At 44.7% G+C, this 144179-nt stretch overlaps 3 protein-coding genes across 5 annotated transcripts in view; all 3 read left to right on the top strand.

Moving 5' to 3' along the window:
- Positions 1–393, top strand: part of LOC139392210 (T-box transcription factor T-A) — a 3122-nt gene extending 2729 nt beyond the window's left edge. Inside the window, exon 8 of the mRNA XM_071140015.1 lies at positions 129–393. Within this exon, the coding sequence (XP_070996116.1) occupies positions 129–393 (265 nt within the window). The remainder of the gene's footprint in view (positions 1–128) is intronic.
- Positions 394–36527: 36134 nt separating this feature from the next.
- On the top strand, positions 36528–91874 carry LOC139391681 (AT-rich interactive domain-containing protein 1A-like). Of its 2 annotated transcripts, none has more exons than XM_071139121.1 (19): positions 36528–37722; positions 52870–53097; positions 57279–57902; positions 58080–58196; positions 77300–77540; positions 77770–77856; positions 78098–78268; positions 79705–80023; positions 80789–80949; positions 81134–81234; positions 81514–81723; positions 81945–82149; positions 84415–84547; positions 84766–84923; positions 85176–85440; positions 85658–85754; positions 85968–86808; positions 88164–88294; positions 88496–91874. In XM_071139121.1, the coding sequence occupies exons 1-19, from the start codon at positions 36802–36804 to the stop codon at positions 90383–90385; spliced, it is 6900 nt and encodes a 2299-aa protein (XP_070995222.1). In that variant the 5' UTR covers positions 36528–36801; the 3' UTR covers positions 90386–91874. The 2 variants fall into 2 exon arrangements, with proteins under 2 accessions (XP_070995222.1, XP_070995221.1); XM_071139120.1 differs by having other exon boundaries at positions 81134–81243.
- An 11338-nt stretch (positions 91875–103212) lies between these two features.
- On the top strand, positions 103213–113075 carry LOC139392206 (palmitoyltransferase ZDHHC18-B-like). 2 transcript variants are annotated; one of them, XM_071140006.1, is made up of 10 exons: positions 103213–103538; positions 104930–105090; positions 106436–106585; positions 106945–107082; positions 107205–107256; positions 107484–107586; positions 108264–108376; positions 108609–108702; positions 110413–110523; positions 112177–113075. In XM_071140006.1, the coding sequence occupies exons 1-10, from the start codon at positions 103291–103293 to the stop codon at positions 112591–112593; spliced, it is 1587 nt and encodes a 528-aa protein (XP_070996107.1). In that variant the 5' UTR covers positions 103213–103290; the 3' UTR covers positions 112594–113075. The 2 variants fall into 2 exon arrangements, with proteins under 2 accessions (XP_070996107.1, XP_070996108.1); XM_071140007.1 differs by lacking the exon at positions 110413–110523.
- Positions 113076–144179: the final 31104 nt, after the last annotated feature.

Here is a 144179-nt window from a genome sequence, read left to right as displayed (position 1 = left end):
TCTGTCTGTCTGTCTGTCTGTCTGTCTGTCTGTCTGTCTGTCTGTCTCTCTCTCTCTCTCTCTCTCTCTCTCTCTCTCTCTCTCTCTCTCTCTCTCTGTCTCTCTGTGTCTCTCTCTCTCGCTTACAGCCAGTATCCCAGCCTGTGGTCTGTTGCCGGGACGGCCCTAACTCCTTCAGGCTCCTCCTCTGGCTCCATCGCTGGTGGCCTGACCAGCCAGTTCCTGCGAGGCTCCTCCTACACAGGCCTGACCTCCTCCCTGCCCGTATCCTCACCATCCTCCATGTACGACCCCAGCCTTAGCGAGGTGGGTGTAGGCGTGGGCGAGGCCCAGTTCGAAAGCTCCATCGCCAGGCTCACCGCCTCCTGGGCACCTGTGGCTCAGAGCTACTGAGCACAATGCTTCCATAGCCATTGACTCTCCTCAACCACCATCCTGTTCCACATCACCACCATCTCCACTCTACTGCCTGACCATCAGCTAGGAAACTTTTGGGTTGAAGCAGCAACGCCTTTGAAAGGCAGAGTCAACTCAGAAGAAGATCTATCTGAAGCAGAGAGATGTAGGGTCCTCTCAGGCCTTGTGTTTTACCAACATGACATGGTTGATCTTCCATTCCGAGCACCCGAGACATTCTAAGCTTAGTCTGAGTGGAAGAGGCATGTGTTTTTCCGTTGGGAGTTTCCTTCACTCTCTCCAAGGTGCAGTTACAAGCCTAAGACAATCTGAATATACTTCCTCTACAATTGTTCCAGTTGCTGGTGTGTTACTGTAGTTGTGTCCTTCAGTACAGACAAGAGTACTCCAAGACAATCGTACGCTGGCGTAAGACAATCAGTATCCCTAGCTACACAAAGCTAAGTTTGTGAAGTAACCCCCTCAACTTTATTAAAGGGGCCAATCCTTATGTTTAACTGTTTATTGCTACAATTCGTTTTGTTATTATTATAATAGATAAATAGGATGAAATAATCTGTTGATCTAACATAAAACATGTATATGTGTGTATATAAAAGAAATTAACGTCCATTTTCTTTGTTAGCCTTTTACATGGAACTGTTTTGGATCCAGTGTCAGTCAGTGTGTTGCTTTTTGTGGCTTGAAGGAAAAGAAAGAAAGAAGGAAAGAATGAAAGCAAAAAGTGCCTTGTATCCTCCCACTGCAGCCCAGGAGAAAGCACAGATGTCTCTTCTCCTTCGCTCTGTGTACATTCCCTCCCTGGCAATCATATGTACATATCTATTCTATTTGTGTTTGTTGGACTCATTGGGAGTTTATGTTTATTTATGTCATTTTAATAATAAATTAAAAGTTCCTTTGTTTTCTCAAATATGACTTCAGCGTGTCAATTACAGTCGCATTCAGTGTCAATGAAATTAGCCTAACCTGAGGAACTTAGGCATGCACTACGTTAACTACCACATTACAGTGTCTACAATCATATCATTTCCATTTCCTAAAAGGCGAAGAGGGATTGAATCTATACATTTCAGCCTATGTCATATTAAGGTTTATAATATAAAACTGCAAGCCAAAGACTGAGGCCCATGTCGGGATGAAAGAATAAATCATATTTTTTCAGGGCTAAGGTGAATACATAGCCTATTCCAACTGGCACCGATAAGTCTTGTTGAATAACCTTTGTCAGCGCAACTCAAAAAGAACTCCCACACAGTCCACACAAACAAACGAGAAGACAGTTTTTCGCAAAGAGCCAAATTGTGAGTAAATAACTGTTAGAAATAAAGTCCCTGCCAAAGTACAATGGTTATCACACATAACGTACACAGTACCTGTCACACAATGCTCACACTGGTGTTGTGGTCTCCTGCACCCAAATTCAATCCTCTTTTGGGGCTGCTGCATAGAGTGTTGAATAAATACCAGTGACAACACAGCTATGCTAAGTGAATTGTGTAATTGATATGACACGTAGAGATGGAACGGTTCAGGTTGAGGAATCCTTCTGAGGGGCTTCCATCGCTGACGTGTCTCTGTGACAATCTTCATGGAAGTGTGACACACGGCTAACACGTTTACAATTCCCTGTCTGTCATTAAACTAAAAAAGTAGATGAACCCCAAATGCAGTATGCCAGGAGGACAGACCGCCTCGCACCAGGGAGAGAAATCAAATGGAAAGCAACATGGCTTAATTTAGAACTGTAACTCTTCATTTTCATGGTTGTTTTGCTTTAGGTGTCCCTGAAAAGTACATTTCTCATATCGCGTCTTCTAGTGTATTGGGTGAAGAGGGTAAATCTAATTTGGACCATATCATCCCCTCATTTCCCCAACCATAAACCATTTGTATTATACTGTAGCTAATGGCAGAGCAGGGAAGCAAACCTGGGTCGCTAGTGTGACAGGCAAACACCCATCGCAGATTTGCCAGTAGGGTTAACCCACATGTTGGGAATTGTAATGTTTCTTATGTAGCAAGAATCGCTACACCTTCCCTCGGAACAGCAAGGCACGTCCCCGTGCCTCGACTAATCAGTCCCCTTACATGTCTGGGCCGTGCATTCCAATGGCTGCCATCCCACTAATAATACCAATGTAGCGAATGGCAGGGCAGGAAAGTGAACCTATGTTGCTGGCATGAAAGTCACACTTATAGGGTTAACCCACTTGGTGGGAATTGTAATGTGGCTCATATAGAGCATTCAGGAAGTATTCAGACACCTTGCCTTTTCCACATTTTGTTACGTTACTGCCTTGTTCTAAAATGGATTAAATACATGTTTTCTCTCATCAATCTACACTTAATACCCCATAATGACCAAGCAAAAAACTTCTTTTTTTTCAGATTTATTACAAATAAGAAACAGAGATACCTTATTTACATAAGTATACAGACCCTTTGCTATGAGACTCGAAATTTAGCTCTGGTGCATCCTGTTTCCATTGATCATCCTTGAGATGTTTCTACAACTTGATTGGAGTCCACCTGTGGTCAATTCAATCTATTGGACATGATTTGGAAAGGCACACACCTGTCTATAGAAGGTCCCAGTGTTGACAGTACATGTCAGAGCAAAAACCAAGCCATGAGGGCGAAGGAATTGTCTGTAGAGCTCAGGATTGTGTGGAGGCACAGATCTGGGGAAGGGTACCAAAAAAGATGCTGCAGCATTCTTAAATTAAAGACGTTTGGAACCACCAAGACTCTTCCTAGAACTGGCCGCCCAGTCAACCTGACCAAGCGGGGGATAAGGGCCTTGGCCGACGGTCACTCTGACAGAGCTCCAGAGTTCCTCTGTGGAGATGGGAGAACCTTCCAGAAGGACAACCATCTCTGTGGATCACTCCACAAATCAGGCATTTATGGTAGAGTGGCCAGACAGAAGCCACTCCTCAGTAAAAGGCACATGACAGCCTACTTTCATGTGCATTTTCAACAAAGTACTGAGTTAAGGGTCTGAATACTTATGTAAATGTGATATTTCAGTTTAAAAATGTTTTATACATTTGAAAAAATGATCACAAACCTGGTTTTGCTTTGTCATTATGGGGTATTGTGTATAGATTGATGAAGGAAAAAAGTAATTTAATCCATTTTAGAATAAGGCTGTAACGTAATAAAATGTGGAAAAAGTAAAGGGGTCTGAATACTTTCCGAATGCACTGTATAGCGAGGATCACTACAATACCATGAACACCTATCATAGGTATACACATACACTTTCAACTCTCATATTCCATCTTAGTCATGATAGGCATCAGGTAAGGTTGATATGTACTGAATGATGACCGTTCTCTCTCTGCGTTCTTTCTCTGAAAGACTCAGAGAGCAGGGCGGGGGACCTGTCCCAGGACTGGAAAGTGATGGAGGGTTCCACACCAGGGTGTAAATGAAAACTGCAGGGTCACAGGGACACCAGCAAACAGTAATGAAGCAGCAATGTGACATCCAGCTGGCAGGGCCTGGCCGAGTTAGGGTTGGACTGCAGCAGGCCGGAGGACTGCAACCCTGTGTGCTGGAGCAAGGAGCAAATGTTCCCCTCAGTCAAAATACCTCCATACCTTTACACATAACTACAAACTCTATACACTTTATGGCGGCTTCAAGTAGCATCGGCTTTGACATTGGATCATCTTATGATTGAAAGGACTGGGATGTCCAAGTTTTTTGTGTTGAATATATATATTTATGTGTGTGTGTGTGTGTGTGTGTGTGTGTGTGTGTGTGTGTGTGTGTGTGTGTGTGTGTGTGTGTGTGTGTGTGTGTGTGTGTGTGTGTGTGTGTGTGTGTGTGTGTGTGTGTGTGCGTGTGCCTGTGCCTGTGCCTGTGCCTGTGCCTGTGCCTGTGCCTGTGCCTGTGCCTGTGCCTCTGCATTTGTTTGTGTGTGAATGTTTCTGGATACTCAGTGAAGATGTTTGCTGATTGGGCATCACATACTGGTCTTTGCTCAGTCTTCCAGTGGTAAATAAGTCCTGCTGAGTTAGGCCATCTGCCTGCTATGTTATGGGATGTGTGTGTAGCTGCAGACAGACAGACAGACAGACAGACAGACAGACAGACAGACAGACAGACAGTTCAGTGACTGAAGTCTTTGTCTGTCCAGAGAGCTGAGTACACAGCATGTTAGCCTCTCCGCTTGCTCCAATCGCTATGACTTGCAATCTCGGTTGGTCCTCGTTAATTGTGTGTGTGTGTGTGTGTGTGTGTGTGTGTGTGTGTGTGTGTGTGTGTGTGTGTGTGTGTGTGTGTGTGTAAATACACTCACACACACACACACACACACTTGCCCGGCATTAAGGTGTGGAGGGCTGGTCTGTGTATCCCAAACAGAAGAGGTCAATTGAGTTTTAATAAGCTCAGTGGTGTTCTAAGGGGTCAGGAAACCCCAATCAGACAGTAAAAAGTCCTCTTGTTTATTTATTTCTATATGGTTAGTCATAGTGGTGCCCTAGGTCCCTCTCTTGTATACTGAAAACATATAGAGAACTGAATAGATAGATAGATAGATAGATAGATAGATAGATAGATAGATAGATAGATAGATAGATAGATATATAGATAGATAGATAGTCAGAACAGTATAAGACATTCTGATTGGGAATTGATTGACCAACCTTTATCAATCTCTACATTCAGTACACAAGCTTCTGGGGATGAGGCCTACTTTCCTATCCTGTCATTGGCTAGGAGTTCTCTCATTTATTCCTTCGTTTCCAGGAATATTTTTGCAGTGCAAACACACCGGTTATGATGGTGAGTCAGAGAGCAAAGCATTCTGGGTGATTTATGAGGTTCCACCGCCAAAAAACAAGTTGTCGAATCTGGAACAGCTAGTCAGCGCAGCGGAGGGGGTGGTGTGTTTGCAGATCTCCCCCTCTCCCCCTTCACCCCTCCTCTCTCCCTCCCATACCACCTCATCTTCTGGTGTCTGTGTGTCTTCGCTAATGAAGAAATTGTCGTACCTGGGTGAGACATTGCTCTCAGCTGAATTCTATACCTCCTCCTCTGTCCCTTTCCTCCCTCTCTTCCTGCCCTCAACCTCTACCCGTCAGCCCTGAGCCCAACCAACCCCACCCAACGACAGTCCAGGCAGAGTGGTAGAAAGTGAATAGTTTCATTCCAAAATGCTATATATCCATTTTCAGAAATGTTTGTAAATGAGATTTTATTGTTTAATTAAAGAAATTCTGAAAGATATTGGTGTGTTTTAATCATGTTCAATGCCAGTCATGTATTTGTTTAAAATCTATTGCTTGATGGATTCATTTCAGAGAGACAAATAATCAAGTTTTTTTCTAAATGCTGTAATCCGCCACACTCTCAGAGAAATAAGTAGTACTGATAGTTTTTGCACTATTTGTTATAAAGAGCTATACAAATTATACATTTGTGGCATCTGGGTTAGAGAGCAGAAAGCGACGGAGGTGAGTGAAAGCTTAGCAGAGGAGGGGTGGAGAGAGAGGGAGAGAAGGAGAGAGAGAGAAAGATGGAGAAAGAGAGAGAAGGGAAGAGAGAGAGGGTGGAGAGAGAGAGAAGGAGAGAGAGAGAGAGAGAGAGAGAGAGAGAGAGAGAGAGAGAGAGAGAGAAAGAGAGAGATAGAGGGGAAGAGAGAGAGAAAGAGAGGGGGAGAGGTAGGGAGAGCTAGAGAGAGAGGGAGAAAGAGAGACAGATGGGGAGAGAGGGGATGAGAGAGAGAAATATGGAGAGCGAGAGAGAGAAAGAGAGAGGTGGAGAAGGATAGAGAGAGAGAGAGAGTGCTGAAAGACTTTATGAGTTAGACTGAGTAGGTCATAATGATATTGTGATATGCTGCTACTGCCGAGCAGTCAATTAGGCTTGATTGGATTTTAAATGGTTAAAGGGGAGGTGTGTGTGTGAGTGTGTGTTCCTGCGTGCATGCATTTCTGTATTTCTGTAAGTGAATGTGTGTGTGTATTTGTGTGTGTGACTGTGTGACTGTGTGCGTGCCTGAGTGTAGGCGTGTGTGTGTGTGTCCATGTGGCGAGGGAGAGAGAGAGAGAGATATGCTAATTTGGTATAGAGAAGACCTAACTCACTCTATTAAATCAATCAAAACAGGAACATTTTACATTTGGCTAGATATTCAAAAGGAAATTATCATAACAGAGAAAAATGGCCTCCTGTGTGCTACCTATATCCCCCCACTAGAATCCCCATACTTTAATGAAGACAGCTTCTCCATCCTGGAGGGGAAATCACTTATTTCCAGGCCCAAGGACACTAGTCTGTGGTGACATAAATGCCAGAACTGAACAAGAACCTGACACCCTGAGCACACAGGGGGACAAACACCTACCTGGAGGTGACAACATTCCCTCCCCCATATAGACCCCCCTAGGCACAACTACGATGGGTATGTACATAGTCAATGGTAGGCTTAGATGGAACTCCTATGGTAGGTACACCTATAGCTCATCTCTTGGTAGTAGTACTGTATACTACACCACTGACCTCAACCCAGAGTCTCTCAGAGCGTTCACATTCAGCCCACTGACACACCTATCAGATCACAGCAGAATCACAGTCTACTTGATCAGAACAATAGTCAATCATGAGGCATCAAAACCAACGGAATTGAATAATATTAAGAAATGCTATAGATGGAAGGAAAGTAGTGTGGAAAACTACCAGAAAACAATTAGGCAACAACAAATTCAACCCCTTTTAGACAACTTCCTGAACAAAACATTCCACTGTAACAGTGAAGGTGTAAACTTGGCATTAGAAAATCTTAACAGTATACTTGACCTCTCAGCTTTCCTATCAAATCTAAAAATGTCAAACAGAAAACTGAAGAAAATGAACAACAATGACAAATGGTTTGATGAAGAATGCAAAACCTGAGAAAGAAATTGAGAAACCTACCCAACCAAAAACAAAGAGACCCAGAAAACAGTAGCCTTCCCTGTGGTGAATCACTAAAACAATACAGAAATACTATGGAAAAAGAATGAACAGCACGTCATAAATCAGCTCAATGTAATTGAAGAATCCAGAGACTGGAAAACACTAAACAAACAACAACACAAAGAGTTATCTATCCAAAACTGAGATGTATGGGTAAACCACTCCTATTATTTTTGGCCCTATAACAAAGAACTAACAGCAAAAACATATACATGATCAAATACAAATCTTATAATCAACTATTAAAGACTACCAGAACCCACTGGATTCTCCAATTACATTGAATGAACTACAGGACAAAGTACAATTCCACCAACCCAAAAAGGCCTGTGGTGTTGATGGTATCAAAGTATCAAAGAAATTATCAAATTTACGGACCACAAATTCCAATTGGCTATACTAAAACTCTTTAACATCATCCTTAGCTCTCGCTTCTTCCCCAATATATGGAACCAAGGACTGATCACCCCAATCCACAAAAATTTGACCCCAATAACTACTGTGGAATATGCGTCAACAGCAACCTTGTGAAAATCCTCTGCATTATCATTAACAGCAGACTGGTACATTTCCTCAGCGAAAACAATGTACTGAGAAAATGTCAAACTGTCTTTTTAACAAATTACCGTACGACAGACGTATTCACCCTGCACACATTCTAATTGACAAACAAACAAACCAAAACAAAGGCAAAGTCTTCTCATGCTTTGTTGATTTCAAAAAAGCTTTTGACTCAATTTGGCATGAGGGTCTGCTATACAACTTGATGGAAAGTGGTGTTGGGGGGAAAACATACAACATTATAAAATCCATGTACACAAACAACAAGTGTGCGGTTAAAATTGGCAAAAAACACACATTTCTTTCCACCGGGCCGTGGGGTGAGACAGGGATACAGCTTAAGCCCCACCCTCTTCAACATAATTTATATATCAACGAATTGGTGAGGGCACTAGAACAGTCTGCAGCACCCGACCTCACCCTACTAGAATCTGAAGTCAAATGTCTACTGTTTGCTGATGATCTGGTGAATCTGTCCCCAACCAAGGAGGGCCTACAGCAGCACCTAGATCTTCTGCACAGATTCTGTCAGACCAGGGCCCTGACAGTAAATCTCAGTAAGACCAAAATAATTGCCAGTTGCCAGGACCACAAATACAAATTCCATCTAGACACCGTTGCCCTAGAGCACACAAAAAAACTATACATACCTCGGCCTAAACATCAGTGTCAAAAGTAACTTCCACAAAGCTGTGAAGGGACTGACCCAAACTTGGAGGAAAGCTCTCTACTATGTACAGACTCAGTGAGCATAGCCTTGCTATTGAGAATGGCCACTGTAGGCAGACCTGGCTCTCAAGAGAAGACAGGCTATGTGCACACTGCTGTCACGCCCTTCACTCCGGCGCTGCCAGAGTCGCCCTTCACTCCGGCGCTGCCAGAGTCTCCCATCTATTCGGGGCTCGCTGCAAGGGTCCCCAGTCCGAGGTCGGCGGCGAGTGTCGCCGCTCCAAAGGCGCCACTTAAGTGGGCCAAGACTATGGTGGAGTGGGGTCCACGCCACGCGCTAGAGCCGCCACCACGGACAGATGCCCACCCAGACCCTCCCCTATGGTTTTAGGTTTTGCGGCCAGAGTCCGCACCTTTGGCGGGGGGGGGGGGGGGGTACTGTCACGTCCTGACCTTAGTTCCTTTTTTATGTCTCTGTTTTAGTTTGGTTAGGGCGTGAGTTGGGGTGGGCATTCTATGTTTTTGTTCTAGGTTTTGTATTTCTGTGTTTGGCCTGGTATGGTTCCAAATCAGAGGCAGCTGTCGATCGTTGTCTCTGATTGAGAACCATACTTAGGTAGCCTGTTTTCCCACTATGAGGTGTGGGTAGTTATTTTCTGTTTAGTGCGTTGTTTCACCTGACAGGACTGTTTTGTTTCTTTCATCCACTTTGTTATTTTGTTTTGTGTGTTCAGTTCTAATAAATTAACATGGACACTTACCACGCTGCATATTGGTCCGATCCTTCCTACTCCTCCTCAGACGAAGAGGAGAAACGTTACAACTGCCCACAAAATGAGGTGGAAACTGAGCTGCACTAACCTCCTGCCAAATATATGACCATATAAGAGACACATGTTTCCCTCAGATTACACAGATGCACAAGAAAATAAAAAACAAACCCAATTTTGATAATCTCCCATATCTACTGGGTGAAATACCACAGTGTGACATCACAGCAGCAAGATTTGTGACCTGTTGCCACAGGAAAAGGCAACCAGTAAAGAACAAACACCAATGTAAATACAACCCATATTTATGTTTATTTATTTTCCCTTTTGTACTTTAACTATTTGCACATAATATGACATTTGAAGTGTTTTTGTTATTTTGGAAATGTAATGTAAATTTGTATTGTTTATTTCACTTTTGTTTATTATCTACGTCACTTGCTTTGCCGTTGTTAACATATGTTTCCCTTTCCAGTAAAGCCCTTTAAATTGAAATTGAATTCAGAGAGAGAGAGAGAGAGAGAGAGAGATGCCCTAGAGTACACGAAGATGTCAAAACAGAAGGTGCCCCATTGACACACACACGCACGCACAGAGACTCTCTCACACACACACACACGCACGCACGCACAGAGACTCTCTCACACACACACACACGCACGCACAGAGACTCTCTCACACACACACACACACGCACGCACAGAGACTCTCTCACACACACACACACGCATGCACAGAGACTCTCTCACACACACACACACGCACGCACAGAGACTCTCTCACACACACACACACACGCACGCACAGAGACTCTCTCACACACACACACACGCACGCACAGAGACTCTCTCACACACACACACACGCACGCACGCACAGAGACTCTCTCACACACACACACACGCACGCACAGAGACTCTCTCACACACACACACACACGCACGCACAGAGACTCTCTCACACACACACACACGCATGCACAGAGACTCTCTCACACACACACACGCACGCACAGAGACTCTCTCACACACACACACACTCACGCACAGAGACTCTCTCACACACACACACGCGCACGCACAGAGACTCTCTCTCACACACACACACACGCACGCACAGAGACTCTCTCACACACACACACACGCATGCACAGAGACTCTCTCACACACACACGCTCGCACGCACAGAGACTCTCTCACACACACACACACACACACACACACACACACACACACACACACACACACACACACACACACACACACACACGCACAGAGACTCTCTCACACACACACGCATGCACGCACAGAGACTCTCTCACACACGCACGCACAGAGACTCTCTCTCACACACACACACACGCACAGAGACTCTCTCACACACACACGCATGCACGCACAAAGACTCTCTCACACACGCACGCACAGAGACTCTCTCTCACACACACACACACACACACACACACACGCACAGAGACTCTCTCTCACACACACACACACACACACACACACACGCACAGAGACTCTCTCTCACACACACACACACACACACACGCACAGAGACTCTCTCACACACACACTTATTTATTTGTATTTTTTATAATTCAATAAAGTAACATGAGATATGTATGTAAAACCTTTACAAAACACAACTCTGAAAAATGTGTGGATATAACATTTAGGAAAGAAAGTCTTGAAGATACGCAGGCAGCTAATTCTGGAACAGAGAGCCTCTGGTCAAAAGAAGGTGGGCCTTCTACTGTCATACTGTGAAATCTGGTCATCTACCACGCTAGTGAACAGTTTAGCTACCTCACTCGTGAAACAGCACCGGCTCAGGCACAACAAAAACCTGCATCCTTTGGAGGAATATAACAGAAAATGTCTGTAGCCACTTGGTTGGAATCACAGATGTTGGGTTATTCTGTGGAGAACCATTTGTTTTTTGGGGGGGGGACAAATCATCACACAAATCAGCCTCAGAAATTCTACTCCCACTTTCTGATATAATCAGAATAAAGGATCAGTTTCAAGGTGAATCGGATGTTGTCTGAAAGCTTTTATAATACATATGTGTCAGTTTCACACATCAAGAAGAGTTGCTAGCTAGCACAAGCTAATGTATGTCTCCACAAGTCATCACTAAGATGGTGACACACTCTCACCATCCTGACAGGGCCTGTCAACTTAGCTGTGGATAGTTTCACCAAGTAGAACAGACTTGTAAACAAACTGGTCTGCCCCTGTTGAAATAACATCTAGCAGAGGTGAAACATGTCCGATGCTACGGCCTGTGTGAGAAAGACCCTTTCTCCACCCATTGATAATAGCATGTGGGTGAATTACATGTTGGTAAAAACATGTACTATCATGTTGATAATTGTAAACTATGATGGTACTACTAGGTTGCTGAGGAGAGTACAACGAACATGTGAGGCATAGAAACCAATGTCCGCCGCTCTTCTTTCCACTTTCTAAGTTCTTACAGGGGTATCAATACCGGTACTTCTCTGTGATGCCCTGAAAATTGTTCTGTGTATACCGAAGTCTTGCAAACACTTCGACATAGGACAAATAAAATGTTTTAGTTTTATTCAACTAGAAGGTTTACTGTGGACTGGCTGGCATTTGATAATTTGTTTTATTGGAAAAACCCACAGCTGCCCACTCTGTTTCAAGGTTTGGTGACATTTTCATTGAACTCTCCCTGTCCAAACCCAAACGGCCCCCTCCGCCTCTCTTTGTTTACTACTGACTCACTGCCCAGGCCTGGAGGAACCCAGGAGGAACACATCTGTACAAACCAGGCAGAGATGAAGGGTTTAAATAGGAAGGGTCCATCTTAGAGGTGGACTACATCAGAGCAATGTTGTGTGTACAACAGCTGAAGTAAACAAGGGGTTACTGTGGCACAGATGCTTAGATGTATTTGCTGCGTCAGTAACGTAGACTCACTCTGAATCTGATAGGCATACTTGTTCAAAGGATATTATGTGTATTTTCTGTTGTCATCCTTATAAAGCTGATTTCTAGATAATTCCCATATATATCCAGTTTCTAGGCATCCATTCAATTACAATATGAATGGAAGTTACATGATTTTTAGATCAACAATCCCATTGATGATTGCTTGCTCACCAGTGTCCTCATGCGATGCTTGGATGCCCACTTCTGGTAGGATGGAGGTGCCCAGTTGCCCTCCTTCCATTCAGACAAATCTCTTTCCTTTCACCCTGCCTGCCAACTGTGTCAAGTCATGAATATTAACAGTGTGAATCAAATGAAAACAGGGCTTGTGAATGAATCAAATAATGCAACACTACTACTCAAGGATTACGACAGGATATTTTATTCATGAGTCTGTAAACTCTCAAAGGTTCAGCGGCAAAAAGCCGAGTACTCTCAAACACAGTCAGAGAATCCTATAGATAGATTCCCAGAAATGAGGTTTTCTTATGGTTTCTTACCAAAGACTTCAGATGGCTCTGTGTTGTTTTGAACGTGATAATACGCAATCAAAGCAGCGATTTGAATTCAAATGTAGGCTACATTTCAGAGGCAGACGTTTTAGCTTCATGGAGTTTTGTTGGTACCATGTGACCTTGCATCATATCGGACCGGTAGAGGGATTGTCATTGTTAAAATGTTGTAAATATTGGAAACAATGAACTGTTGAGCCTTTGATAATAAAATGCTTTATCTTATAAAGTTGTATCCATTAATGCACGTGAGAAAGTTTATTGATTTATTTTACCCCCCGGGAGAACAGTGAGTGAGGGAGGGAGGGAGGGAGGGAGGGAGGGAGGGAGGGAGGGAGGGAGGGAGGGAGGGAGGAAGGGAGGGGGGGGGGGATGTGTTGCACATTACAGCCAATTATCTTCTCTGGTTCTAAGAGCGTAGAATTGAAAAGCCAATTCCGAGCTCAGAATGCCATGGGTTTGTTCTCTCTCATTCATGTAAAGAATCCCCATCTCTCTTTTTCACTCTCATTTTTTCCACCCCCCTCTCAGATCCACTCTCCTATTTTGTCTTCAAACTTCAGTCCCTCGTTGGCCCTTGAGTTAGCTGGGTTGGAGGCCCTCTTCTGGGTGCTGATGAAATTACCCCTACCACCACCCTAAAGCCGAGCATCAATCATGAAAAAAGAGGAGAAAAGCCCAGTGTGAGAGATGCTAGATTGGAGTGGTAGCTGTGTACTCCTCCTGCATGGTAAAGCAGGTGGCTCTGAATCCATTCTATGAGTGGTGGGTCTGTGAAGTGAAGGGGTAGACTTACTTTTCCAAACTCATGGGTCATTACACACAGCCACTGTAGGAAGAGAAGAGGTACTTCAGCCCATGCGAACATGTGAAACCTGTACAGTCTGGTCCTGGATCTGTGTGTTTACCATTTGTTAGACAGTAAGTGATGGATGTTAACATAGCAAAATAGTTAGTTTAAGACCTAGCAAAATGAAAGAACGGCAGCCCACTGGGAGGTAAGGGCGATCAACATCACAGCATCTTCCCTCTGTTTCTCCTAAAGGTTACACTCAACATGACACACATATCAAGACAGGAACTCGTCAGTAGAGTCTTCTAATGCACGTTATTCTGAATGACAGGGGTAGCAGTGCGAGAGTTCAAACCTCTGTGAGAGACATAAATATTCATATTTTGTCTGTCTGACATACTCACTCAAACAGACACACACACACAAACACGCTTGCATGCACGAACGCACAAAAGCATGCACGCACACGTAACAGATCAGTTTGAGTTTGAAGATAAAATAAGGAAAAGTGTGTCTTTGCCTTCCCTTTGTCAGAAGTCCATTGAAACAGCATGCCCCCTGCTTGCCTGGCTGTAGTGACTGGTTGTTTAATGAGTCTCTCTCTCTCTCTCTCTCTCTCTCTCTCTCTCTCTCTCTCGCTCTCGCTCTTTCTTGCTCTTTCTCTCTCGCTCTCTCTCTTTCCCTCTCTCTCTCTCTCGCTCTCTCTCTCTCTCTCTCTGTCTGCCTTCTCTCTCTCTCTCTCTCTCTCGCTCTCTCTCTCTGTCTACCTTGTCTAGCTCTCTCTCTCCTCTATGTCTCTCTCTCTCTCTCTCTGTCTCGCTCTCGCTCTCTCTCTCTGTCTACCTTGTCTAGCTCTCTCTCTCTCTCTCTCTCTCTCTTTCTCTCTCCTCACTCTGTCTCGCTCTCGCTCTCTCTCTTTACCTTGTCTAGCTCTATCTCTTCTCTCTCTCTCTCTCTCTCTCTCTCTCTCTCTCTGTCTGCCATCTCTCTCTCTCTCCTCTCTGTCCCTGTCTCTCTCTGTGTCTGCCTTCTCCCTCTTTATCTACCTTTCTCACTTTCTCTTTCTATTTCTCTCTCTCCAACTCTCTCTTGTTTATTTTAGTCCTGGTCTGGAATAGGGAATGAGGCTGATTACCCTTCCAAGATTGACAATTTTATGCTGCCGAATTAAAAAAGAAGCCTCTGAATTAGTGAGATAATTGTGGCAGACTCTTCTAATGGGCTGTCAGTGATTACCACCTTGCTCAGCCAATCAGCTGTCAGACATACAGAGAGGGGGAGAGGAAGGGTGGGAGAAGGGGAGTGAGGAGTGATGCGTGCTGAAATGAAATGTCAATCATATTAATCTAAATTAGTAAATTAGCGTGAGTAGCTCATTGTCAGAACTGATAAATATGGATGCGTCACCAGCAACCTGGAAGCTACGACACAGTGTTGAAGGATAGATGGAGACACTTAGATCAGGGAGCAATAATGACAGACAGACACATAGATAGAAAGAGAGGGAGGAGGAAAGGAGTTGAGAGATGGAGATAAATTGCATGTGAGTATAGGGGATGGTGACATGAGACAGCCATGAACAATGAAATAATCCATTCCATTCAGTCCAAGAGTTGCATTGGCCATGGCCATGGCTGTTGCTGTTCCCTTCACTCTGCTATATTGGTCAGTTCGCTGGTGAGAGGCTTTTGAAGTGAATGATTGTGACACCAAGTGAAGTGTAATTTCATGTCATGAATATGCAGCATACAGTATAAGAGAAACGTTGGGGTCGTTCTTGAATTGAGGTGAAAAACACTTTAAAATGACAAATAGTTACACATCATACATGCTTTGTTTATATTGAACTGTTCACCAATGATAAAACATAGTGTAAGTCCTTTATACTGCAAAACCTTATGTTTATGAATTGCTTTAAGTACTTAAGGTAAGTCAATTGGCATGTCCCAGTAGTGGTGTGTATAGTTGTAGTTACATGTTTTGGAGATTTTGTGATATATATCAATTATTTTGAATATTAGAAAGTGAACAAAATTATTTAATATAATATATTGTATATTCAATAAATAAAGTTGATCAAAATACATTTTTTTTCTAGTATGTCTGTCTGCTCAGTTTATGTAATCGGTGTTACTGCCTTGCAAATCACTCATTACAAAGATATACAAGGACCTTGAGCATTCCCTTCAATGGCAAACCGTTATCGGGGGAGCTGTCTACATTAAAGAACATTATTAGCTAATGGCACCTTGTTCGCATGTCATACATTTTAGGATTCCATTGATAATTTGGTGTGTCTATGGCTGCGTTTATAGAGGCAGCCCAATTCTGAAAATGTACCTCCCACTGACTGGTCTTTGACCATTCAGATCAGCTCTTTTGCCAATAATTGGGAAAAAGATCAGAATTGAGCTGCCTGTGTAAATGCAGTCTAAATTCAAAGTGTCACTTGGTGTTACTCTATTTAAATGAAGGGAAATAACATTGTGAGACAAATATTTAATCATATCACTTAAGTAAATTATTGAAGCAGCCGTGGCCTTTAAGAAATTCCTCAATAACCAAAAATCTCTCATTGGTGTTACCATCATTGATGTTAATACTCCTACTGGTACAAATGAAGAGAGTTGCCCACTCCATATATAAACTTCCAGTAATTTATTGGGTGTGCGACTCTCTTTATTTTTATAGTTTATAGTTTATTCGCCGTTAGTCAGCACCTCCACACAAAATAATCGTTCTGGGTGTGTGCCAGGTCATGTTTTTTTATAATACTCCTACTCTTGGCACAATGTTATCATAAAGGTACAAATGATTTAGTCATTAAGCTACCATATTAGTTGATTTAGTACCCAAATACATTTAAATAAAAAAGGATCGCAAATGCCACCGCCATTCAAGAACGACCCATTGAAAACACTGAACAGGGTCAAATGTGTGTCTCTCTCTCTAACGCATGCACGTACGTACACACACACACACACACACACACACACACACACACACACACACACACACACACACACACACAGTCTTGTGCAACTAACCTTGTGAGGATACACAATTTAGTCCTATTTTTCCTAACACCTAACCTGTACCCTTACCCTAACCTTAACCCCATAGAAATAGCATTTGACCTTGTGGGGACCAACAAAATGTCCCCAATCTTTCCTAACCCCTAATCCTAATCCTAATCCTAAACCTAACCCTAACCCGTGCCTGTACCCTTACCCTAACTTTAAGCCTAACCCTAACCATAATCCAAAAACCTTAACCCTAAACCTAACCCTAGCTAATAACCCTAACCCTAAAACTAACCCTAGTTCCTAACCCTAACCCTAATTCCAACCCTAGCACTAATTCTAACCTTAACCCTAAACCCTCTATGAATAGCAATTGACCTTGTAGGAACCAACAAAATGACCACAATTGGTCAAATGTTTGTTTGTTTTTCTTTTCTTGTGGTCCCCACAAGTATAGTTAAACACACACACACACACACACACACACACACACACACACAAACAGTCCTCCCCTTTCACAGCATTTCCCCCGGCCATGCGGAAGCAGGTTTTAAATCAAGGCAGAATTCCCATAGCTGGAACATTCATTTGTCTGCCAGCCTGTTAGGAGGAAGCATAAAGAGAGGGATCGTGTGTCGGTAAATCATGTGACGTGGCTTTATTTATGCCCACAGCAATGAGTTTAACAAGAAGAGCAGTCCTTCAGGCAATATTCCTAAGTGGCACTTGGGCCCTGCCCCCCCCCCCCCCCCCCCCCCCCCCACACACGCACACACACACACAACACATAAAATGAATTGTTTGTTTGCATGATGTTGGTATCTTATACCTTTTAAAAAATAAAAATAAAAATAAAATAATCAAGAACCTCAGATGTTTTTATGTGGCCATTTTCTGTGAAGCAATGCAGCATGTGGAATGGATATATTGCCAAACTTGTGCTACATACTTTTTGTCACTAGATGGGAGTCCTGGGTTGCTGTTCTGTTTCAAAGGGCCTGATTCTGTGTCCCACACTCTTCCCCTTCACAGATTTAATTACTGTGAATAAAAGGGAGTAGTTAGTCAGATCCATTATGGACCAGCATCATTGCTCTGCTTAGCTGCATAGACCGATGCACGCTCCTGTATTTCTGTCAAAGCTTTCCTCCGATTAAGAATTAAGAATAGACTGGTGGTTATTCATTCAAATGAGCCTGCAATATAGCAACACTAAAAATAGCAGCTGCCCCCTTCCTATACACTCCCAACCCCCTCCTCACAGATGTGTCCTTTCTTTCTTTCGTTCTTTTGTTATTTTCTTGTTCAAATCCATTTCCGTCAAAGAGATAATGCTATTATGAAAATGTTCTAGAACAAAAAGGGGAACAAAATCCAACATATCTGCTACCTCCCCCGTTTTAATATCCAGAAGTGTGTCAAAAAAATATTACCTCACAGTTCATTCTCCACAATAATACTGTATATGGGCTTTATTCAAAGTGTATTCTTGGATTGATTAATCGAGCATAACCGTGATTCTGAAATACATCACATTACCATAACCCTCATTACCATAATCTGCATAGTCAAAGTGAATTTGTCTTTTTACACTAATGCGACCTGCATCAACAATTTTAAAAAGACAACGAAAGAGGATCTGTGCTGTGTACAGGTTCTCAGTCTATGAAGTAAAGCACACATCATCATGATGACACTGCACCACAGTCTATCACCACAGCCACAATGGCATTGGGATTAGCTAGTGTCAGAGTCTTGTTACATGGACTCAGACTGATGGAGTCATAGTCAGTCACAGCGGAGTTACAGTAAATGTGATCATCGGTGCCTATGAGAACTGGGTGAGAGGGACATGTGTGACCGTAGCAGAGACCAAAAGAGCGGCGCAATTATTCAAACCGCATCTCATAGCCACTTTGATAACTCTACCTACATGTACATATTTCCCCAATTACCCCGACTAACCCGTGCCCCCGCACATTGACTCTGTACCGGTACCGTCTTTATATAGCGTCGCTATTGTTATTTTACTGCTGCTAATTATTTGTTACTTTTATTTCTTATTTTGGTATTCTTCTTAAAACTGCATTGTCGGTTAAAGGCTTGTAAGTAAGAATTTCACTGTAAGGTCGACACCTGTTGTATTCAGCGCATGTGACAAATACAATTTTATTTGATTTATATCTAATGTGCTAATGAAAAGCAATGGTTTAATGTGCGCAGGAAATTGATTGTAAAGCATGGGGTTGTGCATGGGTTGTGAACGTTTGAACACAATGGGATCCAAGTTTGCTGTCTATATCCTCCATACAATAGTACTCATTACTGTAAGTAATCTGCTGATTAAATGTATGCAAACGTACAAAGCATAGGTTAGGAAGGTGGTTGTCAGTGAGACCACAGAGTGAGAAACAAAGTTTCCTCCATACAAAAGCCCTGTGGTGGGGTCGCGATGCTGACCCCTCATCCATTCCTCTGAAAAGGCATTATGTCCCAACTCAACGCCAGCCACCACCGTGGATCAGGAGCTAAACCAGTCTGTGTCTAATACGCAGAAAGACCGGAGAGGCTAGGTCAGGAAATGTTGTGTGGTGCAGAGTCACAGCCCTCTGCCCTCCTCCTCCCAGGGGTTAAGGGTCAGCTGTCAGCAGGCGTGTGTGTGTTCACCTGGATAGTCTAGCACTGCAGTATCGTCAACCCGGACTCCCTCTCTCCCTCACTCAAACCATGCTCTTTGTACGTAGGACTGCTTTGCCTACGTTGCTGTTACCAGAAGAAAATCCTTAGAATCACACAGAAATGTCTGAGTCCTGTTTAAAAAAAAATATGAACATATTGTAATATTGCAAACGTCAATAAATAAATTGTTTTTGTTGATTCAGTTAATCAGTTCGATTATGCTGTAATATTTCCTAAAGATGAAGTCTTTAAGGTTTTTGTTATTTGTCTATAACCCAGGAAACTCAATCTCCTTCCAAATCATCTTGGCCCAGGCTAGATTTATGAATAGGAAGTATATAGGAGGGAATAAGGAAATGTACAGTATATCACAGCCTATAGATAAAGGGATTATTCCACTTTGACCTGGTTTACTGTATGGGAATACAAACACGGCCTGTGTCCTGTGTTTGCAGTGTGACACTGTGTGTCCCATTTCAATTAGGCCATAACAGACTGCTAAACTGCTTTCATCATTTATATGCTCTCAGTACAGGCTACAAGAAGGAAATATGTACAACCATACAGTATGGACAACATACAACAACAAAAAACATTGTTTAATACTTATAGCTGAAGAAAAATAACAAAATTGCTATTGATTATTTATTTATTTTATCACCAGAGAGGTCAGGGGCACCATCCACGTTGTGGAGTTTTTACCCTGAGACATCAATCTACAGCTGAATTCCAGGATGATGTGAAATTAATTCAGTTTTACCGGCCCACGGAACAGATGGCTATTTCATTCAGGACTCAGGCTAGTTTTGTTGCCTGGCAATCTCTCCCCAAACCAAATCAGAGACCATAAAGTGTCACTTACGGCCAGTGGAATCTGGTTTTCCACACTAGTCCGGCTGTGAAAATGTCAGGCATCCCTCACAAACCAAGGAGCCTCGGCTCTATTCGCCTCCCAGACACAAACCTCTACACAAAACAGAAGCTGACTCAAAATGAATTGACGGGTTATATATGATATTAAGCCAAGGGAGTGGGAGGGAAGTCCCCTTTAACGATATTGGAAATTAAGAATATGAAAGAGGGGAGAGAATTTGCCTTACAATCACTGTTTTGAATGAATAGCTCTGCGTACTGGGCCTACATACAAAATAACAGACAGTCATATATGTGTAAAATAGATATTTCCCTAATTTCAATAAATAATATGGGGAAATATGTTTTGGAAATATTATAAACAGTATTTCCTCAATGTGCAGCAAAAAACACTAAATTGCTGGTAGAATAACATATTTTATTCCCAGACAATCTTTGTGCATTTATGTATATTTTTCAATTAATGTACCAATTCAATATTTTTGTTGATAAACTATCTTTCCCAAAATTGCCTTCTATATTTTCTACCCGAGCCTTTCCACTTTTCGTTACCCTTATCTTCTATTTCTTTTCTCCCTTTCACACTCTCTCTCTCCACTTCTCTTCTCTTCTAAGGCGGGAGTTACAGGAACAGCAGCAGGCAGGCAGGCCCCATCACCGGCGGAGCAACACAGGAATGCATTGTATGTGTTAGAAAGGCAGGACAGTCAGGCAAAATAGTCCATAAGTTAACTAAAATCGTCATTTAGTAGATTTTAACCACGATACACACACCCCTGTAAAATCTTGAGTGAAATTCTATTTTCCAGCACCATTTTCCAAGGTGAAATGGCCGGGTATTTTGTTGTTTTCCGGCAAAAAAACACAGTCACACACACACACGCACACACATACACACACACGCACAAGTGAGCCGCGGAGGAATCCTTAAGGTTGGCAGTGCGTGCTTCGCCGCTGAAAGCGCACACAGTAAATTGAAGCTAGAATCGCTTCGAAAACCCGGAGTGGGGTTTGATTTTAATCTAACCCAAAAACCCTTTAAAAAGTATGCAAACAAAACTCCAGCGTCACATGTCTTCGGTTTAAATAGTGTCTCAATGTGAGAATTTAAATATATATTTTTCTATTCCCACATTTTAACTGTTAATAAATGCCATATTTGTGTTCATTGAGGGCAGGGCTGGTACTCCAGACTAGAGCTGATATTTTACCTCATGGAAACAACGCCGGGGAAAGCCTGCCTGCAACACACAGTCGTGAGGTAAAGATACATGTTTAAGTATCAATCTTTATACTTTGCTATAGTAAAGTCAACTGTATTATTTTGTCCATATGCATTCTTATCAAATATTCCAGTCACATGGTAGGCAACATTAATACTTGTGATAGAATAGAATACCATATTTTTTTCCAGATGGAATTTATGTATTACACCAGAAGGGAAAAAAATACATACAAATGGATTAGTTAATTTGGGTGATCTCCGCCAGATCTCAATCTTCTAATATAGGCTATACAAGCTTGATGGCCAGAACTCCCTGACCATAGATTCTCTATATAGCCAACGATCTATCAGAAAAACAAGACTATATACTCTCTATGATCCATCTGAACCAGCCTGACCCTAAGTCTATCCACGCCAACTTTCTCCACTGTCTGCCCTCTGGCCCGGGAATGCGTCCACTGCCGGGATTCTTCCCTCAAACAACACGCAAGTATTTGGAATGGGTGACAAAACCAACACACCTCCCTATTGGTCTATTGGTTATCCCTTGCTCCTCTGGCTCCTCTGTTCTCCTCTGTCTGATGCCTCTGTCTGTCCCCATCTGTTTGTCCTCCTCTGTGCGCCGAGCATCAGACAGGCTGTTGGACAGAGATACAGGCAGCCAGGCTGCAGCACATGTGAGAAAAGAAAAGACAGACCGATTTCAAGGAATGAGGCGGCCTCAGCCAGGACTTTAATCAAACATTGGGGTGCCACTGTGTTCGATGTCAATGTGACACCATTTCAAAGAGATGACATATTAGGGAACACAATAGGGAAAAATCACCTCCTGTTGGAGTGTTGGGAGTCTCTAAACAAAATTGCCTTTGCCCATGTCTCTGAAAGAGGCTGACAGCAGGGAGGTACATTTAGTTGACATGCAACCAAAATATTTTTGGGGAGGACTTCAAAGAAAATGATTCTCTATCATCACAGACAGGGTCTCTCTTGCTCTCTCTCTCTCTCGCTCTCTTTCTCTCACTATCTCTCTTTCTCATCCAGAAAGCTGATCTTAGTCTTTTTACCTCAGAAAATCATTGTGAAAAAGCAGAGCAAGGAGGAGGATTTCATGCAAAATAAACATAGTGGTTCAATTTCAGTCAGTGCCGGTGTAAACGTCAGTAATGGTCACATTTGGAGAGTGGGAAGAACAGCCTTGGAATTATAATGTAGACGAATTGTATCTCTGAATGTTTTCCTGTATCTCTCGATGACATTCATTGGATGATCTGGAGGAAAGGTCAGCTCAGCATTCTGCACTGGGCCTTGCTGTTATGTTTATTTAGACTGTATTGATATCACTCTGCGACTGGATGGCCCCTCCCATCGGAAACCCCATGCTACTGTCTAGAGAAAACCCTAACCCAATCCCCATATTGTATTTACCCATGAACCTTAGGGGCTAGGGGTTAGGGTGCAGGGCTAGTTTTGGGACACAGGCCCCTCAGTCAGTCCCCTGTTTGATTGTCACGTTTGTCTGGTTGACACAGAGAGCGTGCTGCCGTGGCGACAGGGATGGGGCTGGGGTTTACCCCTCCCTGTAGCGCCCAGCTGTCGATGGTTACATAATAGCAGGGCCTTGTCGGTCTGCCGGATGGCTTTGTCCCCCTGTCACTGAGGGTGATTGTGGCTGAGATTAAGCTGCGGGCGAGGAGCTGCTGCTGAGAGTTCCCTACCTGATCTCCAGCAGAGAAAACAAGCCAAACAGAGACTGAGTACCAAATGGCACCCTATTCCCTATACAGTGCACTACCTTTGGCCCTATGGGTCCTGGTCAAATGTAGTGCACTACATATAGGGTATAGCGTGCCATTTGAGACGTATCCAGAGTCACACATTCGGGGACGGACGCCGCGCTTACAGCTTAAAACACACAGACCCAGCTAGAGGCTGGAGTCGTTCCCCCTTTCCTTTCACACTGTGCTTTGTGTGGCTAAACAGTATTTCTTGTCTTGATTATGTGGTTGATGTTAAATGTATTGCCAGAGTAAAGACCACCAGTAGAGATTACACGGGCTGCCCATGAATGACATTTTCTCATAGCCTTGAATATTAAGGTTTCAAATGACATAAATGGCCAAATGGGGATACCATCTGGGGGTATGATGGCACGGCTAGGCTACTACTACGAAATGAAGTTGATATTCATTTCTTCGGCATGCGTTATATACATTTTCACCTGAGACAAGTATCAAAGCTCCAGCTCTTGTAAAATATATAGTAGTTGTATTATTAATAGGTATTCTAGCCACAACATATTTGAACAGATTTAAATGCACCACCAGAAGTACAGTTCAAATCAGTACCTATTTTGATCCAGCTATTACTGTTGCATGTCTGCATTGTATTATTGCTATGACAAGGACATGCATGTGATTCAAGTAAGCGTGGTTTAATAGCAGGGTTATTGAGCTTGAAACCATGAAAATCAGGGGCAGTATGTGTGTCTGGGGGGGGGGGGGGGGTCAATTTATAGCGTTGAGGCCTGATTTCCCTGGTGCCGGTTTTGTTAATTTAATGCATTATGCCATTGTTTACCCAGCTTTAGAGCTAAGAGATAGTAGTTTAGTTTCAATAGGCAAACAACTCCTCTCAGACAAGTAGTCCCTTCCCTACCACAGAGGAGGATCACCATGGGTGCAGGGCCAGCAATTCCTCTGATTGGACAGAATCCTTTTTGAAAGCTCTACCAGTAGTCTGGGTTTGTGGTTGACAGAGTGACTCTGTGGCAGGCGCCCGTTCTCTTTCTCCCTGCTCCCTTCTGTCTCTCGCTCTCTCTGTCTCTGCCTTCCGCTCCTACCTCGGCCCGATCCAGGCCAGCTTTCCCCTCTCTCTCCCGGTTATAACAGGGAGCCAAGCCTTACATTAAATCTGGGTTTCTGCATAACTGGCCTTGTGCATTTTTTTCAAGTCTGCTGGGCCTCCTCTCCCTCCCTCTCTCTCTCTCTCTCTCTCTCTCCCCCTCTCTCTCTCCCCCTCTCTCTCTCTCTCTCTCTCTCTCTCTCTCTCTCTTCTCTTGCAGTGGAAGAAGTGCCTTATACAGGCAAACCAAACCAAGCCTCCCCTTTGCCTCCTGCTCAATGTTTCTGTTGCTCTGTGTTCATACAGTTCTCTCTTGCACAACAATAGACATAAAATGTTTCAAAACAAATAGTGTTATAATACTGTGATTGTGAATGCACCATTGTTTTTGACCCCCCCCCCCCTAGACACCCTTAATATGTTGTTCTTGCATTAGTCCTCGTGACTGACAGATAGAGGTCTACTGGGGGTGGAGCCTCTTCTTTTCATCTATTATCCACCTCCCTTCTTTTCATTTTCTTTCTAAATTGCATTCTCTAAAAAGGAATATAGTTATAACAGGCTATGATAACAGCTGTATTTCTCCCATCCTCCTCCTCCTTACTGGTTTGCTGAAAGAAACACACGAAGGAAGGCAGACTAATGTCTCTCTCCTTGGTGTGTGAAATTAAACATATCTATTGTCCCTGACTGTCTGGGTTCTTATAAGTCACTTTATTGTAACAGCCCGGTTGAGGATTGTGTAATGAGGCGCCTGCTGCTATCATAGACACCAGATATCAAAATCTCTCTTTGAGAAGCACTCAGCCAAATCCTTCAGTGGAGACACAGGTTCATGGACAAGGCACTGTCACAGCAGAGAAGTAGCATGACTGATATTAGTGGTTTCACATTCATACACCTATTTATCATATATAACACTTCGAAGACACTCACTTCCAACGTGACTCGGCGTATTTCACTCTTACCAGTGTTGCACTCTTACTGTAATTAAAATGATATTATTAATTAATGTGTGGGTCCTTTGCTCACCACTCCAGTTCTGTGCACGGCCGCGGACTCAAATCAACAATAGAGTAACAACAGTCTCATCAATCACTTTTTTTCATGAATACTTCCAGCCTCAGACCGAGGATTCATCTCTCTCTCTGTTTCTCAGAGGTTATCCTCCTGTTGGAGCCACGGCTAGGCAGCAGAACACTATAGTGACACATGCCAAACAAAACCCTTGGTTAGCACTCTGAGTATGTGGGCATCATGCCTTTGCCAGCCTCCATGCTGTAGGGGTCTGTGCCAACCTTTTATAAATGCCCTATTTGGCAGCAGCCATGTTCAGCTCTGCCCTGCCGAGGCAGCAGTGTCTCTCTCAAGGTTCCAGTTCAAATACCCTCACCTCTAAATGTGAACATGTTCCAAATCCTACATGTTCCAAATTCTAGAAGCTAGTTTGCATTTCAAATGTTATGGTGATATTTAAAGGAAACCAGGAATAATGTTCTGCCACCTCATCTGGCAATAGTCAGCAACAGACACAAGGTCACATGTAAACTAAGTCATACATTGTCATACATTATAGTAATCAAACACTATAGCCATTTTTTGTTGGTTATCCTCATTGAATTCACTCAATGGATAGAGAGAGATGGCAGTTTTTGCTTTGTAGTGTCTACTCTCTAATTTCTAGGTTTTCAGATAGCTAATTGGCTGGATACGCCTCCTATCAGTCAGCTATAGGCCTACAAAGGAGCACTCTCAACTCAGTGTCTGTCTTTCTCTTTTTTCAGCATTTCAATGCAAATATCTCAAATCCTAGACCCCTCTTAACACACACACACACACACACACACAGACACACAGACACAAACACACCCACACACAGAGACACACACACACACAGAGACACACACACACACACACACACACACACACACACAGACACACGCACACAGACAGACACATAGACACACACAGCCTTCACATTGTCCAGGTCTTGGGGCCAATCATCAGGTCTAGATAATAGTTGTCCTTCCAAAGCCTCTGTGCTCCTTTATCTGCTGTCCCCCCCACAGGGACGTCACAAAGCCAGGACTAAGTTTTGTTTTCACAGTTGACTGGTGGGTGGTGTCGGACGGTGTGTGTGTTTGTGTGTGTGGTGGTACGGGAACATGGAACCCCCAGCATGGGTGCGAGGGTTCATTCCTGAAGTGTGCCGTCGACCCCACGCAGCGGCATGTCCTGTCACACTGTCACAGCTGCACCTCTCCCATGGTGGAGGGGCCACGGCTATGGTCCCCAGGCCCACAGAGGAGGGCGGGTGTGTGTCACAAAGGAAAATTAGGAACAGAGCCTGTGGAGGACCCGATTAGATCCAGAGAGGATCTTGTGGTTGATGTTGTTACAGGCCAGACCAGCCTGCCTCTGGTCTGACACCTCCACACCTGGTTTGTAACTCCCTCTCCAGCATTGAAAGCATTGCATGCATTCTGTATGTTGACAATGTAACCGCCAAGGTTTATTCCCAATCTCTCCTCCTCGGTCTCTGTATCAGTATGTATGGGGCGGCAGGTTAGCCTAGTGGTTAGAGCGTTGGACTAGTAACCGGAAGGTTGCAAGTTCAAACCCCAGAGCTGACAAGGTACAAATCTGTCGTTCTACCCCTGAACAGGCAGTTAACCCACTGTTCCTAGGCCGTCATTAAAAATAAGAATTTGTTTTTAACTGACTTGCCTAGTTAAATAAATGGAAATGTGTTGTATGTATTTCCTTATACATCTCTCTCTCATCTGTCTCTGTTTCAACATGTACCCCTGCACATATCTCTGATCAAACTGTAGCCACTGCTGCTAATATATTCACAGCGTTTAGAATTTCCCTTCATCTGTGGCCTCTGAGTTGTTGTGGTGCTCCGGCTCACACTCCAAACAACACAAACACTGTAAAGCACGTTAGAGACTCCGTTAGAGACTCCGTGGGAGACCCCATTAGAGACTCTGTTAGAGACTCCGTGGGAGACCCCATTAGAGACTCTGTTAGAGACTCCGTGGGAGACTCCGTGAGAGACTCCATTAGAGACTCCGTAAGAGACTCTGTAAACAATAGGCTATAACATAGAGTTGAAGAGGGAATGATCCTATTCAGTGTCTGCAATACTACTGCTACTACTCATTTTCATTGAGTTTCTCCTCACTGACACACAGTAGCTGTCACTCAGGCAGTTGAGGGAAAAGTAATAGTAATGCAATGCAGTAGAAATGTATGACTAGTAGAGCAGACGAAGCTGTTCGGATGATGACTTGTACACTAAAGTACTCAAATCTTAAGATGAATTTCAACAACTATCAAAGCCTAAACTAAATAGATTCTTTGTATTTTCTCTGGTGGGCAACGAGCGGTCCGATTCATCTTCTCAGTCTGTCATGGTTCAGATTGATTTGCACAGCTTCAAGAGCTGTTCTAAAACTGGCAGCTCAATTATTCAATCTGCACTGTGTCAATATGTCCAGCTTGGCATCACATCACTCATACTGCCCAGCCCGGCCTGACCAGTCCAACTGGCCGCCCGTCCCCTCAATGGACAGGTCTTTCTTCGACACAACAAACTCCAACTCCTTTGTCCCCTACCATTGATTACTGTCCTGGCTCCTCAATCAGTTTTCCTCTCTGTGTACCATATAGAAACCAAGCAGTCTAATGACTGCCATGTCTGTTTTACATGAGCCAAACAAAATGGTCCATTTTATGTTGCTGTGTTTTCATTCTTTACCTGACACTCCTCTGTGCTGCCCATCAGTCCTTCACTCATCTTTATTTTGGTACTGCGGAGTCCCCTTCTCATGACAGTGTGCTCAGTGTGATTGTCAGGGATCGACTGAGTGCTCTGTCACCAGCGGAACAAGTTGCACAATATGTTTGTGTGTGTGTGTGTGCGTGTGTGCAACCAGAGGAACGAGTACGGTGCGCTCTATGACCCACTAAGGAGCAGTTCTCAGTGTGAGGACAATGATGAGTCCCTACAACTACAGAGATGATTCTCTCCATTCTCTGTCTTTTAATCCCTGATGAAAGTCTGTCTGGAGTACTTCTCTGTCCTTGTGAGGAGGACACCATGTTTTGTGAGTGCTCTTAACCCTGCTCTGTGCTTTGTTTAGACTGGTGGGACCCTTCATTCTCTCTCTCTCTCTCAATTTAAATTTAAGGTGCTATATTGGCATGGGAAACATATGTTTACATTGCCAAAGCAAGTGAAATAAACAAAAGTGAAATAAACAATAAAAAATGAACAGTAAACATTACATTCACAAAAGAAAAAGACATTTCAAATGTCATATTATGTCTACATACAGTGTTGTAATGATGTGAAAATAGTTAAAGTACAAACAAATATAGGTTGTATTTACAATGGTGTTTGTTCTTCACTGGTTTTGATTTCTTGTGGCAACAGGTCACAAATATTGCTGCTGTGATTGCACACTGTGAAAGTTCACCCAATAGATATGGGAGTTTATCAAAATTGGATTTGTTTTCGAATTCTTTGTGGGTCTGTGTAATCTGAGGGAAATATGTGTATCACGTTTTAGGCAAGACCCAGATGCAGACAGTGTCGAAGTATCAAAAGTGTATTACTAGAACAGGGGGCAGGCAGAACGACAGGTCAAGGGCAGGTAGAGGTCAGTAATCCAGATCAGAGTCAAAAGATACAGAACGGCAGGCAGTCTCAGAGTCAGGGCAGGCAGAGGTCAATAATCCAGGGCGGTGTGACAAGGTACAGAAAACAGGAGACAAAGGGCTGTGAGACATGGAAAATACACATGGAAAGTGGGATGGATATGGCGGGTACAGGGCAACAGAGGACGAACAACAGAGGGGCTAATGACCTTAGAGATGGGGAAAGGGCCGATAAACCGGGGGGAGATTTTGCGGGGCTCCAACCGGAGGGGCAGATCCCGGGTGGACAGCAATACCTTCTGCCCGAGACGATACCGGGGAGTCGGGGTCCGGTGGCGGTCCGCTTGTTGTCGATACCTGGAGGTGGTCTTGAGAAGGGCTGACCGGGCTCTCTTCTAGGTACGACGACAGAGGAGGACAAATGTCTGGGCTGAAGGTATGCCAACCTCTTCCTCTTTCTCAGGGAAGAGTGGAGGTTGATAGCCCATGGAACACTCAAAGGGCGAGAGACCCGTGGCAGAACAAGGAAGGGTGTTGCGGGCGTATTCGACCCACACTAGTTGCTGGCTCCAGGTGGTGGGGTTGGCGGAGACCAGGCAGCGAAGTGTCATTTCCAAGTCTTGGTTGGCTCGCTCAGTCTGGTCGTTGGACTGGGGGTGGAACCTAGAGAACAGGCTGGCCGATGACCCAATGAGTGTGCAGAACGCCTTCCAGAACCGGAAAGAGAACTGAGGACCCCAGTCGGAGACCATGTCTACTGGGAGTACATGGATCCAGAAGACGTGCTGCACCATGAGCTGGGAGGTCTCTTTTTTTTTGCAGATGGTAGCTTGGGGAGAGGAATGCAGCTTTGAAAAACCGATCCACTACTGTCAGGATGGCAGTGTTACCATCAGATGGGGGGAGACCCGTGACAAAGTCCAGGGCTATATGAGACCAGGGACTGTGAGGGACAGGCAGAGGTTGAAGGAGACCAGCCGGAGCTAGCCAAGGAGTCTTGTTCTGCGCACAGACCATGCATGCGGTGACGAACACGGAGACGTCGGGAATCATGGTAGGCCACCAAAAGCATTGTCGCACAAAGGCCAGGGTCTGACAGAAGCCTGGGTGGCAGACAAGCCTGGAGGAGTGGGCCCACTCCAGGACCGGGTAGCGGACCATGTCAGGAACAAACATCCGGTTATCTGGGATGTAACTTGACGTCCAGGGCAGAACGCTGGGACAGGACAGCCCCCAATTCGACATCCGAAGCATCGGCCTCCACCACGAACTGGCGGGACAGGTCAGGATGAACCAAGATGGGAGCTGTGGTGAAACAGTGTTTGAGATCCTGGAACGCTGGGGACCACGTGAACGGAACCTTGGGAGAGTTGAGTGCAGACAGGGGGGAAGCCAGGGTGCTGTAACCTCGGATAAAGTGCAGATAAAAGTTGAATCCCAGGAAACGTTGCAGCTCCACTCTGGACGTAGGCTGGGGCCAATCCACCACTACTCTCACCTTCCTGGGATCCGTCTGTACACTACCTGCAGTGATGATGTAACCCAGGAAGGGGATGGTGGAGAGATGGAATTCACACTTCTCCGCTTTCACAAAAAGCTGGTTCTCCAGGAGGCGTTGGAGAGCCTGTCGGACGTGTAGCACTTGTCCTTTGGCGGAGCGGGAGAATACAAAGATGTCGTCGAGGTAGACGAAGACGAACCAGTTCAACATGTTGCGGAGAACATCATTAACCAGAGCCTGGAACACAGCAGGGGCAATGGTAAGGCCAAATGGCATGACCAGATACTTGTAGTGACCGCAAAGTGGCCCGGGCCTTACTGAACACCTCCCGGAGGTCCTGGTACTCCGCGGGAATGACGGAGTACCGGCAATGGCGGCAACTTCCGAGCCCCCAGGAAGATGTCCCGGAGCAGGCTGCGCTGACTTCAGGCACTGAGAGTGGCAGAACGGGCTCCAACCCATGATGGCACCAGCAGACCAGTCACTAAGGGGATTGTGTTGCAATAAGGGGATTGGCTCTTCTGCAGGTTTATTTCTCTGTAGGTGATGGCTTTTTTATGGAAGATTTGGGAATCGTTTTCTTTTAGGTGGTTGTAGAATTTAATGGATATTTTCTTGATTTGGATAATTAGCGGGTATCGGCCTAATTCTGCTCTGCATGCATTATTTTGTGTTTTACGTTGTACACTGAGGATATTTTAGCAGAGTTCTGCATGCACAATCTCAATTTGGTGTTTGTCCCATTTTGTGAATTCTTGGTTGGTGAGCGGACCCCAGACCTCTCTCTCTCTCTCACACACACACAGTGAGAGAAATTGAATGTTTAGAGAGGTGTGTGTGCATGCATGCTTGTCTGTGTTCCAACCTGTGTGTGTGACTGAAGTTTTCATATAGAATATTCAGGGGTTTTCAAGAATGAAAATACATCAGAAATGCCCCAAAGCAAATTATAACTTCAGAGAAAAAGTCCTTCTCAGATAAAAGTACACTGGTCTAAACTGAATATATCCTATTAGCTTTGTTGTGAAAGCCTGTCAGGATGCACGGAGGTGTGTGTGTGTGTGTGTGTCCTAGCCTATTTTCACATTAGGAGCTGAGAGGATTCCATCTCTGACTGAATACAGAATACAAGCAGCCTCACACTGTTTTCTATGACAGGGATTTGATGTTTGCTTAGTATCTGGTGATAAAAGCTGCTGGTGTGTTGGAGGGTAAAAACACACATGGTTTGATTCCGTTGTATCAAATCAAACTCTTTTTGGTGTGAGTTATTTGGTGCTGAGATTGAGAATACTAACCAAGAGATGATATCATTGATAATAACCAGTTTCTAATATCATCATGATGCATTGTATTCCTTTTTTTTAAACAGATTAAGTATTTGAATTGGGTATACACATATGCAGGTCTGAGCTCTTATGTACATTATCCTACAGGGAGTAAGCCGGGCAGCCATTGGACAGTTCTCAAAGTGGTACTTCCCTCCTTCCCATGCACACTCCAGACTATGTGTTCTATTGCTGCCTGGCAACCAACTGGACACAGCCCAACTGCACTTTGTGTGCGTCTTATTTTATGTCTATGTGTGTGTTTGTGCACGTGTGAGCAAGCCTGTGTGGCAGGCCTTGTGTGGGAGTGTCCCTGACATTTACTGTGAGCATGTGCGTCTATGACAGCATGTTGTTGAGGGAATGTACGTTTTTTTCTCTCTCTCTCTCTCTCTCTCTCTCTTTGTGCTTGTGGGAGTATGTATATTTGGCGGGCTGAACATGCGGGGCTGCTTTTTCAGTAATGAATGCAAGTGTGTGTGTGTGTTTGTGTGTCTCCCAGTCACTCCAAACTCAACTCCAGTCTTGTTAAGAAATTCCACTCCACATAATTGGGTTGTCTTGGCGATCAAATGGCTCCATTCCCAGACTAGATCTCTGGGGATTAAAAAAACTTCTCAATGATCTGTCATCAATTAACTTCCTCAAGACTGACACTTTTACCATCGCACGCCTGGGTCAAAAAATAGAAAAATAAATGTACTATACAAAAACGTCTCTATAGCTTTATGACACAGACTGAAAAATAATTAACTATGAATGCCTCAACAAGGCCTCTGGGTGAACTTTGTTAAATCACTTACTCTTTGGAAGGAACTGCAGAATGTTATTGGCCAACGATGTTGCACTCAGATTGGTGTGGGTTTTAAGCTCATAAAAAAGACCTAAGAATTTGGATTTCATTTGATGATGATGAATATTGAGTACGTATTATTTACAGTTCAGTCGAGTGTATGTGGTTGGAAGGATGCATTGTTAAGTTTTTTCAGGGGTTGTAACTGTGGATAGTGGACGCCAGAACAGAGCATTCTCCAGCAATGTGCTGAAGGCCTGTGATACTGAGGAAATACTGAGTAAAGGCCCTTTTGCTGACAATTGCATAAATACATTTGAATCATCTCTTATCATTCATTCCAACCAATGTCTTCACATTATACATCTTTGTTATCATAGCATTATGTTTCTCAAATCGCCCTACCATTTACTCAACATTTTGAAATAATGCTTTTCCTTGATGCATTGTTTGTTTGTTGTTGTTTTTTCATAGAGGCCTCTAATCAATACTTGATATCAAAAGAAAAAGTAGTTCCTGGCTGTATTCCCCTGGCATGTGTCCAGGTCTGTATCCGTGGTGATGGTGGAGGAACTCAGGCCACCAGGCTTGGGGTGATGCATCATGGTCAGCTACATGGTGGGGTACAGAGTAAATACACAGATGTGACTGTGTAAGGAGTCCAATCTAAGTAGCCTTCATAACATTTCATAATGTCATTAACAACTGATTCAACCAGTGTTATTTCAGGTGGTTGATGACCTGAGATTATAAAGCCTAGAGGATGGTTGTAGAAGTTCCATCCAAAGCAGTGTTTGCCTCTGGGTCAAGACAGTTGAGTGGGTATCTGGAGTGAATCTTTCTATATTTAAATGGTCCAAATAAAACTTTATGAAGACTAATAATGTCTGAAGAATACTTTATGAAGACTAATAATGCCTGAAGAATACTTTATGAAGACTAATAATGTCTAAAGCATACTTTATGAAGACTAATAATGTCTAAAGCATACTTTATGAAGACTAATAATGTCAGAAGAATACTTTATGAAGACTAATAATGTCTAAAGCATACTTTATGAAGACTAATAATGTCTGAAGAATACTTTATGAAGACTAATAATGTCTGAAGAATACTTTATGAAGACTAATAATGTCTAAAGCATACTTTATGAAGACTAATAATGGCTGAAGAATACTTTATGAAGACTAATAATGTCTAAAGAATACTTTATGAAGACTAATAATGTCTAAAGCATACTTTATGAAGACTAATAATGTCTGAAGAATACTTTATGAAGACTAATAATGTCTAAAGCATACTTTATGAAGACTAATAATGTCTGAAGAATACTTTATGAAGACTAATAATGTCTGAAGAATACTTTATGAAGACTAATAATGTCTGAATAATACTTTATGAAGACGAATAATGTCTAAATATTACTTTATGAAGACTAATAATGTCTAAAGCATACTTTATGAAGACTAATAATGTCTGAAGAATACTTTATGAAGACTAATAATGTCTGAAGAATACTTTATGAAGACTAATAATTTCTGAATAATACTTTATGAAGACTAATAATGTCTAAAGCATACTTTATGAAGACTAATAATGTCTAAAGCATACTTTATGAAGACTAATAATGTCTGAAGAATACTTTATGAAGACTAATAATGTCTAAACGCATACTTTATGAAGACTAATAATGTCTGAAGAATACTTTCTGAAGACTAATAATGTCAGAAGCATACTTTATGAAGACTAATAATGTCTAAAGCATACTTTATGAAGACTAATAATGTCTGAAGAATACTTTATGAAGACTAATAATGTCTGAAGAATACTTTATGAAGACTAATAATGTCTGAAGAATACTTTATGAAGACTAATGTCTAAAGCATACTTTATGAAGACTAATAATGTCTAAAGCATACTTTATGAAGACTAATAATGTCTAGTGCCTTTGTCTTACCTAATAATGTCTAAAGTGCCTTTGTCTTACCTAATAATGTCTAAAGTGCCTTTGTCTTACATGGATTCCACAAATCACTATATGAATTTTTTGCATTATCAATGATTGTCATTTAGAAGTATATTTACGTTTAATTTTGTTTAACGTGAGCTAATAATACTGTAGCAGAATATATTATAAGGTGTGTGTGTGTGCAACCAGAGGAACGAGTACGGCGAGCTCTATGACCCACTAAGAAGCAGTTCTCAGTGTGAGGACAATGATGAGTCCCTACAACTACAGAGATTATTCTCTCAATTAGGACTAATTCTAAAAAGAAGTGTGCAGACAAAATATATTTAAAACCAGGTGTAACAGACTATAATATCAGTGAATGTGAGGAGGGTGGAAAATAGGACAGGAGGGGTCAAAAATAGACAGGGTCCCCTTATGATAAACACCAAGTTTATGCTGAAAATAAAAAAAAGAAAGATCCCAACCCCCCCTCTCCTCTGTCTGCCTCTCTCTATATTCTAGCAGCACACAGCAACACTCCTCCCTCCCTAGCCAATATAGTCAGTCAGGATTCTGGCCCCCACCCCCACACCTCCCCCCTTTTACAGCCTGTCTGTCCTTCCTCCCTTAATGCACATTTCAGAGAAAAAAAATAAACAAAACTTAAACTAAGGGGATCCCCTTTCCCATTCTAGTCAGTAGTATGAGCCTGGCCGCTGTAACTCTTCGCCAGAAAGCCCTGCATTGTAGAGGAGAAAAGGGCTGTGCTGAGCTGTGCCTGCGCTGCCCATCCCCCACGCGCTGATAGCAAAGTTCTGCTGCTTTTGCAAGCAGAGAGAGGCTGCTGCTGCTAGGAGAGAACACGAGGCAGGCAGGCGGGCGGAGAGAATGAGGAGAGGGGGTGGGGAGGGAGAGAGGGAGAGAGCAGCAGAGTGGGGAAGAGGAGAGCGTGGCTGTTGTCATTTGATTATTTACTTTATTCTTTCTCAAAATCTCCTCTTGATTTATCCTATTGGCTATTCTACGAAACCACACACACATTTTCAACGGTTAATTTTGCTTTAGATATAGCATTATATGTAGGCTTTTTCAGTGGCTCACACTGTTTGTTTTCTCTCAATTTCTATTTCAATTTTGTTTTCTCTCTCACTCTGCTTTTCTCTTTTTTATCTTCACTTCCTGCTCTGTGACTGGCTCAGTCCATCCCCCATCCTTCTTCCCTTTTTCTATCCTTCTTTCTCTAGCTCTCTCTCTGTCTCTCAATTCAATTCCATTCAAAAGGCTTTATTGGCATGGGAAACATATGTTTACATTGCAAAAGCAAGTGAAATAGATAATAAACAAAAGTGAAATAAACAATAAAAATGTACAGTAAACATTACACACTCTCGCTCTCTCTCTCTCTCACACACACACACACACTGTAATGTATTGCTTTCCTCTCCACATATCAAGCCCTCTGCTTTTGCTAGTTGTTTCGTTCTCTCTCAGCACATGGCAGGAGTCAATCCCAATCTTAATACTATGTAACTGTGTGAATATATTGTCGATACGATGCAATTATAAACATAGACTTATATTGTGTGTAGAATTATATAGTCTCCCAGTAACATATTCATATGTGTGTCTACTCTGTATAAAATGAAAACTAAATGCATTATAACTATGCAGATTGAAGCTTTAAGACAAATCTATATAGCCTGTAATGGAAATAATTTATGATTTACAGATTATGTGGTTGTCCACAAAATAGCCGAAATGCTGGATGTTAAGAATTATGTTCCATTTATAAGTCACATTATTTATCATGTTCTGCTATAGTCTCTCTAGGACTAGCTCTATAACCCCTTCAAAATAAACAGAATACATCCTTTATCCCTGCTTGTTGTAGCCTAGTCGCCTCCTACCTACTGGTTGAATCCGCTCCGTGTTTTGCGTTCATCTGAACGCTTCAGTAAAATGGCTGTGTCTCGCCAAGCCTCGTGCTGGTTTGGTCGGTTTCTTGCTCACACTCTCGTTCTGTAAGAGAAGCCTTCCCACATTCTCTGTTGGTTAATTTAATTCCCTGGATCCTTATTTATATTCTTCCAGTAACTTTCCAGTCGAATCGGAGACGGGAGTGGATGCCGGATTAGGTCCGGAGGTAGGGGGAATGATCCGGGACACGGGTACATTGTTATAAACAATTGTATTTATGTTCAATGCTATTCAGAGAGCTCGATTGTGAGTGACTCGTTGTGAGAGGCAGAGAGGGATATCATGGCCGCGCAGGTCGCTAGCGTCGCCACTCTCAACACTAGCCCGCCATCCGAACTTAAAAAGCCGGATCGGGACCCACTGGAGGAGTCGGTACCGGGAGAGAAACAACATGTAAATAAGGAACCGGGATCTGACAACGGATCTCCTGGACAGAAGGATCTGCAGGACGGGGCCGATGCTGGAAATGTAGGGGGAGGAGGGGAGCCTGACATGAAGAACGGGAACGGGAATTCGTCCAGGGTGAATAATAATAACAACCAGAATGATACTGGGGGACCGGAGGGGAATAACCACTCCGGGATGGGCCATCACCACCAGGGCTCATTCCCTCCACCTCCTTACGGTTACAACCAGCACTACAGCCGGGGCCCTTTTCATCAACATGGCGGACAACAAAGCCCTGGCATGGCAGCTGCAGCGGGGCCGGCAGTGCAGCCAGGTAACATGATGGACCCATACCCGCCCAACTCACACGAGCACGGCTTCCCCAACCATTTTAACAACTACAGCCCCTTCCCGAACCGGACTTCTTATCAGGGCCAAGGATACGCCATGAATTCCCCGCGTAATAACCAGCCCCCGGCGGCTGGGGGGCAGCCAGGCAAGCAACAGCCAGCAGGCGGAACTACAGCTATGGCTGCCTCGTACAATAATCAGAGGTATAACATAGGAAATCTACAACCCACGTCTACCCCGACTTTAAATCAGCTTCTAACGTCTCCCAGCTCAACGAGGACCTACCAGAATTACCCACAAGGAGACTATAGTAACCAGGAAGGGGCTAGCAAGGGAGCAGCAGATATGTCCAGCAGTCAGTATGGTGGGGGCCATCCGGGTTGGCAACAAAGGACCCACCATCCGCCTCCAATGAGCCCAGGGAACACGGGACCTGGGAACACGGGACCTCTGAACAGAAACCAGGTAAACTTTTCTCTCAGTACTGGTGCACTTTCAGCAAGTTGCAGATAGCTCTGTGTAGCAGTGAAGGGTTGCAATGGAACAGCCATTGCCCATGTAGCTTAGCTAAGTAGCTCTCTAAAATGGCTGCCTCTGTTTTCTCCTTACACCACCTCCTTTTAGAGTATTTAATCAGAGAAACAAGCCATGTCTGTGCTAAAATACCAAACTCACTGAGCTGGTAAAGATGTGTAGCTTCTGCCTGGTCAGGGGCAAAGGGGACACGTTTGAGAGGAGAAATTGGAAGGCTAAATGTGTATTTTTCTTTCTTAGCAAAGCGTGTACTGTATAAAGCGCAATGACAGTTATTTCTCCAGCTAACGTTAGCTATGCCGCTAACGAATCACTGCTAAATGTATTTGTATGCTATATCCACTCCATGTAGCCCTGAAGTTTGTTGCAAGCTTTCGCACTAATTTTAAACGGCAAGATGTAAATGACACATGACGTAAGATTATATTGGAATAGTTTGTTAGAAGCAAGCAGAACGGATTGTATAGCTAAAAGTACACCTGACTGTGGTCGACGTTTGTAAATGTAGCAAATAACTATTCTTCAGTTGCAACATTTCCCCCGCCAGCTTGTTATATTGTATCTTCTGATGATTGTTCCGATTGTTACATTGTAGTTAACGACAGAGAGACGTTATATTTTGCCCCTGTATTCCGGAGTTGTCTCAGTACCGGTAGTAAACACGGCCAGTGATTTGAGAAGGAGCAGATTGCTTTGCTTTGGGATTTGAATTATGGAGGTAAAATCCTTCTGTCAAAGCCAGGAGACAGTTGGTCTTAGGTTGACATGCTAGCTGAGATCTGATTGGCTCCCCATCCCCTGCTCCTGGCCATTTGTAACTGCGTCCAATGTAACGCTGTAGAAATCACCCACATCAGCTCATGTACTCTGGCAGTGTCAAGATGACATTACGCATATTATTCACGCGCTTTAGCCTGTTTAACCGTCTGTGCATGACATTTAGCCTACTTGATATGCAAGCAAAATATGTTTGTATTGCGGTCAGCGTGCAGCGGCCTACATTTCAGCTGTAATGCGTGTGTCCAAGCATGCTAAATAAAATAACAATGTGCAAAATATACTTTGGATGGTTTCATTGAACACATTATGTTGTGTAAGTCCCTCTGCAGTAATTTGCATGATGACTGTATTGCCTGCCACTCAAATAATACAGTACAGCTAAATTTGTTTAGTGTACATTTACGTAAAATCTCAGCTGTAGCCTTCATGCAAAAATGCTGTGTTCATACTTATACATGCATGTACAGCTCCACAGGCAGATTGGAGATGTGGCAGAACTCTAGTGCTGATTCTGGAACAGCAGAGGGAGTAGGTGTGGCTGTTTCCCCCATGCTAGAATAGTGTTTCTAGCTGATCTAGGATAATATTGTAGAGGAGAGACAGGAGGTATGTGGTTCTGTTTGAGAATCTGACTGGTGTTCTGTGGTTCTACAGTGTGTTTCAGAATGGGTTGTATTCTTTGAGAGAATCTGACTGGTGCGCTGTGGTTCTACAGTGTGTTTCAGAATGGGTTGTATTCTTTGAGAGAATCTGACTGGTGCACTGTGGTTCTACAGTGGGTTTCAGAATCTGACTTGTTTTCTGTGAGGAGAATCTCACCTGTGTTCTGTGAGGAGAATCTGACCTGTGTTCTGTGAGGAGAATCTGACCTGTGTTCTGTGAGGAGAATCTGACCTGTGTTCTGTGAGGAGAATCGGACCTGTGTTCTGTGAGGAGAATCTGACCTGTGTTCTGTGAGGAGAATCTGACTTGTGTTCTGTGAGGAGAATCTGATGGCTGCAGTAATTGTAGTGTTTACAAGCAGCCAAGGTGTCAGCCAAGTGTCACTGCTTTGTTCACTGGGTTACTATGATTACTTTCACATGTGATGCTGCACAGTGTGTAACCATGTCAACAGACAAATGGTGTATTCCGGTTTTAGAATATCATCAACCACGTGTAGGCTAGCTATAGCGTTGACCTCCTGAATATTGAATAGCTAGGCCTATTTGTAACTTCTATCCATTGAAGTTTCGATGGAATTTGTTGATTTCCGTTTCTTGGCAATTGTCATTTGCCATTGTTAGCCCTAAATGTTCATATAATATTCAACATTATAAAACATTATATCAACATTTTAAACAAGTTATTGGTTAGCTCGGCAGTTCATTACCCTTTTCGATTACTGTACCACCATTTTAATTATTCAGTTTTATTATTCTCCCCACAGAGACTTGCATGATGCCTCGTGGAATACCTGTCTTAAAGACACCTATCAAATCAAATCTAATTTGTTACATGCGCCGAATACAACAGGTGTAGTAGACCTTACCATGAAATTCTTACTTACAAGCCCTTAACCAACAAAGCAGTTAAAGAAATAGAGTTAAGAAAATATTTACTAAATAAACTGAAATAATTTTTGTTATTATCAAATCACATAACACAAGAAAATTACATAACAATAACGAGGCTATATACAGGGGGTACTGGTACCGAGTCAATATGCGTGGGTATAGGTTAGTCGAGGTAATTTGTAAAGTGACTATGCATAGATAATAAACAGAGAGTAGCAGCAGTGTAAAAACAGGGTGAGGGGGGGTCAATTTAAATAGTCTGGTGGCCATTTGATTAATTGTTCAGTAGTCTTATGGCTTGGGGGTTGACGCTGTTAAGGAGCCTTTTGGTCCTAGACCTGGTAGCTAGGTCATGCATCTAGCTACCAATCATGAAGCATGTTACATTTATTGTAGCATTAGTGTCAATACAAAACAGCTTCAATGCTCCTCATTGTGGCAATGTCATATCAGCTAGTGTCAATTCAGTCAACAATGAAATGGCATTTTATCCTCTAGACGGTCAGATGCCGAGCAGTTGTCGTACCAGACGGTGATGCAACCGGTCAGGATGCTCTCCATGGTGCAGCTATAGAACTTTTTGAGGATCTGGGGACCCATGCCAAATCTTTTCAGTCTCGTGAGGGGAAAAGGTGTTGTCGTGCCCTCTTCACAACTGTCTCTCAACCTGCTCCATATCAGCCTTCGTCGATGTTAATGGAGGCCTGTTCGCCCCTCCTTTTCCTATAGTAAACTATCAGCTCCTTTTTGTCTTGCTCACATTGAGGAAGTGGTTGTTGTCCTGGCACCACACTGCCAGGTCTCTGACCTCCTCCCTATAGGCTGTCTCGTTGTTGGTGATCAGGCCTACCACTGTTGTGTCGTCAGCAAACCTAATGATGGTGTTGGAGTCGTGCTTGGCCACGCAGTCGTGGGTGAACAGGGAGTACAGGAGGGGACTAAGCATGCACCCCAGAGTGTTGCGGATAGGCGTTGCAGATGTTTTTGCATACCCTTACCACCGGTGGGCGGCCCGGCGGATGTCCAGGATCCAGTTGCAGAGGGAGGTGTTTAGTAACCCAGGGTCCTTAGCTTAGTGATGAGCTTTGTGGGCACTATGGTGTTGAACGCTGAGCTGTAGTCAATGAACAGCATTCTCACATAGGTGTTCCTTTTGTCCAGGTGCGAAAGGCTAGTGTGGAATGCGATTGAGATTGCATCATCTGTGGATCTGTTGGGGCGATATGCGAATTGGAGTGGGTCTAGGGTTTCTGGCATGATGGCATGGCGTTGATGTGAGCCATGACCAGCCTTTCAAAGCACTTCAGGCTACTGACGTGAGTGCTACGGGCGGTAATCATTTAGGCAGGTTACCATTGCTTTCTTGGGCACAGGGACTATGTTGGTCTGCTTGAAACATGTAGGTATTACAGACTCGGTCAGGTAGAGGTTGAAAATGCCAGTGAAGACACCTGCCAGTTGGTCCGGGCATGCTTTGAGTACGCGCCCTGGGAATCCGTCTGGCCCTGTGGCTTTATGAATGTTGACCTGTTTAAAGGTCTTGATCTGATCACATTAGCTACGGAGAGCGTGATCAAACAGTCATCTGGGATAGCTGGTGCTCTCATTCATACTTCAGTGTTGCTTGCCTCGAAGCAAGCATAAAAGGCATTTAGCTCGTCTGGTAGGTTCACGTCACTGGGAAGACCACTGCTGGGTTTCCCTTTGTAATCCGTAATATTTTTCAAGCCCTGCCACATCTGACGAGCTCTAGCCGGTGTGGTAGGATTAAATCTTAGTCCTGTATTGACGCTTCGCCTGTTTGATGGTTCGTCTAAGGGCGTAGCGGGATTTCTTATAAGCATCCAGATTAGTGTCCCGCTCCATGAAAGCGACAGCTCTAGCCTTTAGCTCGGTGCTGCTGTTGCCTGTAACCCATGGCTTCTGGTTGGGAAATGTACGTACGGGCACTGTGGGGATGACATTGTCGATGCACTTATTGATGAAGCCGGTGACTGCGATGGTATACTCGATGCCATTGCATGAATCGTGGAACATAGTCCAGTCTGTGCTAGCAAAACAATCCTGTAGCTTAGCATGTGCGTCATCTGACCACTGCCGTATTGAGCGAGTCACAGTTACTTCCCGCTTTAGTTTTTGCTTGTAAGCAGGAATCAGGGAGATAGAATTATGGTCAGATTTGTTAAATGGAGGGCGAGGGAGAGCTTTGTACACGTCTCTGTGTGTGGAGTAAATGTGGTGTAGTTCCTCCCCCCGCCTCCCCTCTGGTTGCACGTGACATGCTGGTAGAAATGAGGTAAAACGGATTTAAGTTTGCCTTCATTAAAGTTTGTTCTTTCTCTCAGGTGTTTGCAGACTCCTGTTAATTCTCCTCTATGCAGGCTGTGTAGTGGACAATTTAATACCCAGGACTGCAATTTGTGATTCATTCAGCCACGGTTCTGCATGTGGAGATGCTGGAGATTCAAAGAAATTAGAATTATGCAGTTTCAAGTGGCAATCTCCTCTGAGAGACTTGTGTTAAATCAAGTTATGTTGTTAAAATCCGATCTGTGATTGACAGATGTTATTCTTGAATTGTGCTGCTCACATAAACTCATTCTCCAACGGTTGATACACCAGAATAGAAATGCTTTTGCCTCTCCTCAGCTCCCTAGATGCCTTTTCATTAATTTGCTGTGCCTGCCTAGGCTACAATATCACTATGTTACTGACTTTTAATGCCTTTAAGTTGTTTCTGTATTTGGTGTTCATGCATTTCTATGGATTTGTGGACAGGGTTCACCACTGTATTTCCCTGCTCTATGGCCAGGTTGTTAGGGGGGTGGTGCTGAGACTGTGGGACTTGGAGTAGATGGCAAAATAGTTTTTCCTTTCCGCTGTGCTTGCTCTTTTGGGGTCTCGTCTCAATTACGGCAAAGCACTTTGACAAATGTTGCTTTTAATTAATTAATTTATTGATTGATGGAGAAGCCAATTGCTTGATTAAGATCGGTTGAGGCAAAGATGAAGCTGTGAGAGATGTCTAACCTAATATCAGTGGGCTAATTGGTCCCTTTGGTTGTAAAACCTAGCCTAACGGTTGACTCTGATGTCTGCCGACAAACAGACCCAGTTGTTTTCTGGGAGAGAACCGCGTGTCAGGCTGAAATCAAATCTGGTTAGTGTCCATTTTACTTTGACAATAAAAACCTTGAAATAATAGTATCTACCAACGTGGACATATGGTAGTGATCCACACAGTACATTCAGTTAAAGGTTGTGTCTGTCTGTGGTATTGAAGTTTGACTGAGGGCCTTGATGTGATAGTGGACCAAAGTCCAAGTGAAGTTTCTGTTCGACCGGCTTTGGTCTGTTTCCCTGCACTATGAACTTGCCTGCCCATACTGACGGATGATGACTTCAATTTGTGGAATCTTATAGGTAAATATTGATAGGGGCATGATTACTGATTTTTAAGGTGAATGTTGTCAATCTTTGCAACCAAGATGTACTGGAGAGGACCAGAGTTTAGAAACACTACTGTAGCCGGTGAGGTGGTGGGGACTGTGGTGTGCTGTGTAGCCAGTGGACTGGACAGGAGGTGTGTTCTACTGTATTCTGGCTGTGCATTCAAAGATTCTCTCCGCTAATTTCTCTCCCTCTCTGTCTGCAGTGCTGAGTAGTGATTAGCCACACGGCCAGGACAGCACGCTGCCTCATAACACTCTGTTTGTGTGTGCGGGCTGGTGTGTGTGTTTGTGTGTGTGTGTGAGTGAGTGAGGGAGAAAGAGTAAGAGTGTCAGTGATACCCTGGGGGGGAGGGTGTTTTTGTGAATGATCTTTGGCTGCCTGTGACAGCTGTGTGTGTGTGTCCTTGGCAGTGTGTGTCTGTGTGTTCCTGTGTGGCAGAAGCCTCAGGAGGATCCTCTCTCAGTGACCTGCTCCACGTGCCACCAGCCATCAGTCTCTTCTCTTCAGTAACACGGTACTGAAGTCTTTCTCCATCCCTGAAACAACAGTCTAGGAGGTGGCGCAAACGAAGGATAGTCTCTCCCGTCTTCATTTATTTACTGTGACCCTACATTATTCTCTCATTCCACACGTTGTGTCCACCGCTGTTACCTACCTTCATCAGTTCACTTTGTACCTGTTTTTCCCCATCCTCAAAACATTCACTCTCCTTGTACTTGTACCAGCCACTGCCCTTAGAGCAGCGGTATGGGATTGGGACCATGCTAGTGGTCTACCACTAGGTGAAGCATACAAGGTGTGCAGCTTAAAACATAAATGCTAGCATTTATTTAAGACTACGCACAAAAAAAGAAAGGCAAACTCATTGAAAATGTAGTCAAATTCCTCTTTCCTCTTGTCTCTCCATGTTTGGACAAAATGTCAAACTTGGGCTGTTACTCTGGTCCAGGTTGGAATGTACAGCTAATTAAAGCATCGAATTGTCAAAAAATTTTTTTTTTTAAATGCACTAGATTAGAATATGCTTCTCTCCTAGCTAGCGCGGCGCTGCAGACTTTATTTGCATAACGTATTGTGTGTTTTGTGGAGAAACAGGTTAACCTTTAAATGTGTGGCTGTTGAGGGGGGAATGGTGTCTCAGTTGTTGATTCTGGGGGGGGTAGGTAGATTGTTACTTTACCTCACATCTTTTCATACACAGCTCTGCTCAGGACTCAGGCTAGCTCTCTGTGCTAAAATGCCATTGGCTTCATGAGGGGTGGGAAAGCAGACGTTGGAGGGTTTTCTTGCAATGCATTTTGGGGAATAACATCATTGACCAGGTTAAAGTTAAATGGTACAGTTACTGGTAGGGCAAGGCAACTACCATTTTCTTCTTCTGAAACCTGTTAGTACCGTTTCTCCTTGGGTCTCGGCCTCCACCAGCATGTAGTCCAGGTCTAGGTGTGGCAGGCTGCAGCGTTTATCTCCTGCCATGCACCAACCTCTCCACGACCCCAGAATTTGCATGCCTCAGGCCTAACTATGGCTTAACGAAGTGTGTGTATCGCTAACTGTTGGTGCTTCGTTCCATTGAAGCACTGGATGTGCAAATTCACCAGTCCAACGGTTCTAATCCCCCTCTGAGGCAGGCTTACCTACACCGGTGACCAACTACCGGTACTTGAGTCAGTTGAGATTAGGGGGAATGACATCACTGTCAGTCAGGTGTTGTGTGACTAAGAGTGTTAGTGGGTTAGGCTTGTGACCCAGCCAGTTCCTTAAGCACCTTCTGTTCCTCTCTGCCTGCCTGGCTTGGCCCCGCTGGCTTTGTTCAGATGGTTATTTCAGACATGTAAATGGTAGTATAGTGACTGAGTGACACACTTATTATCGTAAGGTGTCATCCATGCCAGGCCACTGTGGTCATCGTGGCTGATAGTCAGGCTGGTATAAACACTGAGGACATCATCTGACCTGTGGCCATATGGCTGGGACGTCATGGTATTGTCTTACCTCTTTGGCTGATGCATAAAACAGGCCCACTCTACGGGTTAAAATAAAGGTTAGCCTAATGTGCCACATTGATTTTAACCACTAACCCTAACCATGACATTACCCCTAAAACTAAGCCAAAATAATTCCTCATTAGCTGCTTATATGTCTTCACTTCTGGGTTGGTGACAATGGCGTGGCCAATGAAATTCGAGCAGAGGTGGGACGTTGGTTGACCAATCAAAAAGCAGAATTATTCTAATCTTGGGTTGTACTCTGGCGTGAGCCTGTTTCATTTCTTCCTCAGTCCAACCACCAGCACCCCCAGCCTCACTTCAGGTCAGGAATGGTGATCTGGCTAGAAGATGGGTCTGACAGTAACAGGTTAACCTGTTGCGTCTACCAAACCCGGATCCGGGATTCTATTTACAGACCTAAGCTCATTACCATAACGCAACGTTAACTATTCATGAAAATCGCAAATGAAATGAAATAAATATGCCATCTCTCAAGCTTAGCCTTTTGTAAACAACACTGTCATCTCAGATTTTCAAAATATGCTTCTCAACCATAGGAAAACAATCATTTGTGTAAAAGTGGCTAGCTAGCGTAGCATTTAGCGTTAGCATTAGCGTTAGCATCCAGCACGCAAGATTTCAACAAAAACATAAAAGCCTTCAAATAAAATCATTTACCTTTGAAGAACTTTGGATGTTTTCAATGAGGAGACTCTCAGTTAGATAGCAGATGCTCAGTTTTTCCCAAAAAGATTCTTTGTGTATTAGAAATAGCTCCGTTTTGCACATCACATTTGGCTACCAAAAAAAAAACGAAAATTCAGTCCTCAACGCGAACTTTTTTCCAAATTAACTCCATAATATCGACTGAAAACATGGCACACGTTGTTTAGAATCAATCCTCAAGGTGTTTTTCACATATCTCTTCAATGATATATCGTTCGTGGAAGCATGGTTTCTCCCCTCAATCAAATGGAAAAGTACAAGCAGCTGGCGTTTGCGCACCGAATTCCACGCAGGACACCAGGCGGACACTTGGAAAATGTAGTCTCTTATGGTCAATCTTCCAATGATATGCCTACAAATACGTCACAATGCTGCTAACACCTTGGGGGAACGACAGAAAGTGTAGGCTCATTCCTTGCGCAATCACAGCCATATAAGGAGACAATGGAAAACAGAGCTTCAGAGATTCTGCTTTTTTCCTGGTTGACGCATCATCTTGGTTTCGCCTGTAGAATGAGTTCTGGGGCACTTACAGACAATATCTTTGCAGATTCTGAAACTTCAGAGTGTTTTCTTTCAAAAACTGTCAAGAATATGCATAGTCGAGCATCTTTTCGTGACAAAATATCGCGCTTAAAACGGGAACGTTTTTTATCCAAAAATGAAATAGCGCCCCTAGAGATCAAAGAGGTTAATGTTCTGCAGTGAAGGGTCTTGTTCAATATCTTCTATCATTGACCTAATACCATGCTGCTTATAGAAGAAGGAAAAAGTCGGAAACAAATACCAAAAAAAATAAAAAATAATTAGATTTATTTAACCATTTAACTAGGCAAGTCAGTTAAGAACAAATTCTTACTTTCAATGACGGTTCAGGGGCAGCACGACAGATTTTTACCTTGTCAGCTTGGGGGTTAGATTTTGCAACCTTTCGGTTACTAGTCCAACGCTCTAACCACTAGGCTACCTGCCGCCCCATTTCCTCTGTCAAATGGGAGAATTATTTGTTGTCGCTGAGTAGATAGAAGAAAGTCAGACAATTTGATCTGTAAAATTGTGTTTAGTGTGTGACGGCGACCGCTTTGTTCTTCTCTCAACCTAAGCCAGACAGTACTTTGCAGACCATATTTGGTTAATACTACATTTGAAGAAGGGTAGCCTATCTGGTCTAATAGCAGAGTTCAACATCCAGGTGGTTTGTCCGGCCCGAATGAAGAAAATGACTAGGCCCCTCTGGATCAGCTCACAGGGAAGAGAATGGTGATCATAAGAGCCTCCCATCTTTTATGTAGGTTTTAGGCTCAGAACTTAAGGCCTGGTAACCTTGTTTCATCCCGTTCGCATCCAACAGGGTTGAAATGAAGCGTTTTTAATCTGTGGGGTGTGTGACCTGTCGTAGTTTTGTTTTGTTCTGTAGATCTTTAGAGTTCTTGCGAACTGCTGGAGGAATATCTCTGTGTGTACTGCTGTATTAGCTGTGTGGTGCCTCAGACTCTCTGTCCACGTGTGTGTGCTCAGACCATAGGAGAGTAAGCAAGAGAGGTTTTTCTTGTTTTATTCCAGAGTCATGTGGCGGTCAGCTTGGAGTTCTAACCACTGCTGTTGTGTGGCAGGCCAGAACATGGCATGGGTTTAACTTTCCTTTTGTTTACATTTAGCTCTTTAACTGATATGGATGGTTGCAGACCCGCTCAGTGAAATTACTATTTGGCCCACCAGACATAATATTTTCTTTTAAAAATCAACGGGTAAATCGACTGTTAATAGACATTGTTTTTCTTAGCGGTTGCGTTAGTTTCACCAACTCTTGCTTTAGGCCTGTGATAGTCAGGGGAACAGGGATGGGGACTGACATACTGGTATAGAAAGTGTTCTGATGGTTGTTCTTGCTCCTCTCTTCATACACTTTTGTGAGTATTCTTTTTCCTTAGCATGTGTGAACACTCATTGGATTAGGCCTGTTCAGTAGGTTTGCAAGTTATTTCTTAGGCTCGAAGTAGCTGTTCTAAGTACCTTAACGTCCGTGTTTGATTGATATACTCAAAGCCAACCATGAAGTCATGGGGTGTAAGTGACAGTGACGGCCGTCTAAGGGGGCCCCTGAGTGCGGGGACCCTGAGTGAGTGTGTCGGTGTGTGCAGGGCTTTACAACAGAACAATAGTCTGTGTAGATCCTAGGCCATGTGGAGGATTAAATTAGCAGGACTTGTTTATCGTCTGCCCCAAGCCCATCTGTTTGAGTCCACCGTGACACACACACACACACACACACACACACACACACACACACACACACACACACAGCACCAGTATCATCAGTCCCTCCACCACCCTCAAAGGCCGAGAGTGTTCTGGCTTTCCTCTATGCAGATTAGCCATGTGCTAATTGCATTTATTTATTTTTAGGGGGAAAGAGGAAAGAAAGGAGGGAGGAGTTTCCTTAAAGCGATTGATTAGATGACTGGGCAGAGAGCAAGGGAGGGACCGTGTGTGAGAGTGTGGAGTAGAGAGGGACGGACAGAGGGGGACAGTGGGGTGGAGAGGGGGACAGTGTGGTGGAGAGGGGGACAGAGTGTGGGGAGCGCTGTATATAGCCATATGACATTTGAAATGTCTTTATTCTTTTGGAACTTCTGTGAGTGCATTGTTTACTGTACATTTTTGTCTACTTCTTGCTTTGGCAATATTAACAGATGTTTCCCATGCCAATAAAAGCCTTGAATTGAAATTGAAATTCAGAGGGACCGTGCGGGGGAGAGAGAGGGAGAGAACCGTGTGGGGTAGAGCGAGGGAGGGAGAGAACCATGTGGGGTAGAGTGAGGAAGGGAGAGAACCGTGTGGGGTAGAGTGAGGAAGGGAGAGAACCGTGTGGGGTAGAGGGAGGGAGAGAACCGTGTGGGGTAGAGAGAGGGAGGGAGAGAACCGTGAGAGGGAGGGAGAGAACCGTGTGGGGTAGGGAGAGGGAGGGAGAGAACCGTGTGGGGTAGGGAGAGAATCGTGTGGGGTAGGGAGAGGGAGGGAGAGAACCGTGTGGGGTAGGGAGGGAGAAGGAGGGAGAGAACCGTGTGGGGTAGGGAGAGAACCGTGTGGGGGAGAGAGAGGGAGGGAGAGAACCGTGGGGGAGAGAGAGGGAGGGAGAGAACCGTGTGGGGTAGGGAGAGGGAGGGAGAGAACCGTGTGGGGTAGGGAGGGAGAGGGAGGGAGAGAACCGTGTGGGGTAGGGAGAGAACCGTGTGGGGTAGAGAGAGGGAGGGAGAGAACCGTGTGGGGGAGAGAGAGGGAGGGAGAGAACCGTGTGGGGTAGGGAGAGAACCGTGTGGGGTAGAGAGAGGGAGGGAGAGAACCGTGTTGGGTAGAGAGAGGGAGGGAGAGAACCGTGTGGGGTAGAGGGAGGGAGGGAGAGAACCGTGTGGGGTAGAGGGAGGGAGGGAGAGAACCGTGTGGGGTAGAGAGAGGGAGAGAACCGTGTGGGGGAGGGAGAGAACCTTGTGGGGTAGAGAGAGGGAGGGAGAGAACCGTGTGGGGGAGGGAGAGCACCGTGTGGGGGAGGGAGAGCACCGTGTGGGGGAGGGAGAGAACCGTGTGGGGTAGGGAGAGAACCGTGTGGGGTAGAGAGAGGGATGGAGAGAACCGTGTGGGGTAGAGAGAGGGATGGAGAGAACCGTGTGGGGTAGGGAGAGGGAGGGAGGGAGAGAGTCTCTAGACTGTCATAAACCTTTGAACGTCTCCAGCCACTATCTTTTTACTGTCGTTCTCACCAGTCAGTTTAGAAGTGAACACACTTGCACATGATCTCAGAATGCAGGCTACACAACAGCAACAAACATGCCTCTGCAAACTCATCTGACCTCACAATACCATGTCACGATACTTAGGTGCCGACACCATGTATACATTTTCCAAACATATTGCTCACCATATGTCTGCTGTAGAGAGACAAGGGAGCATGATAAAACAACGTTTGATCAGTCAGGGAATGCTGAAAACATGTTGGCTCACTTTAAAAAAAAAAAGAGATGGAGAACAAGCTATAGGATGAAAAATAACGCTGTTTTGGTGCAGGTAGCGCCAACTAGCGCTAGCTAATGCTAGGCCTACCTACAGTAGCACCATTCATTTTTTGTGTGCAAATTAATAGTTTGAGACAAATATGAAAATTGTAGGATTCGTTAATGGCTATTGTCAAATTAACCATGACGAAAAAGGTAGAGGACATCAATTGATTTATGACACGTTGAAATACCAACCTTCGTGTGTCTGTAATTCTATTCAAAGCAACACGTTTCATTCAGTCACTAGACTGTTGCTCAGTTGTACAGTACTCCATAGGTGAGTTAAGGAGCAGAATAACAGAACAATCCTTGACCTCCATCCAGGAGAATGAAAAGACAAGTATCTCTCTCTCTCACACGCCGCAAGGGGATCCCCTAGGGCCTCGGACTCAGACTGGGCAGTATGTATGTGTGTGTCAGACATTTGAACAACTTCAACAATATAAGGAAATGCTTGCAAGTAAACCGATCAATGAAAGAATGGTATAGATGATGGTCAGTCACCTGACTGGGGTTGGATGACACTCCTGTGAGGCTGGTAAACTAATGACTGTGATTTAGTTTTTACCTAATTTGAATGAATAAACCCATTTTAAAACGTCAAACCTGAAAGTGGGTGCAGACAGTATTTGCCTTTTCTAGCCAGAGGACAGCTAGAGGGTTGTGTGGCTGGCTGCCTCTGCACATCCAGTCAGTCTCCGAGATGACTGGGTTAAAAGTGCGGTCACAGGAGAATAGCTCCCTGTGGTGGGGTCCTGTAATGACCCTAGGGAGTATAGTAACACACATACTCTCTGTCTGTGAACCTGGGGTAGCCCTGGAGAGAGAGGCCTGCCCTGTGGGTGACTGGGCTGGCTGGAGGTAAAATGTGGAGTGGATGAATGTGTTATCTCCTTATGCTGACCCCACCCCCCCATGGGACCAGTTCCCTAGCCTCTCCCACATACCGCCAGTGTCATTCATACGGTGCCAAAACGGCGTTATTAAAGCAGGAAAAGAAGAGAGGAGAGGAGCCAGTCTCTGGCCCAGGTTCAAACGTTATACAGCTGGGACCTGTTATGTTTCAGGCACACTGCCCTCTCCCTCCTCTCTGGTCTGGGCTATAAATACATTATGGTTGTCTTCCTATAACCAGGGACTGAGGTTTGATTTGGCAGGGGAAAACATGATGGATGAATAACCGTGGGAAGCAGTGAGAAGGCCTTGTGTCTGTGTTTGCCCACCTGTCTTGGTGTCCAAGAGGCTCAAGGTGTTGCTGCCTGGTACTTCAAAGCATCCTCTCTCTCTACTAGCATCCCCTCTCTGATTGTATGCTGGCGGTCGCCGCCAGTGGCATTTACATGAAAAGAGACAGACTGGCTCAGATGTATAAGAAAACAACAGGTATTGAAGTCAAATCAAGTGTTATGTCACTAGCGTAGACAACAGGTGTAGACTAAGAGTGCAATGCTTTCATACGGGTCCTTTTCCAACGATGCAGATAAGAGTGGAGCAATACCAACTAGCCGCCATCAGTTCTCAGTAGTAGGGGAAACACTGCTGGTGGTATTCCACCAGTCCAGTCAAACTGACGCTTCAAACACACCGACCGCGCTGTTGCATTTTGGTACACCAGAATTACATTAATTTCCAATGAAACGCTGCGTTTGCCTTGCAGCATTGCGTTGCAGAGGCGGTTGCAGTATGTTCGGGGTGTGGTGCATACGTTGCATTTATAGAAGGTAGGCGTCAAACTGTATGCGTAGACGGCTTGACAGAAATGGTAGCAGAAGGTGAATGTTGAACTTTTGTTGCACACATATCCAGATGATGCTGCTTACTATTTTGCACTATGACGCTGTCGGTGTGTTCAACGCATTACTGAGGCGACTGTGTGTGTGTTTATGTGTGTGTGTGATAAGCTGCCCCAGCCATGTGGCTCCCCCCGCCACGCCACCCCAGGTGCAGCCAAGATCATGCTCCTCTCCCATGATGTCTCTCTCCCCTCCAGTCCTCCAGCTGAGAGGTGGGCAGGCCTCCAGCCACCACAAACAGACGGACACTTCCATTTCCTCCAGATGATTTTCCTAGGAACTTTAACACTCCCCAACGTCGGAACGTAACTTTATCCTCTCGCTGGCATTCTGATCTCCTGGGCAGTCAAATGCTCCTGGCGGAGGGATGGAGGGAGGATAGACTGGGCTCATTCATTCATGGCCAAGTTTTTTTTAGTGGGAAACTAATCCTGTTTTGTTAGCATTCTTTAGCTATACCCTCATAGGTTTCACTTTTCCCACCGGTGGCATGGCCTTGTTATGGGACCCCGGAGTGAGATCTCATGCAGTTTGTTTTTTTATTTTATTTTTAAAAATTGTAACTTTGCTTGTGTACAATTCATCACAATGTCACATTTTAATGAGTTCAGTTGGTTCAAATGATTTTATTCAGGAGTACAGTTATCGCAATGTTTGTTAAAGATGGAAATAAACATATGAATGTCTTAAGTTTGGTTTCTTACTAGCCCTCTCCCCCTCTCTCCAGCCCCCCAGCCCTATGGACCAGGCAGGGAAGATGAGAGGCCAGGGGTATGGTGGAGTCAACCCTTACTCTCAGCAGCAAGGCCAGGGGCAGGGCCCTCCTCCTCCAGGGGCTCAACAGGGTGCCTCCTACCCAGGCCAGGGCTACGGACCCCCAGGGTCTCAGAGATACCCCATGGGCATGCAGGGACGCACCCCCGGCGGCATGGGTGGCATGCAATACGGACAACAGGTTGGTAACGTTTTTCTGTTGATCCTGCTCTTTCGCTCTCTCTCTCTCTCACGCTTTCGCTCGCTCTCTTTCTCGATCATCATACCCTCTGTCATCACACTTCCATGCAGTCACGGCTAAAATGGGTCTGTTAGTTTGATAGACAGTCGCAGGCCTGTTGGGTGTTCTAAGCACCCTGTAGAGAAGACAAGTCCTGTCTCATTGTTACCTCTCACACAACCGCCACTTCAGGTGGGTTTGATGCAGGTATTTTCTGCAACTCCTCATGTTTTCTTTGAATCCTTGAGAGGGTAAGTGCCCTGCTAGACACCACACAGCTTTTGTTTTCATTTTTCCCTCACCGGACTTGCTAGGCAAGGTCAGCTGCTCTTTCGAGTTACCAGAGAACAATACAACACCAATGTGCTGTGTTGTAAGTAGAGGTCGACCGATTATGATTTTTCAACGCCGATAACGATTATTGAAGGACCAAAAAAAAAGCCGATACCGTTTAATCGGCCGATTTTAGAAAAAAAATACAAGAAAAAAAATAATAATAATAAAAAAATGTATTTGTAATAATGACAATTACAACAATACTGAATGAACACTTATTTTAACTTAATATAATACATCAATAAAACAAATTTAGCCTCAAATAAATAATGAAACATGTTCAATGTCGTTTAAATCATGCAAAAACAAAGTGTTGGAGAAGAAAGTAAAAGTGCAATATGTGCCATGTAAAAAAAGCTAACCTTGCTCAGAACATGAGAACATATGTAAGCTGGTGGTTGCTTTTAACATGAGACTTCAATATTCCAAGGTAAGAGGTTTTAGGTTGTAGTTAATATACTATTTATAGGACTATTTCTCTACACCATTTGTATTTCATAAACCTTTGACTATTGGATGTTCTTATAGGCATTTTAGTATTGCCAGTGTAACAGTATAGCTTCCGTTCCTCTCTTAGCCCCTACCTGGGCTCAAACCAGGAACACATCAACAACCGTTAGCCATCGCTCCACAAAATCCACAGCCCTTGCTGAGCAAGGGGAACAACTACTACAAGTCTCAGAGCGAGTGACGTTTGAAACGCTATTAGCGCGCACCCCTCTAACTAGCTAGCCATTTCACATTGGTTACACCAGCCTAATCTCGGGAGTTGATAGGTTTGAAGTCATAAACAGCTCAATGCTTGAAGCATTGCGAAGAGCTGCTGGCAAAACGAACAAAAGTGCTGTTTGAATGAATGCTTACGAGCCTGCTGCTGCCAACCATCGCTCAGTCAGACTGCTCTACTAAATATCAAATCATAGACTTAATTATAACATATTAACACACAGAAATACAAGCCTTTGGTCATTAAGTTGGTCGAATCCGGAAACTATCATTTCGAAAACGAAACATTTATTATTTCAGTGAAATATGGAACCGTTCCGTATTTTATCTAATGGGTGGCATCCCTAAGTCTAAATATTGCTGTTACATTGTACAACCTTCAATGTTATGTCATAATTACGTAACGTTCTGGCAAATTAGTTCGCAACGAGTCAGGCGGCCCAAACTGCTGCATATACCCTGACACTGTTGCAAGAGAAGTGACACCATTTACCTAGTTAAAAGAAAGTCATGTTAGCAGGCAATATTAACTAAATATGCAGGTTTAAAAATATATACTTGTGTATTGATTTTAAGAAAGGCGTTGATGTTTATGGTTAGGTACACGTTGGAGCAAAGATTGTCCTTTTTCGCGAATGCGCACCGCATCGATTATATGCAACGCAGAACACGCTAGATAAACTAGTAATATCATAAACCATGTGTAGTTAACTAGTGATTGATTTGATTGATAGTTTTTTTTTATAAGATAAGTTTAATGCTAGCTAGCAACTTACCCTGGCTTCTTACTGCATTTACGTAACAGGCAGGCTCCTCGTGGAGTACAATGTAAAGCAGGTGGTTAGAGCGTTGAACTAGTTAACCGTAAGGTTGCAAGACTGAATCCCCGAGCTGGCAAGGTCAAAATCTGTCGTTCTGCCCCTGAACAAGGCAGTTAACCCACCGTTCCTAGGCCATCTTTGAAAATAAAAATGTGTTCTTAACTGACTGGCCTAGTTAAATAAAGGTGCCCAAAAAATGTTTTTAAATAAAAAAACGTCCAAACCGGTGTCCTAAAATACCGATTTCCGATTGTTATGAAAACTAGAAATCGGCCCTAATTAATCGGCCATTCCGATTTAATCGGTCGACCTCTAGTTGTAAGTGTTTTTACGTACAGGAAAGCCTCGCAAGACTACCAAGTGACATTTTAAAGGGCAGCTATTAGAGTTTTTATTTAATCTTATTTAACATAGCCTAATGTATAAAAATACATGTTATATGTTAACTGCCGAATTTGATTGTTTTTCTTAAATCAATTTATTGTATTTTGTTAATTACAGTTGAAGTCGGAAGTTTACACAAACTTAGGTTGGAGTCATTAAAACTCATTTTTCAACCACTCCACAAATTTCTTGTTAAACTATAGTTTTGGCAAGTCGGTTAGGAAATCTACTTTGTGCATGACACAATACATTTTTCCAACAATTGTTTTACAGACAGATTATTTCACTTAATTCACTGTATCACAATTCCACTAAGTTGACTGTGCATTTTAAACAGCTTGGAAAATGACAGAAAATGATGTCATGGCTTTAGAAGCTTCTGATAGGCTAGTTAACATCATTTGAGTCAATTGGTGGTGTACCTGTGGATGTATTTCAAGGCCTACCTTCAAACTCAGTGTCTCTTTGCTTGACATCATGGGAAAATCAAAAGAAATCAGCCAAGACCTCAGAAAAACATTGTAGACCTCAAGTCTGGTTCATCCTTGGGAGCAATTTCCAAACGCCTGAAGGTACCACGTTCATCTGTACAAACAATAGTATGCAAGTATAAACACCATGGGACCACGCAGCCATCATACCGCTCAGGAAGGAGGCGCGTTCTGTCTTTTAAAGATGAACGTACTTTGGTGCGAAAAGAGCAAATCAATCCCAGAACAGCAGCAAAGGACCCTGTGAAGATGCTGGAGGAAACCTGTACAAAAGTATCTATATCCACAGTTAAACGAGTCCTATATCGACATAACCTGAAAGACCGCTCAGCAAGAAGAAGCCACTGTTCCAAAACTGCCATAAAAAGCCAGACTCTCGGTTTGCAACTGCACATGGGGATAAACATTGTACTTTTTGGAGAAATGTCCTCTGGTCTGATGAAACACAAATAAAACTGTTTGGCCATAATGACAATTATGTTTGGAGGAAAAAGGGGGATGCTTGCAAGCCGAAGAACACCATCCCAACCGTGAAGCACAGGTGTGGCAGCATCATGTTGTGAGGGTGCTTTGTTGCAGGAGGGACTGGTGTACTTCACCAAATAGATGACATCATGAGGAAGAAAATTATGTGTATATATTGAAGCAACATCTCAAGACATCAGTCAGGAAGTTAAAGCTTGGTCGCGAATTGATCTTCCAAAATGGACAATGACCCCAAGCATACTTCACAAAACCCTGACCTCAATCCTATAGAAAATGTGTGGGCAGAACTGAAAAAGCGTGTGTGAGCATGGAGGCCTACAAACCTGAGTTAGTTACACCAGCTCTGTCAGGAGGAATGGGCCAAAATTCACCCAACTTATTGTGGGAAGCTTGTGAAAAGGCTACCTGAAATGCTTGACCTAAATTAAAAAATGTACAGGCAATGCTACCAAATACTAATTGAGTGTATGTAAACTGCTGACCCACTGGGAATGTGAAATAAATTATAGCTGAAATAAATAATTATCTCTACTATTATTCTGACATTTCACATTCTTAAAATGAAGTGGTGATCCTAACTGACCTAAGATGGATTTTTTACGAGGATTAAATGTCAGGAATTGTGAAAAATGAGTTGAAATGTATTTGGCTAAGGTGAATGTAAACTTCCTACTTCAGCTGTATGTGTATACAGGGCCTCCTTGTAAAACATATTTTCGTCTCAATAGGTCTAAGATAACCGTGTCTTAATGTAGCCCAGGGGACTCAACCCCCCCCCCTTGACAATTGTTTTGTACTGGGCTGCATTAAATGGGTCCGCAGACCATGAGTTTGAGACCCCTGATATAGATTGTAAAGACTCTAAATCTGTGATTACATTGCTGTTTGTCCTCTCTAGATGGCCGGCTATGGGCAGCAGGGTCCAGGGGGCTACGGTCAGCAGAGCCAGGGCTACTACGGCCAGCATGGTCCCCCACCACACGCTGGTCAGCAGCAGTCCCCCTACCCCCAGCAGGTCCACACCTCCCAGGGTCAGCCCTCAGCCCAACACAGCCAAGGGCCTCCGCAGGTGGGTCCACCTCAGATCCAGCCGCCCTACAACCAGGGGCCGCAGCAGCAGGGCCAGGCCGTGCCTCAGGGTCAGGGCCCCCAGCCCAGCTACCCTCAGCAGCAAGGACCCCAAGGGCAGCAGCCTCCACAGCAGCAGCTCCCCTCGCAGCAGCAAGGACCCCCCCAGCAGCAAGATAGGGTGGCCCCTCCACAGGCCCAGCCACCCCCGGGCCATCAACAACCCCCAGGTCACCAGCCCTCTCCAGGCCACCAGCCACCCCCTAGCCATGGTGGGCAGCAGCCACCCACAGGCCATCAGCCCTCCCCAGGCCCCCAGGGCCACCACCCCTCTCCAGGTCACGGTGGACCCCCCCAGCAGCAGGGTCAGTCTCAGCAGGGCCAGCCTTCACCCTACTCCCAGACTCCACCCTTGCAGCAGTCGCCCTTCCAGCGGTTTCCACCTCCACCGCAGGTAAATCACCACTCCCCCGTTGAACTAAGACCTAGGCATAGCTTGGGGAGCTAACGTAAGTCGGCAGGGTTACACGTCAGGACGATGTCTTTTGATATGGAAAAAGGAAGTGTAGGTTCCTCAGTCTACAGACGGTCATCTGTTTTTCCTCACCCTTTTTCCTCCCTCCGTCTTCAGGAGCTCTCCCAGGACTCGTTCAGCTCCCAGTCCAGTGCTCCCCCCTCCAACCAGCCCATGACTTCCACAAAGAGTGGAGCAGAGGACAGCATGCAGGGACGGCCTTCTAGCTTACCGGTGAGCCCTCCCAAGACATTAACGATCTGTCACTCAACACACACGTACACACATTCTATCATTCTACCATTACAACAAACACTACCTCCCTGACTGTCAACTCAGCAGACCTCTTTCCCAGCACCTTATTTTAGCATATCCACCTCCTCCGGCCCAGCCCCCTCTGTTGGACTGGCTGCTGGCTGAGTTGACCTTGACTGTTCACATGGTAATAAGCTGGAACACAAAAACACCCACACGTCACGGTCTTTATAGACTCTCTCCTGGGTTGACAGTTATTCTGACGTGAGCGTTCCCTTCACACTGCAGGGAGGAGCGGTGAATCAGGTCTCTGAAAGGTAAGGAGAAAGGGCAGGTTGGTGGAGCTGTGGGACGAACAGAGGAGTTGAGTTGAGCAAAAGGCCACATTTACTGAAGCACAATTAACCTGTCTCGAGAAGCAGGTGAAAACATGTTCATGAGGTAAATAAAAAGTGATTTATATTTGATATTTTTCACTTTGAAATTGACCTTTTATTTCACCCCTAATTAATTAGCAAATGCTAATTCAAAGATACCGGATTATGAAAGGAAAGGGTTTTGAACTTTCACTACTTCTCTCTCTGTGTGAAAAAGCGTAACACTCCAGTTGAGGTCAGTATCTGTGGTTGTTTATAGGTTGAGACAGAGAACACATATGACCTCATTCAAGGCGGCAGGGATAGAAAGTGAAAAATTAGATCGTTAATGAGATATAATGAAAGTGAGGGAGAGAGGGGGAGCGATTGAGCAACACGCGCTAAGGATGTGTTTCCCTCTCTTATTTATCCTATTTATTTATCTCGGGACACAGCCATTGGCCAAGGAGGTTGTGTTTCCTGGGGATTCCCCCCATCGGCTGTGTGTGATTGGCTATGAGAGCCATTCATCTGGCAGAGGTCTGGACAAGCAGATTCCACATTGCCTGCCGCCCCCTCCTCCCCCTACCTTCCCGGGGAGTGCACATGACAGAGTGTGCAGATTAGTCCTGCCAACTTTAGCCATGCTGCCTTTCAGCCTGCCACACACACACACACGGCTGGCTGGCTAACACCTCAGCCAGAACAGTGGAGACACAACACTGATCGCCTCAGCCATATCATAAAGCCAGTGTTGCCTTAGCCAATGCCAAATGATAGCCCAACCAGAACAGAGCACATTGCATAATTATAAACCACCAATGTCAGGTAGGTAGCTTTAGGACAGCTTAGGTCTACTGCCTTTTAAAATGAAACTTTTGAAAAACTTCATTGTTCACACTGTGGAAATTTCCATTTTGTTTCACCATAACATTTATGGTGAATTGATTTAACTTTAGCAAGGCAACACCTCCTCAGCCGTTGTACAAGCAGACTGGTCTGCTTGATCCAGGTGCTGACAACCAGTGTTTCTGTCTGCTGCATATTCCTGTAAGAATTCACAAGACTAACTGACAGAGCCCTGGTAGCACAACAACAACCAGCATGAGAAAATGGAAAAACAGCCAGGCAGCGAGGTTGAAACCAGATGGGCGAGTTGAGCTGGTTCCTCGTTTGTTTTCAGCCAGGTTGCTAACGGAACTGCAAACACTCTCTCTCTCTCTCTCTCTCTCAATCTGTGTTCAACATACTGTGTTGTTGAACACACCGCACTCTTCTTTTAATAAGGTTTGTATTTCACACTGTGTTATCAGATCTTCAACCAAAACCTAATATTAGATTAAGGGAAATTTGTGAACAAATAACACATCGTTGATACTTATTTTCTTTATTTAATGAACAAAGTTGTGCACCACCCAATGCCCCAGTGTGAAAGGTAATTTCCCCCTTATACCCAATAACTGGTTGTTACCTTTAGCTGGCAATGACTGCAACCAAATGCTTCCTGTAGTTGTTGATCAGTCTCACATGGCTGTGGAGGAATGTTGGTCCGCTTTTCCATGCAGAACTGCTTTAACACGGCGACGTGTGTGGGGTTTCAAGCATGAACTGCTCGCTGCAGGTCCTGCCACAACAGGTCTGGATTTTGACTAGGCCATTCCAAAACTTTTGTTTGAATTTCAGCCACTCTTATGTAGACGACTTTGTGTGTTTTGTACCATTGTCTTCACTTCAGCTAAGACGGATGGCCTGACATTCTCTGATGCAGAGCACAATTCATGGTTCTTTCAGTGATGGCAAGTCGTCCAGGCCCACAGGCAGCAAAGCATCCCCAAAACCATCACACTACCACCACCATGCCTGACTGTTGGTATGAGTTCATTTCTGTGGAATGCAGTTTTTGGTTTTCACCAGACATAACGGGAACCATGTCGTCCTTTTAGTTCCACTTTTGACTTCCAGGAGTCTTGACGATCATCCAGGTGCTCCCAGGTGCTTTTTGGCAAACTTCAGCTGACTTTTTGGACTACTTGGGTCCTGTCATGCATCAAGACCATGATCCAAAACACAAGCAAGACTACATGCAAATGTCATAAAAGCAACAACATTTTAGTTTTGTAATGGCCTAGCCAAAGTCCTGACGTAAACCCAAGATGACCACGAGGTGAGGTCGTCTGGGGACTCTTTCCAGGCCGTGAGAGAGAGGATTTAACCCTGCTTAGGTGGCTCTGACCCTGGGTCGTCTAGGCATCGGCTTGGCCTCGGGTTGGCTCCAGGCAGAGACATACAGGGGTCAGGGGGTCACTACTGTAGGAGCATAAGTTGAAGTCCTCTGGGTTATATGGATATTGTAATATAATTTACAAGGCCCATAGTTGACACATAAAACCCCAGACCTACACACAACACTGTGTGTGTGTGTGTGTGTGTGTGTGTGTCTGTCACTGTGTGTGTGTGTGTGTGTGTGTGTCTGTCACTGTGTGTGTGTGTGTCTGTCACTGTGTGTGTGTGTGTCTGTCACTGTGTGTGTGTGTGTCTGTCACTGTGTGTGTGTGTGTCTGTCACTGTGTGTGTGTGTGTCTGTCACTGTGTGTGTGTGTGTCTGTCACTGTGTGTGTGTGTGTGTCTGTCACTGTGTGTGTGTGTGTGTCTGTCAGTGTGTGTGTGTGTGTCTGTCAGTGTGTGTGTGTGTGTCTGTCACTGTGTGTGTGTCTGTCACTGTGTGTGTGTCTGTCACTGTGTGTGTGTGTGTGTCTGTCACTGTGTGTGTGTGTGTGTGTGTGTGTGTCACTGTGTGTGTGTGTGTGTGTCTGTCAGTGTGTGTGTGTGTGTCTGTCACTGTGTGTGTGTCTGTCACTGTGTGTGTGTCTGTCACTGTGTGTGTGTGTGTGTCTGTCACTGTGTGTGTGTGTGTGTGTGTCTGTCACTGTGTGTGTGTGTGTGTGTGTCTGTCACTGTGTGTGTGTGTGTGTGTGTGTGTCTGTCACTGTGTGTGTGTCTGTCACTGTGTGTGTGTTTGTGTGTGTGTCTGTCACTGTGTGTGTGTCTGTCACTGTGTGTGTGTCTGTCACTGTGTGTGTGTGTGTGTGTGTCACTGTGTGTCTGTCACTGTGTGTGTGTGTGTGTGTCACTGTGTGTCTGTCACTGTGTGTGTGTGTGTCTGTCACTGTGTGTGTGTGTGTGTGTGTGTGTGTGTGTGTGTGTCTGTCACTGTGTGTGTGTCTGTCACTGTGTCTGTCACTGTGTGTGTGTCTGTCACTGTGTGTGTGTCTGTCACTGTGTGTGTGTGTGTGTGTCTGTCACTGTGTGTGTGTGTGTGTCTGTCACTGTGTGTGTGTGTCTGTCACTGTGTGTGTGTGTCTGTCACTGTGTGTGTGTGTCTGTCACTGTGTGTGTGTGTGTCTGTCACTGTGTGTGTGTGTGTCTGTCACTGTGTGTGTGTGTCTGTCACTCACTGTGTGTCTGTCACTCACTGTGTGTGTGTGTCTGTCACTGTGTAGAGGGGGAGGGTAGCGGTCTCAGTGTTGTCAATGTCAGGCAGTTCTTTCACTTTCCCTGGAAGTGACACTTCCTCTCCATGTCAGCCCTCTGTGGGAATGGGAAAGTCTCTCTCCCCCCTCTCTTTTTTAATCTTCTCCTTGCCCTCTGAGAGTTTCTTTTGTACCCCTCTCCCAACGTGGGGCTAATCCCACTGACACTCCCACTGGTCTTGGTCTTTTGCCCCCGCTGCTAAGGATCCTAAGGACTCGGTGTGTGGGCACTGACTGACTGAAAGAGCTCTGGACTAGAGAGAGGCGGAGCGAGAGAGGGGAAGGGCACATGTTGGTCACACACACTCGCTCTCTGTTGTTTTTCCGCCCTCTCTCTTTTCATCCCTCCCTTCCGCTTTTCCCCTTTTCTCATTAACAAGCGTTTCATCTGAAGTAGTTGATTCAGAACTTAGACGATTCAGGGTCTGTGTTGTCCAGCGTGTTTGTGTGCAAGAGGAAAGCCCAATTGGGCCCCACCCTTAGATTCCTTCACATAGGAACTTGTGGCTTGCATCACTGTTAGCGGACCAACCCCATCTCCCAAACAGCCCCCATGACCTATAGTGTATGTTCCAAGTTCTCTCTACTCCTCTGCAGCAGTACAGCTTGTTTGTGCGACACAGCTCTGGCGCATTCTGCCTAGCTAGGCCGGACCACTTTTTCTCTCTCACCCTACTCAGCCCCAACCTTTCTTTTGGCTTTTGTTGGTTTGGCCAATTTTAAAAAATTTGAATAGTAGGCAATGTAACCAATCACAACCCTCCTTTTACATCATTGCAAGTCCTGCAAATCGATTATACACATTCACTCTGTTGGTAATGCAGACAAATCCGATCAGAACTCTAAAGGTAGCAGAGAGCCTACTATGGAACTTCAATTAGCCTGTAGATTATATTATGTCCAACAAGATGTTGAAACATTTACCCATTCAGAATGTCCATATTTTCAATAAATTGAAAACATTAGAAAAATTTTTGAAATCAAAATACTACTCTTATTACAGAACAAATTATTATTTTACAATGACGGCCAAACCCTCCCCTAACCCGGATGACGCTGGGCCGATTGTGCGCCACCCTATGGGACTCCTGATCACGGCCGGTTGTGATACAGCCCGGGATCAAACCAGGGTCTGTAGTGACGCCTCTAGCACTGAGATGGAGTGCCTTAGACCGCTGCGCCACTCAGGAGTCCATATAAAGCTTCATATGACACGTTTGCTTTGTAGCACGTACTCCATAAAACATGGGGTCTTAAAGGAGGCCCGGTAATGCCAAAATGTCATAAATATGCTAATGTTGATTATTTCTATATTATGCTTTTAGATACAAATGTCAACAATCCTTCCTCCAAAGGACCATTTTATAGATTCAATGTTGTGATCATGGTATTTTTTGTCCTGGTTTTGTAAGGAATCACCCTCTGTCTCTGTGTGTGTAAATCAGCTTCGGCTCAGCCTTATTTTGCGAACCTCTCTCTCTGCTCTGCCTGTCGTTGCAGTATTCAGTGTCCTGGGCGTATTTCCTGTTGCTATTCTGGGGCCAGAGCTTCCTGTGCCCACGTGTCTTATTCAGATTCCTGGGTTGACTGCCTCTCTCGGTTTCTCTACTCTTTTTCTCTCACCCCCCCTCTGCTCCCTCTCATTCTCTCTCTCTCGTACCTACATGATTTTTAATTAATGTACTTGAGAAAATTCAATCTGCTGATAATGTATTGTTTGAATTTGCCTCAGTGAATTGTTTTGGAGCTGGCTAACCCAGCCTGCTTTTTGCTCTTGTGCGCACACTCTCTCACACACTCTCTCACACAAGCACGCCCCTCCCCCCTCCATTTCTGCTAGGCTGAGCTAGTTTTTCAGCACAAAGGCAGTGGCTGACTGCAGCACTGTCTATCCTCTCTGCTCCCTCTTTCTCTGTGGTGGTTGCTTGGACAGGGGGATTTTAGATGCACCAAAACAGCTCATTAAATTTTAAGTAATGCTCTTTTAGATTAAACCACCTTTTGTTGTTCTGCTCTGAGAAACGGTGGTTGGGTCAGTTAGTGAAGGGCTTTGGCAGCGCCCTCTAGTCTACTTTGGGTTGTTGCTGGGTGTCTGTCGTCGGTGGGAGGGGCGTTGCTCTGGAGAACAAGGCAGAGAAGCAAGCAGTCTGAATCAAATAAAATCACACTTTATTTGTCACATGCACCGAATACACCTGGTGTAGACTACTGTGAAATGCTTGCTTATGAGCTCTTCCCAACGATGCAGTTTTAAAAATAAAATGGTAACACATGGAATAAAATAAAAATACACAAGAATGAAGCTATATACAGGGAATACCAGATTAGTGTTTAGAGGTAGATGAAAGCAGGGTAAAGTGACTAGGCATCAGGATGGATAATAAGAGTAAAATCAAGAACAGAGTTGCAGCAGCATATGATGAGTCTAAAAGTGTGTGTGTGTGTGTATGTATTTGCGTATGTGGTGAATATGTGTGGGAGTGTGTAGGTAGGTATGTATGTGTACCAGTTAAACAAATCCAAATATATTTTAGATTCTTCAAAGTAGCCACCCTTTGCCTTGACTGCTTTGCACAGTCTTTGCATTCTCTCAACCAGCTTCATGAGGAATGCTTTTCCAACAGTCTTGAAGGAGTTCCCACATATGCTGACCACTTGTTGGCTGCTTTTCGAACTCATCCCAAACCATCTCAATTGGGTTGAGGTAGGGGGATTGTGGAGGCCAAGTCATCTGACGCAGCACTCCATCACTCTCCTTCTTGGTCAAATAGCCTGTACACAGCCTGGAGGTGTGTTGGGTCATTGTCCTGTTGAAAAACAAATGATAGTCCCACTAAGCGCAAACCATATGGGATGGCATATCGCTGGAGAATGCTGTGGTAGCCATGCTGGTTAAGTGCGCCTTGAATTCTAGATAAAAACCAACAAAGCACCATCATACATCCTCCTTGAACACTCTGAAGCATTTATTTGGGCTCCAATCTGTGGTGCAGTTAACATTAATGAACTTATTCTCTGCAGCAGAGGTATCTCTGGGTCTTCCATTCCTTTGGCCTTCCTCATAAAATCCAGTTTCATCATAATGGTTGATGAAGCCACTTTAATAATGGGAATTGATGGGAAATGATGTAAAATATATCACTAGCCACTTTAAACAATGCTACCTAATATAATGTTTACATACCCTACATTATTCATCTCATATGTATACGTATATACTGTACTCTATATCATCTACTGCATCCTTATGTAATACAGTATCACTAGCCACTTTAACTATGCCACTTTGTTTACATACTCATCTCATATGTATATACTGTACTCGATACCATCTACTGTATCTTGCCTATGCTGCTCTGTACCATCACTCATTCATATATCTTTATGTACATATTCTTTATCCCCTTACACTGTGAATAAGACAGTAGTTTTGGAATTGTTAGTTAGATTACTTGTTGGTTATTACTGCATTGTCGGAACTAGAAGCACAAGCATTTCGCTACACTCGCATTAACATCTGCTAACCATGTGTATGTGACAAATAAAATTTGATTTGATTTGGTTTTTGCGACTGCACTTGAAGAAACTTTCATAGTTCTTAATTTTTCGAATTGACTGCCCTTCATGTCTTAAAGTAATGATGGACTGTCATTTCTCTTTGCATATTTGAGCTGTTCTTGCCATAATATGGACTTGGTCTTTTACCAAATAAGGTTATCTTTTGTATACCACCCCTACCTTGTTGCAACGCAACTTAATAGCTCAAACGCATTAAGCAGGAAAGAAATTCCACATATTAACTTAAGGCACACCTGTTATTGAAATGCATTCCAGGTGACTGCCTCATGAAGCTGGTTGAAAGAATGCCAAGAGTGTGCAAAGCTGTCATCAAGGCAAAGGGTGGCTACTTTGAAGAATCTCAAAAGTAAAATATATTTTGATTTGTTTAACACTCTTTTTTTTTGGTTACGGTGTTATTTCATAGTTTTGATGTCTTCACTACAATGTAGAAAATATTAAAAACAAAACTCTTGAGTGAGTAGGTGTGTCCAAACTTTTGACTGGTAGTGTGTATAAATGTATGTGTGTATGTATAACACACACTACCGTTAAACATTTGGGGTCACTTAGAAATGTTCTTGTTTTTGAAAGAAAATCCATTTTTTTTGTCCATTTAAAATAACATCAATTTGATCAAAAATACAGTGTAGACATGGTTAATGTTGTAAATGACTATTTACAATGGCACAAGTGTTCCAATGGCACGTTGTTAGCTAATCCAAGTTTATCATTTTAAAAGGCTAATTGATCATTAGGAAACGCTTTTGCAATTATGTTAGCACAGTTGAAATGTGTTGTGCTGATTTAACCTCTCTGGGATATGTGGGACGGTAGCGTCCCGCCTCGCCAACAGCCAGTGAAATTGTAGGGCGCCAAATTCAAAACAGAAATCCCATAATTAAAATTCCTCAAACATAGAAGTATTTTACACCATTTTAAAGATAAACTTGTTGTAAATCCAGCCACAGTGTCCGATTTCTTAAGGCTTTACGACGAAAGCACACCAAATGTTAGGTCAGTATCTAGTCACTGAAAAACACAGCCATTTATCCAGCCAAAGAGAGGAGTCACAAAAAGCAGAAATAGAGAGAAAATGAATCAGGAATCCCAGTTCCACAATAAAGGTTTGATTTGTTCGATAAAGTCCATCATTTATGTCCAAATACCTCCTTTTTGTTCGCGCGTTTAGTACACAATCCAAACTCACGAGGCGCGGGCAAGTTCAGACGAAATGTCATATTACAGTTCGTAGAAACATGTCAAACAATGTATAGAATCAATCTTTAGGATGTTTTTAACATAAATCTTCAATAATGTTCCAACTGGAGAATTCCTTTGTCTGTAGAAATGCGATGGAACGCAGGTCGCTCTCACGTGAGCACCTCATGCCACTCTGGCAGAGCCCTGACTCAATCAGCTCTTATTCCCCCCCTCCTTCACAGTAGAAGCATCAAACAAGGTTCTAAAGACTGACATCTAGTGGAAGCCTTAGGAAGTGCAATATGACCCCATAGATGCTGTATATTTGATAGGCAATGACTTGAAACACTACAAACCTTAGATTTCCTACTTCCTGGTTGGATTTTTTCTCAGGTTTTTGCCTGCCGTACGAGTTCTGTTATACTCACAGGCATCATTCAAACAGTTTTAGAAACTTTTGTGTTTTCTATCCAAATCTACGAATCATATGCATATTAGCAACTGGGCCTGAGTAGCAGGCAGTTTACTCTGGGCACCTTATTCATCCAAGCTACTCAATACTGCCCCCCAGTCCCAAAGAAGTTAAAGAAGCAATAAAACTGGCCTTCTTTAGACTAGTTGCGTATCTGGAGCATCAGCATTTGTGGGTTTGGTTACAGGCTCAAAATGGCCAGAAACAAAGAACTTACTTCTGAAACATCAGTCTATTCTTGTTCTGAGAAATTAAGGCTATTCCATGTGAGAATTTGCCAAGAAACTGAAAATCTTGTACAACGCTGTGTACTACTCCCTTCACAGAACAGCGCAAACTGTCTCTAACTAGAACAGAATGAGTGGGAGGTCCTGGTGCACAACTGAGCAAGAGGACAAGTACATGTGTGTCTAGTTTGAGAAACGGACGCCTCCCAAGTCCTCAACTGGCAGTTTTATTAAATATTACCCGCAAAACACCAGCCTCAACTTCAACAGTGAAGAGGCGACTCCGGGAATCTGGCCTGCAAAAAAATACAAAAACAAAGAACGGAATTACCTTAAGTATTCAGACCCTTTGCTATAAAACTTGAAATTGAGCTCAGGTGCATCCTATTTCCATTGATCATCCTTGATGTTTCTACAACTTGATTGGAGTCCACCTGTGGTAAAGTCAATTGATTGGAGGTGACCAAGAACCCGATGGTCACTCTGACAGAGCTCCTGAGTTCCTCTGTGGAGATGGTTGTCCTTCTGGAAGGTCCTCCCATCTCTGCAGCACTCCACCAATCAGGCCTTTATGGTAGAGTGGCCAGACGGAAGCCACTCCTCAGTAAAAGACACATGACAGACCGCTTGGAGTTTGCCAAAAGAAACCTTAAGACTCTGACTATGAGAAACAAGATTCTCTGGTCTGATGAATCCAAGATTGAACTCTTTGGCCTGATTACCAAGCATCATGCTTGGAGGAAACCTTGCACCATTCCTACGGTGAAGCATGGGGATGGCAGCATCATGCCGTGGGGATGTTTTTCAGTGACCGGGACTGGGAGACTAGTCAGGATTGAGGGAAAAATGAAAGGAGCAAAGTACAGAGATCCTTGATGAACACCTGTTCCAGAGCGCTCAGGACCTCAGACTGGGGCGAAGGCATCGTGCCATGTCCTTGAGTGGGCTAGCCAAAGCCCAGACATCTTTGGAGAGACCTGAAAAAAGCTGTGCAGCGACGCTCCCCATCCAACCTGACCAAGCTTGAGAGGATCTGTCGAGAAGAATGGGAGAAACTCCCCCAAATACAGGTGTGCCAAGCTTGTAGCGTCATACCTTTAGGCTGTAATCGCTAATGTAAGTGCTGAGTAAGAGGTCTGAATACTTATGTAAATGTAATATTTCAGTTATTTTTTTTATGTTTTTTATATTTTTTATGGAGTGTGACCAGTCTGTGGCTTGGGTGGCTAGAGTCTTTGGTAAGTTTTCGGGCCTTCCTCTGACACCGCCTGATATAGAGTTTCTGGATGGCAGGGAGCCCTGCCCCAGTGATGTACTGGGCAGTCCGCACCACCCTCTGTAGTGCTTTGCTGTCAAGGGCGGTGCAATTGCCATACCAAGCAGTGATGCAGCCAGTCAAGATGCTCAGCCCCTGGTATCAGACAGGCTGTTGTTCCTCCCTCCCAGCCCCCAGATCAGCCCCTGGTATCAGACAGGCTGTTGTTCCTCCCTCCCAGCCCCCAGATCAGCCCCTGATATCAGGCAGGCTGTGGTTCCTCCCTCCCAGCCCCCAGATCAGCCCCTGGTATCAGACAGGCTGTTGTTCCTCCCTCCCAGCCCCCAGATCAGCCCCTGGTATCAGACAGGCTGTTGTTCCTCCCTCCCTGTAATCGCTAATGTAAGTGCTGAGTAAGAGGTCTGAATACTTATGTAAATGTAATATTTCAGTTATTTTTTTTATTTTATAAATGTGCTAACATTTCTTAATCTGTTTTTGCTTTGGTATTGTGTAGATTGTTAATGGGAAAAATGATTTAATCAATGTGCCGTTTACCGTATGGAGTGTGACCAGTCTGTGGCTTGGGTGGCTAGAGTCTTTGGTAAGTTTTCGGGCCTTCCTCTGACACCGCCTGATATAGAGTTTCTGGATGGCAGGGAGCCCTGCCCCAGTGATGTACTGGGCAGTCCGCACCACCCTCTGTAGTGCTTTGCTGTCAAGGGCGGTGCAATTGCCATACCAAGCAGTGATGCAGCCAGTCAAGATGCTCAGCCCCTGGTATCAGACAGGCTGTTGTTCCTCCCTCCCAGCCCCCAGATCAGCCCCTGGTATCAGACAGGCTGTTGTTCCTCCCTCCCAGCCCCCAGATCAGCCCCTGATATCAGGCAGGCTGTGGTTCCTCCCTCCCAGCCCCCAGATCAGCCCCTGGTATCAGACAGGCTGTTGTTCCTCCCTCCCAGCCCCCAGATCAGCCCCTGGTATCAGACAGGCTGTTGTTCCTCCCTCCCAGCCCCCAGATCAGCCCCTGGTATCAGACAGGCTGTTGTTCCTCCCTCCCAGCCCCCAGATCAGCCCCTGGTATCAGACAGGCTGTTGTTCCTCCCTCCCACCCCCCAGATCAACCCCTGGTATCAGACAGGCTGTTGTTCCTCCCTCCCAGCCCCCAGATCAACCCCTGGTATCAGACAGGCTGTTGTTCCTCCCTCCCAGCCCCCAGATCAGCCCCTGGTATCAGACAGGCTGTTGTTCCTCCCTCCCAGCCCCCAGATCAACCCCTGGTATCAGGCAGGCTAGGCAGACCCTGGTCCCTTCCTCCCAGCCCCTCCTATCCCAGCACCCATCACCCAGGACAGGGCAGCTGCCTGCCTCACTGGGGCATCTGTGCAGAGCTTTGGGATTCTCCTCTACCATTGTGATATGTACAAAAGCCCCCCCCCCACACACACACACACACACACCCTAGCCCCATTATTCACAGCAGTTAGACCCCCCCGCTCTGTATTGCACACAGGCTGCTGCAGTGTGTGTTACTACCAGTAGATAACCTCAATGTTCAGGTGTTGAATGTTTACAAACCCATCTAGTCAGGTAGACAATTTTTTCATGACTAAACATTTGACTCATCCGTGCTCTTAAGCATAATCATCTAGATTTCTGAAAAGTACACCTGAGCAATATTGATTTAGTTTATTATGCTGTTAAAAAAACTGGATAGCAGTCTGTTACCTTTTTATACGATGTCCCCTTCCCACGTTGTCTCCTCTACCTTTTCCATTAATTACAATCCCCATATGGTGTTCTGTATTAAGTAGCAGGCTAATGTTGCTCTCGGGGGAGATGGGACTGGGAAGGGACTAGGTCTGTAGAGGGAACACACCTTTTAGATTAGGAGGGGTTCCGAGTGGCGTGTGCAAGGGGAGAGAACAGCATCTAGGTTTGGGGTATACTGCCTTGCATTTGGCTCTGCTGCCCTACCTGCCGTCAGGGCAGAGACTAGCGGGTGGAATGATTTTCATTTAAATGTAATCAATTATCCCCCACACTATTACATTGCTTGGATATTAGGATATTCTACGATGGTTTCAGTCTAAGACCGCAGTAATGCTTTGTAGTCGATTCTATAGCGCTGTGTGTATGGTTGGCTTTATGTTGTATAAGGTACCATTGGTGGTAGTGAGCTTCTCATTCTGCAGCCTTGTGTTTCTGAAACTGTAATGGCTGCTGTGCTGTATGAGGCTGGGGCCTGCCTCTTCTCTTCTCTCTTCTCTTCTACTCCTCTCTCCCTCTGTTTCTCCACTGTGGGATGGGAGTGCCCCCTTATGGTTGAGCTCTGCCTAGCCAACCCAGAGCTGGGGAGCTGGGGCTGTGGTTCTCAATCTCTACACCCACACTGAGTAACCCAGAACACTCTAACCTACCCTGGCCCTGCATGCAGGGAACATTCCTAACCCTCTCCTCTGACCATGGATGGTCATCTCCCCTCCCCCACTTCTCCTGTTCAACTCTCCTGTTCAACTGTATTCAACTATCTGTATGTTCAGATGTTACGAGGGTCTATGGTGGAGCCACATACTCACAGAATGCAAAATGGTCCCCAACAACTACTGAACGAAAGGCAAATATGAAAATAGGTATTTGTTGTCATATTAAACCTATAAAATGGCTGCAGTGCAGTCGTCATTTGACTACCATGCATCTGAGTCCAGGTAGTGGATATGCACTGAAGCAGTGGGGAGAAAACACTGGAAGTGAAATCAGGTGAGATGTTGTTTTGATAGTGAAATGGGGTCTTTGGAAAAATAATTTCATCTCTTCCGAGAAGATCAGAGACGCACAGTACCATAGCAAGCAGGCATTACCCATAGTAACCGGAGGTAAGGTACGATTTAGTGTTCAGTTAGTAGAGCAGTACTATAACTGATGAAAACATAATGCAAAGCTGGGAGGAAGAGGATGGCTTTGGTTTATTTGAGCTTCTTGTAACAATGACTCCACTTCTTGTAGTAGCTGACTGCAGCGTGACCCCTACAGGCTCACAGGGAGGCCAGAGGGGAGGGGCGGTGTCTGCACTAATGTGTTAATGTGTCAACACACGTGGAGTATGGTTACCATGGCAGCTCCAGAGATGCAGCAAGCTTTTTTTTCCTTCTTCTTTCTCCCCCCCTCACCCATCTCCTCACCCATCCCCCTTCCCTCACCCATCCCCCTCACCTCTCTGGAGAGGATGACGGAGCATATGTGCAGACGTACGTGTTCCTATGCCCTATCTACTGTCTCTGTGTGTGTATTATCCCCAAAGCCTGTTTGTGTGTTTCTGTGTGTACTGAGGTCTCAGAACAGAACAGAACCTGGCAGGCAGTGAGTGGGTGAGCAAGCAAGCCAGAGGGAAATAGAGAGAGGGGGGTGTTATTGAGAGTGGGTGACTGTGAGCTGAACTCTTCCAGGACCACCAGCCCACTAGTCCCCAGATCATGTTACACTGCTGTCCCTGACCCGGTCACAGCCTAGCCTCCAGATAGCAGCTAGGTTACTGACTGACTGGTGATGTCACAGCACACTCACACTAACCACTGTCCTTCCCCTACTTTCTGCTTCTCATGGGCTGTGTCGAAAATACACTACTTTTGAACTAGGCCCCATAGAGCTCTGGTCAAAAGTAGTGCACTAAATAAGGAATAACGTGCCATTTTGGACTGTAGTGTAGACTAATGTTCTGGAGTTTAGCCTGATTGATTCACTGAAGTAATCTGCAAATGGAATACATTAGACTGTAGAGTGGATGGGAGCAGGAGACTGGAGCTGTATGGCTATGCTAGCTAGTGGCTGCTTTAGAAACAACATGGATACTTACTATAAGACTATGAAAATTGGGTCAAATAATCTTCTAAGACTGGACATTGGGAATGAATTATTTTATATATATTTTTTTACATTTTTGTCTCTAGAATTTTAGATTTTGTTTTACAAGTGCTTTTCTATTTTAGTCGGGGTGTTTTCTTGTTTTAAAAGATGGAATCAAGCTCTATGGAAGTTCCCATGTTAGCTGGAAACACAAAATGGCTGCCACCGAGCAGAGGGGGAGATAGTGCTATGGAGGAGCTGCAGCACTGGCTTCCACTCTCTCTCTCACCCACGTTGCGCTAGCTTAGCCTTAGTACGTAACATATGTGGATTGTTGTCAGGGCTCTGATAGGGGTCTGTTTTCTATTTCTGGGTCATTTCTATTCAATAGTCTTTTCCCCCAGCCCTTCTGTACTGCACCATCCTCTCTTTACTCTCCCTCATTCTCCATCCCTCTCTCTATCTCTCTATCTTTCTCTGTGATGAGTAGCCATCTGGTGAATGGCAGCAGTAGGTAGTGCTGCCACCCCCCTGTTAAGCTCTCTCTCTCTCTCTCTCTGTGTCCAGGCAGCCAGCAGATCTGTGCAGTCAGCACAACTGAACAGGACAGAGCAGAGCCTGGCTCTCGCGCTCTCTCGCTGCTGCTGCTAATATCGAGTTGGGGGAAAAAAAATCAATGACTGGCTGCGGAGTGGGAGTAGTATAGCTAGGCAGAGGTTCTGTGTGTGTGTGTGTGTGTGTACACAGCACTGGCTGTATACAGGGATCACAGCTGACAGTTTTGGTTGGGGGAGATTATTGGGGAATTTTAAAGAGGTTGTTTGCGCGTCGTGCACAATAACTGGTTATTCAGTTCTCTCGCTAAGCTCCACACTGGTAGGACCATACCTCGTGTCACATTCAGTGTCTCCCTTCCCATTTTCCCAGGTACTTTTCTTGGTGTAGCCTAATTTTCTCTGGTAAAATGCAAGACGTTAGGAAATGTAGCATTCTTTCTACGTTAAACATTAGACATATGAAGGCCATGCATTATTTTAGTGAGCAAGACCTTGCTGTTTCATTGTAAGGTCATTTAGTTGTGTGGCTGCTAGCCAAATAGCGTTGCACTTCTGTTGTCATTTGATGGAAATGAAGCTATTTTGTGCCGAATGTGTTGCACGAATGTATTTTCTGTGAAGGAAAACTATAGTTGCACATCCCTGATCACTCTGAAGAAGATAAACACTGTTGACTTTCAATATAAAACCCAGGTGAAATGGTTTAAAATGCTAATTTCCAAACTCTAACGCGACCGCTGTTTCCTGGTCTTGCTGAGTTTCTCTATAGTCCTGATGCCTGTCTATTTAGAGTGAGCTCCAAAAGTATTGGGACACATTTGTTGTTGTTTTGGCTCTGTACTCCAGAACTTTGGATTTGAAATGATACAATGACTATGTGGTTAACGTGCAGACTGCTAGCTTTACATTTGAGGTATTTTCATCTATATCTGGTAAACCGTTTAGAAATTACAGCCCTTTTTGTACATAGCCCCCCATTTTAGAGGACCAAAAAATTGGGACAATTTAATTTGTGTATTAAAGTACTAATAAGTTTAGTATTTAGTCCCATATTCATAGCATGCAATGACTACATCAAGCTTGTAACTCTACAAATGTGTTGGATACATTTGCTGTTTGTTTTGGTGACATTTACTCCTGAGGTGCTGACCTGTTGCACCCTCGACATCCACTGTGACGATGATTATTTGACCCTGCTGGTCATCTGAACATTTGAACATCTTGGCCATGTTCTGTTATAATCTCCACCCGGCACAGCCAGAAGAGGACTGGCCACCCCTCATAGCCTGGTTCCTCTCTAGGTTTCTTCCTAGGTTCTGGTTTTCTAGGGAGTTTTTCCAAGCCACTGTGCTTCTGCACCTGCATTGCTTGCTGTTTGGGGGTTTAGGCTGGGTTCCTGTACAGCACTTTGAGATATCAGCTGATGTAAAAATAAAAAAAAGGAAAAGGGCTTTGTAAATACATTTGATTTGATTTGGTTGTTTCTCCGATTTATTTTGTGCCAAATCGAAATGAATGGTACATACAGTATTGTCTCATTTTGGAGTCACTTTTATTGTAAATAAGAATAGAATACGTTTCTGAGCACTTCTACATGACTGTGGATGCTACCATGATTACGGATAATCCTTGACTGAATGGTGTATAATCATGAGTGAGAAAGTTAGACTCGTACATATCATACCCTCCCAAAAATGCTAACCTCCTACTGTTTTTGATATAATTTTTTATCCCTTATATTACCAGGTAAGTTGACTGAGAACACATGATCATTTACAGTAACGACCTGGGGAATAGTTACAGGGGAGAGGGGTGGATGAATGAGCCAATTGTAAACTGGGGATGATTAAGTGACCATGATGGTATGGGGACGAGATTGGGAATTTTAGTCAGGACACCAGGGTTAACACCCCAGCTCTTAAGATAGGTGCCATGGGATTTTTAGTGACCACAGAGAGATTCAGGACACCCATTTAACGTCCTATCCGAAAGACGAGACCCTACACAGGGCAATGTCCCCAATCACTGCCTTTAGGCATTGGGATATTTTTTTTAGACCAGAGGAAAGTGTGCCTCCTACTGACCCCCCAACACCACTTCCATCAGCATCTGGTCTCCCATCCAGGGACCGACCAGGACCAACCCTGCTTAGCTTCAGGAGCAATTGTATTGGTGAGAGCATGATGTTTGTGCCTCTAACTTTCTCACTCATCATTATTCAAGATTCATTCAGGATTATCCATAATCATGGTAGCATCCACATTCATGTAGAAGTGTTTAGGGATATATATTATATTCTTATTTACAGTAAAAGTGACTCCAAAATCACACAATACATTATTTACCATTAATTTCTATTGGTCATAAAATAATCTGAAACCCTCCCAAAACAAACAGAAAATGCATCCAACAAGTTTGTAGTCACAAGCTATGTACAAAAAGTGCTGTAATTTCCAAAGGGTGTACCCGATATGGATGAAAATAGCCTCAAATTAAAGCTGTCAGTCTGCACTTCAACCTCATAGTCACTGTATCATTTCAAATCCAAAGTGCCCCCCCCCCCCCCCAATGGTCACTGTCCCAATACTTTTGGAGCTCACTGTATGTGACCTCTTAATGAGATGACCACAGAACACAGCCTTAGATGATTAACCCCTCACCTCTGACCTTTAACGCCTACCTTGTGGCCTTGGTGGGATGGGGATGGAGTTTCTCTTGCTCTCTCTGAGACGGAGTGGGGTCCTCAAGCAGGGAGATGGGCAGGGATGCTGGCAGGCAGGCAGGGCTGGGCCCTGGGCAGAATGCTACAATGACTGCTTTACCTGGGCTGCCTCTCTCTTGCCCTGCCTCCCATCAACCCTGCTGTCAGATGACTGGTCTTGTGATGTGGGTTCTGTGACCAGAGTGGGGAAGGTCAACTAACACGGTTCAAATCCTGACATGGCTCTAACCAGGGATGCCTCCTCACTTTTTGGTCTAGCCCCCAATCTGAGCATTTTTCTTTTATTATCCACTTGCACCCCTCTGGGTTGCTTACAGAAAAGGGGGGACACTCTTGGGACACACACACACACATATATATATATATATACATACATACATACATACATACTCACACATTCTCGTAAAGTCCAAGGCAAGGCCACTATTATAGAGTGGAATTGCATACAGACGCTCCCCACCTCTCCTGTGGGTTACACACACACGCGCACACGATGCCATGTTCTTGCGTGGGTCATGGCACTCACAGTTCTTTGCTGGCATAGAGCGAGAACGAGGGAGGCGAGGGTTGCTGAATCATCGTCCTCCTTCTGTCGGCCCCTCTCGGGTGCCTCCGTCAGGTCACGGCCCAAAAATAGCACCGGGCTCCGTTTCAACTTGAAAACCGCCGGCTTCGGGGCCGCAGCCAGCCTCTCTGCCTGCCTGCCACAGAGTGTGAGATTTTTGTGGGAATACTTGGCTACCTTCCAGTGAGGTTTTTTTTCTTTCTTTCTCCACCACCTCCCTCCACTTATTTTTTCCCTCCCTCCCTCCGTGACTGTCAGATGAACTAGCTAGCTGTTAGAGAGGAGAACACATGGGATCCACGGGTGTGTAAACAACTGAACTTCCTGCTTGAACACAATGATCAGCCCACCTCTTCTGACAATGTCATTGCCACACCATAGCATTAGGGCCTGACTGAATCTTGAACTGGGTAAAATGTGTCACCCCCACAATGTATTGTGAATAGCCAGATGGATAAATGGTGACGCTTATGTCTCTGAATTGGACACAGGACTGCAGTGTTTCTTCTGAGATGGATCACACAGCTGGTGGGTTTGTTGTCTTTGTCCCTGGAATCTGTTCATGTGGATCCCCTCTATAGACTTTGGACAGATGAGGCGACTTGACTTTTGCAGTCCAATATGTTTGAACCTACAACCCACAATATCCAAGTGAACATCACGTGTTCTATTGCATAACCAAAACCATGCCTTCCAAATAAATAAATAAATCCTGTTTCTCGATTCATACTTCCTAGTGTTCTATGTCATTCTATGGTACTTACTCTCTCCTCTCTCGCCTTCTCTCGTTCCAGGACCTCTCTGGTTCTATAGATGACCTGCCGACTGGTACGGAGGGGGCTCTGAGTCCGGGCGTCAGCACATCGGGGGTGTCCAGTAGCCAGGGGGAACAGAGTAACCCCGCCCAGTCACCCTTCTCACCTCACACCTCGCCCCACTTGCCTGGCATCCGCGGGCCCTCCCCCTCCCCTGTGGGCTCCCCTGCCAGCGTCACCCCCTCCCGCTCTGGACCCCTCTCGCCTGCTGCCGTGCCAGGTGGGTGGAGAGAGAGAGAATAGAGATACACACGTGTTTAGGATCGCATATACGAGTGGTCAATAGAGCCACTGATGTTGGTTTCCAGAGAGAAGCAGTAATATCCTATCACATAGTACACGTCCAGCTTCCTGAAGCCGGTGTAAAACACCACTTTGTTGTAAGATGGAGGCTTGATCTGTTTGCTATGATGCCCATTGGGTCTGAATCTCTGGTGATAATCACGCAGGTAACCAGATGCCTGCCCGGCCACCCAGCGCCCATTCAGACAGCATCCACTCATCCATGAACCAGTCAGCCATGGGCCAGGACAGGGGTGAGTAGGATAAGAGAGGGGTCGTGTTTTAGATCGACTACCCTGGCGCAGGCGACTGCAGCCTGCACGATCGACAAATCAAACTTGCTTATTTCTAGTTTGTTTGGACAGATTGTCTTTCAACACCTGTCCCTCGATGGGCTTTTAGGAGACGAAAACGACTCTTCTATGGCTGCTGTGTGTGAATGAAAGAGTGTAGCTAACTTTTCCTCTCCTCCATCTCACGCTCTCTCTTTTGTAGTGTACATGCGTAACCCCCAGATGCCTCCGTACGGGTCGCCGCAGCAACCTGGCTCCGCCTTATCCCCCCGCCAGTCGTCGGGAGGCCAGATGCATCCTGGAATGGGGCCCTACCCTCAGAACAACTCCATGGGGAACTACGGCCCTCAGGGTGGACAGTACGGACCACAAGGTGAGGCCCCGTACACACAGCTCGTACACAATGAAGTCATCAGGTTGGTTCTGTCCAGCTGAATGGGGCGGCAGATAGCCTAGTGGTTAAAGCGTTGGGCCAGTAACCGAAAGGTCGCTGGTTCGAATACCCGAGCCAACTAGGTGAAAATCCTGTCGGTGTCCTTGAGCAAGGCACTTAACCCTAACTTGCTCCAGGGGCGCCACACTACTATGGCTGACCTTGTAGGTTGGCCTGACTTGCCTAGTTCAATAAAAAATCTAATGACCGGCCTAAATATTCCAGGTCTCCTTGAAAAGGAGACTAACCTGGTTAAATGAATGTTAGGAAGATACGTTCACAACTATGTAGACCTCATACAAACCGGTGGCAGCTACGCAAAGTGTTTTGCCGCTCCGCGTGATGGAAGGCTGCATTCTGAAGCACCTTGGTTATAATGGGATAAGCAGGGAGAAGAAGATAAAGGGCTTCGTTGCCAAAATCCCGAAGTATCCCTTTAATGATGTCCGTTAAGAGCTGCTGAATGATTTTCTCCCGGCTTAGTGAAAGGAGTGGGAGAAGAAAAGGGGAAATAAGTGTCAACAGGGAACATACGATCCTCCTGTTCTCGATCTTAGCGCGGTAGTAGGAGCCACGTGCTCCCTTTCCTGCTTTAAAGTGCTATTGCTGTAACATACACACGTGGCTCGTCCTGATTGTAAAGCCATTGATTGTCGGGATAGTAGGAGCACTGTACTCTCCTTTTTGTCCTCTTTTATAGCCTAGCATTGCTTTCTGGCCCGTTGAAAAAGATCAGAACATTCTAATCTTTCAAAAGATTTTTAAATTGTCGTCCTACAACCGTCACAGCGTTTCGTAGCTTAGATACAGTGAACCCTTTGAAGCTGCATTTTAAATGTAGGATGAAATGTAAAACGTGTAATTTTCTCTAGCTCTCTCCCTCAGAGGGCTTTTTTCACTGTTTTTGAAGAAGTATGGAGATAGATTAGTCATCGAATCAGACTCTAGCCCAGCGTCTACACCATGTTTCATCAGCTTGCCTGTCAGAACAGAGACCGACCATATCTGTGGAGTTAAATTTAGACGTGGACCACTGAAACTCCCAGGCAGGTTTCTATATGCCGGAGGCTAGAAGGTTTTTGAGGCAGACTAGGTCTAGGTTCACCACAGGCTGCATACAACAGGCCTAAAGATACACCACAGGTATTGATATATCTGCTTGAATCCAAACCACCTCCTCCAAACTCAAATAGTAGGCCCAGCTGTTAAGTCCTTTTTCTTATTTAGAATTAGAATGCCTTACTCTGTTAGAGTAAGACCTGGGTTGTATTCAATTAAAATAAGATGTTTGGAAATGGTGAAATAGGGAGGTACTACATGGACAAATGACATATGCCCTCTAGAACCTGATGTATCTCTCTCTCCCCACCCTCCAGGCTATCCCAGACAGCCTGGCTACAGTGGCATGCCCAACGCCAACTATCCTGGAGGTCCAGGAGGCATGAACCCTATGTCAGGCCAGGCTGGTGGGGCGCCGTACGCAGGCATGCCCCCCGGCAGGATGGGTCCAGGTCAGATGGGTGCTCGCCCCTACGGCCCTGGGATGGGCCCCAATATGGGCCCTGGCATGCCCCCACAGGTGACCTCTGGGATGTGTCCCCCTCCAGGCATGAACAGGAAGGTCCCCGGGGGCCCTCCGGATGCAACCTCCGCCATGCACCACGGTGGCCCCGGAGCTAACTCGATACATAACAGGTAGGCCGTCTGGTCTGCACTCAACGACACAGTATTGCTGCTTTAGGAGACAGATTCGCGTGCCATTCAGTGTTACATGGTTCATCTCTTTGTTGGAAAGAACCTCATTGTTTGATCTTTCCCACTCCCAGCGGGTGAGGTCCAGTGTGAGCCCATTCAGTCTACCAGTCAGGCAGGGTAACACAGAACACAGGGACAGAGAGGAAAGCTCACACCGTTGTTCAGTCAGCTGAGGCTCAGAGCAGAGAAACAGTTCCAGACAGGCAGACAGGCAGACGGGCGCACGGAGAAGCCTGGAGACCCAGACGGGTATATCAGGAGGTAAGACGTTTTGAAACAGAGGGAAATACTATTTTTATTTTTGAATACTTTTTTTATAAGAGTGTACCCTACTGAACACAACCCAGGTGTCCACTGAGGATGTTGAGCAGAGAGGGAAGGGGAAAAAAGGGATGGAGATAACAAGGGATTTTAGGCAGATGTGGGCCTCTAAGAAAAGGGAGGGATGAGAAATACAGTATTCAGACATTTAGTTGGTTTTGTTCGTGAAAGATTATTCATATCTCCAAAACAGAAACTTGTCAGGAAATGGAATAAACTGCCATATTTTCCCATTGACGAACATCCAATTTAGAAACGTCAGAAGCTATTTTGAATGCGTTTTCGTTATGAGGTTGTCATCCGACGGTATTCTTCCGCATATGTTTTATTACTGTGTCATGTATCGTAACCATTGTGAATGGTTTTATGTTGCCCCCCCCTCAGGCCTCCAGGCTACCCCCCCAACATGCCCCAGGGGATGATGGGAGCAGGGTCTCCGTACGGCCCGGGGCCGGGGGCCATCAACAGCATGCAGGGCATGTTGAACCAGGGAGGACCCTATGGAGGAGGGCCCATGGGAGGGAACATGGCCAACAACACACCTGGTGAGTCTGGAGGACATATCCAATCTGTTGCGTCTCGACATTTTATTATCACCAAACTCAAGTGGACAACATTTTTGCTCTTGGCATATCATCTGACGTGATATTTGAAATTGTATAGAACTGTCAATGAACTGGATTGAAATGTTACTTAACTAATAAGCAACATTTGTTCTCCTTCTGCCAGGCATTGTTCCTAGCCCTGAGTTTGGCATCGATGTCAAACTGAACCCAGCCCAGAAGATGAACAACAAGGTGGACGGCACGCCCAAACCTGAAACCAAGAAGGTAAAGAAGGTTTGTGGTCACCGACTTTGTGGTACTGAATGATACAGTCAGAATGAAAGCGCTGCATGGTTGTGTTTGTGCATAGAAATAGAATCCCTAGAAAGGTCAAAGCCCCTCTGACCATGGCACTTTGACTGGTAACGTCATGGGCACACTCAATATGGCTGACCTAGTATTGGGATTCTACTACTGTGGCTTGGTGAGTGGAAGTAAGTTGATGTCAATGGTGAATATCAAGCCAAATCCTCACCTCTTCCTCCTCCCATTTCCCTCTTTCAGAAGTCAAACTCTTCGACGACGACCAATGAGAAGATAACTCGTCTGTATGAGCTGGGTCCAGAGCCGGAGAGGAGGACGTGGGTAGACCGGTATCTGGCGTTCACTGAGGAGAAGGCCACGGGCATGACCAACCTTCCCGCCGTGGGACGCAAACCTCTGGACCTCTTCCGACTTTACGTCTCGGTCAAAGAGATAGGAGGCCTCACACAGGTCAGTGGGATACCGGTTTTGCAGTACTTGGTGTTTAGTGTGTCTTTATCTGTGTGTTTTAGTATACCGACGTGTCATCATTTGCCTGATAATCTTGTCTTATCGTCACTTAATGTTTCTACAGAAATGTAGAGTTGTTTTATGAACACATAGTTACCTAGTCTGGACTGTTTGGGAGCTCTGTGGTGTTGTAAGCTCTCCTCGTTCCGCCCGCCCACCAGGTGAACAAGAATAAGAAGTGGAGGGAGTTGTCCACCAACCTGAACGTGGGCACGTCCAGCAGCGCCGCCAGCTCTCTGAAGAAGCAGTACATCCAGTGTCTGTACGCCTTCGAGTGCAAGATCGAACGTGGCGAGGACCCGCCCCCGGATCTCTTCATCGACGCCAAAAAGACCACCCAGCCCAAGATCCAGCCCCCCAGCCCAGGTCAGTGTTGTGCGTGTGCATCAGCCCCCCAGCCCAGGTCAGTGTTGTGCGTGTGCATCAGCCCCCCAGCCCATGTCAGTGCCGGACAGTCAAACTAAACCTTTACGTCCCCTCCCTCCCATACCGACTCTGTTCAGGTTGACTTATAGTCGCATTGATTCAACTGGAATGAATGAATGAAAGAATGTTTCACTTCTCCAGTCTCTTGCGGTTGGTTACTGTTCTATTTATCACATGGATCTCTCGTTTCCCTCCTCGCCCCATATAACTGGGCCATGAACTAGCATATTTTACTGTATCCTATTCATTTTAAAGTTTAAAGGCAATCTTCCAACACTGTTTTGTCATCTCTGTATGAGACGCCACCTTCTCTAAATCACCGCTGTTTTGGCTGATAAGTGATAGCGTTGCCAAGGTAGTAAGTCACGAGTGTGTGTGTGGTGTTCTCTGACAGTTTCATGAGCATATCTGGGAGAATACTTCCTGGCACACCAAAGTGTGTGTGTGTAAAGACAAGGGGCGGGGTCGACTTGTCCTTTAGCCTGGTATGTGTTGGTCTGTTTGGTATGTGTCGTGTCCTGGATGTCAACGTCCTTCTGCCGCCTCAGGCCACAAACACTCATTCAGTTTATTCTAAACATATTGGTATGCTGAGGCAGTCCTGTGGTTGTCTATGAGAGGCGCAGACCGTGTGTGTTTGTTCTGTGGTTCCTCATCGTCTAATGCTGGAGGTTAAAGGGGATGCCCTCAGTCATCTGCCCTACGCTGCTTCTCTCATTAGGGGGGTGTTGTGTTCTGTTGGTGTTCTCACCCTAAATGCTATTTGTTTTGGAGAGGCTGGTCTCTGGTATCGCCCAGCCTGCCTGGCAGACACACCATGATGACATGATGCCAGAACCAGCCACGTGCTCCTCAGCAGTCTGCTCTGCTGGTCTGGTCTGGTCTGGCCAAGCCAAGGATAGTCAGTCATATCTGGTGGCAGAGAGTCAGTGCTGGGGGGATGGTGGGTGAGGAGTCAGGGAGTTGGGGGGCGGAAAGGGATGAGGATGAAGGGGGATTGTCTGTTGATACCTCCATTACTAGCTGCTGCTGCTAATACTACTACAGTGCCTGGTGTCTGGTTCCTGGCCCACGGCTTCAGACACCCTCTCCCTCCCTCCCCGGAGCTTTGTGCTGAGCCAGAAAATGATGAATGGGAAGAGAGGTGGGTGTGTGTGTAAAGTGACACACTTTTTTTTTTTTGCTCCCTCCCTTGACTGCTCTTTTTTTCCCTCCCTGAGATTCTGCCCCCCTCCTCCTTCCCTTCTCTTCAGCTGTAGTGGAGGGAAATCCCTGCCCCAGGGGAGGGAGGGAGAGGGGCAGGGATTTCCCTCCAGCTGACTGATGTGAGCAGTGCTGTATGTGACAAGTGAGAAAATGTGAATAACTGTGACCTGCCAATGACCTCCTGTGTGTGTGTTTGTGTCAGTTAATGAATGGAACACATGACTCATCAGAAAGGCGTGAGCTGGGCAAAGGACGAGAGCCCCCCCATGCCATGCAACACAAACACACTGGGCCATGTGGTAATCTGACGAGAGCTCCACCATGCCATGCAACACAAACACACTGGACCATGTGGTAATCTGATGAGAGCCCCCCCCCCCCCCATACCATGCAACACAAACACACTGGACCATGTGGTAATCTGATGAGAGCCCCCCCCCCCCCATACCATGCAACACAAACACACTGGACCATGTGGTAATCTGATGAGAGCCCCCCCCCCATACCATGCAACACAAACACACTGGACCATGTGGTAATCTGATGAGAGCCCCCCCCCCCCCCCCCCCCCATACCATGCAACACAAACACACTGGACCATGTGGTAATCTGATGAGAGCCCCCCCCCCCCCCCCCATACCATGCAACACAAACACACTGGACCATGTGGTAATCTGATGAGAGCCCCCCCCCCCCATGCCATGCAACACAAACACACTGGACCATGTGGTAATCTGACAGAGGCTGACTTTAGATCATTGTTTCCTGGTGACTTGGTGATGCCGGCAGCTAGGCATGCTGAGATGTAGGATTCCCAAAGCCAGCCTGACTCCTCTGTGCACTGTGTGTGCAGCATGGGATTTGAGAGAGGTTTAGCCTCAACACTGCTAAGGTGGTCTCTCTATCTCTCACTGTGAGCCTCTACTACCACTGAGGCTGTGTGGGATTTAGCCCCGTGACGTGTGCCTAAAATGTGTGTATTTCTACTGTGTGTTGCAGCTGGGTCTGGATCTCTGCAGGGCCCCCAGACCCCCCAGTCTACCAGTAGTTCCATGGCGGAGGGGGGGGACCTGAAGCCCCCCACCCCAGTCTCCACCCCTCACAGCCAGATACCCCCCATGCCAGGAGTCAGGTACCTATGATACTCTCTACTACTGTCTCAAAACATCACTCTCTACCACACCTGACAACAATCTCCTACCCTTCCTCCTTCCACCGAAGAAGTGTTGGTAACAAAAACAGAAGAGATTTTTCCATTCAAGGGGAAGCAAACTCATTAACACAATTGAAAACTCTATTTAGCTTTTTTTTTATTGTGTGGGTAATTAACTCTCTCTTGCTTCCCTATAGGCTGCAGGACCCGTTTGCAGACGGGGGCGACCCGGCGTTTGCCAGACGGAACTCTATGACCCCTAACAGCTACCAGCCTGGGATGGGTGGTCCGGAGATGATGGGGCGCATGGGGCCCTATGAACCCAACAAGGACCCCTTTGGTGGCATGAGGAAAGGTGAGCAGTGGGTTAACTGGTTTTTAGACATTTTATTTGGAGGTCATAGGAAATTGTAGAAGAATACTGTACGAAGACTTGGAGTATATTGTCTATAATCCAGTGTGATCATGCATGGCTCAGCTGGTTAAGACTGTGGCTTTGTGGGTTGTGGGGGGTTTTAACCACCTGCTAAGTGGCCTAGACAGACTTGTCCCGTTCAATATTGAGACACTGTTTAGTGTTTAACCAGAACTCTTTGTGTCTCTGCAGCTGGAGAGCAATTCATGACTCCAGCGTTGGGCCCTAACAGTGGTGTGGAGGGGCAGTTCAACAGAGGCCCCCCAGGGCCCATGGTCCCCAACATGCAGATGGGTCAGAGACAACAGTACCCCTATGTACCTGGATATGACAGGAGACAGGAACCAGGGATGGGTCCTGACGGCAGTATGGGTCCTGGAGCCCCCCAGCCCAACCTGATGCCTTCAGGGGCCGATTCGGGGATGTACTCCCCCAGCCGACCCCCACCGGTGCAGCGGTCAGTACCTCAAACTGGGCTAAGTCACATAATGGATCTTATACATGTTAAATAATTACTGTATTTTGTCAAGAAGGTGTGGATCTCGGTGTGAGCTTATGTTATCTATTCAAACGTTTACGTTGTCTTATTTTGTGTTTTCTGTGTAGTTTATTTGAGTTAAGTTCTGCTGCATTTCAATAGCCAAAGTGTTAGTTTGTTTACCTTGTTGTTTCAGGCATGATTCCTATGGTAATCAGTATCCTGGCCAAGGAGCGCCACCTGGTGGCCCCTACCCCAATCAGCAGCCAGGAATGTTTCCACAGCAACAACCGGTAAGAACATTTTGTCCACTGCTCTCTTTGTATACTCATATCTGCTTCAGAAGCCTTGTAAATGTGGAGTTAAAATGGACTTACATTTATCAGTATAACTTCCATGTAATGAATGTGGGATGAGATATATATATATTTAACTTGAAATGTATTGAATTCATAATCAATACTATTGTTTTGATATTGAGATGCTAACAATGTTACTGTCTTCAGAACTATAAGCGGTCTCCAGGCGACGGGGCCTACGGTCCCCCAGCGAAGCGTCACGAGGGGGATGGGATGTACAATGTCCCCTTCAGCGGTCAGCAGCAGCCAGGGCCCCAGCCCCCTGGGGCCCCCCAGGGCCAACAGGACATGTACAATCAGTACAACACAGGTTACCCTGGCTCCGACCGCCGACCACCTGGCCCCCAGGGCCAGTTCCCCTTCCCCTTCGGCCGAGACCGGGGGCCCTCTAGCGGTGTCCCAAACTCCCAGTCCCCCATGCCTCCCCAAATGATGGGCAGCCCAATGCAGGCGGCCCCTGACGGCCCTCAGTGCCCCATGTGGCAGGGACGCAACGAGATGGGCTACCCCAACTACCCCAACCGCCAGGGGCCTCCGGGACCTGGCCAGGGGCCCCCCCAGGGGTACCACGGCATGAACCGGTCTGAGGAGATGATGCCAGGGGCAGACCAGCGGATTAACCACGAGGGCCAGTGGCCGGGACACCCCAACCAGAGACAACCCCCCTACGGGCCGGGGGGCTCGGGTCCCCCCATGTCCAGACCTCTGCAGTCCAACTATCAGAGCTCCCAGAACCACATATCCCAGGTGTCCAGTCCTGCCCCCATGCCCCGCCCCATGGAGAGCCGGACGTCCCCCTCCAAGTCGCCCTACATGCACTCCGGCATCAAGATGCAGAAGGCGGGGCCCCCCGTGCCTGCTTCCCACATAGGCCAGGCCCCTGTGCAGCCCCCTCTCATCAGGCGGGACATATCCTTCCCCCCAGGGTCGGTGGAGGCCTCCCAACCCATCCTCAAACCCAGAGGAAGACTCACCATGAAAGACATCGGTACGCAAATTTGCCATTTTCAGGACATTAAATGTTAGCAGACCCTTTGCACAAAGTCACTTACATTGGGGTCACTTAGAAATGTTCTTGTTTTTGAAAGAAAAGCACATTTTTTGTCCTTTAAAATAATATCAAATTGATCAGAAATACAGTGTAGACATTGTTAATGTTGTAAATGACTATTGTAGCTGGAAACGGCTGATTTAAAAAAAATTATAATAATAAATAATGTATAATAAAAAGAATAGTAATACTTATGGAATATCTACATAGACCTACAGAGGCCCATTATCTGCAACTATCACTCCTGTGTTCCAATGGCACGTTGTGTTAGCTAATCCAAGTTTATCATTTTAAAAGGCTAATTGATCACTAGAAAACCCTTTTGCAATTATGTTAGCACTGCTGAAAACTGTTGTCCTGATTAAAGAAGCGATACAACTGGCCTTCTTTAGACTAGTATCTGGAGCATCAGAATTTGTGGGTTTGATTACAGGCTCAAACTTGCCAGAAACAAATAACTTTCTTCTGAAACTTGTCAGTCTATTCTTGTTCTGAGAAATGAAGGCTTCCATGCAAGAAATTGCCAAGAAGATGAAGATCTCGTACAACGCTGTGTACTTCACAGAACAGCGCAAACTCGCCTCTTCACTGTTGACGTTGAGGCTGGTGTTTTGCGGGTACTATTTAATGAAGCTGCCAGTTGAGGACTTGTGAGGCGTCTGTTGCTCAAACTAGACACTCATGTACTTGTCCTCTTGCTCATTTGTGCACCGGGGCCTCCCACTCATTCTGTTCTAGTTGGAGACAGTTTGCGCTGTTCTGTGAAGTGTTGTATGAGATCTTCAGTTTCTTGGCAGTTTCTCACATGGAATAGCCTTCATTTTTCAGAACAAGAATAGACTGACAAGTTTCAGAAGTAAGTTCTTTGTTTCTGGCCATTTGAGCCTGTAATCGAACCCACAAATGCTGACGCTCCAGATACTCATTTACTAAAAAAAAAGGCCAGTTTTATTGCTTCTTTAATCAGAACAACAGTTTTCAGCTGTGCTGCTAACATTGTAAAAGGGTTTTCTAATGATCAATTAGCTTTTTAAAATGATAAACTTGGATTCGCTAACACGTGCCATTGGAACACAGGAGTGATAGTTGCTGATATTGGGCCTCTGTAGATATACCATTAAAAATCAGCAGTTTCCAGCTACAATAGTCATTTACAACATTAACAATGTCTACACTGTATTTCTGATCAATTTTATGTTACTTTAATGGATAAAAAAAGGTATGTAATGCTAGTAAAGTGGTGCCATCCTCCTGTATCAGTCACTGATGTATTTTCTGCTGTGTTCTCTCAGGCACCCCAGAGGCCTGGAGAGTGATGATGTCACTGAAGTCAGGCTTACTAGCTGAGAGCACTTGGGCCTTGGACACCATTAATATTCTACTGTATGATGACAACAGCATTTCTACTTTCAACCTCTGCCAGGTGAGTTACAACAACAGGCCTTAGAATTAAACATTTTTACCAGATGATAGTGTTTTTCTTTAAGAAGCATTCTAATAAAACTTTCAAATATCTATGTATTGCCTGACATTATCCTCCAATCAGATGTTCTAGGTTGTCACATCTCTGAATAAAGAATTCATGCATGATTACAGCCTGTCCTGTCATATCCTGTCTCCTCAGCTGCCTGGGTTCCTGGAGCTGGTAGTGGAGTATTTCAGACGCTGCCTCATCGAGATCTTTGGCATCCTGAAGGAGTATGAGGTGGGAGACCCTGGCCAGAGGATGCTCATCGACCCGCATACTGCTGACGAAGACTGCTCTGATGAAGAGCTACCTGAGCAGGAGGACATGGAGGAGGACGAGGAAGAAGAAGAGGATGACGAAGAGGAGGAGGAGGAGAGGAAAAGCAACACAGACACCACCACCTCGTCGCAGCAGGTCCAGGTGAAACAGGAGGGGGTGGGGAAAGAGGAGAAATCCACAACGGAGAAGTTGACAGCAGAGGAGGAAAGGGAAGGAGGAGAGTCTTCTTCCTCCTCCCCAGCCCCTCAGGACTCTAGCCTCTCCCAGGAGAAACCCAAACAGGCCAGTAAGTTCGACAAGCTGCCCATCAAGATGGTGCGTAAGAAAGACCCCTTCCCCGGTTGCCGTTCCAGTAAACTAGGCCGGCGGCAGAGCTTTGACAGCGGACTGATCCACTGGAGTATCGGCGGGGGGGACACCACGGAACACATCCAGACCCACTTCGAGAGCCGGTCCGACCTCCTCAAGCAGCGGAAACGGGTGCCACCGTCAGTCACCGAGAGCAGGAAGAAGGTTGCCGTGACTGTGTCGGAACACCCTGAGAAGACCAAGCCTGGCAAGCAGCAGACCACCTCCCTTGCAGAGAAGACCACCAAGACCTCCGCCCCAACCACACCTGCCCCGGTCACCGCCACCATTGACGACGTGCTGTCGGCCCGGCCGGGCTCGGTGACGGAGGAGGCGGTGCGAGGAGCAGCCGAGGAGCAGAAGGAGAGCGGGGGACAGTTCCTGTTCTCCATCCGCCAGGCGCAGCAGAGCCGACGCAACATCACCATCCTGGAGGACGAGCCTCACAGCAAGGACGAGACCCCACTGAGCACGCTGTCAGACTGGCAGGATGCCCTGGCTCGCCGCTGCATCTGCGTCTCCAACATTGTTCGATCGCTCTCCTTCATCCCCGGCAACGACCTGGAGATGTCCAAACACCCAGGGCTGCTGCTGCTGCTGGGCCGTCTGGTCCTGCTCCACCACCGTCACCCAGAGAGGAAACAGGCCCCCGTCACCTACGAGAAGGAGGAGGACGAGGGGGTGAGCTGTGAGAGGGACGAATGGTGGTGGGACTGTCTGGAGGTCCTCAGGGAGAACTGCCTGGTCACTCTGGCTAACATCTCCGGCCAACTGGACCTGTCCATCTACCCAGAGAGCATCTGTCTGCCCCTGCTGGATGGCCTGCTCCACTGGGCTGTTTGTCCCTCAGCTGAGGCCTTGGACCCCTTCCCCATGCTGGGGCCCCACGGGGCCCTATCCCCCCAGAGACTGGTGCTGGAGACCCTCAGCAAGCTGAGCATCCAGGACAACAACGTGGACCTTATCCTGGCCACGCCTCCATTCAGCCGGCTGGAGAAGCTGTACGGGACGCTGGTGCGTCTGGTCGGGGAGAGGAAGGTGGCTGTCTGCAGGGAGATGTCTGTGGTCTTACTGGCCAACCTGGCCCAGGGAGACAGCATGGCGGCCAGGGCCATCGCCGTGCAGAAGGCCAGCGTTGGTAACCTCCTGGGCTTCCTGGAGGACAGTCTAGCAGCCACGCAGTACCAGCAGAGCCAGAGTTCCCTGATGCACCTACAGGGGGCTCACTTTGAGCCCACCAGTGTGGACATGATGCGGCGAGCGGCCCGCGCCCTGCACGCCATGGCTAAGGTGGAGGAGAACCACTCAGAGTTCACCCTGTACGAGTCCCGCCTACTGGACATCTCTGTCTCACCACTCATGAACTCTCTGGTGTCCCATGTGATCTGTGACGTACTCTTTCTGATTGGCCAGTCATGACAGCCGTGGGGGTTTCAGCTTCGCTTTCTCTTTCTGTTCCCCCACCCCGTTCTTCACCCCACCCTTATTTTTTTTGTGTGTCGAGTGGGAGAACTAAGAGCAAAACTGACTGTCCTAGTTTTAATTTATGCAAAATCACCTCGGATTCCACTGTCTGTCCTTTCTACCCCCCTGGTTCTCACTTAAAGGACAGATTTACTGAAGTAGCGGTGGAGTTAAACATTCTGGAACACGGAAACTGAGAAACTAACGTGGATATGTGATAAAACAGATGAAATGGGACCCTGGCTTGGGAGGGAGGGAGAGCGCTGCCCGGCGGGAAACAACTTTTTTAATGAAAAGATTTAAAAAAAATGGACACAAAAAAATAAAACATAAAAACTGTAACCAAAGTTGCTGTCTCGTTTACAGTGAGTTTGGGGGATATATGTGCCCGGGTTCTCCTCCCTTGGAGTTGGTGGTGAGCAGGGCGGGCATGGACAGGGAAAACCTGTTTTTGGTTCATGTACGGTGAAACAGACTCCTGGACTCTGGTTTGGTATACTGCTGTAACTTGGACGCTATCTATTCAGCCCTACACGACCCAGGTTATCAGCTGTGAACAGACAGACGGACATCTTCAACGGGGAGGCCTGTGCAGTAGATTGTAGGACTTTTTTCCCCCTGTACTGTACACCTTAAAAACAACTGTAAACATACTGTAATAATACTGTTTCACACTGAGATACGCTGGCTTGGCAGCAAACTGTAGTTTTTAAAAATGATTTTAGTTAAATGTTGAACTGAGAGAGATGACAAAAGGCTTTCCCCCCAAAGTATCGTGAACCTTACAACACCCCGACCTCTTCTTTGTCCCTCGATTGTATGACTTGACCCTTATAAAATAAGTCACCTTTTAGGACTGCTCCTCTACTTTAGACTCAGTCCCGACTGCTGTGTATATATGATGTTGTACATTACACCTCTCTCTAACCTTTCTGTTGCTCTTCACCATTTTTAATCTTAGATGAATTAAAGGTTACACTCAAGTGAAATTCCCTGCATCAAGTTCGCCATGGAATGACCTTTTAACCCTCACCCCTGACCCACCCGCCTGTCTCTCGCTACAGGGACTCCGCTGCTGGGACTCCCTCGCAACGTCTCATCCCACTCCCACACACACCCCCACGACACACACTGATCAAGTTTGTCTCCAGTACCACTGAGCCTAACATGACAGAAACCATACCATGTCTGCTACAGTTCCATTTCAGCTCCTACATCAAAGCAAAGCAAGACCCCTGATGAAGAAATAAACCGTTTGAATTTTGTTCATTTGTTTTTCCAGTGATATGGATTCTGCATATTTGTATTTCAGACGATGTAGCTAAAGACTTGATGTAAATTCCTATTTTTTTTTCCTTTTTTTGGCTTAATGAATATAATTTCTTCATTATGAAATCTTTATACTATATGTTCCACGTGTTACGAATAAATGTACATTAAATCTTCGTAAGACGTTTGATGGATTTATTTACGATGGGCTTTTGAATGTGTCTGTTATTGGTGGCCCTGCAGTCATACACCACAGGTGTATTCACTAGGATCTGAACGGGCCGAAACAGGGCAGAAACTCCTCATTTTGTACAAAGCGTTTTCCGTTACAAAGCGTTTTGCTACAGTGTGCCACACGTCTTTTGGATTTTAGGATCTCTGCTGTAGTCAAGTTGAGGCATATATATATTTTTTTAAACAATGCTAGTGATCTCTACCATGTGTATAGTTGATAATCTCCTAGAGGTTGCTGATTGTGTGTTATGAGATTGAGCATAGCACACTTCCTGTATGTACAGTTCTATCTACCTTCAACTCATAAGGCTTTTGTTAGCTACCTCAAATTGGGTTCAGCCAAGTTCTAGTACCGTAGAGGCCAGTACACTGCTTAAAAGTAGACTGAACTGACGTTTCCATGAGCAGCACCGGCGATATTGAGCTTGTTTTTGAGTGGTAAATCAAAAGCAACTGACTAGACAAAAGTCGAGCACTGAAGTCGGGGGAAGTGCATCTGCGACAGCTGAAAATCAGACACTGATGTGATTTTCCAATAGCAAGGCTCAGTGCAACATGGCAGTGTTGACATTGTTTATAAAAGTTGTTCTTTATTTTGTCGAAATTAACATGTCTCCACATATCACACTCACAAACTGAATATATGTGTGTACATTGTACAATTAATTAGTGAGAGTGCCTCAAGTATCACATTAATTTATACATATACTGTGCCGGGGAGAAGTACTTGACCCCTTTCTGATTTTAGTCTTGATACTGAATGTTAAGATCTTCAACCAAAACATAATATTAGATAAAGTGAACCTGAGTTTACAAATAACAAAAAAAGACTTATTTTAATTTAATTAAAGTTATGAAATGCCCAATTTCCCTGTGTAAAAAAAAAAAGAAGTAATTCCCCCCCCCTTACACTCAACTGGTTGTGCCACCTTTAGCGGTAATGACTGCAACCAAATGTTTCCTGTAGTTGTTGATCAGTCTCACATCGCTGTGGAGGAATTTTGGACCGCTCTTGTGTGCAGAACTGCTCTTACTTAGCGACATCTGTGGGTTTTCAAGCAGGAACTGCTAATTTCAAGGCCTGCCACATCTCAATTGGGATTAGGTCTGGACTTGAACCATTTTCATGTACACTTGATTGTGTGTTTTGTATCATTGTCTTGCTGCATGATCCAGCTGCGCTTCAGCTTCAGCTCAGACAGATGGCCTGACGTTCTCCTGTAGAATTCTCTGATACAGAGCAGAATTCATGGTTCCATCAATTAAGGCAAGTCGTCCAGGTCCTGAGGCAGCAAAACATCTCCAAACCATCACACTACCACCACCATGCTTGACTGCTGTTTGGAGTGTTTATCTGACTGAAGAAAAACAAAAATTAGATATATCCTCCTCACTTCTAAACCAAAGTTGTGCCCCTGGTCAAAATAATACATTTTTGCATGACATGGGTCCCATTATGCCTGGTGAAAACCAAACACAGCATTCCACAGTTGGTTCCAGTTTCAATCAGGTCTTTGGTCACATTTGCGTGGGTCAAACTAAACACCCTAATGATTGGTTGACAATAGAGCCTCCCACAATGCAGGAGATAGTTATTGCTCTTCATCCTGCATCTATGTATATGAATGGACAAAAAACCATCGATCACGTGACACCATTCCTATATGAAGATTCAACAGCATATTGAAGCCAAATGAAGTTGGTTAAGATGGCGTCTCATGGAGACAACTTTTGCAGTTTGAACTACTCCAGGAAGTGACATTTGCAGGCTTGCTCAGTGCTGCCCCCTCTCATTGACAAATGTAAGTTCAATGCCAACTGGGGTATTGCAGGCTGCCATTAGCAACTAAACTATTCTTATAACTTCTTCTGTGTGCGATTTAAAATAATTGGTTCAAGGACACATCTGGTGTATTAGAATACATTATTGCTACCATGATTGTCTTCAAATGTGTTATTTATCTTAACAGTTAGAACCGATGACGTGTTCCTACGCATGAGTTTAGATTAGCCAACGTCTCCATGATATCACCGACAAGTGTGATTGGGGATTTCTATTGGAGAAGCAGTTTCTGCCTATCTTCATACTGTAGTGTGACTTCACTCTCACACGATATCTGCGCATGTGCTTCACAGGTTTGCTTCACAGCGTTGTAGCCAGGGGACCAAAAAAAAAGAGAAGTTGAGCCCCGTGCTTCAAATCAAATGTATATATACAGCCCTTCTTACATCAGCTGATATCTCAAAGTGCTGTACAGAAGCCCAGCCTAAAACCCCAAACAGCAAGCAATGAAGGTGTAGAAGCACGGTGGGTAGGAAAAACTCCCTAGAAAGGCCAAAACCAGGCTATGAGGGGTGGCCAGTCCTCTTCTGGCTGTGCCGGGTGGAGATTATAACAGAACATAGCCGCAGCCAGAACAGTTGAAACTGGAGCAGCAGCACGGCCAGGTGGACTGGGGACTGCAAGGAGTCATCATGCCAGGTAGTCCTGAGGCATGGTCCTAGGGCTCAGGTCCTCCGAGAGAGAGAAAGAAAGAGAAAGAGAGAATTAGAGAGAGCATACTTAAATTCACACAGGACACCGGATAAGACAAGAGAAGTACTCCAGATATAACTAGGCCCCTGACACATAAACTACTGCAGCATAAATACTGGAGGCTGAGACAGGAGGGGTCAGGAGACACTGTGGCCCCATCCGATGATACCCCCAGACAGGCAGGATATAACCCCACCCACTTTTCCAAAGCACAGCCCCCACACCACTAGAGGGATATCTTCAACCACCAACTTACCATCCTGAGACAAGGCCGAGTATAGCCCACAAAGATCTCCGCCACGGCACAACCCAAGGGGGGGCCCAACCCAGACAGTAAGATCACGTCTGACTCAACCCACTCAAGTGAGGCACCCTTCCTAGGGACGGCATGGAAGAGCACCAGTAAGCCAGTGACTCAGCCCCTGTAATAGGGTTAGAGGCAGAGAATCACAGTGGAAAGAGGGGAACCGGCCAGGCAGAGACAGCAAGGGCGGTTCGTTGCTCCAGAGCCTTTCCGTTCACCTTCACACTCCTGGGCCATACTACACTCAATCATATGACCCACTGAAGAGATGAGTCTTCAGTAAAGACTTAAAGGTTGAGACCGAGTCTGCGTCTCTCACATGGGTAGGCAGACCATTCCATAAAAATGGAGGTCTATAGGAGAAAGCCCTGCCTCCAGCTGTTTGCTTAGAAATTCTAGGGAAAATTAGGAGGCCTGCGTCTTATGACCGTAGGGTACGTGTAGGTATGTATGGCAGGACCAAATCGGAAAGATAGGTAGGAGCAAGCCCATGTAATGCTTTGTAGGTTAGCAGTAAAACCTTGAAATCAGCCCTTGCCTTAACAGGAAGCCAGTGTAGGGAGGCTAGCACTGGAGTAATATGATCAAATCTTTTGGATATAGTCAGGAATCTAGCAGCCGTATTTAGCACTAACTGAAGTTTATTTAGTGCTTTATGGATAAATAGATAAAAATTGATACATTTTTCTGCATCATTTTTGGACAGGAAGTTTCAGATTTTTTCAATGTTACGTAGATCCACTTCCTTATGTCTGAAACACATGCTTCTAGCGAGGGCAATTTTGGGGCTTCACCATGTTTCATTGAAATGTACAGCTGTTTGTCATCCGCATAGCTGTGAAAGTTAACATTATGTTTTCGAATGACATCCCCAAGAGGTAAAACATATAGTGAAAACAATAGTGGTCCTAAAACAGAACCTTGAGGAACACTGAAATGTACAGTTGATTTGTCAGAGGACAAACCATTCACAGAGACAAACTGATATCTTTCTGACAGATAAGATCTAAACCAGGCCAGAACACGTCCGTGAAGACCAGTTTGGGTTTCCAATCTCTCCAAAAGAATGTAGTGATCGATGGTATCAAAAGCAGCACTAAGGTCTAGGAGCACGAGGATAGATGCAGAGCCTCGGTCTGATGCCATTAAAAAGTCATTTACCACCTTCACAAGTGCAGTCTCAGTGCTATGATGGGGTCTAAAACCAGACTGAAGCATTTCGTATACATTGTTTGTCTTCAGGAAGGCAGTGAGTTGCTGCGCAACAGCTTTTTCTAAAAATTTTGAGAGGAATGGAAGATTCGATATATGCCGATTAGTTTAAAAAAAATATTTTCTGGGTCAAGGTTTGGATTTTTCAAGAGAGGCTTTATTACTGCAACTTTTAGTGAGTTTGGTACACATCCGGTGGATAGAGAGCCATTTATTATGTTCAACATAGGAGGGCCAAGCACAGGAAGCAGCTCTTTCAGTAGTTTAGTTGGAATAGGGTCCAGTATGCAGCTTGAAGGTTTAGAGGCCATGATTATTTTCATCATTGTGTCAAGAGATAAAAACACTTGAGTGTCTCTCTTGATCCTAGGTCCTGGCAGAGGTGTGCAGACTCAGGACAACTGAGCTTTGGAGGAATACGCAGATTTAAAGAGGAGTCTGTAATTTGCTTTCTAATGATCATGATCTTTTCCTCAAAGAAGTTCATGAATTTATTACTGCTGAAGTGAAAGCCATCCTCTCTTGGGGAATGCTGCTTTTTAGTTAGCTTTGCGACAGTATCAAAAATAAATTTAGGATTGTTCTTAATTTCCTCAATTAAGTTGGAAAAATAGGTTGATCGAGCAGCAGTGAGGGCTCTTCGATACTGCACGGTACTGTCCTTCCAAGTTAGTCAGAAGACTTCCAGTTTGGTGTGGCGCCATTTACGTTCCAATTTTCTGGAAGCTTGCTTCAGAGCTCGGGTATTTTCTGTATGCCAGGGAGCTAGTTTCTTATGACAAATGTTTTTAGTTTTTAGGGGTGCAACTGCATCTAGGGTATTGCGCAAGGTTAAATTGAGATCCTCAGATAGGTGGTTAACTGATTTTTGTCCTCTGACATCCTTGGGTAGGCAGAGGGAGTCTGGAAGTGCATAAAGGAATATTTTGATTGTCTGAGAATTTATAGCACGACTTTTGATGCTCCTTTGTTGGGTTCGGAGCAGATTATTTGTTGCGATTGCAAACGTAATACAATGGTGGTCTGATAGTCCAGGATTATGAGGAAAAACATTAAGATCCATGGGACAAAACTAGGTCCAGAGTATAACTGTGACAGTGAGTAGGTCCAGAGACATGTTGGACAAAACCCACTGAGTAGTAAGTTTTAAGTTCCTCGGCGTACACATCACGGACAAACTGAATTGGTCCACCCACACAGACAGCGTTGTGAAGAAGGCGCAGCAGCGCCTCTTCAACCTCAGGAGGCTGAAGAAATTTGGCTTGTCACCTAAAGCACTCACAAACTTCTACAGATGCACAATCGAGAGCATCCTGTCGGGCTGTATCACCGCCTGGTACGGCAACTACTCCGCCCACAACCGTAAGGCTCTCCAGAGGGTAGTGAGGTCTGCACAACGCATCACCGGGGGCAAACTACCTGCCCTCCAGGACACCTATACCACCCGATGTCACAGGAAGGCCATAATGATCATCAAGGACAACAACCACCTGAGCCACTGCCTGTTCACCCCGCTATCATCCAGAAGGCGAGGTCAGTACAGGTGCATCAAAGTAGGGACCGAGAGACTGAAAAATAGCTTCTATCTCAAGGCCATTAGACTGTTAAACAGCCTACACTAACATTGAGTGGCTGCTGCCAACATACTCACTCAACTCCAGCCACTTTAATAATGGAAAAATGTATGTAAAAATGTATCACTAGCCACTTTAAACAATGCCACTTAATATAATGTTTATATACCCTACATTACTCATCTCATATGTATATACTGTACCCTATTCCATCTACTGCATCTTGCCATCTTTATGTAATACATGTATCACTAGCCACTTTAAACAATGCCACTTTTATGTTTACATACCCTACATTACTCATCTCATATGTATATACTATACTCTATACCATCTACTGCATCTTGCCTATGCCGTTCTGTACCATCACTCATTCATATACTTGTATGTACATATTCTTCATCCCTTTACACTTGTGTGTATAAGGTAGTTGTTGTGAAATTGTTAGGTTAGATTACTCGTTGGTTATTACTGCATTGTCGGAAGTAGAAGCACAAGCATTTCGCTACACTCGCATTAACATCTGCTTACCATGTGTATGTGAAAAATAAAATTTGATTTGATTTACACAACATGTCTACCACTTTGAAGATGCAAAATACCACCTGATATAGAGGTCCTGGATGGCAGGGAGCTCAGCCACAGTGAGGCTAATAGATGCATGGTGTGATTGTACATCTTAAGGCCAAACACAACATGCAACCAACATTCTATCTCTGACACGCAACCAATGTTATAAGCAATAAGACATTTATTAACACATTATTTAATCTTGCTTCTAAACTTGCATTTGATTTCCAACAGTGATGGTTTGTATAACCCTTGCTGTCAGCCTGTCTGACCTCGCAAACAATGTTTCACTTTTGAAATTCGACCTCGCTCCGCTACAGAGAATGCTGTGCACAAACGAGATATAAACTTTTCTGATCCATGAGAAATAATGAAACAGTATTATTATCAGTGGCGATTTTAGCATGTAAATCTTGGTGGGACAAAAAAAAGAAGAAGTGGGATGCATGCCAGCAAAGCAGCTACACAACACAACACTAAACAATACATTGCAACGGTGCCCACAAACTATTAGGGCCTACATAAAGCTGTCCCAACAGCAGTCCCAACACCTTACCACTGCTACACCTGGCTATCAGCGAAGCCTTGTCTGGCAGTGAAACAGTTCCTTCGGCCTTATTTACTGCCTTTAAAAAAACCACAGCTGATATGGCTGACTTGCTTAAACAAATGTGGTTTCTAATGACAATTGAGCTGTACAAAATATGACATAAGGGGATGACAAGCGGATAAGAGGCAATCCGTAATTTTGATTAAGACATTAATGAGCGAGCTAGGACGGACACAGTGAATATAACTATTTGTTTGGCACTTTTGAAATGTACACCAACAGAATTCAGAACATGGGCCGTGTACACCAAGTCAGAGCCTTAGGATAAATAAAGGGGCAGATACAGTGCCTTGGAAAAGTATTCATCCCCTGTGGCGTTTTTCCTATTTTGTTGCATTACAACCTGTAATTTAAAATGATTTTTATTTGGATTTCATGTAATGGACATACACAAAATAAAATGGAAAAGTGGTGCATGCATATGTATTCACCCCTTTTGCTATGAAGCCCATAAATAAGATCTGGTGCAACCAATTACCTTCAGAAGTCACATAATTAGTTAAATAAAGTGTTACATGATCTGTCACATGATCTCATCATACTGCTAAAGCAACACTCAAGTGGTTTAAGGGGAAACATTTAAATGTCTTGGAATGGCCTAAAAGCCCAGACCTCAATCCAATTGAGAATCTGTGGTATGACTTAAATATTGCTGTACACCAGCAGAACCCATCCAACTTGAAGGAGCTGGAGCAGTTTTGCCTTGAATAATGGGCAAAAATCCCAGTGGTTAGATATGCCAAGCTTATAGAAACATACCCCAAGAGACTTGCAGTTGTAATTGCAGCAAAAGGTGTCTGTATTGACTTTGGGGGGGGGGGGGGGGGGTGAATAGTTATGCACGCTCAAGTTCAGTTTTTTGTCTTATTTCTTGTTTGTTTCACAATAAAAAATATTTTGCATCTTCAAAGTGGTAGGCATGTTGTGTAAATCAAATCAAATCAAAATCAAATCAAAATGTTATTAACTAATAACTAACTATAACTAATAACTAACTATATAAATGTGCACACGTTTGCATAACCTAACCCACCAACAGTAACTCTTAAACCATTCCAGCTACATACACCAAGCCAATTTTCACATGTTCTGGCTATCCTAACTTCAAATTCTTTAAAACTTTTATCAAGTATAACGATGTAAATTAGCATAAAATAACTAACGAACAGTAACTCTTGAACTGTTCAAGCTAGATACACCATACCAACTTTCATATGTTCAGGCCATTCTACATTTCTCAACTATAACCAGTCACCACCGTTACTACTGCAGACACTACCACTACTATAATGTTTTCCCAAACCAAACGTACTTTAAAACGGATTTAAAGTAACACTTTTTAAACTTCTACCACAATAATACTTTAAAGAGTTTAATCCAGTCCTATCAATTGTACTTGAAGTACAATTACCATATAGTCCATGGTATTTTTATTATGAAATGTATAATAAAACAAATAATTCAGCCTTTGGCGCTATTGATACTATGCAATGTTTCCTAATTGTAAATAAAATCACTCTCTCTTCTATTACAGAGAACCTGCATAGGCCACAGTATTCAGAGGAGATTCACTGCTGAGACTCCTTCCGAGCTCTTGCCGTGAAGCAAACTGAAATGGGTGGAGCTGATTAGTATGCTGTGTATACTGATGACCAAATCCATCATTAGCTTCTTGTCTCTGGATAGAGCTTTTCAGGTTCCAGTTGATGCAGTCTCGGGTAGGAGTCCTGAATACCTTTATCGATCCTGTATGATATTCATAACACCTCATATTAGATTGAATTTGGTGCTAAATATGCTATAGACTACCGTATATTATTTCATAATATTCTGATGTATTTATCCTTCCACAGATACAAAGGAAAGCAAAGCTTCTGCTGTGAAGTTGGGTAGGAATACCAGAACACTGGTGCCAATCCCCTCCTCGCCCCACCCACACTAACAGCCAGACGGATAATAAGCCTGTCCAAGAGGACAGCAGGAGGAAAATCAGACTTCTCCAGGCTGCCAAGAGGAAGGTATCCCAAAGGTTAGAGACAGACCTATAGCCAGAAGGTCACTGATTCAAATCCCGGACAGGGCAATGAAAACGTGGGAACTGAAATTGCAACTGAAGGGCTGGTGGTTTCAGAGAACATTTTGAATATCCTGTGCAAAATGGACGAATAAAGTTCTATTTTCTTCCCTTATTCTCTAAAAAGGGTGGTCAACTCCATGGACTTGGACATTTCCAGGACCACTAGTAGAAGCAGTGGGATGGTGGCTCTGCTGGGTTGTCCAGTCAAGAGCAACAACAGTTTGTTCAGCAAGCCTCCAAGCCCCTCTGCAGCCACCTCAAACACATCCCTGGCAGCCTCTGAGATGAAACTCTTGTGTAAACTCTTCCAGCGAGATTCCCCAGACTTCATGTCATCCAGTAGCAACACCAGCCCAAGCCCCCCCAAAGGAACAGTAGTGACAACAGTCAACTAATGGAGATGCAGAAACTTAGTCTTCTAAATATCTAGGTTTAATAAAAGTAATTTTGCATGGACATTATTGGGTCACTTGTTCATGATTTAATATGGTTAATATGATCATAAAACAAAGTAGACTACCTGGATTTTTCCTTTTGAGGTGTAAGCAAAGATACTGGTAACTTCATTTACATTTGAGTCATTTAGCAGATGCTGTTATCCAGAGCGACATACAGTTAGTGCATTCATCTTAAGATAGCAAGGGGGGACAACCACGTATCACAGGCATAAAAAGTACATTTTTTCCTCAATAACGTAGCTGAGTCAGAGCTAGAAGGGGGGTGTGTCAAGGTGAGGAGGATTATTTAAGATAATGTTTGAAGAGGTAGGGTTTTAGATGTCTTTGGAAGATGGGCAGGGACTCTGAACCTGGTTCCACCATTGGGGTGCCAGGACAGAGAAGAGCTTGGACTGGGTTGAGCGTAGCGGTGGGAAGGCCAAGAGATTTGAGGTGGCAGAACGGAGTGCTCGGGTTGGGGTGTAGGGTTTGAGCATAGACTGAAGGTAGGGAGGGGCAGTTCCGTAGGTAAGCACCATGGTCTTGTAGTGGATGCAAGCTACTGGAAGCCAGTGGAGTGTGCAGAGGAGTGGGGTGACATGAGAGAACTTGGGAAGGTTGAAAACCAGACGGGCTGCTGCATTCTGGATAAATTGCAGTGGTTCGGCAAAAGCGGGAAGCCCAGCCAACAGCGAGTTGCAGTAGTCCAGACAGGAGAGGACAAGTGCCTGGATTAGGACCTGCGCCGCTTCCTGTGTGAGGTAGGATTGTACTCTACGGATGTTGTAGAGCATGAACCTGCAGGAGCGGGTCACCGCTTTGATGTTTGCATAGAAAGACAGGGTGTTGTCCAGGGTCAAGCCAAGGGTCTTTGCACTCTGGGAGGGTGACACTGTGGAGTTGTCAACCCCGATGGAGAGGTATTTGAGCGGGCAGACTTTCCTGGGGAAGAAGAGCAGTTCGGTCTTATCAGGGTTGAGTTTGAGGAAGCAGAGATGCGTGTCGCCACCTGGGTGTCAGAAGGGGGAAGGAGAAAAAATGTTGACTAACCCACGTAATTCCTTGCCAGCAAATCATGAACGCCGTACAACATTTTAATGTGTCGTAAACATTCCATAGCGATCATAACCAAATATGATATATTATATTGACTAGGGACTGCTTTTACAATAGAAATGGAAATACATGTGATGTCAGTTGGAATAAAGGGGCTTATTCTCACGCGGATAGATTTTGGGTGGAGTAAATCCTCTCGCTTCGCCGCTTCCTCTCGGTCATAACGCTGGATGATAGAAAGAAGTGCGCCTGACCTGTACGCTTTCCTGAATGTAATAGACTACAAGAGACCAACATAAATGAGAATTTCGATTATGATGTTTATTAGTATAACAGCAGTTGGTTAGCGTCGATTTGTAGCTACGAAAACTCCCGACGAAAGCCCTCATCTACATCACCACCGGGAAATTCCAACATCACTTTGTTTCATCTGCCTGGCTGAAAGTGTAGGAGTTGGTGGTTTCAAATAGGATCATATTGAACCGTCCGTATCAAACAGAACCCTGGTATGGTATTGATACCTATTTTTATGCTGTGCATAGGATATGCTTTCTACCTAGCTACTATTCACCACTGATTTTTGGGCTAACTAGGTAGCGTTAGCCTAGCTAGAGCGTTAGCCTAGCCAGCTAAGCGGTCATACGAATGCAATGGGTCACACACACTGCTGTTCTTCAGGTTGATAGACCGATATGATGGATAATATCATAGTCGAATTGTTCTCCTCATGGAGTGTAGATTTTTGGGGACACTGTTTGCATACACTGGATACGCTTGGTGACGTTGATTCAATGACGACATGCACCACTAACTTACCGGTACTGGAACATGTTTGTAGCTGACGTTCCTGGCAACACGCTAGTCGATGTTATTGTTAGGTAACGTTAGTTAGCAAACATTAGCAAGTTGCTGCCTATGTAGATAGCGGTGGCAAGCACAAGACAGCTCTTCTATTCGGGAAGCGCCAAAATTTCGTAAATCATGAAACATTGCGAATACCAGCAAATCGACCCGCAGGCACTTTCAACGCCAACACCGACCCTGCCGCCGCAACACGCTGTTGTTCAGGAAGAGAAGAAGGGGGAAACCGCACGGAGAAAATGGGAAGTTTTCCCCGGCAAGAATCGCTTCTACTGTGATGGACGGATCATAGTGGCTCAGCAAAGTGGTGTCCTACCACTTACCCTCGGCCTCATTTTGGTCACCACTGTACTGTTCTTTGTTTTCGAGTAAGTACAAGTTCTCGTTTTCTTTTGCATTGCTTTGACACAAAAATGTTTGCCCTAGCCATTAAAATGATGCCACACAGGTTTCAACAAACCACGGTAAGTTTGGTTGTGTGTCTAGCAGTTTAACCAATACAGTAGATTCTGGTAACAACACTAGAGGAATAGTTTTAATACCAGAACATGTCATTACATATTCTTACAAGTGTCTTGCTGAAATGTGTGTTACATCTCCTGAGACTATGCTACCAGTAGTAATTAAAAAGTGAAAGTTGATTAAAACCAGATCCTGGTGGTTGAGAAACTATTGCAATATTGTACTATTGTGTTGGACAGCGTTTTCAGTTTCTCATGTTGAAAATGAGAACAAGTCCTTCATGTGGTTAGTCAGGGTCCTGATTGTCGCTGCAGTGCTCTGCAATCAATCTTGTCCTCTTTAGTTGTCCTGGTGATTTAAAAAAAATACCTTAATGAAGCCAGGCTACACAAAACACTTTAGGCTGCATTAACAGTCAGCCAAATTCAGATTTTTATTTTCAGTACCCGTCACACGAACGTTACGTTATGCGCATGATTTCTGGTTGCGGAAATGAAGCTGACATGGTCAGTCAGCGCGCCAGTATTATCACCCACTGAAATAAGATATGATAATTTTTTGGGGGGTGGGTTCTCCTAGGCTTACAATGTTGTTTTGATTATTGCTTGAACAGTCACTAAGATTATATTTGGTTGTGATAGTTGCAAAATACCTGTTTTGGATTCAGCAGTTGTTAGTTAGAATGCTAACGCTCATTGACAGGCTTGTAGCAAAGCTAGCCAAAGAGCCATTTTACTGGTTGGCGTGTTTTTGAAGTATAATGAAATTGGTTGGCGAGGATGACACGAACTTTATATTAAGCAGAGCATTTATGCACGACTCACAATCCAATTTATAATCCAAAAGTATTGTGACATACACTCATAAGCAACATGTAAATTCATATTTTTAAGCAATACTCCGAGTATTAATCTTAATGAGATTTTCCTGAAGAAGCGCTCCCGATCGTACGCAGATAATGCACATTAATATTCTGAATAGATTGTGAAAAACGAATACTCAAGATCACCATTTGCGCTCCACACGGATTTACTGCATTTGTAACTAGCAGTTTACATATTAGCAGGGAGGGGGTTCTGCAAATTGCACGCACATCGCCCTCTTGTGGCAGTTTGCTAACGCAGAAAAGGGGTCATTGGTCTTTTGATTAATCAGGTCAGGTCTTTTGCCTATTCATTGGGCAAAATATCAGAGTTGGGCTTCCAGTATAAACACACCCTTAGTTTTAACATATAAGACAGTCCACTTTAATTGTTGCTGAATATAGTCCTCTTTTTCCTTTGTCCTGTCACCACAGCTGTCCCTTCCTGTTGAAGCACCTGACCGTGTTCATCCCAGCAATTGGAGGAGTGCTGTTTGTGTTTGTAGTCATCTCCCTCCTGCAGACCAGCTTCACTGACCCTGGCATCCTGCCCCGGGCTACACCGGACGAGGCCGCAGACATTGAGAAGCAGATCGGTAAGGGCAACACATACACACCTGAAAGAACATTCTTTCCCACTCACTTTCCCAGCTTTGTGAAGACGTTCACCATTTGTTTTCCTGCTCCATATTCTGGTCTCCTTTTTGAGCTTTTATCACCAGTTTGTTTGCGCTGGTTTTTGAGACACAGTAGTAGCAACATATATGGTAGTTTCCTGCCTTTTTTTGTTTCAAGCAATGCATTATTCAGCCAACAAATGGTTGAACCACACACAGTCTCTTCTGACCGGGCATGTAGGGAGGGAGGGATGTATGGATGGATAGAGGTCTTTGAACTTTTAGTGGCACTGCTTGTATCTGTGTGGGTGGTCAGTCTGCTGTGGGTAGTTAACTCTGCTGTTTAATTTTGTGAAAAATTAAGACACGGGCCCCATTGCAGTGGGTTGCCACTAACATCTCTCTCTCGCTCCCCCTCCCTCATTTTCTCTTCATCTCTTTCTCTCTCTGTTTTTTGTAGAGTGGAAACTCACATCACGTAGAGGGAGTTGTGGTTTTAAATAGAGTAATTTCATTGTGTGGCACCAAAAGTATAAAAATAAGTTATTGAGGGATATTCTCATGCTCTTGTGACGTGTCTCTGTTAGGATGACAGAGCGTGATGTCCACTCAGCTTTCTGCAACATGGTTTAGGCCTAAGTTGTGCATATCTGCTGGTTAGGCCTATTTCCCTAAACCAGATGAATTACTTCCAGAAAGTTATCAAAAGTATCATACTTAGTTCTGACTAGCTGCCAAATATTCAGCTGTCTATCAAACATTGTGTCTCCGTTGTTATCTTGAACGTACCTTACACTTGACTATTTATTAATGAGCTCATGCCATGTAGTGATAGTACCAGTCTAATACATCAAATCATCACTCAACTGAAACCTGATACTCAACTGAAACAAAAAGATCAGAATCGGACTGCCTGTCTAAACTCAGCATATGGGACTCCCAGGCAGGCAGCGCACTTTCATACATTACACAGAGCCTGTGTTGATTGATTGCCTCCCCCATGAAGCTGCCTTAATGGACACCACTCCGCCAGCAATTAGGCCTAAAGCTACTACTGCCTGGATCACAACATGGACACATGCACACAAAGCATAGGTTTTACTATACTAGTGCGGGCCAAAAATAGATTTCCATTCAAAATCCTATTTTCCCTGACCTCTAATTCTAACCCTAATACCTAAGCCTGAAATAAGAGAATTTTCCTTGTTTTACTATCCTTGTGAGGAATTTGGGGGATTTCCGGTACCCAAGAGAATAGTAATACACACATGCCTTGTGTACTATATCTCCTGATATGTCCTCCCTGTCTTTCTCTCCTCCTCAGATAACTCTGGCTCTTCCACCTACCGACCCCCTCCCCGCACCAAGGAGGTGATGATCAACCAGCAGGTAGTGAAGCTCAAGTACTGTTTCACCTGCAAGATGTTCCGGCCACCGCGCACCTCCCACTGCTCCCTCTGTGACAACTGTGTGGGTAAGGACTGGTGACAGAGGTGGACGTTCAACACGGAACGTAGACAGAGGGACACACTGCCATTTATTAGACTGAGTGATTTAGACTATACTACACATCCTGTTACTGAGATTGATAAATAAAGACTGTTCATACAAAACAGTCTTATAAAGAGTATTTATTAGTGTTGGTCTCCTCCGTAAAGATGTTGATCAACTTTGAAAGCAGACCTTCTTAGTTTTCTTTTTTTTGTTGTTGACTTTTCTACATTTAATTCACATTTATTTGACTGTTGAAAGGGGCTTGAAAGCTTGGCCTTCGTGTCCTTTGTAGACATTTGTAAATGTTCTTCTTCCTCAATCTTTCTTCCTGTCCTCCAGAGCGATTCGACCACCATTGTCCCTGGGTGGGGAACTGTGTTGGGAAGAGGAACTATCGTTTCTTCTACACCTTCATCGTCTCTCTGTCCTTCCTGACAGTCTTCATCTTTGGCTGCGTTGCCACACATCTTGCACTGAGTACGTAGTCTACACAGAAGACACTGCCCGGGCTTGTGATTTTGTATGGAACTTTTGCGTAGATCCTGATTTATCATCCTGTCATGGTTTTCTGTATCAACTTTCAATGGTTCTGTCCTCAGGGGCACAAGGAGGGAGAGGCCTGATGTTTGCTCTTCAGGAGAGTCCAGCCAGATATCCTTTTACCAAGACTGTGTGTCTAGTGTAACCGATCAGATCCCCTCATAATACCACTCCCTGCCTCGAGTAGTCTGGTGTTAGGGCACCTAAACTGTCATTCACTTCAGCTTATTGGCCATATTGCAGAATACGAATGGGTCTCTCAATCTGTCCAGCTGACATCTCTGGTGATATTTAGATACTCAAACCATACATGTTGTCCTTGACTTTACTTCCTGCACTGCTGTGGAGCTGGTGATTTGCTTCTTTTCAGTTTGGTCCATCTTGGGCCTCTCAGGCTTCCATACCTATCTGGTTGCGTCTAACCTGACAACAAATGAAGATGTGAGTAAATGCCAATGAGTGTGATATCTGTCTCTTCTGGGATATGTATAATAGACATATAGGTATTATACACTTTAAAGGTTCAATGCAGCTCTTTTTATCTCAATATCAAATCATTAAGTGTCTTTACTATGATTGTTTTTCAATTAAAATGGTCAAAAAGTAACAAAGGCATCTTAGCAAAGGGCAATTTCTCAAGTAAGAGTTTAGCTAGGACTGTCTGGGAGTGGTCTGAGTGGTGAGGGGGAAATGGAACATTAGCTGTTATTAGCAAAGAGGTTTGGAACTCTTTCTTATTGGATTATAAACTAATTTACCACATAGTGATGCTACCATGGAAGGCCAAAACCCCATCCCACCAAAATTGAAAAATTTCAGACGGGCTTTTCAAACAGCTCTTACACTATGAGGCCATTTTCAAAATGTCATTATTATTACTCCAACCTTATAGTGTGGAAATGTATATAAAACCCATGAAAATCAAATGTTTGACTGACTGTAGATTTTGCACTTTAAACAGTTAAGTGCCCCTTCCGGTATGTGCAGACTGCAGATGGAAAGTAGCCATGTAGCTTAACATGGTGTCATGTTTGTTGTGCCTGGTCCCTGACAAATAAACTAAAACTAGTCTTGGACAAGGACTGATGGTCAATCTTGTGTGTCTCTCTTGGTCCCAGATTAAAGGCTCGTGGTCGGGGAAGAGTGGGACGGAGGACACCGGTAACCCCTACAGCTATAACAACATCATTACTAACTGCTGCTCTGTACTCTGTGGACCCATGCCTCCCAGGTGAGACTCAGCCTGGTTTATAATGTATCTTTGATAGGGGTTGAGTCAGTTCTTTCTTCAAATCCGTCTATTTAGGAAGTGTTTAAAAATGCCCCATTGTTTTCCAAGGATTTTCTCCAATGCACAAATTTAATTTCTAATCACTCCTTGATTTGACTAAGAAGGAAACTGAATTGACCTGAAGCCTGAACTATTTGACTAACCGGTTTCCTCCATGTTGTCCCGTGTTCAGTTTGATTGACAGGCGAGGCTTCATGCCAGTGGAGGAGTCGTCCCAGACAGTTGCCACGGAGATAGAGCTGGCCGCTAAGAACGAGATAAACGTGGTAGGAGGGCCCACGCCGTCCCAGCTGCCCCCTTGTGCATTGCAGGTTCCCCCCTCCCCTATACCGCTACATGCAACCCCAAACCACCATCAGCCTGACTTGCAGACTCCAGTTTAGTTGCCTTTTCCAACCGAACCCTCTTTGACTGTTGCCTGACTGGCTGTTGTGTAAGGGGTCACCCCCTCATGACTTAGTCCCTCATATACCAGAGTATTGTGGTACTATTGCTAAGGGTCCAGGATCCTGGTGTGGTCATTACATATGTTGTTGCCTGATCCTGGTAATCCAGTCTACACCAGACTGTTCATTGTTTACAGTTGACAGTAAAAGACTGTCTCTGGCTGGAAAGAGGAAGTGAAACTGGCTGCTAGGCCATGTTTGACCTGGGTGTAGCTCAACCGTTAGTTACTCACGCCATTCCATTCCCTAATCTTATTAATCAGACAACTCAGTGTCATTTCTATATTTCATTTCAGTGAAAAAGGGAACAGCCTACATATGATTCATCCGCTTCCCAGCTGGGTTAAAGGTTTGGCCCTCGTTTTGCAGTTGAGGAGAAACGTCGGTGCTAGGAGTTTTCTTTAAAATATGTTTGTTTACAAAGTACGACTGCCACTGGGTTTTTAGTTCAGTCTGACAGCAGTGGCACTCTCCAACCGTTCAGACTAGGCCTTCCTTCTGTTTACATTCAAGCAATAGGGACAAGCTAACCTAACCTCGGTTTACTTTAAGGATACAAGGGCACTGTCATGTCTGCTGGAAGTTTGCGGATTAGAATGTATTTGCACATAAGGAGTTAGATCAGAGAGAGAGAGACCAAGCACAGTATTGGTTCAGTATTTATACTTTTAGCAACCACATGCTGGTAATGGAAGCGGTTACTGCTGGGAATTTACCGGTCACAAATACATCTGTACCCAAGTGCTGTTTTCATTTGTCTCAATCTGGACACCCTCCCTCACTGATATTCAGTGGGTCTGCTGAGAATTCATGGAAGAGGTATTCTATTTATGCACATGGAATTATCTTTGTTTACAGAGTGTGAAAACACTTATTTGTCTTCCCTCAATGTTCTTGTTGTCTGCATTTGTCTCTGACGTGACTCTGTGTATTGGCGTGTGTATGTTGAGTTTTGTGTGTCATACCATAATGCAATGGTCATGTTAAACGTGACATAAAAGATACCTGCATTTTACATTTGAAACGTTTTCAGTAATTTAGCAGACACTCTTATACAGAGCGACTTACAGGAGCGATTAGGGTTCAGTGCCTTGCTCAATATCACATTGGCAGATTTTTCACCTAGCCGGCTCTGCGATTCGAACCAGCGAATCCGACGCTGGCCTGACACTAGGCTACCTGCCTGCCTCAAGACAGTCCAAATCATCTCCCTCTTACTGTTTTCTTATGCTTTTTAAAATATGTTTTATATTACAATCTTATTATTTTGTCTTTTTGTTTATTTTGGTCATCTAAATATTTATACGTCATTTTGGAATAAATTATGTTAATCTGAAATGTACAGTAATAAATATTCCATTTTAACAATGAAATAAATACGTTTTTATTTCCAAATGAGTTTAATAGACGTGCATTCCTTTTTTAATTGTCACCTGTGTGTTACAGTTAAGATGGAGCATAATCATACGTGTGAACAGTCCCGATGTCATCATTGTCACTAAGCCTTACCCCTGTGTGCCTATTCCGTAGTGTCAACTGGTATTGTGTCTCTCCGTATTTGTGTGTATGGCCCATCACCACCCCCCACTAGGAGGACAGCTGTCTGGACTTTGCTCTGTCCTGTGCTGGCTGATGAGCAAGGTTAGTGGAGACAGACAGGTTGGTGAGATGACCCCAGGTAGAGTGCAGTAAGAGTGTTTGGCTGGCCTTACCCGTCTCTGTGGCTACTGTGTCTACATCTTCGTCAATTGAATGCCAATTCACTTATTTGGAAGTACTGAGTTGAAAACTGAATAGAGCCCAACCCTGGTGCAGAAGGAAGGTTTTCTAGGGGGCCCTCTCTCTGTGGCTGTTTGCTGTCTGCTTTATTTTTCTGCCTGCCTGGCTGGCTTCTCTCCCAGTGCTACTATGCTTTTCCTTTAACATGGCTGATTTCAACCACGTCGGGCTGGATCCCATCACACACAGTCAGCCTCTCTAAACTCAAGGTCCAGACCTGTGAGGTTTGGAATATCAGACCGTCAAACCGAGGAAAGGATAATGGCACATTCGTTGTACTTTAATATATCTGTGTTGTTTTCTTGTCAGCTATGCCTCAGATACACTCACGCATGCTTAAATGCACAGATAGTGAGCCCCAAAAGTATTGGGACTGTGAGTGTTTTGTTTTGGCTCTGTACTCCAGCACTTTGGATGAAATGATACAATGATGGAGGTAAAAGTGCAGACTGTCAGCTTTAGTGGACCAAAAGTATTGGGACAAATTCACTTGTGTATTAAAGTATTATTAAAGTTTGCTGTTTGTTTTGGTCCCCTGAAATGGGGTGGAAAGTGCAGTATTTTCTAAATGATTTATGGGTGAAAGTTTAGTCTGCACTTTAACCTACTTCATGGTCATTGTTTTATTTCAAATCTAGTGCTGGAGTACAGAGGCATAACAACAAATATCACTGTCCCAATACTTTGAGCTCACGGTATATGTACACACCAGACAATGATCAAAACCTTTTCAAGCAGTAGACTCGTTAATAGTTTATATCGATTCAGCCTTTACAACTGCTTCTTATTTTCTCTTTGGAAGCATAAATGAAAATTGTTCCACAGAGGCGAAAATGCAAACACTTCTAAATTCCCCTCGGTGGTCAGGTTCTGCATGTGCTAAATGTGCGCCGACAGCTACGCCAGTCCTTTACATAACATCATAAGAGCATCTCTCTCTTCTCTACTTAAGCAGTCAGACATGCAATCATCTCCACACTACAATGTTTATGCTCTGGTGGGTTTTTGTTGACCTTTGTTACTTCATCTTTCAAGTAACTTTAATTTATCTGTCACTTTTGCAAGCGAGAATAAAACCCTCAAAGGACCATTCTTTAAAGCAATAGCCCTGTCCCCTTACCGTGTATGGGTCTTACATTACTCGAACGAGAATTTAATGTGATCTCTGGTGCTGTGGAAATACCGTGGCAAGATTGATACAACAGCACTGTGTTACTTTGTGCTTCCAAGTGACATTTTTTATCATCTGCATGGTTACCCCTCACCAAAATGACTGTCTGCTACCAAGCATCAGAATACCTGCATGTCCTTGCACCACCTCAATTACTTATAGCTTGACCGTTGACCCATAGTTTTGCTCTGCATAGCTGTCTGAGTGATCTCTCCTCTCCCCTGGGGGACTTCTGTTCTTTTTTTATTTTCAGCTGGGCTAACTGTTCTTGGTGGTTCTTGTCTTTTCTGCTGCCCTTGTCTCATCTCTTTCTTTCCGCCACCCTCTCTCCTTCTCCCACCCAGTGCACACAGGGAACTAAAGATCTGTTGGAGTCGGCATCTCGCTCTCCGTGTCCCCAGACAGGGAAACCCCAGACCGTCTCTACTTCCTGTCCAGACCGCATCGACCCAGCTGACCCGGCGGTGACCTTTAACCCTGATGTAACCTCTGACCCTGTTGCGGTGCCCTCTCTGAAATGCGGAGGCCGCCACCACAGCCACACCACCAGTCCTCCGGACGAACCCCGCCAGCTGCACCACCACCATAACCGGCACCACAAGACGCGGTCGGCACGGAGCAGCAGCAAGCGGGCTGCTCTCCACATCTCCAACCCGGCTTACAACGTCAGCCTCAGCCCCCCCACCTCTCCAGGCCTTGGGCCTAGTCATGGTACAGGGGCAGAGGAGCACGTAAGGGACAGCTTTGCCACATTGCACTGAGTCAAGTAAACTCTTAACTTCCTCTGAGTGAATGGACCTGCACCTTGCTGCCTTCCACAGCTCTACGCTCTGCATGCTGTACAACAGTTTAGTCCCACTTGCCAGACTCATGGCGCACGGCTATAGGAAGAGACTACAGTCAATCACACTGGATGCAGTCAGGTGGTAGCTTTTATAATCAATGTAAGTCCACAAGTCCTCTGGGAGAGGTGGGACATGACTGAAGCATCAACAGCACCCTCTTTACATCCTGGGCCTATGTGGTGGTTGGGGACAAGGATGTGTGACTGTTACTTTGGAGCTTAAGGATGTATTACTGAGGATAGCTGTGGGGGGTGTGACTGTCTGGAGAAGTCATTGCACGGTGGCCAGCTTTCACTAGCTAGGCCTATCACATCTACTACCAATTTGTATAGCCTGCTTGGGCCTTTACTAGACTGCAAATGAATGGAGAGCCCTTCTAGAGATACATTTCAGCTTCCTATCAGAAGAGGGCACTACCTGCTGTGAGAGTGGTACATGTGATGTGAACACTTACAGGACACATAGACAAACCTCCAAATGTAATTGAACTGAATAGCCCCTTTGTTTACAGCGAAAAGCACAACAAAAGAGCTGGTATTTTGTGGGGCAAACTTGTGTAGCTACTCAGTGAACCATACATTCTTCTGTTGACACACTCCAGCTGAAGAGACCTAGCCAGCACTACAGGGCCTCATACAGACTGTTATTTTTCTGGGTGTCCAAAAACGAACCTAGCATCCAAACTGATGTCGCTATGAGTGCAGCGTTCAGCCTGGCTTGAGGCTTGATAAACTTTGGGGATACCTACCTACTGATTTGGGATGGCTCAGATTATTAGAGTTGCTGGCTTTGAGGCCCAAAAACCTGGCTGTGTGAGTGCCAAACAACCCAAATCCTTTTTTTTTAAATCTAAAAGCAGAACCGGACGGATGAGCTTGAGTTAGTATGTGACAGGCTAGCGTTAGTACACAGAGCTTTCTATATATCAATGTCTCTGAACTTGAAGAGATCCCCCACATCGATAAGAGTAGCTCTCGTACTCAGCCCTAGACCCAAGGACAATAGTAAGAGTGACTAGTATGCACAACACGGACATGACTGAAATGCACTGGCAGATGAGGACGTCTTGAAAATCCTAACTGCTGTTTTACGGTTCAAAACCAACCATTCATTCAACAGTAACGACTCAAGACACCCCTACAGCATACCTCAGAAATGCTTCACCTCACACAGGAATGTGTTCTTACTAAAGCAGTGTTTCCCATGATTCATATACACCTCTATAATACTGCTATGTACCTGAGACATGTTAGCAGTATCTTGCGTCGCATGTGGTTGCCTCATGCCATGTCCAAATACTCCTTCCTCCTTGAGTTGCTTGCACTATTAGTCCAGACAGGATCACCAGCACTAATTGCTATTCCATAATCCACATATTAGATGTGTGAATCTGATCCCTTCCTTGATTTTGAGCAGTGATACTAGACCAAAATTAGCCTCTTGTTCATTTGAACCTTTTTGTTCTTTGTGCGGTTTGACAAATCTAATAAGGTACTGTGTGTTATGAGAAGGCCCACTGAACCAGGGCATCTGAATTGGAAGAATTCAGAGTGTGGTTTCAGATTGAGAACCTGTCTTTGTGTTATAGGCTTAGTTATTTGATATACAAGATAACTGTGAAAGTTCACGTTGATCCACTTCGTTACGCCTACCCCTGCAGTCATTTGCACAGAAAACGCAATGAACTGCCACTGAGCATGAAACGTGAGCACACTGAGTCGTAGGGACACACAAAGATCACTTAACACTGACAGTCCATTTCATACAAATAAAATGATATTCCTTATTGTCCACTTGGACCTACGGCATTCGCATTCACTAGAGCAGAGAAGTGAATTCACTGCACATTTTGTATTTCAAAAAGTGTTTCCCTTCATCACAACAACTTGGACATACTGTAGATCAGTGGTCATCCACAATGCATTTCAAATTTGATTCTAAAGGGCATTTCCTGTTATTTCCTGTTATTTCCTATTTCCTCATTTCCTGTTATTTCAGCCAATATTCCTCAAAATGAAAAGCACTGACTTTATAATGGTTTGTTTCATGTCAGTCATGGATCCAGAATGATTGGTCTGTTGACCTCTGTGCTTATTTATGTTCAACATTGTTGATTCTTTATGGAAAACCGTAAAAACAGTTGTCTGTTTATAACCTGAGTGATACGCTTGTCTCCATACAGTAACTGAAATTGATGCTTTCTGTCTGCGTATTACACACCAAGGCCACCAGATGGCGATGGTTACAACTAAATGGAGATTTTCACACACTTTCAAAAGAGCTCTCTTCCCAGAAATAATCCAATGTTTGTCCAGTCAAGTAGTTACATAAACAAAGGCTCTCAGGCAATATGTTTATCTTTTGTGTTTGTTTTTATTTACTGACAAAAATGGCCCAAACATGTGGACGAGTCTCCCTTTAGATGTTTATAGTATAACAGGGTTTTGTCATTATTAAGCAATTCAAACAGATGGCCAGTGCTTATATTGTCCGTGCATGTCCCTTAATTGTAGCTTGCCTGTGCTGTCTGAATGATGTTGAGGGTTACACAGGGCAGATGATGTGCGTATGACTGGAGGCTACCCTTACCCTTTCCCTCTGTATCCACGGTGTGTATGCACGGTGTGTATCCCTTGGAATATCAGGTAGTGTTGAGTTAGTAGCCTAAAGCCATAGAAGTCTGTCTTGTTTAAGAAGAACAAACGTTTGTTTTAAAGAGAGACAGCAGCTAGGATCAGATACAATATATACTGCTTAATACACACTTCCTTCCTAAGCGTCCTACAGCACATGGAGTGTATACATTTGTATGTGATTCCTGAGGGAATTGAACCCAAACCCTAGCACCATAATGGCTTATTTTCTTCCCCAGTCCATGTATTACAGTACCATGACATAAAGAAAGAGTTGTCAGGGATGTAGGCAGGGAGATCCCCACTCCAGCTGATGATGAGAGGGTCTTTATTCTTAGTGTTCGGCCGCAGGTCACAACTTAAAACTATTTATTATAAAATCTCTCTGGCATGGGGTCATGCCTCTGTTTGATATTATACGATCAATTATTTGATCTAATAGGTCTGATTTTCAATCAGGATATGCATAAAGGGACAACTTTTGATGACAGGTTATTGCCGACCAATCCTAATAACAGGTTACTGTGTCTGTAATGACGATGATAACCTCTCTCCTATTTCAGTGATGATGTGGCCACGTCAATTGGTTCTGGAGAGAATGATTGCAGACAATCACAGTGATTCCCATGATGGACCATGCTACAAATACAGAGTACCATTCAGTGCTGCTGTCCTATTTCAAGCATAGCAGTAAATAAGTGCCTCTTCACTGGAGGATCCTGATGGGTGATAATTGCAAAACACTCTAATTATCCACTCCTGATCTCTCTCTCTCTCTCTCTCTCTCTCTCTCTCTCACACACACACCTGATAACACAAGAGTATGGGGGGGAGGAGTTACCCATAGTTCAGATAGCTGATAGGCCACGAGTTTTGGGGGTTGAAGGGGGTCAGAGCGAGACAGACCGAGACTGAATGGATCGCAATAACATCTCTGAGTTCCACCAAGTTATACAGTGAGCCAGATAAGTTTTGTTTTGGACGACCCTTCTAACCCTCTTAGCCTGTATTTCGAAGCCGTTTAAACCTGGTTCCCCGGTTCATCTTAAGCTATCATCTCCTCATTCTTCTATTTAGCTAACTGGCTGAGGAGTGGACCCTCTAACGCCACATTGGTGTCAGAAGTGGGATGGCGGCCGTGGGGAAAATACAGTCCGGGACGTGTGAGGGGGCTGAGGTTAGTTGAAGCACGGGGACGTGTGAGGGGGCTGAGGTTAGTTGAAGCACAGGGACGTGTGAGGGGGCTGAGGTTAGTTGAAGCCCGGGGACGTGTGAGGGGGCTGAGGTTAGTTGAAGCACGGGGACGTGTGAGGGAGCTGAGGTTAGTTGAAGCACGGGGACGTGTGAGGGGGCTGAGGTTAGTTGAAGCACGGGGACGTGTGAGGGGGCTGAGGTTAGTTGAAGCACGGGGACGTGTGAGGGGGCTGAGGTTAGTTGAAGCACGGGGACGTGTGAGGGGGCTGAGGTTAGTTGAAGCACGGGGACGTGTGAAGGGGCTGAGGTTAGTTGAAGCACGGGGACGTGTGAGGGGGCTGAGGTTAGTTGAAGCACGGGGACGTGTGAGGGGGCTGAGGTTAGTTGAAGCACGGGGACGTGTGAGGGGGCTGAGGTTAGTTGAAGCACGGGGACGTGTGAGGGGGCTGAGGTTAGTTGAAGCACGGGGACGTGTGAGGGGGCTGAGGTTAGTTGAAGCACGGGGACGCGTGAGGGGGCTGAGGTTAGTTGAAGCACGGGGACGCGTGAGGGGGCTGAGGTTAGTTGAAGCACGGGGACGCGTGAGGGGGCTGAGGTTAGTTGAAGCACGGGGACGCGTGAGGGGGCTGAGGTTAGTTGAAGCACGGGGACGCGTGAGGGAGTTGAGGTTAGTTGAAGCACGGGGACGCGTGAGGGGGCTGAGGTTAGTTGAAGCACGGGGACGCGTGAGTGGGCTGAGGTTAGTTGAAGCACGGGGACGCGTGAGGGAGCTGAGGTTAGTTGAAGCACGGGGACGCGTGAGGGAGCTGAGGTTAGTTGAAGCACGGGGACGCGTGAGGGGGCTGAGGTTAGTTGAAGCACGGGGACGCGTGAGGGGGCTGAGGTTAGTTGAAGCACGGGGACGCGTGAGGGGGCTGAGGTTAGTTGAAGCACGGGGTCGCGTGAGGGGGCTGAGGTTAGTTGAAGCACGGGGACGCGTGAGGGGGCTGAGGTTAGTTGAAGCACGGGGACGCGTGAGGGGGCTGAGGTTAGTTGAAGCACGGGGACGCGTGAGGGGGCTGAGGTTAGTTGAAGCACGGGGACGCGTGAGGGGGCTGAGGTTAGTTGAAGCACGGGGACGCGTGAGGGGGCTGAGGTTAGTTGAAGCACGGGGACGCGTGAGGGGGCTGAGGTTAGTTGAAGCACGGGGACGCGTGAGGGGGCTGAGGTTAGTTGAAGCACGGGGACGCGTGAGGGGGCTGAGGTTAGTTGAAGCACGGGGACGCGTGAGGGGGCTGAGGTTAGTTGAAGCACGGGGACGCGTGAGGGGGCTGAGGTTAGTTGAAGCACGGGGACGCGTGAGGGGGCTGAGGTTAGTTGAAGCACGGGGACGCGTGAGGGGGCTGAGGTTAGTTGAAGCACGGGGACGCGTGAGTGGGCTGAGGTTAGTTGAAGCACGGGGACGCGTGAGGGGGCTGAGGTTAGTTGAAGCACGGGGACGCGTGAGGGGGCTGAGGTTAGTTGAAGCACGGGGACGCGTGAGGGGGCTGAGGTTAGTTGAAGCACGGGGACGCGTGAGGGGGCTGAGGTTAGTTGAAGCACGGGGACGCGTGAGGGGGCTGAGGTTAGTTGAAGCACGGGGACGCGTGAGGGGGCTGAGGTTAGTTGAAGCACGGGGACGCGTGAGGGGGCTGAGGTTAGTTGAAGAACGGGGACGCGTGAGTGGGCTGAGGTTAGTTGAAGCACGGGGACGCGTGAGGGGGCTGAGGTTAGTTGAAGCACGGGGACGCGTGAGGGGGCTGAGGTTAGTTGAAGCACGGGGACGCGTGAGTGGGCTGAGGTTAGTTGAAGCACGGGGACGCGTGAGGGGGCTGAGGTTAGTTGAAGTGAGGGGGCTGAGGTTAGTTGAAGCACTGGGACGCGTGAGGGGGCTGAGGTTAGTTGAAGCACGTGGACGTGTGAGGGGGCTGAGGTTAGTTGAAGCACGGGGACGTGTGAGGGAGCTGAGGTTAGTTGAAGCACGGGGACGCGTGAGGGGGCTGAGGTTAGTTGAAGCACGGGGACGTGTGAGGGGGCTGAGGTTAGTTGAAGCACGGGGACGTGTGAGGGGGCTGAGGTTAGTTGAAGCACGGGGACGTGTGAGGGGGCTGAGGTTAGTTGAAGCACGGGGACGTGTGAGGGGGCTGAGGTTAGTTGAAGCACGGGGACGTGCCTCGACATTCGGAGGGGGAAATGTACTGATCCGGGCTATATGAACCACGTTACAATTCCCACCAAGTGGGTTAACCCTATTGGCACGATGTGTATGGTGTTTGCCTTTTCACTCCAGCGACCTGGGTTCGCTATAGTATCATTAAAGGACCTGAACCCAGGTCTCCTGCATTACACAAGACTGTGCTAGCCTGTTGAGCTGAAGCCTAAGTATGAGCTTGGGGACTTTACTCTCAAGCATGGTTACTCATCACGCAAGTGTGGTTCACCAAACCATTTCCACATGAATGGAACGAACCTGCTTGCATCCAATTGACTCTGATACTGTAGCTGTCAGCCTTACAGTGTTTGCCATGTTATGCCAGGCCAATTAATTGGCAACTGAATATGACTTGGAGCAACATGCCTTTTTAATGGGCCGTATAATCGGTTCATGCAGCTGTCCTTTTAAACTGATTTGGGCTGAGATGAACTATAAACCAGTCAGCTCCTGTGGCCATATAGACCTTATGTTACCTATCCACGCTGCCATCCTTTCCCCCAGCATTCACTGCAGCCAACTACTGTACTATAGCCAGAAAATGGTTAATTACAGGGCAAAGCTTTTTGGATGGCAGAGATGACATCATTCATAAATATGAATGAATGTATTTGTCTCTCAGAGATGTAGTGGCTATAGCGGCCATGTTAGGGATGAAAGTTATGTACCCCACCCATGTTCTGTCTACTCAATGGATTAACCCCTATAAAGCAAGCGCTTGTCAGACAGGCACACATGCACGCCCTGTATAAACAAACGCATACAGTGTAAACATATACTGTCCATGTGTCCACAAACGGTTAGTGTGGAAACTAGGAGGAGTTGTACTTTTGTTTTGTCTTTTCATCTTTGTTTTTTTTGTGCTCGGTGCTGTAAAATTATACACCTCTCCATCGTCCTTATTTCTTGTTGGCATGAACTCTTTACCTCACTGTCCAGCATGGCTCACTCTTCTCTTTTCCTTTCTCTCTCTTCCATTCTTTCTCCTCCGTCTCCTGGTCTTTTCTCTGTCCCACATCCCTCTGTCTCTCCCTTCACCAGTCCCTGCATGGCCACAATGTTCTCTCTCTCTCTGTCGCTCTCACTCTCTGTTTCTGTCTCTGTCTCTAGGCCTGTCTGTGAACAAACTGCGGTTCTTTGCAAGCTCCCTATTTGACCTTCTCCACTCCTTTCCCTAGCACTCGTAGCACATTGATAAGTGCTGGGAACCCAGTGCCAAGGATTTACAGAGCAGAGTAGAGAGGGGACAGGGACAAGGCCTTTCCAGTGCAAGGACACAAAAACCTGCTTGGCCATATTCACTTCTAGCCCACAGCCAAGAGAAGAGTAGTACTGCTGGAAGAACCATGCATGGCCATTCTTGTACTTCTGCACACTATTCTACATTTCTGCATTGCATCAACCACTGCCAGTCATAAAATACTGCCTAATGTTTACAGTTCCATTGTGTGGGGTGTTGTAACGCACGCACGCACGCGCACACACACACACGGGCTCAGATCCTTTCACACACTGACAAACTAATACACATGCAGATATGTAAAGTAAACACAGAGCAAAATAACAGCTGTAGGCTGTTGACTTGTTCACAATGTTTATTAAAACTCACTCATGGACTCGTGGAGACCAAGTGCTGTTTTTGTGAGCAGGAGTGTGTATAGTTTATCTACTGGTAAGCCAGTGGAGACAGGCTGAGTGGAGAAGAGCTGAGAGGAACTGTGTCACTGTGTTAATACCTACTTGGTCTGGTTTCGCCAGGGCGGCCCAGCAGGATGAGTAGCTAATCCACCAAAGAAGAAAGTGTCTGTGATCCACTTAGTCCCCTGAGGAACCTGCTCTTGTCCTGTCGTCACTTTCCTTCACTGCAGATCAAGAGCTTAACGCTGATTCTACTTACCCTATTTCTTGTTCCTCAAATAGTACTTCCTGTATGGTTGCCAAGTCACAAGGAGTTGGATCATTGATTACACGGCCATTTTCTTTGATTACTCCCAGTCCTTTATTAATTGTAGCTCATTGAAAACTGTAAACCATTTGATTTAGTTGAGAAAGATAAAAGCTCATTGGAAACAGGCGTCTTTGAGTACGATTTCAGTTTGACCATTTTTTTCAAAATACTTGCCACAACTAATTTTTTATTTTATTTTGTTTGTTTACAAAGTGAGGCTGGTTACCATGTCCACAAGCACAATGGGGAATATTGATGAGATAGTGACCAGCAACTTCTACATAGACACATCTGTGTCTACACTGTACATACAACTTCTGTTATTAGAATACGAATATCGCATTGTGGTCGGATCTGTTCAGATGATCTGTCTGATTACTTCAGGTCATCAGGGGCCTAGACTTGACAGTTCATATAGCTTTTTTTTCTGATCATGGAATTCCGAACATGTAATGCTTCTACACCTAAATCTATCGTGTCCACATTGTTTCCGGATTCCCTTTTCCCGCGCTATATTCAAATGTATTATTATTATTATTTTTTATTTATGCTAGTATGCATTCTGCAAACTCTGGAACATGCTAAATCTGATAAAACAACAACTTAATGGCAGTAGCTTAACTAGCCAGCTAACCTCTGTAACTAGTCACCAAGCTAGCTAGCAAAGCTAAAGGGATTGCAAACAGGTTAGCATAAGTAATCTAAATAAGCCAGCTAACTGGCTAGCATTTATAAAGGCAGCAAACACGTTCCTCACACGCTAGGAACGTATTTCCTAGAACGTTTAATAAAAAAGGTTCCTCTCGCTCTCAAAACACAGATTTGTGGCCTGATGACATCGCCCATTTTATGCGCTTTCAGTAGCCTGATTGTGTCCAGACTGAGGAGAAATCCATCTAGACTGAGGAGAAATCCATCCAGACTGAGGAGAAATCCATTCAGACTGAGGAGAAATCCATTCAGACTGAGGAGAAATCCATTCAGACTGAGGAGAAATCCATCCAGACTGAGGAGAAATCCATCCAGACTGAGGAGAAATCCATCCAGACTGAGGAGAAATCCATCCAGACTTCTGCAAGTGTCCCTGGCTGTGTCTACACTTGACACTTACATGCTCTATCAGAATAGGAGGATCACATTGAAAAGACAGGCCGCATTGTCTTCAGATCTGGCTGACCACTTCAGGAGGTGGTCAGGGATGTATTGTGTGTGGATTTCAATGCGACCTGTCTTTTCAATGTGATCTTCTTATTCTGATTGCAGAAGTTGCATGTAAGTGTCAAGCGTACACCCAGCCAGGGACACATTGTGTGCAGATTTCTCCTTTTGAAGCTTTATGGCCACCAGATGCATCAGACTCCTAGCGCTCTGGCGGAAGTCATGCATTGTCAATGGAGAGCATTCCGCAACGCTATGGTTAGGATGCCACACTAGGCTCTGGTGTGTTCTGTGTACCGCTTATGTTCAATATTTAAAATGTGTGCTGCATTACCGTGTGGTGGTATAAACAGAAGCTCACCATACAGAGGCCAAATGATAATAACTATTGTATACTTGGAGACAAGATGATACCGGCTGAGCGACTGGAAATGTGTCTCCTGTAAGACTGACAATGGGACAATTCATCATCACTACACTTAGGTAGTGCGCCCTGTAGGGTAGTTTTCAGGAAACCAGCCAACAGAATGGCACGCAAAATGAATATGCACACAAATGAAGTGGCACCGAATGCACATACAATGGGCGATGTCATCAGCACTCTGCCTACAAGTCTCAAGAAAACTTGTGTTTTGTGAGCGAGGCACCTTTTTTCATTAAACTTGGAGGAACTATGTTCCTAGCGTGTGAGGAATGTGTTTGCTGGCTTCATAACTGCTAGCCAGCTCGATAGCTTATGTAGAAAAACGCTGGATGGTTACAGAGGTAAGCTGGTTAGTTAGGCAACTGCCACCAAGTTGTTGTTGTGTTATCGGATTTGGCGTGTTCCACCATCAGAATGCATTCTGGAATTTGAATATAGCACTGAAAAGGGAGTCGTAAACACAATATGGACATGGTAGACACATTTTAATGTAGGTGTAGAAGCATTATGTTTGAGGAATTCCATGATCAGAATTCCATGATCAGAATACAAAAGCTGCATGAACTGTCAAGTCTAGACAAGGCCTGTGTTTGTGTACTAAACATGCATGGAGCATTGTAAAGGGGATCTATCCGGTTTATTATAAGTTGCAACAGAGAGACACCTCCAGAACAAAAGCAGAGACAATGTTAATCACACAGCAGCGAATGTTTTGTGAACACCAGCTTGAGAGTTTTGTAGGAAGTCACAGCCTCCGCTGCTACAGAATCACACAGTGTCACATACATTAGGGTCCTTCCACCACTTCGGTGCCTTTTGAGATGTGTAACGTGCAGATTTTTATTTCAGGTCATTTTAACATTCTGTCATAAAGAGCACATGTTCAACTTAAAGCATTTTTTTATTCATAAAAAGTGGGGAGAAAAAAAGACTGTAGTAAATGCCTATCAAGTGCCAAATAAAGTAACAGGGTTGACAATTTCATCTTAAATCAGACATAAATTCCCTTGTGACAGGGAGAATTTTCAACATTTCTATCCATTCTATCTATTGGTAACGAGGTTGACGTCTTCTGCCCGTTTCCCACCGCTAAACACCAGAAGATGATCAAAAAGAGTGGAACCAGCTCACCTGCTTTTACACTATGATTTCACTATCAGATGTCCAATGTTTCTTTTGATTAAAACGACAGTTCAGTTCATGTAACAGAGTTGACCTTAAAACGAGGGTCATAAATGAATCACTAATCACATGAAATAAAGTAGAATCATCAGAAATGAAAATAATTAGGGCTTTACGGTGACAACTTGGAAACAAATTGTGGTTAAGTGGGTTAAAATCTTCCTGGAAGTCCCAGAGGGTTCATGGAGGAGTAAGGAGATGAAGAGACTAGCCAGTCAGTCCCTGCTATCTGATGGAGGGGAAATAGGCTAGTATAGACCCCTGCTGATCTGCCTACTGTATACACTGTATCTTAATTGTACAGTAATCTTATACATGTCCAAGTATCAAACGACCTGTCCATGTATCAAACGACCCGTCCAAGTATCAAACGACCTGTCCAAGTATCAAACAACATTTGGGTTGTACCTGTTCCACTATTTGACGTGTCAGATAACACTACCCAATTAGAGGACGCAGTACAACCCAAACTGCGTTCGATACCAAAGTGTCCAGTTGTCATTTCAGCTGTTTGCGATGCCTTGCTGCATGTTCTACTGGTTAGCCCAACAGTAGTCAGCTCTCCTAACACTTATAACAGCGAAGAAAGCCAGTGAAAGCAATAGCATTTCAGAAAATCTCAATACCGTGTAATGCCTGCCATGTCTTGATTCAGCTCCAAAAATCATTACTCTTTTCTGACAGTTTCCCTTTTTATTTACAGTAAATACCAAAATGGAAGCTGAGATTTTATATCCAGTCTATATTAAAGCAGGAAACCAAGAGCAAGACTTTTTATCGATAATATTTATCATGCGTTGGTTGTGTGGTCTGGTACCAGGGAGGGCAGTAAAGAAAGGGGTTTGACTGCGAGCATGTCGTCTGTGGGGGGTAGTTGACTGATTTCATGTTTGTCTGTTAAGAGAGGCTTCCAACGTCTGCTCTGCTATGAAAGACAGGTCACAAGGTACAGTAAGAGAAAGATGAAATAATATTTGACTCTCCTGTTTTACCATGTAAGTGGTAAAGGTGTTGCTTCTGTGCTATCTTATCTTCTCTGTGTGTGTCTCTCGCCCTCAGTCGCTCTGTATGTTCATGTGTGCGTGCGTGAATGCCGACACATCTGTGCGCGTCCATGCGTTCATGTGCGTCTCACATTTTCACCTCTGTTCCGTTTCTTATACCTTTTTTCTGCTAGTGGAGTACGAAGTTAGTAGATGAAACTGTGTAGAAGTTAAAGACGAGCTCAATATCATCTAGGATCAGTTTCATAACCTGGCCTGCGTTCACAATAACACTATGTTCCCTGTTCTGTGCACTACTTCTGACCAGACTTCCTATCACAGGAGGTTGGTGGCACCTTCATTGGGGAATGGTATCAAATACATAAAACACACGGTTTCCATTTGTTTGATGTCATTCCATTTACTCCATTCCAGCTATTATTATGAGCCATCCTCCCCTCAGCAGCCCCCACTGGTTCCTATGTACCCTGGTCAAAAAGTAGTGTACTATACTGAACAAAAATATAAATGCAACATAAAGTGTTGGTTTCAGGAGCTGAAATAAAATTGAATTTTTCCTTTGCCAAGATAATCCATCCAGCTGACAGATGTGGCATATCAAGAAGCTGATTAAACAGCATGATCATTACACAGGTGTACCTTGTGCTGGGGACAATAAAAGGTCCCTCTAAAATGTGCAGTTTTGTTACACAACACAATGCCACAGATGAGGGAGCTTGCAGATGGCATGCTGACTGCAGGAATGTCCACCAGAGCTTTTGCCAGATCATTTAATGTACATTTCTCTACCATAAGCCACCTCCAATGTCGTTTTGGCAGAATTTGGCAGTGGCAAAGGACCTCCACATCCGTCTTCTTCACCTGCAAGATCGTCTGAGACCAGCCACCTGGACAGCTGATAAAATTGTGGGTTTGCACAACCGAAAAATGTCTGCACACACTGTCAGAAACAGTTTCAGGGAAGCTCATCTGCGTGCTCATCGTCCTCACCAACTTTACTAGGCAAATTCTCACCTTCAATGGCCACTGGCACGCTGGAGAAGTGTACTCTTCACGGACAAATCCTGGTTTCAACTGTACCGGCAGACGGCAGTATGGCGTTGTGTGGGTGAGCGATTTTCTGATGTCAGTGTTGTGAACAGAGTGTCCCATGGTGGCGGTGGGGTTATGGTATTGGAAGGCATTAGCTACAGACAATGAATGCATTTTATCTATGGCAATTTGAATGCACAGAGATACCGTGATGAGATCCTGAGGCCCACTGTCTTGCCATTAACCCGCTGCCATCACCTCATGTTTCAGCATGCTAATGCATGCCCCCTTGCCACAAGGATCTGTACACAATTCGGCCCCACATCTCTTCCATGGCCTGCACAGTCACCAGATACAGTGCCTTGCGAAAGTATTCGGCCCCCTTGAACTTTGCGACCTTTTGCCACATTTCAGGCTTCAAACATAAAGATATACAACTGTATTTTTTTGTGAAGAATCAACAACAAGTGGGACACAATCATGAAGTGGAACGACATTTATTGGATATTTCAAACTTTTTGAACAAATCAAAAACTGAAAAATTGGGCGTGCAAAATTATTCAGCCCCCTTAAGTTAATACTTTGTAGCGCCACCTTTTGCTGCGATTACAGCTGTAAGTTGCTTGGGGTATGTCTCTATCAGTTTTGCACATCGAGAGACTGAAATTCTTTCCCATTCCTCCTTGCAAAACAACTCGAGCTCAGTGAGGTTGGATGGAGAGCATTTGTGAACAGCAGTTTTCAGTTCTTTCCACAGATTCTCGATTGGATTCAGGTCTGGACTTTGACTTGGCCATTCTAACACCTGGATATGTTTATTTTTGAACCATTCCATTGTAGATTTTGCTTTATGTTTTGGATCATTGTCTTGTTGGAAGACAAATCTCCGTCCCAGTCTCAGGTCTTTTGCAGACTCCATCAGGTTTTCTTCCAGAATGGTCCTGTATTTGGCTCCATCCATCTTCCCATCAATTTTAACCATCTTCCCTGTCCCTGCTGAAGAAAAGCAGGCCCAAACCATGATGCTGCCACCACCATGTTTGACAGTGGGGATGGTGTGTTCAGCTGTGTTGCTTTTACGCCAAACATAACGTTTTGCATTGTTGCCAAAAAGTTCAATTTTGATTTCATCTGACCAGAGCACCTTCTTCCACATGTTTGGTATGTCTCCCAGGTGGCTTGTGGCAAACTTTCAACGACACTTTTTATGGATATCTTTAAGAAATGGCTTTCTTCTTGCCACTCTTCCATAAAGGCCAGATTTGTGCAATATACGACTGATTGTTGTCCTATGGACAGAGTCTCCCACCTCAGCTGTAGATCTCTGCAGTTCATCCAGAGTGATCATGGGCCTCTTGGCTGCATCTCTGATCAGTCTCCTCCTTGTATGAGCTGAAAGTTTAGAGGGACGGCCAGGTCTTGGTAGATTTGCAGTGGTCTGATACTCCTTCCATTTCAATATTATCGCTTGCACAGTGCTCCTTGGGATGTTTAAAGCTTGGGAAATCTTTTTGTATCCAAATCCGGTTTTAAACTTCACAACAGTATCTCGGACCTGCCTGGTGTGTTCCTTGTTCTTCATGATGCTCTCTGCGCTTTTAACGGACCTCTGAGACTATCACAGTGCAGGTGCATTTATACAGAGACTTGATTACACACAGGTGGATTGTATTTATCATCATTAGTCATTTAGGTCAACATTGGATCATTCAGAGATCCTCACTGAACTTCTGGAGAGAGTTTGCTGCACTGAAAGTAAAGGGGCTGAATCATTTTGTACGCCCAATTTTTCAGTTTTGTTAAAAAAGTTTGAAATATCCAATAATTGTCGTTCCACTTCATGATTGTGTCCCACTTGTTGTTGATTCTTCACAAAAAAAATACAGTTTTTTTTACAGGCCACAATCAACACCCTGATCAAGGAGATGCGTCATGCTGCATGAGGCAAATGGTGATCACACAGATACTGACTGGCTTTCTAATCCATGCCCTACCTTTTTTTTTAAGAATATGTGACCAACAGATGCATATCTGTATTCCAGTCATGTGAAATCCATACATTAGGGCCAAATTAATTTATTTCAGTTGACTGATTTCCTCATATGAATTGTAACTCAGTAAAACATTTAAAATTGTTGCACGTTACGTTTATATTTTTGTTCAGTATAGTTAACTCATAATAACACGGTATGTATAATGTTCATTGCTATCAATGCTGCTGAGGTTATGGAACTGATATGTTCTGTCTGTCTGCAGGCAACAGATTAAGTTTATGTAGTAGGATGGACAGTGAACAGAAAGGGTGAGGGGGGGGGTGAAGAGCAGAGAATGTATCACATAGGAGGAATGTAAAAGATGTTTGAGTAAGACTTCACTTCGTAAACTGTTTGGGATATGGAGGGAGAGAGATACAGAGAGAGAGAGAGAGAGTAAGAGGGAGAGAAAGATGGAAGAGAGATAGAGAGATAGAGAGACCGACGTCTGAAACCAGCTTGCAGGTGATTAGCCCTCTTATGTCAGGCCTGGTTTCCAGGGTCACAGTAAGCAGCTAGATCCAGGTTGCCGTAGCGATGGCATACACTAGTGTTACATCACAGCGATCAGCCTCTTAGGTAATGACAAGCTGTCTGGTTCTCACACTCACACTGATCTGATTCCCCCATAGGGAAAACACAACCTGCTAGCCATGGGAAGGCAAGGCCAACAACTTGAGTGTGCGTGCATGTAAGTGTGTTTGCGTGTGTGTGTCAGTCAGACACTTCCCCTACACTCTTAGGACAAACGGTGCTATCTATAACCTGAAAGGGTTCTTCAGCTGTCCCAATAGGAGAACCCTTTTTGGTTGCAAGTAGAACCCTTTTGATTCCAGGTAGAATCCTTTTCGGTTACAGGTATACACCTTTCTACAGAGGGTTCTACATGGAACCCCAAAGGGCTATACCTGGAATCAAAATGGGTTGTCCTATGGGGACAGCCGAATAACCCTTTTGGAACCCTTTTTTTCTAAGATTGTACAGACAGAAAAACATGTCTGATAGACTCTGTAATCGTTCTGTAACAGACAGACCACAACATGTTTGTCTATGTCTGCAACACATTGGTCGGGCCCTCTCTCCTCCACATGCATCATATATTCGCTCTCTCTTTTATATACAGTGCATTCGGAAAGCATTTAGACCCGTTGACGTTTTCCACATTCTGTTATGTTACGGCCTTATTCAAACGTTTATTCAATATTTTTCCCCTCATTAATCTACACACAAAAACCGGTGTTTAGAAATTTTAACAAATGTATTGAAAATAAAAAATGGAAATATCACATTTTAACATAAGTATTCAGCTCATTTACTCAGTACTTTGTTGATGCACCTTTGGCAGCGATAACAACCTTGCGTCGTCTTAGGTATGACGCTACAAACTTGGCAAACCTGTATTTGGGGAGTTTTTCCCATTCTTCTCTGCAGATCCTCTCGGGCTCTGTCAGGTTGGATGGGGAGTGTTGCTGCACAGCTATTTACAGGTCTCTCCAGAGATGTTGGGTTTAAGTCTGGGCTCTGGCTGGGTCACTCAAGGACATTGAGACTTGTCCCGAAGCCACTTCTTTGTCTTGGCTGTGTGCTTAGGGTCATTGCCCAATTGGAAGGTGAACCTTCGTCCCAGTCTGTGGTCCCAAGTGCTCTGGAGCAGGTTTTCATCAAGGATCTCTCTGTACTTTAATCCGTTCATCTTTCCCTCGATCCTGACTAGTCTCCCAGTCCCTACCGCTGAATAACATCCCCACAGCATGATTCTGCCACCACCATGCTTCACTATAGGGATGGTGCCAGGTTTCCTCCATATATGACACTTGACATTCAGGCCAAAGAGTTCAATCTTGGTTTCATCAGACCAGAGAATCTTGTTTCTCATGGTCTGAGAGTCCTTTAAGTGTCTTTTGGCAAACTCCAAGCGGGCTGTCATGTGCCTTTTACTGAGAAGTTGCTTCCGTCTGGCCACTCTACAATAAAGGCCTGATTGGTGGAGTGCTGCAGAGATGGTCGTCCTTCTAGAAGGTTCTCCCATCTCCACAGAAGAACTCTGGAGCTCTGTCAGAGTGACCATCGGTTTCTTCCCTGACCAAGATCCTTTTCCCCCGACTGCTCAGTTTGGCCAGGTGTCCAGCTCTAGGAAGAGTCTTGGTGGTTCCAAACTCCTTCCATTTAATAATGATGGAGGCCACTGTGTTCTTGGGGACCTTCAATGCTGCAGAAATTGTTTGGTTCCCTTCCCCAGATCTGTGCCTCGACACAATCCTGTCTCGGAGCTCTACGGACAATTCCTTCAACCTCTTGGCTTGGTTTTGTGGGACCTTATATAGACAGGTGCGTGCCTTTCCAAATCATGTGTAATCAATTGAATTTACCCCTGGTAGATTCCAATCAAGTTGTAGAAACATCTCACGGATGATCAATGGAAACAGGATGCACCTTAGGATGCACCTCAATTTCGAGTCTCATAGCAAAAGGCCTGAATACTTATGTAAATAAGGTTTTTCAGTTTTTTATTTATTTGTACATTTACATTTCTAAAAACCTGTTTTTGCTTTATCATTATGGGGTATTGTGTGTAGATTGATGAAGAAAAAAAGATCGTAAAATGTGGAAAAAGTGAAGGGGTCTGAATACACGGGTAGGTCAACAAAATACCCAGGGCCTCTAAAGTAATAGCTGTATATCTGGTTGTCTCTATATGACTGTAGAGTTATGATAGGTTATCTAGAAGCTTTAGCTCCCATATGTTACCATCCAGCCGTGGTCAATGATCAAGCCAAACATTCTGAGACGACAATCCCAAATGCTGTAAGCATTTCACTGTATGGTTGTATTCGCCGCATGTGACAAATCAAATTTGATTTCTTTTGATTTCATTTTCCACTTTTCAGCTTTTTTTCTGCTTTTCCCAGCTCTGTCTGTGACACTGTAAATAAAAGTAGTCCTGGTCATAAGTATTGCACAAAAGTAGTGCACTTTATAGGAAATAGAGTTCCATTTGGGATGCACCCGGAGATTGTGATTCTTGGAGATTTCCCTCTCTCTTTACGACCAGAGGTTGTTTTATGGTCACGTTTCGGCATTTAGGAGCACGGAAAGTTCCTTCTTAATTAGGGGTGTGATCGGGGAAAGTTTCTAGGAAACTGGGAAAACTGCGAGTTAGTATACATTCTGTTCCGACTTCAAACCACAGGAGGGGAAAAGATCTGAGGATTTCCTGGGAACCACTGACTGTATCACGCCTGAATAAACTAGACTGGTTTATTGGGGTGTGTGTGGATGGTTCTCTCTCGTTCTGTGTGTGTGTGTGTAAATTTGTGTGTTCAATATCAGAGGAATTTTAGGAGATAAACGTCAGATTAATAAATGGCTAGACTAGTCAAACATGACTGCCACTGTGGTTGTCTGTGCCCAACGAGAGGCCATCTATACAGCCCTTAAGGTCCTTTAGGGCAGCGTTCAATACAGTGAAGGCTTCATATATGCTATCAAACACTCTCTCTCTTTCTCGCCCGCTCTCTCTGTCTCTCTCTCTTTCTCTGTAACACTGATACAGACACAACGACAGGCTCTAAGTGCCATTGATAGGGTTAGAGTGGCTCCAACAGTGAGTATATTATCCATGTCGATACCTCCTGTCCAAAGGCCCAGGCAGTGAGTGTCAATGGAAACTTTCTGGCCCCAAATGTTGCTCACCCAGCCATCCGCGCTCATTATTAGAATCCTTGGTTACGGAGAACACAGGCTGGCTGGAAGGAGGAAGAACACAGGCTGGCTGGGAGGAATACAGCCAGGCAGAGGATATTGCTGGGTAACCGTGACCCTATTGAAGACGGGTATTAACAGCTTGAGTGGAGAGGTGGAGATGGAGGGGTGAACAGGGGGAGAGGAGAGTGGCAGAACAAACAGCTGTAAGTGGCCATAAAGTGACCATGTGTGTCCAGACTGTCCACAGCTTCCATCAGGGGATGAAACGTAAGAGTGTGTCCTGTGTTTCTCCATCAATTTCTCTCTCCTTCTCTCTCGCCATTTCTCAATCCGTCTCTTGTTCGTGCGTGAGTGCATGTTTACCTGCCTATGTGTGTGAGTTGAGATCCCATGGCCCTTTGGGCCCCAATGATGAATGGATATGAACGGTAAACAGTCAGAGAAGAGCCACAGTAGCAGATCACTGCAGGGATAGGATAATAGTACATAGAAGGAGGACAGGGAGAGGACTGTTCCCTCTCCCACCAGGTTCAGTGTTACCCTGCAGACTGGGGCTGGGACAGGAGCTGGTGGAATTTGCCACTGTGGTGATGTAGGAGACTTTTGCCAGTCAACTGTCAAGTCTACTTATTAAGTCTGTCCTTTTTCCTTTTGATTTCTCTCTCACATCAATGTTTCATCCATTTTAAAGTAAAGTAGAGGCTCAGTATAAAATATTCAAATTAGTGTCCGGTGGGTGTTTTCATACTGTCTGGCTTCCTAGAAGATGGAATGTTTTTTCTAGTATGTAGCAGGGTCAGAGTTGGTCTGTGGTCAGAGTTGGGCTGCTGAGCGATGGTCTTGGTTTGACAGGGTCACACCGAACTATGTGACGTGCAGACCAGAACAGTGTGGGTCAAACACTGACATACTACACACTACTACACAGATCTTCTGTGACCCTTATACACTAACCTATTCCAATATACCCACTAGCAGGCTATGCTCCTCAGAATACTTGCCCAATACATTTCTTAGTTCTAAGTAGTATGTGTATATAGACATTATAGCATTGCCTACAACCTGAGTTTTAGTGCGTAGTCATGAGCATCTGTTTATCATAACACTTAGGCTAATTGGACATGAGATTTAACTGAGCGACGTCCCCCACCCCCACCCCCTCCACTTCCATTCCCAATGGTCGGTAAGGTCCATGTTGAAGATTTTACAGCAGATGGAAATGACCTTTGAACACCGTTGAGACAGTGGGTCTTATTTAGCAAATGTTCTGCGGGTGTTTTCACACATTTGAAGCTGTCACCACAAACTAACAATTATCAACAGAGCTCAATAAATATTTTTCTAGCTTGAAATCTTATAGGCTATAAGGCAGCTACAGTATATTAGTGAGGGACCTCCAGTATGTTGATACATCACCATCAGCAGTGAGAGAATGGTCAGGTGGAAGAAAAGCATAAAGAAACACAATCACACTGCATGGAAGATTTGATGGATGAGCTTCTTCAGAATCCGAGCTGAGTCCCGGCAGTAGGACGACGGTACTGTTGGTATTCTGACTGGGGGTGACAGTTCTCCCCCGGTGCCTGTGAAGCAGCAGAGAGACAGCTCAGAGACAGCGGTGTTGGAGCCAGGGGTTAGCTGGTCAGTGGTGTGGTGCCTCTAGTCCTCTCACACTCAGCTGAGATGAGGTGGTACCAGTAGCCGTGTCAAACCACCAGGAGCAGGCACTGATAGACAGGACTGAGAGTTGGCCAACTGAAGACACCATGTTTGCGATTTCAGGCAGTGCCTAGTCCGCTGTGCCTAGTCCCCTCACTGTCTGTCTGAGTATATAGGGGCTCCATATTAGGAAGGATTACTACTATGGGCTGTAGAGCTACTGTGAAAAGGGTTGCAACCCAATGACACAGAGTCAAGGGCAGGCTGGGTCGATGGTGGGGAGCTCAACTGAGGACTTTCTGTCTTTCGATCCTACTGTATCCTCAGTAAATACAGGCTTGGACGGCACACAAGTAAGATGTCTGGCTTTGTAGAAGCCATATAATACACTGAGGGATTGAGAGAGAGAAAGAGAGAGATAGAGAGGAGAGAAACAAAGCAGCCTGGGGGACTGAGAGGATCAGAGTGTTTCTTGATGCTTGGACTTGTTTAATGAGTGTCATGTGTGAGCTGTTAGACTGGGGGTTCTGGGGTTTGTTGGACAGGGAGTTACATTACATTATTTGGACAGAATGTTTCTAATATTATTGCCTACAGTTGAAAAATACTTTTTGGGATATTAGATCGGTCTTCACTCACCAGAAATCCGACCAGAAATTAAAGTTCCCTGACTTGGATCCTTTGTTCGAACTTCCCGGAGAAGAGGGAGGAGAAGTGGGGTTTTAGTCAGACTCAGGCGGCGAACAAACCATCCACCGCTTCCGAGTATATTACTCTCTAACGTTCAGTCCCTGGGCAATAAAGTAGACGAGCTCAGGGTGAGGATCTCCTTCCAGAGACGTAACCCACTGGGCAAAAACTGGTTGAATCAACGTTGTTTCCACATCATTTCAATGTGATGACGTTGAATAAACGTGGAGCACTGATTGGATTTGCAAAAAGTAATCGTAAGAACGTAAGAAAATTTAGTATTCTTTTCACCCAAGACAGAACGCGTCTCCTTCCTGAGCGGTATGATGGCTGCGTGGTCCCATAGTGTTTATAATTGCGTACTATTGTTTGTACAGATGAACGTGGTACCTTCAGGCTTTTGGAAATTTCTCCCAAGGATGAACCAGACTTGTGGAGGTCTACAAAAACCTTTTCTGAGGTCTTGGCTGATTTATTCCATGATGTCAAGCAAAGAGGCACAGAGTTTGAAGGTAGGCCTTGAAATACATCCACAGGTACACCTCCTATTGACTCAAATGATGTCAATTAGCCTACCAGAAGCTTCTAAAGCCATGACATCATTTTCTGAAATTTTCCAAGCTGTTTAAAGGCACAGTCAACTTAGTGTATGTAAACTTCTGACCCACTAGGAATTGTGATACAGTGAATTATAAGTGAAATAATCTCTCTAAACAACTGTTGGAAAAATGACTTGTGTCATGCATAAGGTAGATGTCCTAACCGACTTGCCAAAACTATAGTTTGTTAACAAGAAATTTGTGGAGTGGTTGAAAAAGGAGTTTTAATGACTCCAACCTAAGTGTATGTAAACTTCTGACTTCAACTGTAGGTCACTCTAATATATCTACTGCTGTACATATCATTCTTAGTATATCTTATGTAAATTAATCCGGTGTACATACGTATAGATTGCATTTGGATTACTGTTGCGGTGCTATTTGGATTGTTAATTGGATTCATTGCGACATTTCATGATTTCTTGTTATGTTTAAAAAGGATTTGCTGATTATTTGTATACTTGTTTGACATTTTAATGCATTGTAAGGAGCTAGTAACATAAGCATTTCACTGAACCCGCAATAACATCTTCTAAACTGTGTACACAGCCAATAAACTTGGATTTGATTTGGAAAGTGTTGCTGAGGAGGATCAAGGAAGATGAGTTCCAGAGGCTCCTGCAGGCTCAACACCAGGCATGACAGGGTAGGCCATGCCGTGCCAGATCATTCTGCACCAGAACCCAACCATGAGGCCCTGAGCAGCCAGACAAAGGCAGAGTTCCAAAACTTCAGATAGGTATCATTCCTTTTGAGCTATCCTTCTGGATTAGTGAAATTAATGGGGTGGTAGACTTGAAAATCTGTGCTTACCTCAAATAAACAAGGAAGGAAGAATGCATTTCAAAAGCATTGAAACAGATATGGCGACAGACCTGAGAGGAGGATCCTCAGTGGACCAGGATTCATCCAACAGAATTTGGCTCAGATTTTGGAAAATCCAATCAGTGTAAATCTGTGGAAAGTTTCCTGACAGACAAACCCCATTTCAGCCCAAAGTCAACATGCACCCCTCTTGCTCCAAAAACACAATCCTATGCCTGGTCCCCCTGTCTGAGATGGGATACTAACGTCTGCAAACCATTAACAGATTAAGACTCAACTGTGAAGTGAAGGAGTATCATACTGTTTTCAGCTTTCAAGTCAAAATGAGATGTTTAACTGCATGAGATTGCAGCCTGTCAGTTCAACTGTTGAAGGACAAAATAAATTAGCTTGATGATATACAAAACTCAACCCTATTTTGTTACAAAAATGCATAATGAAAGACAGAAAAAACGGAAAGGCAAATCTCTCAGCTAATTTGAGCAAGGTGAATGGCTCAATGACTTCACTGTTCACTCACTTTACTCTTCTTATTTACATTAGAAGACCCGCTTAACCCCTGCCTTAAGGTTAAGAGCTCGAGGCAGAAACTATTTTTCAATGTACACATTACCTCTCCAGAGCTTCAGTGTATGGCAGGATGATAGTGGTAGTCATGACAAAATATCCCTAAATTATTTCCGCAGACAGGTCACAGTCTGATATTTGGGTCTTAATAGGGAGGCAGGCATTTATAAATTGTCCAGCAAACTTGGCTGTGAAATCATAGATTCTGCTTTTAATTAGTTGTTATCACATCAAACACTGAGAGATGGATTTGATTTATTTAACCTTTATTTAACTAGGCAAGTCGGTTAAGAACAAATTCTTATTTAAAATAACAGCCTACCCCGGTGACGCTGGGCCAGTTGTGCGCCCAATCACGGCCGGATGTGATACAGCCTGGATTCAAACCAGGGACTGTAGTGACGCCTCTTGTACTGAGTTGCAGTGCCTTAGACTACTGCGCCACTCGGGAGCCCACGGATACGGTCTAGTGAATTTGAAAGCAGATTTGTGTTTGATATGAATGAAAGGAAAATTAACTGGCAGTAGTTTCAAACACAGAGGCTATTGATTTGGCTAATGATACTTTATAGACACCAATTAGCGTTCAAATCTTCCCAATCATTTGTCACTAGAGCGATAGCACGCGTCAGATGGCCAGCTTGCTTAACATGTTTCAAACAGAGCTCCAGATGAATCAGGGTGATACGGCAGTAATACCTACCGAGTAACAACCACTTTCTCTGCCTATCCCTCTCCTCCTTGGCCCCCCTAGTCTCCTCCAAAATAAAAATACCCCCATATCTCCATCCCCAGTCCCCCTGCTGTATCCCCCACAAGCCCCCTTCTTCCCTCCTTCCCCCCCACCCCCCCATACCTGACCTCAGCGGTAAGCAAGAAGCCAAGGTGGAGGGGTTTAGGGGTTTGGGTTGACGAGGATAGGGGGGTTTAGTTTAACAAGTAAAGGGCACAGAGGTGCTTCATATAAAGTTGTCCCACAGGGCTCCTGTAATTCTTCCCACCGGACACCTTGAGGGGGCTCTTCTGTCAGCCTTGCATGAGGGGAGCACGAGGGGGGACCAAAAAAAGTGTGCACGTTGACAGAGCTCTCTACAATGAGTCCCAATGTGTGGATAAAGTATGGCATGTGAAACGATGTAATACGCCATGTGGGAAGGGGGCTTACTAACAATGTGAGGAAGTATTACATAGACATCTCAGATATGCTTCCTCCACCACGTAGTCAGTCAGTCATATAGACCATACCTGCTTTATGTGCTGAGGGCAGCTGAAAGTGGCTTCAATAGTAGGTTAAAAAAAAGAACTACCATCTAACCACACATTTTGGGAAACTGTACTATGAAACAAAGGTAAATGACATAAAAGATCATAGTAAAAAGCTTTGTAGCACCTTAAATGAAATTAGGGGTAAAAAGGTGAACTCAGCTCCCTCCTTCATCAATCAGATGGTGTATTCATCACAAAACCATCTGACATTGCCAAATACTTGAATGACTTTTTCATTGGTAAGATTAGAAAACGTATGCATGACATGCCAACAACAAACTTTGAACTTTCATGCCTAGAGGGAAACAAAAGTCATTGCCCAAGAATAGCAAAGCACCCTTTACTGGTTTAAACCGCCGACCAATCAGCCTGCTACCTGTAAACCTTTGGAAAAAAATGGTGTTTGACCAGATAAATTGTATACTGTGAAATAGCATTGTATCAACTGACTTTCAGCAAGCTTATAGGGTAGGGCACCTAACATGTACGACCCTAGCACTAACACAATGACTGATGATTGGCTGGAAGAAATTGATAATAAGAAGACTGTGGGAGCTGTTTTGTTAGACTTCAGTGCAGCTTTTGACTTTATCAATAATAGTCTGCGGCTGAAAAAACATAGGTGTTGTGGCTTTACTTCCGCTGATATATCGTGGATCGAGAGTTACCTATCTAACAGAACACAGAGGGTGTTCTTTAATGGAATCCTCTCTTACCTAAACCAGGTAGAGTTTGGCATACCTCAAGGTAGCTGTCTTGGTCCCTTACTTTTTTCTATGTTTACCAATGACCTACCACTAGAAGTGAGTGAAGCCTCTGTGTCTATGTATGCTGATGACACAACATTATACATGTCAGCAAGTGAAATAACTGCAACACTTAACAAAGAGCTGCAATCAGTTTTAGAATGGGTGGCAATTAATAAGCCAGTCCTAAATATATCAAAAACAAAGCAAATCATTCACTACTCCCTAAACCTAATCTAAATCTTGTAATGAATAAAATGGCAATTGAACAAGTTGAGTTGACTAAACTGCTTGGTGTAACCCTAGATTGTACACTGACTTGGTCAAAGCATTTGGATGCAATGGTAACTAAGATGGGGAGATGTCTGTCCGCAATAAGGAGCTGCTCTGCTTTCTTGACATCACAATCAACTGAACAAGTCCTACAGACCTTAATTGTATCACACCTAGACTACTGCCCAGTAATATGGTCAATTGCCACAAAGAAGAGCATAGGAAAATTACAGCTGGCCTATATGAATAGGGAGGGATAAATTGAAATGTTTCCTACAGAAGAAATGTGAAAAGCACATGCATAACCATGGTCGCAATTGAAAGGGAACAGTTTGGAAATAACAGGAAATGATTAGACCAAAGCTGAGTACACACCAATTCACCTGACACAAGACTGAATCCAAACATTACACTGTTTATTTTATGTATTTTATTACATTTACTCTACCTTTCACCGCATTTGTTGATTACGAAATCTAAAAAATACTCCAGATACATTCAGTAACATGATAAGACTATTCCTGGAAAATGTGCGGTATATGCAACATAGGACCAACAAAATTACAAGGGTTTGTGAGAGGACTAACTGGTGTCTCCAAAGTGTGCACAGTTCCTAAGCAATTCCAATGCACTTTTATGACTCAAAGAGTCTTCAACTATAAGATACTTTTTTGAGCTCTCCTAGCTGTGCCGTTGAGGAACTAGAGCAAGCACACTTGCAGTGGTTTGTTTGGAACACAGCCCTGCATCCCCACCATTTACTCAAACCAAAAAATGGTCCATTATAAATTGCAATCTGGATCAGGTGGGCATGATTTGAAAGATTGTTATATTGCCAACATGACTAGCTAAGTTTAAAATACTATCTTACAGTGTTATTCTTTCACCAAAAAGTGTGCAAGGAAAGGGCTCATGAGTGCATTCTGGTGCATGTGCCGTGGCAAATTGTTCTTCACATGAACAAACATAGGCTCTTACTGTTCAGAACAACCCAGGGTATGATGCCATGTCATCCTCTAACTGTACATCAAACATGATGATTATAAATGTTGAAACTGTACATGGCATGAGTTTTACGATTTGGAAATGTGAAGTGCACATTTGAACTAACGGGTGTTGGGAATATCAAGCTCATCTCTCGGTATGTCTAGCCAACTCATTATCTCAGCCAATCATGGCTAGAGGGAAGGTTGCTGTTTTTTCCCGTGGCTAAACCTACTAGGTTCCTTAATTGAACAATTTTATTCATATTTGCAGATGACATACAAGTTTGTTATTAAGGCACATGAATGTTCAAGTGTTCCGGAAGGAATTTCTGATTTAAACAAAAAAAAAGTTTACGTTCAAGTGGTGCTCCTGTGAAGTAGTGATGCGCGACATATGCTTAGTTTCCTGAAACGAGTCACATATGTTCTTCTGTTATATTTCCACATTCTTGTTAGTGAGGCCTCTTAGTGATTCCCATAGCCACCTAATAGCTGATTTGATAGTGTTGCTGAGCCCTTTCACTAACAGACCCAAATCACCAGTCAGTCTGGGTACTCCATTAGTCCATTCCTTAATCTGTCACTGAGCTGGTGTGAGTATCCGGTCTCCGTGACAGTAAGGCTGTTATAGTGCTGACTGTAGGGTCCCTCTATACAGCAGCCCCTCCCTGGGGTCTCCACACACACTGTATAGCATTACTCTTACTTTTCCTCTCCATTCCACCTGCTCAGAGAAAATATATCAAATCAATAAGAAATATTTGTAAGGAATCCCCAAGAGCATTCTCAAATTCACACCATTCGCTCTGTCCTGCTCTCCCATTGGCTGCAGGGCTAGCCATGCCAACAGTAACACCTCCTCTCATTGGCTACAGGGCTGGCTATGCCCCCAGTAACAGCTCTTATCCCTGGTTGAGAGGAATAAAAGGAAACAAACAGGTTTTCTCTCAAGTGTCAAGTGATTCTTTGGTACCATGGTGACCATGTTCGACTGCATAATATGGTGTGAAAAGCATAGTGACCTGGTAGATAGCAACATAAAAGCATTCATTCACAAATGTTCATAAACACAAATACAGTACAATACCTCCATCTTCAATCTACAGTACATAGACACAACTCCCTTTCTTTGTCTTTAATAAACAATATCTCTGAAATACTGCTGATACGTGGCCATTAGTCGTAGTGGGTGTTACCAATTTTAATTTTAATTTATTTCACCTTTATTTAACCAGGTAGGTGAGTTCTCATTTACAACTGCGACCTGGCCAATATAAAGCAAAGCAGTTCGACAAAAAACAACACAGAGTTAAACATGGGATCAACAAAAGTACAGTTAATAACACAATAGAAAAAAAGAAAGTCTATATACAGTGTGTGAAAATGGCGTGAGGAGGTAAGGCAATAAATAGGCCATAGTAGCGAAGTAATTACAATTTAGCAAATGAACGCTGGAGTGATAGATGTGCAGATGATGATGTGCAAGTAGAAACGCTGGTGTGCAAAAGAGCAGAAAAAGTAAACAAAAACAATATGGGGATGAGGTAGGTTGTTGGATGGGCTATTTACAGATGGGTTGTGTACAGCTACAGCGATCGGTGATCTGCTCAGATAGCTGATGCTTAAAGTTTGTGAGGGAGATATAAGTCTCCAACTTCAGTGATTTTTTGCAATTCGTTTCACTCATTGGCAGCAGAGAACTGGAAGGAAAGGCGGCCAGAGGGGTGTTGGCTTTGGGGATGACCAGTGAGATATACCTGCTGGAGCGCGTGCTACGGGTGGGAGTTGTTATCGTGACCAGTGAGCTGAGATAAGGCAGAGCTTTACCTAGCATAGACTTATAGATGACCTGGAGCCAGTGGGTCTGGCGACGAATATGTAGCGAGGGCCAGCCGAAGAGACTATACAGGTCGCAGTGGTGGGTGGTATATGGGGCTTTGGTGACAAAATGGATGGCACTGTGATAGACTGCATCCAGTTTGCTGAGTAGAGTGTTGGAGGCTATTTTGTAAATGACATCGCTGAAGTCGAGGATCGGCAGGATAGTCAGTTTTATGAGGGTGTGTTTGGCAGCGTCAGTGAAGGAGGCTTTGTTACGAAATAGGAAGCCGATTCTAGATTTAATTTTGGATTGGAGATACTTAATATGAGTCTTGAAGGTCTAGCCAGATACCTAGGTATTTGTAGTTGTCCACATATTCTATGTCAGAACCGTCCAGAGTAGTGATGCTAGTCGGGCGGGGGGGTCACCAATGGTGTCCAGTGCCAGACTACTGTACCTTTTTGTTTATGTCTATGCTTTACTCTACTCTAGTCCCTAGCCTAACACCCTGTTAAACCTGTGCTATGCGAGGGTGCTAACTGATCTGAATACAGGGTTGGGTAGGTTACTTTCTAAATGTAATCCGTTACAGTTACCCATTCAAAATTGTAATCTGTAACGTAACCTTTTGGTTACCCAAAGTCAGTATGGTAATCTGATTACTTTCAGTTACTTTTGGATAGTGGTGGAAAAAGTATCCAATTGTCATACTTGAGTAAAAGTAAAGATACCTTAAGGTGTAAGTCACCCAGTACATCCTACTTGAGTAAAAGTCTAAAAGTATTTTGGTTTTAAAGATACTTAAGTATCAAAAGTAAATGTAATAGCTAAAATATACTTAAGTGTCAAAAGTAAAAGTATAAATAATTTCAAATTCCTTAGATTAAGCGAACTAGATGGCACCATTTTCTTGTTTTTTAAATTTACGGATAGCCAGGGGCACGCTCCAACACTCAGACATCATTTACAAACAAAGCATGTGTTTAGTGAGCCCGCCAGATCAGAGGCAGTAAGGATGACCAGGGATTGATAAGACAATTAGACAATTTTCCTGTCCTGCTAAGCATTCGAAATGTAACAAGTACTTTTGGGTGTCAGGAAAAATTTATGGAGTAAAAATGATATGATTTTTAGGAATGTAGTGAAGTAATGAAGTAAAAGTGAAAGTAGTCAAAAATATAAATACTACTGAAATAGTTTTTAAAAGTATGTTTACTTCGGTACTTTACACCACTGCTTTTGGATTACTTTCCGCTGAAGAGGCATTAGAAGAAGACAAAAAGGATCACTCAAACACATCATAGGGATGTGATTAGACTCGATCAGGTGAAAAGAATTTAAACTTTTTTTAATGCTAAATTGAATGTATTTGAGAAAACAGAAAGGTGTCAATGTGTAATCATCTAGTTTTTCGAAAGAATTTGAAATGACATTTTTGCTGGTAATCTAGCTGATTAGTTTTTTATACATATAAAGTAATCAGATTACATGTATCTGATTACTTGTAATGTAATCCGTTACTCCCCAACCCTGTCTGAACCATGTGTGTAAGAGGCAGGTATTTTCTTCAGGGCTTTGGGCCCTCTCCAACTGGCCATTACTGCTAATGAACCACATAAATCCCACATATCAATTGTGTTTTTAGGCGTGCCTTGCCTTTACTCAGGTCCATTGTATTGTGCTTCAGCCAGCTCTCCTCTCCTATAGCGACATGGGTTTTTGCCATGTGTATGGTTTATACACATTTCACTCTTGGTGCTGTACTTTACCTGTGCCAAGTAAAATAGCTTTATATCTGATTTGACTTGCATCACAAGTATGTGGGAGACTATATGTTGGATCTCAGGTCTGAGCTCTGATAGGCCAGCCACCACCACAGCCCTTGGTGGAAGCTGCCAAGTTCAACAGCTTTGTGTTTGATTTCACCAGAACCCCATGTGAGCAGAAACAAACATGGTCTAGTTCCAGTAAGGCCTTCAACTGGGGTCAGATATCAAGACAACGTTGAGGGTAACACTTTATTCCTATAATCCTCTACAGATGGTGTATACAGTAGATGTTCAAAAGCTATCAACAGACTGTTCAGCAAACTATTCGCTAAACATAATTCTAACCCTAACCCTAAAAAGTGCAAATCAGCAGAGTAGCAGTTGATAGTTTGTTGTACATCTTTAGACCATCTGTAGTGGGCCAGCCAAACAGTGAGGCAGTGTCCCCTTACTGAAAGGCTTTCATTTCTGAACAGCTTGGCTATATTACAGGTTCTATTCAGCATTTTGTTACTTACACCAGTGGCTCTCAAACCTCTCACCCTTTCAGGGCTACAATAAAATTGTGAAACGTCTGTGGTTCCCCGAGGAGAGGCTTGAGAGCCACTGACTTCAAAATGATCTGTAACATAGAGCTTTGCTTTTCAACGCTACTCTGGTTTTCCATGTTTTATAGTAAGTGGCTTTTTGAAAGCTGGTCCACTCTAACCACAGCATTAAACAGAAGTATTTCATATACATTTCTGATTCAATAATTTGCTCTCTAACTTTTACTGAAAACCTAAAGTATTCTCCCAAGCCTGGCTTTCTGCCTTTTGTTCTAAATCTGTAACTTTAACTATTCAAAAAGAGAGCACCACAGTGCCAGCGTCAACATGCTTAAATTCCACTCGCCTCAAAACACAGACTATCCTTTTGGAGCTAAATGGCCTGTTCACAAATAAACCAGCCTGCTCTGAGTCTGATGTGAGATGAACAGGCCCCTCTCCAAAAAGGGCCCGGCTGACTGACGAGGGCTGGTGCAACTACACGCTAAGCTAATATTGCTCCCTCTCAGAAATTGGGTGCATTCATTTTAGCTCACCTGGTTCCCCAGGTGGGCAGTTTTTTCACTTTAGCCCTAATGGAATTTTTTAAAATGCGCCCCGGTCATGGGTAGAAGGAACACATCTTCTGGCAGTGCTGCCTTGCATCATGACCCCAGGCCCCTGCCTAAATCTTGTTTTGTAACTGTATTCCGGGGACGGCTAGTATTGTGTTTAGCGGTGTTCAATGAGCAGTGGCCTTTGTAAAGCAGCCTGTTCCAGTGGCACCCTGATTGACTGTTATAAAGGAGCCTGTTCCTGACTGAACGGGGACAAAGGAGAAGCCTGGGAACTGACACACAGTAGGCGGGGTGGGCAGCGGTACAACACCACGATACTCTCCCCAGTCCCCAGTCACAGGGAGTCCCAAATAGCACCCTATTCCCATATAGTGCTCTACTTTTGATCAGAGCCCTATGAGCCATATGGAATAGACCATGGAATAGGGTGCCATTAGAGACGCAACCACTGGATTGTTTTTGTCATTATAGTCCTCTATAATGTATCAGGGCCTCTCCTGCTGAGGGTGTAGGTGTAGGACCATACAGGCTCTGTTTATGTCTCTGCCTCTGCCTCTGTTTCTGCCTATGCCTCTGTCTCTGATCCTGCCTCAGCCTCTGTCTCTGTTTCTGCCTATGTTTCTGTCTCAGCCTCTGTTTCTGTCTCTGCCTC

The sequence above is a fragment of the Oncorhynchus clarkii genome, chromosome 32 (assembly GCF_045791955.1).
Source record: "Oncorhynchus clarkii lewisi isolate Uvic-CL-2024 chromosome 32, UVic_Ocla_1.0, whole genome shotgun sequence".
NCBI classification, from domain to species: Eukaryota; Metazoa; Chordata; class Actinopteri; order Salmoniformes; family Salmonidae; genus Oncorhynchus; species Oncorhynchus clarkii.
Note: the sequence above shows the minus strand (reverse complement) of the source record. Positions and strands in the feature narration are given on the sequence as shown.

Bases quoted from the DNA above. Each gene is read 5' to 3' on its own strand.
- LOC139392206 (XM_071140006.1), top strand. From the start codon at position 103,291: ATGAAACATTGCGAATACCAGCAAATCGACCCGCAGGCACTTTCAACG. The intron at 107,083-107,204 runs GTACGTAGTCTA...TTCTGTCCTCAG, and splicing joins TGCCACACATCTTGCACTGA to GGGCACAAGGAGGGAGAGGC. The intron at 108,377-108,608 runs GTGAGACTCAGC...TCCCGTGTTCAG, and splicing joins TGTGGACCCATGCCTCCCAG to TTTGATTGACAGGCGAGGCT.
- LOC139391681 (XM_071139120.1), top strand. From the start codon at position 36,802: ATGGCCGCGCAGGTCGCTAGCGTCGCCACTCTCAACACTAGCCCGCCA. The intron at 77,857-78,097 runs GTGAGTAGGATA...TCTCTTTTGTAG, and splicing joins AGCCATGGGCCAGGACAGGG to TGTACATGCGTAACCCCCAG. The intron at 85,441-85,657 runs GTCAGTACCTCA...TTGTTGTTTCAG, and splicing joins CGACCCCCACCGGTGCAGCG to GCATGATTCCTATGGTAATC.